The sequence below is a fragment of the Mytilus galloprovincialis genome, chromosome 8, assembly GCF_965363235.1.
Source record: "Mytilus galloprovincialis chromosome 8, xbMytGall1.hap1.1, whole genome shotgun sequence".
NCBI classification, from domain to species: Eukaryota; Metazoa; Mollusca; class Bivalvia; order Mytilida; family Mytilidae; genus Mytilus; species Mytilus galloprovincialis.
The window spans coordinates 42,812,308-42,956,486 of record NC_134845.1 but is presented as its reverse complement, the minus strand read 5'-3'; the positions used below and the strand labels follow the sequence as shown (position 1 = coordinate 42,956,486).

The window sequence follows — 144,179 nt, the reverse complement described above, 5'->3', positions numbered from 1 at the left end:
TGACATGACAAAAAAATATCATTTCATGTTCATTACACACATATATATATATATTCATTATGATATGAACATTTAGAAATATATAATAAATAAAAACTTTGATAGCAATAGTGCCTGGTGTCCTTTTAATAAGCTCCCAGTAGGCTACATTGTATGGGGGCATTAAGTATTAACTTTGTATGTCTCTTTGCCCCTCTGTCAATCCTTATTTGTTTCCACACTATTAACTTGTTTTCCTCATTGAAAGTTTGAATTTAGGCAGAGAGTCATTTACCATTTTAGAGTTATGCACATTTTAGCTTTGGAAATTGCAATCTTTGAGAAGGGAGTATTCATGTCTTCTTTATTTTTATTTTTATATTGTTATTTATTTTCTTTATTATTTGCCATTTACAGAAAGAAACAGATCAGACAAACAGATTCAGTGTCATAATCAATGATTTGAAGACAGCTGAGACAGTGCAGCATAAAACCGCTCTGATGACCCTGATTAACTGTATAATAAACACAACACCAGACACTGTAGAAAGAAATAGAATAAGAAATGAATTCATAGGTACATTTTTATTGCAATGAAAAAATTGAATTACTCACAAGTACACATTACATGAATTTTTCACTAAACTGTAAACAAATAGATTTTGTCAGACCAAGGAAATGTCTAAAAATGCTTCAACTACTGTCTTTTGGGGTATATAGTGCGCACCCTCTTTATGGTCCAAGAAATGTGAGAAAAAAGTTTATTGTTCATATAATGTCAAAAAGGTAACCAAAAAAAAAAACAGATTTGAAAAAAATAAAGAAATATATATTCACATAAAATGATTATCTTTTATATTTTAGCATTGACTTATGAACACCTTCTCTGAAATATCAATTGTTATACTGATTATGCATATGCATTCTTTATATTAATTAGTCGTAGCGAGGAACTTTTTAAGCTCAATTTTTTAATTTTTTTTTTTGTAAGGTTCTGTTGGTCTGTATATATTCTTACAGGCACGAGAGCAATTTACCAGCCTGCTGGGCCTGTGATTCTTTTAATACACCAAAGGTGAAGGAGGCAATTTCAACAAAAATTTTAATGTTCTGTACACATTTTATTTGTTTAGGTTTACATCTATTGGACATTCTGACTTTCCTGAGGAAGGAAGAGGCAGATGATGATCTACATTTACAGCTTGAGGTAAGAGAGCAGTCATGTTGACAGCTCAGTTAACAAAAAAAAACAAACATATTGATTAAATGTTACATCCCAACATTTGTTTCCGTTCTCTTACTAAACCTTTTCACCTATAGTGGCCCTGCACGAAGCTACTCTGAGGCGATGGCTTTCCTGGCTATTGTGGCACAAGTTGGAGATCTTCACATAAGATGTCAATAAAAACTTGTCTGTAGTTATATATATCTTTATTGTATTATTTACACCTTGGACACAGTTTTTGTCGAGCCTGCAACTTTTGTTGCAGAAAGCTCGACATAGGGATAGTGATCCGGCGGCGGCAGCGGCGGTGTTAGCTAACTTCTTAAAAACTTTATATTTTAGAAGGTGGAAGACCTGGATGCTTCAAACTTTGTATATAGATGCCTCATGTTACGAAGTTTCTGTCAGTCACATGTCCAATGTCCTTGACCTCATTTTCATGGTTCAGTGACCACTTGAAAAAAAAGTTCAAATTTTTTGTAATGTTGAAATCTCTCTTATTATAAGTAATAGGATAACTATATTTCATATGTGCGTACCTTGCAAGGTCCTCATGTTTGTCAGACAGTTTTCACTTGACCTCGACCTCATTTCATGGATCAGTGAACAAGGTTAAGTTTTGGTGGTCAAGTCCATATCTCAGATACTATAAGCAATAGGGCTAGTATATTCGGTGTATGGAAGGACTGTAAGGTGTACATGTCCAACTGGCAGGTGTCATCTGACCTTGACCTCATTTTCATGGTTCAGTGGTTATAGTTAAATTTGTGTGTTTTGGTCTGTTTTTCTCATACTATATGCAATAGGTCTACTATATTTGTTGTATGGAATGATTGTAAGGTGTACATGTCTAGCGGGCAGATGTCATGTGACCGTGACCTCATTTTCACGGTTCATTGCCCTGTGTTAAGTTTTTGTGTTTTGGTCTATTTTTCTTAAACTATAATAATAGGTCAACTATATATGTTGTATAGAAGCATTGTTAGCTGTACATGTCTGCCTGGCATGGTTCATCTGACCTTGACCTCATTTTCAAGGTTCATTGGTCTTTGTTTAGTTATCTTGGTTAATGTTAAGTTTATGTGACAGTTGTTATAAAGCTTAACTTTATACTTAGGACTATCAACATAATATCAATGATTAGTATAGAAGGCGAGACATTTCAGCGTGTGCACTCTTGTGTTTATGTTTTGATAATCATGATAATTATTTTGTCAGAAGGTTATTAAACAAAGAAAGATAACTTGTGTTTGCAATGTTTTTTAGTGGGAAATATAAAAGAGGTATTCTGATCCTGGTAAACCGGGACTCATTGTCAGCTGTTTGAAGTGTGAATCCTGGTAAACCCGGATACATTGGCGAAATGGTTAAGAGACTTGATTTCTTAATAATTTTTACTTTTGATTCTTATTACCCATCCATCCATTCGTATACCCAAATTATTATTGGTTCTATAACTTTCGTTTGCTCAACTTAATGTCATGAAACTACACAATCTTAATTACCACCAAAGACAGTTTGAGATTAAATTTAAGTGGAGTCATTTTCACTGGTCTTGAGTTATGTGCCTTTGTTATTAAATTTTTTTTTTTTAATTGCTATATATATTTACAAACGGTAGCTTAAGTGTTCTATTGACACATTCTTCATTTATTTTTTCTGTATAAGCATGATAAGCAATAGTACTAGAATATTTTTCCTTTTGTTTGTACTTTCTGATAAAGGATACATTTGATTGCATGAAACTCGAGTTTAAAACATAATTTATATTTATGATCACCTACACAATATAACAATCATGCTGCGGTCCAAATTTACATTTTACTTATATATAATAAATTTTCTATTAAGGTGGTTCGCGGGTACAAAAATTTCAGCAAAAAATTAAACCTTTATGTTTTCATTACAAATTTTATTTATTACACTATTAGTTATTACTTTATGCAATGGTACAAAAATCAACCAAAAAAATGGATTCGGTTTGACCCCAGATGACTTTTAAAATGTTTATATCATTGAAAAAGCTCCAAATTATCTACCTTTGGTGCAAAAATGCAATTTTTTGGCATTAAATTTTAAATATCTTTTTTAATTCATCGGTGACCTATGTTTTTTTATTATTGTTTTTAAATAAGCTGTACATAAACTAAATATTTGTAAAATTTAAGCGATTTCTGTAATTAGGTTATTTTTTTATTTCAATATTACCTGTATTTCTTCTATTAGTTCAACAGAAAAAAAGGACATTAACAAAAATGTATGCTTCTTCCGGAGGCAGATTGTGAGCTTAAATGAACGTTGACCCATTTTTTTGGAAAGTTTGCTATAGCTTGCTATAGCTTCTTTCCATAGGCATCGGCCTCAACTTTCAGTGAGACAGACTATCGCAATGTTCTGCTCCAAGATAATGCAGTACTAGTGTTCGAATTCTGATTCTTGGATATTTTGAGTTGCTACTCTTTTGAAAAGATAACAGCTTGAATAAAAAAGGAATGAATGTTCACCGACAATTCAGATGAATTTCACTTCATTTGAAAATAAGTATCACAAACACTGCTTTGCAGATCTGCCATTGACAAGTGATAATGGTTTAACAAATTTTTTAACAAAACACAGGTGATAGAATATAAAATACTTGATAATTATATGGCTTATGTCTCGCGCCAAGGACAAGTAAAGGTAAATACTGGCTTTAATAGAAAAGTGCATTTTTTTTGTCAAACTGACATTTTAAATGGGGCATAAAAAGTGATTTTTGGAAATTGCTGGCGAGACATTGGTTTAGTTTGAAAAATCAAAACTGTGGTTTAATACATATTTGAAATAATACACGTGTATAACCTATTTGAAATAATACACATATACAGTTGCAAACTTTCCAGAGGTGGTATCCAGCACTTTGATTTATTCCATTTTTCTATTAAATATAGGATAAAGTTCATTTATAAAAAAATATAGCGAAATCCTATATTAGAAAAAAAAATGATTTATACCCCTTAATTGAATATTTGATAAAAATTTGTATAACAGTTGGTGGAATATTGGAATATTCTCTTGTAATATTTTTGTTGTTCAACCATCTCCCTATTAGCATTTTAATATATATATTGCAGGTATTCCATGATAAGAAACATGAAGATGAAGAAATTCTCAATCAGGAAACTAATATAGACTTCAACAGTCCCGAAGATCTGATTGATGATATACAGAGTAAGGTATGTCTGAAAATGATATAGGCTAAAAGTTATTAATTCATAAAGATCAGCTTGATATTGTCAATGACTGTATAATGAAAATGTAATGACAGGGAAAGAACTTAAATAGACTTTAAAACTTTTGAAGATCTGATCAATGCTGTGAAGTGTACATAAAGTAAAATATTCAGGAAGCTAACATAGATAAAGTCAATGTTGTACACACTAGCTGAGCATGAAATAATAGACAAAGTATTTTAGATTTTAAAAATCCTATTGTCCATTTTAATTAGTTATTGGTTTTAGTTTGTTGTTAGTGATGGATTTTTTTTTCAAGGAAAAAAGCAATACCTGAATCTTTGAAAGTTTTACATGACATGTTCTGCAACAGTTTTTTGTATAATTTTTTATTGTTCAACTGTTACACTAGTAATGGAAGTCCTTTTAATTTTATATATATCATGATATATTGATCATGTTGATATGAGACAACTTTTATTTACAGATATTTGGAACATCTAAAATGGTATCATTTGTGAACATTTTACAAGATCTGTTGTCAATAGAAACAGTTTACAGCAAGAATGCGTACGTATATTTTAGAATATAAAAAAAAATCTGGAAGTCCATATGGTGTTGTTTATGAAGAAGTTTATTAATTCTATAATTTGAACCTCTTTGATCATGTTGATGGGTCCACTCACATGACTCATTATCTTGTTATTGTCTAATCTTTTTATTGATGTTCGTGACCTTCTGCTGTTGTCTGCTCTATGGTCGGGTTGTTGTCTCTTTGGCACATTCCCCATTTCCATTCTCAATTTTATTGTGAGTTAACTCCAGATCAATTAATTTTTGCAATCAATTTAGTAAAATTTATTCGATGAGTTGAAAAATAATGTGAGTATGCCAAACGTATATGAAAACATCAACAAATGGAGAAAGTTGCAAAAAGCAAACCATTGCAAAGTTGGCTACAAAGGTCTTATCACAATTATATAATTTGGCATATATACATTGTAGTTTAGTATCTGTAAATGTTCCACTTCTGAAATGCAGTCAGCTTAATACTTACAGAATTGACTTGACTGATGTTGGGAACATCCCTTATTGGAAACAGAATTTTCTTGTAATTTTTGAAGAAGTAAAAATTAATTTACCTAAGAATAAAAACTTGCTTTTGTTTTGTTACTGAAATGTTTATGATAAGTTGAAAAATAGTGAAATTGTGTTATAAAAAATTGTACTTTTTATGCTGTTCTGTTTTATTTATTCCCATGTGTTTGTCGCCCAAAACATTTGTACTTCTTTATACTATTATTTATTTTAAAGGTCCAAAATATGGAAGACTATTGATAACCTTGTCCATCAGACTGTCCACTCCTGTGATGTCCATGTCAGTACTAATACATGTGATGCACCAGACACTGTTCTAGATACACTGCCTGAATCTCTACACAAAAGTATACAATACATTAAAAACTTCCAAGCTCGGACAGCCTTATCTACACAGAAATCTAAATCTATATGTCTAACAGATAATGATACTGGGGTAGAACTAACACATAACAAGGATACTATCTCTAATGAATTAACAAAAGTAGCAGAAATGATGGAATATATGGACCAATCACAATATGACAATCTGTTTCTTGATGTCAAGGACATCAGTGCAGACACGCCCACAAATAAGTCAGCTCTCCAAAGGAGGTACAGAATACAGAAGAGAAATGTACCAAAACCTAAGAAAAAGATGAAAAGTTGTCAGTGGGTTAAACTTCCTGATGAATCTGTAGGTAGGCACCAAATAAATTTTTATTTTTTTTTTATTTTTTTTTTTTTGCGTACTTGTGAACTGTGAAATTTAAATATTCAATGAATGACAAATTTTCTATAGGCTTGTATGCAGACTTTGGCAAAATTAAATATCCAAACTTTTCATCAAGGACTCATCTGTATAAAAATAAATGTGATAATCATGGTTTATTTCTAGAAGTGGATAAGGTAACAAATAACGGGTGGAAATTCTCCTTAACACTGGCCGTAAGTTTTAACAGTATTTTATTTTTTCAAAAGTGCACAAAATACAATTATACAATAGAAATACTGGGATTTGGAAACCAGAAGAACTTATATAAATCTGTCTCCCTTTGTCCGTTGTTGCTATACATAAGAAAAATGTTGAAATAATAACAATAACAATATTTTTCAGTAATAATTTACTCACACTATATATATATGGAATTACAGAAATGCCAAATCCCCAATTGCCACGAAAAAAGTGTTGTATCTTTTAGTTGCACATAGAGCATATAGATATGTATGTATTTTTAATTTTTTTTTTAGATAGATTTGGAGAGTGTATCTGGTTATCATCAGCTGTTTCTAGAAGAATATTACCAGATTACAGTCAATTAGAGAGATTGTTTCAATCATCAGAGAATATAGTACAGGAACAAAGTGAAGTAAGAAAAATGTTTAAAGCATATGGGTATTGTTATTGTCTGCTCTTATGTTCATTTACCAAAAACTTTATTATTAAATAGTATAAATGGATTTTTAATAAGGCAAGTACATTAAGGTGGTACCCAACACTTTTACTAAAATTAATTTGGCTCGTTTAATTTTTATAAAATTTTGTCAAAGTATTTACTTTGACCCTTTAACAAAAATATTAAAATATTAAATTTTTTGAACCAACCGTTTTATCAGAAAAATTACACTGGTTATATAGCAGTTTGACAAACACTTATTTTGATCATTGAAAAGCTTAATATTCCCTTGTGAACACAACGTCATTAAAATGTTCTGCTGATTTTACAGAGTTATCTCCCTGTAGTGTTAGGTACCACATTAAATAGTATAAATGGATTTTTGATAAGGTAAGTACATTAATTGTCAAGACATGCATAAACTATAGAATACAATAAAATTACGGTTTAAAAAAACACACAAAAAACTGCATTACAATTTCTATTTATAGAAAATTGAGAGCAATAAAATCTAATCAACAATATCAGAATGTGTTTGGCATATTCTTCATTAATATATACATTTCTTGCTTTATTTCACAGCATATAAAAAAAATTCAGGCAATTCTAGAAAGATCAAAGTTTCATTTTAGCAAACAATCTTATGACTAAGATTGATTGTAAGTCATGAACAATTCAGTACAATTATGCTCATATTAGTCATCAGATGTTTATTGAAACCCAGACCTGAGACCAATTTTATGTACATGTTGAGACTTTGAAAGATTGAAGTTGATGAAAATAAATTAATAATGCAATACATAGAGAATAAGACATGGCAAAATCCGTATCATATGTTGTATCATCCCGAGACACTAATATCAGCCCAAGGGCCTTTAGGCCTGAGGGATGATATTGGTCGAATGTGATACGGATTTTGTCATGTTTTATACAGTTTATCATATATTTCAACAGGAGAGTATTATATTATATGAACTGTTTTCTGATCCATAGCACTGGGTTACCTTCAGTTCTACTTTTGTCCTGGTTCAAAGCCTTAAAAGAATTGCTCAATTACTTATCCGAAGCACCTGGGTTACCTTACAATTTGCGTGCTGTTGTTTCAAAAAAAATTTGTTTATTATTGTATTTTTTTGTGTGTTTTGTATTTTTTATAGTTGCATTTAGTGTACCAAAAAATATGAAAACTTGACGATTGTGACGTCACATACCAAACAATGATGTCATTCAAGAAATTGCGTCACGCCCGAATTACCGTTCTATTGGACCAATTTTGAGGAAAATTTTTCTTAAGCTTACATAAATAAAAACTGACTTTAAGTATAAAAAAAAAGTAGGGGTGTGATAAAGGGTGAGCATCAAAGTTGCGCGATATGGATTAAACAGCAGGCTATTTATCAAATATGCAAAACTATTGTATTTACTACTAAACATATGATAAAACTGTATATGAACATTTTTTTCAGATAGTTCTATTGAACTCAAAAAGTAGAAGAAATATTAATTTGTTCCTGAGTCGTATGGAGATAGGACCAGAGGAGCTGATACAAGGGTTAGAACTAGAGAATGAAGATAGCTGTGATATATCATTACCAACACTACAGTACCTGGTTAAAGTATTACCTGAGAGAGAGGAGGTACAACAACTATTTGTTGCTTTAAAGAACATGCATATATGAATAGGGATTTATTGTAAAATTGTGAAAACACAACATTAGGATTTATATCTAAGGCATTAATGCAAACAAGATGATTATAAATTATAAGGATAACAGGAATCATCAAAATGTGAAACTACATCAGACACAACTTAAATACCTAGAATCAAAGGAATATCTTTTTAATTTGAACATGAAAAATTTTTATGGTAGCATTTAGAAACACTTCAGTGTATTGCTGTATTTCATATTCAACTTGTACTCCATAATGTATTATTCGTTATTAAGTTTTTTGCTTGACAAGAAATTGTCAGATGTCTATGTACAAAAAAAAAGTTGAAATTAAATGTACTATGTATGGTTACAACTGTTTACTATTAGGTAATTAAGTATTTATTTAAGAAACATCTTCAAAGCCATAGAAAATAAAATTCAGGGATTTTAATTTATTATTTCGCACTTGGGAAAAACAAATTCGTCCTTTTTCTGTTTTTGCTCCAGAATTTTCTAGATTGATTGATTGATTGTTGGTTGCTTAACGTCCAGAAGCAAATATTTCATGCATATTCAGGACGAGATTTCTCTAGATACCTGTTTATAAACTAGAACTTAAGAAGATTAACAATGATGTAAATACTTGTTTCTCTGTTGATCACACATTTCATTACTTTTTACAGATAGGTATGTTATTGAGTTACGAAGGACGTCGTCTGGAGTTAGGAATGGCTGAACAGTTCATACTCATGTTAGCCGATATCCCTGACTTTGAGATTCTGATTGAAGGTCATTTAATGATGGCAGAATACAACAAAAGTATGAACAGACTGAAGGGATCACTTAATATGATGGTGGATGTCAGTAAACTTCTACTGGAAAATACACATCTCAAGGAATTCTTCCACTTCCTGTTGAATGCTGGGAACTTTCTGAATCATGTAAGATTTTATTGCAATTGTACATGTTGGTTAAATTCTTTAAATTGAAAATTGTAACCCAGACTGCATTTGCTTGAAATAACAAAAGGACTGTAAACCAGATAATTCAGAATAGCTTGTAACTTAAACTGGAATCATCTGCAGTGCTTTGTGCGTCAACCATATAGACTTATTTACACTTGTATGCAAATTTGTCCTACATAACATGCCATCACACAAGCTCCTGTAAACTTTTACATCACAATTTTAATCATTTGTAGTCATAATTAATAAGTGATTGTTGCTTGACGTCAGAAAGTTATTTGGAGCAGATCTAAGATCATTTGGAGACAAATTCATAAAAAGTGTTGTTTAAATTTGATTGTGTGGATCAGTAGTCATATATCCAAGATGAGTATTATGTTTACATTCATAAACTTTACATAGATATAGAACACAACCTGAGGATGTGCATCAAAGAACATTATAAAATCCAGTAGATGAAAGTGGGTCGAAAGATACCAAGGGGACACTCAAACTCATAGATGGAAAATAAACTGACAACGCCATGGAAAAAAAATGGGATAATGGAATTCACATACTTCAATTGACTTATAGTATCTTTTTTGTTAGTTTTTTTACAGTTTTAAACTATATTGTAGGACTATGTACAAGGAGAGGCAGCAGGATTTAAGTTATCTAGCCTTGATAGAATGGTAGAGGTGAAATCATTGACAGCTAATCATTCATTTCTCCACTACATGATCAAGATGGCACAGGATCTTGACAACACATTATTAAAGTTCCTCCAAGACTTCCAGTCGTTGGATAAGGTTGCTAGGTATGATAATATGATATACTGATTTATCGCTAGAAAAATATTCCTTTGATCTTACTGACTAATAATTTCCTTTCTCAGCACAGTAGAGTGATATGCAGGCCTCTACAATAACTTTTTTTTCAACTTGTCCAGTAGGACAAGTACATATCAAAACTTACTTGTCCGAATGAAATGGTTACTTGTCCAAAATTTTTTTAATTATAAATAACCTTTTTACATCTTCAGTTGATTAAAGGAACAAAACGAATTTAAACAATAGAACAGAATTTATTGTATTTCTTTTGAAATACTTTTCAAAAATATGAGTCAAGTACAACTGAATCTAGTCGTGTCACAGGACTAAGGTTCTAGTTCTCATCAATGCTAGTCTCATCAGACTCTGCACATGAGACACCATCTGATACACTGATTGGATTTGTATCCTGTGTTTTTATTTAAAGTTGAAAAAATGTTTATTCAAATGCAATCAATAAAAAGAAGAGGATAAGGTCTGAAAGCCAATGAGACAACTCTCTGCAAGAGACCAAATGACACAAAAATTAACAACTATAGGTCACCATATTGCAAGTATTGTTTTTTTTTTTCTACTTATGATCAAATATGATTTTGTGAATTTTATCATGTTTATGGTAAATAAAAAAAAAATTTTGTGAAAAAAATACCTGTATGGTATTTATTATAAGGAACAGAATAAGGTAGCAAAATTAGGTACTGATTTGTCTGTGTCCCGAAATGTCTCCTGCCTTGCCAAACTGTATATCAATCATGTCTACTAAATATGTGTCATACGGTGCCAAACTGTCTTTTAAACTTGGAGCTAAACCTGTCCTGGTGATGAACTGTCCTGTAAAGTTACCTTATCTACAAAGCACATCATTTATTCGGATCAGAAAGACTGGTTTCCAGAATAGTTTACCTTTTACCTTTTAAAAAGTAGTTGTATAAAAAGGTTTGCATTTGAATAAACAGAATGCAGAAACATGTCAAATTAATATTTGTTTTCTTGTTTTTTTTATAATTACTTTGTTCTTCAAAGTTGGATTAAATTCATTTTCTGCAAAAAAAATTGTACTTGTCCCGACGGGCAAGCTTGATACAGTTTTTACTTGTCCGACCTTTTTTCCCTCTGGTACCAGACAATCGGACAAGCGTTATTGTCGAGGCCTGATATGAAAAATTATCTCTAGAAACTAAGGGCACACATGCTGTTGTCAATGAAATTGACAATTTTGTCATAAGGTAAAATAGCAATAAACAGATTATCTTTGGTCATTTCAACTTTTCCCACTTGAGACATACTCAAGCGAAAAAATCAATCTTGCTGAACTTGAGATAACCAACGATAATCTATAAATATCAAACATAAACAGTGTAGAACAATAGAATGGCAATATACAACTTTTAAAGGTATTACTGCCTGAGACTTAAATTTTAGCAATATAATTTTATAAATCAAAAATGATTTAATTTTCATTTTCATCTGACAGCAAGTGCTTTTGATTAATATTACACCCCTGCTTTTAAAAAAAGGGGGGTATACTGTTTTGCCTCTGTCCGTCCGTCCGTCCATCCCATGAATATTTTTCGTCACATTTTTCTCAGGAACTATACTACCAGGATTTCTGAAATTTGGTTTCAGAGTTTATTTATGTCAGCTATACTGTGTGATGCATTTTCAGATTCATCACTCAACAACTTCCTGTTTACTGAACACTTGTATCATTTTACACATAATAGCCAAGTTGAAAGTTTTCGCAAATATTTCTTAGGAACTATACTAGAATGATTTCTAAAATTTGGTTTCAGACTTGATATAAGTCTTCAATAACCCCCTCTTAAAAAAAGGGGGGTATACTGTTTTACCTCTGTCTGTCGGTCCGTCAGTCTGTCAGTCCATCCCATGAATATTTTTGGTCACATTTTTCTCAGGAACTACACTACCAGGATTTCTGAAATTTGGTTTCAGAGTTTATATATGTCAGCTATACCGTGTGATGCGTTTTCAGATCACTCGACAACTTCCTGTTTACCAAACACTTGTATCATTTCACACTTGATAGCCAAGTTGAAAATTTTCGTCACATTTTTCTCAGGAACTATACCAAAAGCATTTCTAAAATTTGGTTTCAGGCCTGATATAAATCCGCTTTACTGTGTGATGCGTTTTCAGATTCATCACTCGACATCTTCCTGTTTACCAAACACTTGCATATTTTTACACTTAATATTACCACTTGCGGCGGCGGGGGTATCATCAGTGAGCAGTAGCTCGCAGTTTCACATGTTATTATTATAATGTGTTATGCTTTTGAATATATTGAACTAAATAATTAATTTTACGTCTTATAGTTTTTCACTATAAAACATTTTATTTCCTTTTCAGCACATCATTAAATGATCTGAGGAGAGATATAAATAGTTTCAGTAAACAGATGTGTAGATTTATACAACATCTTCAATTAGCTGATCATAAACTGAAGGACAAATTCAACACATTTATAGAGGTAATATTTGAGTGTTCTAAAAAGCTGGGCATTTGGCTATTTAGTTATACTTTTATGTGATTTGTGTCTGAAATTTGCAAGGAAATCAACTTGATTCACAAATTGTTATTTGTAGAGCAAGTCTTATTTAGTTAAAGTTTTCTCGAAATCAACTAGGTATTTCAGAAAGGTATTGGAACTATTGGCTGAATACAGTTCCCAAAACATAGTTTGCATATTGATGTATCTTATTTTTCAGTCTGCTAAAACTATTTTTAAAATATTTTTTTTTTTTTTTTTAAATCATGGATTTTAGAATTTTGGACAGTAGATTGCTTATGACCAAATGCAGTATCCAGGGCAACCCCCCCCCCCCAGTGTTTCACTATTATATATACTTTGGTTTTGTTTTACATTAAACATTCAGATTCAGTCTGAGGTTAAAGTTTTTCAGTCATCAATAACTATTTCAAAAATTCATGGAATATTATAACATTTGAACAGAATATTGAACAGGACCAAAATACAGTATCAAGAGCAAAATTTTTTTTTTATCAATCCATATTTTATTGATAAATGGAATTAGTTTTTAACTGTTATTAAATAGATATAGTCTGGGATTAAAGTTTGTTACACATCAATTACTTTGTCAAATCGCCATAGAATTTTATTAAACTTTTTTGTTTCACCTTGAAGGAGTCAAAAAGCAAGACATAGGTATACTGTTTCCCATGTGGTTGGCGGCAGCGTCGTCAACAATGTATTAGTTTGTGATTAGGCCTAGTTCATGGTGAACCTGGCCAATCATATTTAGTATGTGGTTCTATTAGCTTTGGCACATCTCATTTCCTTTGTGATTATTTAGCCCTGCCCCTTCAGTCATGGTCTATTGACTTTTAAACTTTTGTTTATTTTACATGTATTAGTTTGTGATAAGGTCAGTTCAAGTGAACCATTTAGGGTAGGCAAATGTTAATTGGTATTCAGTTGTATAAGCATTAGCAAATCTCATTACCATGGAGAATAATTGACCCTGCCCCCTCATTCATGGTCTATTGACTTCGAAACTTTGCTTAGTTTACATGTATTAGTTTGTGATAAGATCAGTTTAAGATGAACTGCTAATGTTAAGTTAATGATATTTGATATGCAAATTTATTGACAAGTATCGTTTCCATGGAGATTATATAGCCACCACCCCCTCTTCATGGTTCATTGGCTTTGAAACTTTTACATAGTTTACAAGTTAATGTTTATGTTTAGGGCCATGTAATGAGAACGACTCATATTAAGTCAATGGTATTTGGTATGCAGTTGTATGGAGATTGTTTAACCATGTACCTCAGTCATGGTACATTGACTTTGAATATTTGTATAGCTTTTGAAACATGTTAAAGTATTGCTATTTTAATTTCAACATTTGCATAATCAAAATTACAAAAGGGCGAGACATGTCTCTGTGATAACAGTATATTATGATCAAGAGATGATCTCTGAAGAAAACATTTCAATAGGGTGTTGATATTTAAAAAAAAAAAGGAGATGTGGTATGGTTGCCAATGAGACATCTATCAACTAAAGTTCATATGAAGTAGATGGAAGTTGCTTTCTTTGGATATTAACCCACATCTTTTCCTGGTAATACATTGTATATTTCATGACAACAATCTTTAAGCCAACTACCATTTCATGTTTCATTTCTCCTTCCAGACTGTGAGAGCAGAACTGATCATCATACAAGCCACAACACTGCAGTTAAGGAGCCTATCAGAAAAAGTGGCTGCTTATTTCTGTGAAGATTTCACAAACTTTGACCTTGAAAACACCTTCAAAGTCTTACAGAAATTCTGTAAACAAATCAGAAAATGTCAAATGGTAGGTACTCACTAAGATTATCAAGGACAATGGACTCATTGATATTTATAGAATTATAGAATTATAGAATTATTACTTGCAAAATTTTAATATGGCAAATTATATGGTTAATGATTAAATATAAGTTGATTGAAAAAGATCATAATAGAGTGCAGTTCAAGGAAATTATTATAGTTTCGTTATGTATTGTGTTTTTTGTGCATGCTATGGATGGGTATATAAGATATAGCTTTCTTTTGTCGTTATTGTCATGTCAAACTGATTTAACAAGGTACAGAAAAAGTCATAAATCACAAGTATATAGTCTATAGAAAGTTCCCCTGTACTTGAGGTGGATACAGATGTTTTTATATATAATTATTCATGAGATCATTTCTTTTAAGGTGAGAAGGGATATTTAAACAGATGGAAGGCATACTGTTTTATGTTTTATTTTCTGTCTGTTAAGTCTGTCATTGCTTATAATTATGTCATTGATTAGTACACTTAGTCCCCTTTTTCCATTATAAATCATTCTTGATCCATTTGTTCTTTTAGGACAATGCAAGTTTTCAGAAACAGTCACACTTAGCAAGGAAGAAGAATGAACAACTTAAATGTACCTTCAAAAACAGATTAATGGCATTAGAATTTGGAAAAGATGCAGGTAAGTCAAAAGACCCACAAAGTTAGCTCACTTATTTCTTACCTAGCAAATGAGCCACTGTTATAACATTTAAAGTGTTTTCTAAAAATCTTCAGCATATGGCCATTTAAAAAAAAAGGTCAAACTGCTGGACTGATTTTAGACAGAAGATACCATGATACTAAAGCTCCACTATAATGTAGTACCAAATTCAGTCTTGCCGTTTTTGTATCTGTATGGGTACGTCGTAGTTACCAATTCTGGCTTTTATACAACGGGAGTGAAGGCGCCGTCGATTTACTGACGTTTCGTGAGAGCAGATTTAAAGCTCTCAACACTTGTTGTGCAAACAATAGTGTCTTCTAGGTGGTTCCAATTTACTATTGTGGACACAAAAAATGAATTTGAATCAATGTTGTGGTGTTTTACTTGTAGGAATGTCAAAACACCTGGTATTGTTCCTCACTTGTTTTTCAACTATGTTAGTGGCTTGATAGTTGTCAAACTTTTTAGCTTTGATGGTTTGTCTTAGTCTTGCTGATTTGAGGAAGTCGTCTGGATGAATAGCAGGAACCAGCCCCTCAACCACCTTGTACAAAAATATAAGTTTTTGGCTTGTGGGTCTCAGTAGTAATTCCTGTAGCTCTAATTTTGTAAGCATGTTTGTTATGCAGCCATCTTCTCCAGTTCTGTAATCACCTGTTATAAAGCATGCTGCTTGTCTTTGTATACGTTCTAGCTTGTTTGAGTCTGCTATGCTGTAGGGGTCCCATACATACATGCCGTTTACATATAAACAAAACTAATCTCATTAGTTTGATTTTCCACAAAAACAATAAATGATAGCAGTACAAATGAGGTTACATTAAATGCGTTGAATATCCTTTTTTTTTCAGGAGCAAGTTCATCCATATTAGAAGATAGAAATAAAGTTTTAGAAAAAATATTAGATGATTTACACCGTGGAAACTTCCGACCTGTTATTAAATCAGAAGTCCATACCCCTGATACAATAGAGCTGGACCCCTTTGAGTTTAGTAACATCAGTTTTGTAGAAAGTCCATATGTATTGAGACAGCATGTTGGTACCTACAACTCAGAGGAGGACATCTTATCACCTACAGAGTTAGTAGGCATCAGACCAAGATCCAGTTCAGGTATGCTCGTTCATATTTCATTTTCAAAATAGGTAGAGTATTCATCATGTTATTTTATACAAAACTTTGCAGAAATTTCTTTGTATAGGATTATGCTTCAATGAACAATCTTTAAACTTCAATTCTTAGTGAATTGTGAATTGAAAATGTTGCATTGACTCAAGAATTTACTATTGAACAAAATAAACAGTTCCCTCTAAAACACTACCAAAATGTAACTTAAATGTTTTGTGGAATAAGGTTTGAATAATTTTATTTAATCTTTAGTCCTTCCATGAGGAAATCATTGTTTTTAATTATAGACCTCATTTAGTGCAGCCGCATACAAATGAAATTGAGCGTCTATTTACTGTCAATACAGAGACATTTCAAATAAATTTGCTAACTGACACTGCATAGATCATTCTGTGGTGAAAGGAGTAGGGGCATTAAGGCCTGGTTTTGGCCCAAGAAAATAAAATGTTTGATAACTTTTTCAAATTGGGACATAATCTTTAGAAATGCATAGGGGCAAGAAATATAAATGAAAAACATTAAGATTCTTATGTGATGACGTCACAATTACGTCATAATATATACTGTTTTCACAAAAACAATGAAAATTCAGAATTTATGCAGTTTTCTATCTTTATTTCTGTTGTGGAAACATCGTGCGCAGCCAAGAAACAACAAAATAATTTAACTGAAGCTTTATCATTACTATTGACAAAATCTCACCAAACATAAAGTTGTTTCTTGGGTGCGCACATACTTTTCCAATCGAAAATATACTTAAAAATTTGATGAAAAACAAGGAAAATCACAAAATTTTACAAAATATGCAAATTAAGGCATGATTTGTTGCCATGGTAACTTCTTTAATGTTCAAAATTATTTTGTTTTTCTGAATACCTTCTACTTGAGATACTTTTCAGTAATTTTAAAATATGTATGATAACTTTTAAATTTGCAGTAATTTTTGGGCCAAATAAGGGCCTTATTGCCCCTACTCCTTTATGTAATCTTTTTTAAATTTGTTAAGATTGGATACAGTTTCATTTCAATGACATACATGTATGTAGTTACATTATCCAGACATCAAAATCTCTCCTGAAATCAAAAGAAAGCACTTCCCGTATTATGTTCAATGGCCCTTGAAAGTCATGTAACGAAAAGTAAACATGTGTTCAGGGGCCATGAAGAGGTAAAAATGAAGAGTTGCGTAACTTCCAACATTCTAAAAACATAAAAGTCCTTTAATTATATGAAAATTAGTTCATTAAATATAGAAATGGGCAGCAGATATCAAATGGGTATTCAAACATCATAAATCTAAGAAAACATGGCCAGAAAAAAATAAACAAAAGACAAACAGGAGTCTACAAAGTACCATAAATGCACTCTAATTTATTTGAAGCATAACAAAATATAACTTACTGATTTTTGGAAGAAATATTGAACAATTAGAAATTTTTCATTTACTTCATACAATTAATGCTGTTTTCAAGCACGGAACTCCTTATTTATAGTAAATGCCAATAAAGGCATCTCCTATGCTTTTACTAATCTCAAGTTTGTTTCTTTTTATGCCCCACCTACAATAGTAAGAGGAGCATTATGTTTCTGGTCTGTGTGTCCGTCCGTTTATTTGCTTGTCCATCTGTCTGTCCCACTCCAGGTTCAAGTTTTTGGTTAAGGTAGTTTTTAATGAAGTTGATGTACAATCAACTTGAAAGTTAGTTCACATGTTTCCTAGGATATGATCTTTCTAATTTAATGCCAAATTAGAGTTTTGACCCCATTTGTCCGCTGAACATAGAAAATGATAGTGTTTACTATGTATTCCTTATTATTCATAGGTTCTCATTAGACTTTTATACAACTTTTTCAAAACCAAGAAATCAAATAACTACTAAAATGCCATTTTTCCTCAATCAACATTTTTTTTTATACTAATAGCCATGAATCTTAACTAGTCCACAATTAATACCATCTACAGTGTATCATATTTTTTTCCAGCAGCTGAGATTCTTCTAGATGAACCAAGACTGGAGAAAGAAGAGGCTGTGTTGATAAATGAACCACATACTAAGACAGACAGAGATATGGCAAATAAATTGCAACAGTTAAAGCAAGAAATGGCACATGCCCAACGACCATGCCATCTGGAAGTGGCAAATATATCTGATGGGGCACCACCATTCAAGAGTGCTGCGGTGGCCATGTTGAATGAGAGTAATACATCAAAACTGAACGTGTCCGATAAAGAAATTACTGAAGCTAATGAAGTCATAAGTAAAATTAGACTTGAACAGTTAAAACGTCAGACAAGTAAACATAAACAATCTCATAATCGTAGTCGTAGCGATCTCACAGATTCAATCCTTGTCACAGAGAAATGGATGAAATATGAGGAGATGAAAAACCATGAATACATCATGGAGGAACAGATTGCGCCCCTTGCTGAACCAGAAAGTATGTGTGCTCTGTCTACTCTTAATTTGGAAAATCATGGAAAGTTTGTTGACAGAGATGATGTCAAGCATTATGTAGAAACCCAGAGACAGGATGAGAAACACTTATCCTTACAGGAAGGACCAATCGTTAAACTCCCTTTCACGGAAAATGTACGAGAGACGTGGTCAGATAAACCTAAACGACCAGAGAAGAGATTGTCTGTCACAAATTTTTTCAATAAGATATCCAGAGCTGTCCTGAAACCAAAAAACACTGACCCAGCAAAGGACGAAAAAACAAAATCTCAGATGTTTGGGCGATTTATGCGCAGAAAGAGTCTCACTAAAGAAAACAAAGAAAATATTTTACAGTCTGATCGAATGCAGCTGTATAGGAGTCAGGAACGGAAAAGTAATAGAGAATTCAAGAAGCTGAAAGGGGAGAAAGGAAAATTGGCAAAACAAAGCAAGGAAAATTTACGCATAGAAAAACTTAGTAAGGAAGATCTACGATTGGCTGCCAAACATAGTAGGGAAGACTTACGACTGACAGCTAAACTAAGTAAAGAGGATTTACGCCAGCATCTTAATTCAAGCAGGGAAGAGGTTTGGCAGACAGGAAAGTTGAGCAAAGAAGATTTGAGGATGCTAAGAAAACTAAGCAAAGAGGATGTCAGGCATACTGAAGTGTAAAGAGATGATTTTTCATATTCCAAATTTGAAACAAGTGCTTTATATTACATTTACTCACTAGATATTGCTGTAAATGGTTGTAATAAGTATTGGCTAAATTGGTGCTTTAAATTTGTACATAGTTTATTGTCTGTAATATGTCTAAAGTAATCATCTGTTACAGTTGTTAACATCAATTTTGCTTTGTTTCATAGGGCACATGTTAAAATTACTCATGATTATATGTTACTTAAAGCACACTTGTGATTCATACATGTCATAGATGTAAAACCTCTGTGAATATTTAAATTTATCCAATGAGTTTGCTTGAAATTAATGTTCACTTTTGAAAATTTGTCCAACGAGTCTGCTTTAAATTAATGTTCACTTTTAAATATTTGTCCTTTTGACTAATATTGTGGATTCTATCATTCATGTAAAGATTTTGTTGCTACATTTTACTTTATGACTAATTGTTTTGATTAAACATAAAATTAATAAAGGAAGGGAGTGGGTCATGAAAAAAACCCATTTGAATGGAGTTTGATAGTGTTAGATTTATGCAAATTTGATGCTTATTTCATATATAACAAAGCTTAATTTTCTATGTACATGCACCTGGTGAAGAGCCTTCTGTAATGCCTAGATCTATATATCATGCTATGTTTAAATGAATCTCTGCTGCTGTCATACCTGTAGCCAGAGGGGGTTCGGGGGTAGGATGACCCCCCCCCCCCCCTTTGAAAACAAATAAGCACTGTTAAAGTCAACATTCTGTTCGAATTGTGACTGTTAAATTTGAGTTCGTGAGTCCAAATAACCCCCCTTTGGAAATTCCTGGCTACTGGCCTGGCTGTATATGGCATTTATTTCTGTTTGGGTCTGTGCTTTGCTTTAGGGAAAGAGTAAGGTTATGGTAAGTCCTTGTAAAGGATAGATTAGTCATATAATGTCAAAGACAATTTTATTTAGGTTGTGAAACTTTGCGGTTGTGTTAATAGGCTGTGATTTTCCTGTTTAAACATTTAATTAGTGCAATTAGGTCTATTGAGCAGAATCAAAAGTTGACCTTAGGTAGTATTATTTATAGAATAACTAATCGAAGAATTCAAATAGAGAAAAATATTCAACAAGTGACCGAACAACACATAAATTCACGAATGCAAGTAGCGCATGAGTTAATTATCAGTGTTGTTCGGTGACGAGTTGAATATTTTTCGATATTTGAATTCTTTAATTAGTTATTCTTTTTATTACATTGGCAAATGGCTTTTTTAAAGAAATTAATGTTAAAACATGTAAGGAACTATATCTTTTTTCTACGCATTCACAATTTGTTTTGATCCGCCGTTATCGACGTCTTGACAACGCCTTTTGTTGTATGAAGTCAGAGAGTGAAATAACCACGTTTTTTCAATGTGAAATTATTGGTTGTTTCATTTAACTGGGAAATCAATGTAATTCATTGCAACAAATGTTATAATTGTGTATAATAAATTTTTGTAACAGTTACAACCAAATGTTATACCTGAAACATTGAAGCAAAATTGTACGTACAATCGAGTGAATATTTATTAGATGAAACTGTTGTATTGACATTGCATCTAAAAGAATTGTTATACAAAATTTGATACGTGTAAAACATGTTGTTATTTAGTTATAAAGATAAACATCTTGATTACACAGAATGGGCAAAACACCAAAAAATGTGTTGTTCATATTTAAAATTTTCTTGGTATATTACTTTTTAGTATAACCTTTGTGCCTTTTTTTTTTTTTTTGAGTATATTTAAAAAATTATATAGAGTTTTTTATATTGAATTACATTGAGTTTAATATACTTAACAGTTTATTGTGAGGATTTCATGTTTTGTAAATATAAATGTCTCTATACAATATTTGTAACAGTTTATATTTCAATATACACTTATTTTATATTAATGGATTTTATGATAATATTTTTTGCATAGGGTTGTGATTTCTGTATAATTGTGGACTTATTGATCATAGATTTTGCTTAGGGTTGTGATTTGTGTGCAATAGATTTTTTGTAGGCTGTGATAGAAATTTGGTTATGTTTTTTTAAATGCATATTTAATCTCATCAGGTTAAATAGACTGAGTTATTTCCAATATTTATTACTTTCATTGTCCATTGGATTGTTTAGCAAATATTATACCCTTGGTACAGTTATAATCTACCCTTTCATTGACAATATGAATACCAAAATTAAAGCTAAGCCATACCAAAAAATATGTGTGTGTTTAAACTTGTTGAAGGAAAAAAATACAGTTGGTCAGTCAGCAAAACTGAGCATGCATGTGCCTACAAATCATTTTATAAATATTTATTTTACTCTAATAATTTAGCTTCTAGTGGACCTCTCCCGCCTTGACCCCTGCCATGACTATGACTTCAAGGGCATTAACTTCATTCATTTATTGATAGAAAATGTGTGTATTGCTATCTTTATTGTTATAATTTTCCTCAGTCATTTGTCAGTGAATGTTGCTTTCCATTTGTACTAAAATGCATTTTAAAATTTCAAATTTGGTCTGGTCTTAGTGATATACAAATCTTAATCATTGCTTGAAGTTATTATTAGATTGGCTCAAGGTTTCTACACCAGTTAAAGTGAGGAACAAACCTAATGAAGTTTATTAATAGATTTAAATGGGATTTCTACTACAGAGACAAGACAAGACAAGACAATATTTTATTTAAGTCTCACCTCTTCATTATATAAAACATACAAACAGTTGATAAAACAACATCATAAAACATACAAGAGCCACTCTAAAAAGAGTTACGAGAGACTATCTAAAATGTATATACAATATTTACACTAAAATTAGCTATATAAAATACATTTTCTTTTCAATAAAATGTCATTGCAGATTTTGGCAGTATAAAAGTACATATTTATATGTGAATAAAAATATAAATTTATCGTCATCAGACAATTGCATAAAATTAACATTAAATAGAGATGCTTGATAAAACAAATAATAACGCAAATCTTCATACACAGGACAATTCATTAAAACATGTTTTTCATCTTCAATTAAAAGATTTTCATTACAAATGTAGATCATATTTGTTGGTAGTGTTCCCAGATCAAATTAATTGCCATATATTGTCTATAGTCATTTTTTTAAGTAATATTAAATAAACAGAGCTTTGACATGACAAGACTAATGAAGGTCTTTCAGAAATCTATCATATTATTATCATAAGTTGTTTTGTAAAAATAAAACTTTATAAGATGTAGTAATATTGCAGTTGTATATTGCAAACAAAAATGAATTGTGAATTAATTTGTGAATTCTATAAAGAGTGTGATGTATTATTATTCAGTAATTAGACATAACAATTAAGTGTTATACAGTATTATATAGTTATAGGTTTATTCCTGTTTATCAGATGTTCTAACATGAGGTGATTATTTGTTATCATCAAGAACGTTAAAAAAAAGAGATTTTGAAAATTATAGCCTGTATTTATAAGTAAACTCTAATTAGCATACTGTGGATTCATTTTTGTTTCATTTGTAACCAATTTTAAGTGAAGGTAAAATAAAATTTTAATTATTAGAGAGATGACCAGTTTTTAATAGACCTTTATCCAGTCTAAAAAAAAATGCAAAACCATGAAATAACAAATCACTAAAAAGATATAATTTTTCTTCTATCTTTAAAAAATGGGTATCCATGAAAATAATTGGATCCACATTACTGTACATCCAGAAATTATTGCATGCATTTATTATTGAGATTTTGTCATTTTAGACAAATGCTATTTTAATTTTTGTAATTTTGAGAAAAATCCGGTTTAATTCATATACAAATTTCAAAATATGATTTTAGATGATCGCAAATATAACTGTGTCTAAATTATTTTGCAATAATAAAACACTGCAATAATTTCTGAATTTACAATATTTGAGTTGAGATACTTCCAGCTGTGTTCATGTTTTTACAATGTTTGTTTTGAAATATGCAATAGATGCAAGCTAGACTTGCAAAAATATGTATCTGTTACCTACCTCCCTACTGATCCTATTTTTGACCAAAGACACTAATACTTTTTATTGCATTGCTCCAAATACAATGAAGGAATGGTGTTTTTATGTATTTAAAATAAAATCCTTTTGCCACTGACTGATGAGTCACATTTGTGGTTAATTTGTCTACAATGGTAACAAAAAAAAATCATTTCATTTGAAATTTCAGAGATTCCATTGCACATAATTATCAGATGTGTAAATGTAAACTCTTGTTGAACTCGACGAAAACATGATTTTTGAAAATTTTGTTGAAAAGACATAAATCATTTTTTAATCTCACCTACCCACTTTTCATTGTGACAGAAGGCAGGATAGTTGCATTTATCCTGCTATCAACCATTTTACCATAACATTATAGTTGTAAAGATAAACCAAAACAATGTATGTAAAGTAAATATATGGGATTTCATGGTATCTAGCTTCTGTGACATTCAAAACACTTTGTTACAGCGTTTAATACTTTGGGGTCCTCTTCTCAGTCCGCATTTAAAACAATGTGGATTTCATTACAATACAAATTCAATGGTGTGGGAGGTTAAACAGTTAAAAAAAAAAAATTCTTTTAAGCATAAATTTTAAATTGCAGAATTAAGAAACCTGATACATTGTAGGTATATATAAAATGTTGTTGTACTCTGACAGTGAGCCTTGTTTTTTCCTGCTTTGAAATCCAATAAAAAAGAATGTTATTTTCCTATAATGATATAATAGTGCATGTGTATTTTTTACATTTTATGATAAGACAATCTAGTAGTTGTATTGTAAAAGCAATCCTTTATCTTGTTTAAACATTTTTGAAGTTAATAAATTATGTGTATAACAATATATGTGTTTTATTAAACATATTTCATACTTCATGTACTTGTGATACTATACAATAGATTAAATAAATCGTAAAATTTTGAAAACACAAGCAATGAAATGAGTTACTTATAAGTTTCACAAGTTTTATAATGAACTGCTGAATGTTTTGGTTGTGATCTTTGGATGAATTAAATGCTATTCCTGTCATATCATATTTTTATCCATTAGGCATTACACTCAGAAATCAACACTTTATCAATCTTCATTGACTAAAATGATTCTTTTTGTAAAATCAATTATTGAAAAGCTGTAATTTGTCAAATCCTGTCACATTATTATATTTTTGAAAAGCTTTGAATTGTCAAATCCTGTCACATGTTTATATTATTGAAAAGTTGTGATTTTTCAAATCATGTCACATAGGTTTCTATTATTGAAAAGCTGAGATTTGTCAAATTATGTCACATATGTTTATTATGAATATTACTAAAATTTATACTTAAAGGTCATACTGACCAGATAAATTTTGATTGGGGGTTGATTAGATGTTTCTGCCAATCAAAATAGAGCTTTCATTGACGGGATAAGGAATGGATTTTATCTGCAATTAGCTTTGCCTTTTCTTGCCTTTATGCTTTTAGATATTTTTTTATTTTTTCATATTTGGATTTGGAATGAACTTATTTATTCTTAAGTTATAAGGATCTTTGAAATAATTCATGTGCTTAAATTTTTAAGCTATGTGAAAATGAATAAGATATATACTTCAGTACATACATGTATGTTAAAAAATTAAGGGTTGAAAAATTTCTAGACAAAAAACATTAATTTTAAAAGGCTGATTTAATAATTGTTATTTTAAGTATAAACTGTCAACCGCTCAGTTTGACTTGAAAAAAGAAAACATCTTTAAATTATATGCAAATGTAAAATGTGAAATTGTTTTGAATATAATTTTCCAAAGCTTACTGGTAAAGTAGAGAGAACATGGATCTCTCTGTAATACTAAGTTATTTCTTTATAACTTTTTGTACAAGTTTACTGGCTTAAATATTGATTTGATTATTGTTTCAAATATAATTTAGAAGAAAAAATGTGAAGACTGATTTCAATTTAGTCATGTTTCTAATATTCATATTTTTAATTAAAATTCTACTTTCATCTCATTGCTATAGAATCATGATACATAATAAATAAAGAAATTTGTGTTGCTTAGATGTCTTTATTCTTTTTATGCCCAACCTTTAGTACTTAATCTCTAAGATGGGATCACTCCTTGTTTTTGGTGGGGTTCGTGTTACTTAGTCTTTAGTTTTCCATGTTGTGCCTTGTGTACTATTATTTGTCTGTTTGTCTTTTTTAGCCGTGGCATTGTCAGTTTGTTTTCAATCTATATGAGTTTGAATGTCCCTATGGTATCTTCTGCCCCTCTTTTATATAAAAAAGAGGTCAACCAGCTATGTCAGCATCAAGACAAAAGTTGTTCTGGTTAACCATGGTAAGCTTAATGATTTAAATTTAAGTTATATCCCAGTTAAAAAAGCAATGTGTATCAAAGTAAGAAGTTACAACAGAAGTGAGCTAATGAGGCATAAAGCTAACACCAATTAATCAATCAATCTTAAACTTTCTTATTAAGTTGGTGTAATTAAATATAGTTCATAGGGAAATAGCTTGATCGATGTAAAACAACACAACCTTGTGGAATGCCCATATTACAAAATTTTAATAACGATAATTTGGGATGTTAATTTGATTGAAATTATAAGTAGACATATCAATATAAAATCTCCCTTAAAAAGTTATAGCATCACATCTATAACATAATTTATTAGAAAACCAATTAAGAAAGCATTACATTACCATGATGCTAAAAGGCCATGGGGAGAACACTGTATACAAGTGAAGATTAATAAGAACCTCTATTGGTAGGTGTATATTTGACTAAAAATCCCAATTCAAGAGAAATAACAAAAGTAAAATATTTGTATTAAGATTAATAAATGGTGAATTCTTTGTATCAACAATACTTGGTTTGTTAATGCCCCACAATGTGAGAACAACTGGTAGTGATGTTGTCAAAGGCCAAGATCTCAACAGCTGTTCATAGAACGGAATTTGTACACATTCAGGAGTAAGAGCGAAAACCATGTCTTGGAATCAGAATATTTTGTTTTCAGTTGGATAACATATATTCCCACATACTGTTACCTTGTGAACTATAATGTCAAGTATAAACATGGTTTATTTTCATACTACTGAAGCATATTCTTGTAATGATATGCATGTATTATTTCCAACTGTACATTAAACAAAAATCTACATTCATTATAAAATGTGCAAAAACATTAAAAATGATGTGCTAATATTTGATATTGATCTAAAATATTGTTAAAACATACAAAACGAAACCTAGGGGCAATCATAACCATAGGATGAAGACACCCATAAGTAAAATCAGTTTTTAAAATGCACACAAGCCTATATGCATTTGGTGTTATATGCAATAATTGCATTATGTATTCAACCGACAGACATGGTTTGCATGAATGACTTCATTTTCATGGTTTCTTGGTGGACGTTATGTTTCACAATAAGGTCAGTTGTTTTGATTCCGTAATAAATAGAGAATGCATGTGAGGTAAACATGTTTGTCTAACACTGTAAAAAGACTTCACTAATATCCGTTTTATACTTGTGACAAAACAATGTTATCAAATTTTTAAGTTGATATCAAGTAAACTTCAACTGAGGGTTTCTTGTGTATTATTCGGAGTTTAGTATGACGTCCATTATCAATGAACTAGTATACATATTTGTTTTAGCGGACAGCTGAAGGACGCCTCCGGGTGCGGGAGTTTCTCGCTACATTGGAGACCCATTCGGCTGTAGTTTGCTGTATGGCCGGGTTGTTTTCTCTTTGACACGTTCCCCATTTCCATTATCAATCTTATTCAATAAGACAAGTTAACCATTTCAGTATGTACACTTTTGTTATGTACCTGATTTTTTGGTGTATACATATATCATTTTGAGGCATGTCCAAGACAAAACGTTATTTTTCAGTTTTAAATGTAGGTTTGTTACGCTCTGACCGATTCAAAAAGCGAGACATATGTATGATGTTCCCGTCGGCGGCGGCGTCAACAATGTATTACTTTGTGATAAGGTCAGTTTATGGGGAACCACTAGTGCTAAGTCAATGCATATGATATTTGGTATGCAGTTCACTGACTTTGAATATTTGCATCATAACTATTTTAACTTCAACACTTGCATTATAAAAATCTCAAAATAAGGTTGACTTATCTCTGAAGAGACATGAATTGTCGAAATGCGCATCTGGTGCAAGAAAATTAGTACCGTCAATTTTATTACTACCACTGGGTCGATGCCTCTGCTGGTGGACTATTAGTCCCCGAGGGTATCACCAGCCCAGTAGCCAGTACTTCGGTACTGGCATGAAAATACGGATTTTGTGTGTTATTAAAATTTCCTGTTACAAAATATTAGAAATTATTATAAATTAAGGAATGAACCTCCCTCATGCAAAGCTCTGATTCCTTTCACGGATTTGGCTATACTTTTTGGACCTTTTGGATTATAGCTCTTCATCTTTTATATAAGCTTTGGATTTCAAATATTTTGGACACGGGCATCACTGAAGAGACATCAATTGTCGAAATGCGCATCTTGTGCAAGAAAATTAGTACCGTCAATTTTATTATCTCTTGTTAACAGTTTATTTGTGTACTTTCTTTGGCGCTGAAAAAAAAATTTACCCGCCAGTTTGTTTTTCTGATATAATAGAGACCAGCTCATCGATTACTTCTTAAAGTTTTCCGGTTATGTATACATCTTAGTTTCTGATGTTTCTTTCGGTTTTTTTTACTAGAGTAATTTTAGTTGAACAATTCATTTGTACATTTGATATTTTTAATACAGACAAAAATAGTTCAAACATGTTATTGAAAAAATACACGAATTAAAATGACATTAAATAACCACAAAAAAAATATCAAATTATACCATTTCCTACATTAGGATGCTCAGGAATATGACAGTTTTCCATTCGTTTCTTTTGTGTGAGCTTTTGATTTTGTCTTTTAAGGATCAAGCGAATTACATTTTCATAGAAAACTCTTTGGGTATTTTGGAAGAAATTTTTATATCAATTAAGAAAAAATCAATGAAATTATCAAAAGGCATGTTTTAAAAAAAAAGATTTTTTAACAACGATGACCTGCTCGTGCTAAAGTAAAATGTTCTCTGGATGTTTTTCCTGTTGTTGTGTCAGTAGCTATCGCTTCCAACTCAGTTCCTCCATAGATTAGTTCAAGTCGTATCTGCTTTTCCCCATATTTATTACATGACATTTTACTGACATCAACGGTCAAAGATCCTAGTTGAAAACACCCGTCTTCGTCGGTGAACTTTGGTGTTCTTTTAATGGAAGCATACACAATAAACTCCATATGTGTCTGATCTGGGTCAATGGTTTTATATGCTTTGCTCACTGATTTCCCAAGAGTTACGTGTTCACCATCTTTAACATGGATGCAGAATATCTTATCACAGTGGGATTTCCCATTTATAAATATCTTTTTGTCAACAGGATATTCTTTCCTAAATGGTTCTGTTGTTTCTATACCATAAGTAAAAGTACTTATCCTGGACTGAAACGTTCGCGGCGAATGCCCATATAGAACTGCCCCTTTTAGTACGGATAACACCGAATTTGGTGGTATTAAAACTCTAAGCGAACTAAACTTAAATCGAATTGCTTCCTGCAATAGATAACATTCGGAATATCCCCCAACCATGAACATGGTTGTCAAATCTGTTACTTGACTCTGCCGAAAAAGAATTGATAGATGATTTACAATGTCGTAAATAGCACCAGCAAAGAGTGATTTGAATAATGCAAGATCTATTTCTAGTTTGTCTTTAATTAATCGAATATTATTTTTGAACTTCAAGTTTTCGGATATCAGCTCGTTCACATCTTTTTCTCTAGTTTTCAAGCATAATCGATTAATGATATTCGGAAAAGTAAGCTGAACCTTACCATGACCGACTATAGAAAAGTCTCTCCTCTTAGCTCGTTCGAATGAATGAAATATATCCATATAATCTGACATATACTGTTTTTTAATCTCACTCAAAAGATCTCTGCCGACAATATCCTTTAAAAGTTTATCGAACTCTTGATCGACCTTGATTCCACCCCAGTCTCCGCCGCTCGCCTTGTTCAATTCTTTTATTCTTCCATTTTCCTGGATCTGATGAACTGCAATGTCAACCGTTCCACCTAAAAGCAACAAGAAATGTCATTTATATGTGTTTTTTTCCACATGAGAACAGCTTGCAATTAAAATTCTATATTTGTGTACTCCCATCAGATGCAAAAAGATAAACATGTTTTTTTTTCAATTTTGCCAATCTGAACATATTTTGTGTGCCTATATACAAAGACGGAGGTCTTTGTTATCTGTCGTGTATTTTGTCTCGTTCTTGATTTAGTGTTGTGACATGTTGTCATGACATAATGATAAGTCATATTATTTCCTTTAGTGAATTAAGGTTATAGAATATTTGCTGATTATGAGGTTTCCAGTGGATTTTCTGTAAGTCATTAACATATACCTTTACAATGTAAGGTCTTTTTTTGTTGCTGTTAAATTGAAATTTTGGTTCTAGTCGATTCGGAGCCTCACATTTGGATGTCAATATTTTTCTATTTAGGTTGTATTTTATAATAAAGATGCCAGTGTTTTATTGTGTTATTGAACTGCTGTAGCTTTGGTCATTGTTAAAGACCGTACGGTGACCAACCTTTGTTAATTTTTCGTCTATGGTAGAGAGTTGTTTCATTTGGAATCATACTTCTCAGCGCGTATGTGTATTCGTATAAAATGGTAAGCTACTAAAACAAAACATCTCATAAAATATTGTCTCTTATTTGGACATATACTAGTAGTAAACACATTTACCGCCAGCATCTAGGACGATGAATTTTTCTCCTCGCTCAAGTTCAGTGGCATCACTTCTCTTCATCCATTCTATACAGTATAGTGAGGCAGCTTCCGGTTCCAAAGCCATTACCAGACTGTTGTTTGGTATACCAGCCTTTGAAAACAAACGACTTATAAAACGTTTATTCATTTTTATACTTATTTTTCAATGACTTTTTCGAAATCGTTAGCATTATAATTTTTAATCCGCAATGTGTGGTTCCAGGTTTTGATTGAATCTCTACCTTCTCTTGTTTTGTCATTGTGAACATGCAATCGAATTACAACTTCCTACAGATGGTTGTAAAATTATTTAAGAATTAGCATGCATCTTAAAAATATAATGACAGAACTAATACAAAAACCATTTTCTAGAAAAAAAGAACTTTGCGTTGCTTATCTAGTTCAAATTAATTCATCCTGGATCGGTATGTACTTAAATGTAAAAAAATTAAAAAACAAAGTTGAGACATTTTATCAGGGATGGATGATTTTATAACTTCTTTTTACTTGCGAATATATTTCTAATCATTGAAAAAAAAACAGAATATAATTTAAAATTGCCAATAGACTTCTCCTTTAACTATCCAACGGTTCAGTAAAACAAATCAAAGTATAAATTTAGATAAACAAATGCCAAAAACATACTCTATTAGCAGCTTCTCTCATGAAAGTTTTAGCATTATCATTCCATAGAGCTGGAACGGTGAGTACCCAACGGATTTGTTCCTGGCCAATGGAAGAATCTTTCGCATAACACATTGCAAGTAAATCTGCCTTCATGTAACCAATCGCAGCAGAGAAAACTTTCAATGCTGACATACGTTTCCCTTGATTGTCTTTCAATTTGGTATTGGTATTTATGTTCTGAAAACATACAAGACAATTCATGAACATGTCTAATTGTCATAGTAATAAAAAGAAGGAATAAAAAAAAAACTACATTTATTTCAAAAGCTGATAGGTAGCTGTGGAAAACACATACAACTTTTAGAAAGACGCTTAATTTTCATCTTCACCAATAGAACCTATGCTATATTGGAATGTATCATTTTTATTCAACCGTCAATTGGATGAGACTTTTTAAGTCGAAAGCAACTCGTTCTAAAAGTACCAAACTCTTAACACCGAAATTAAATCTTAAAGAGGTCTTATTATTTATTTTGTTTCATACATTAAATCTCGGGTTTACTGGGTGAAAGTCATTAGAAAAACTTTAATCGAAATCATGCGTCTTATTGCAACCACCTTCCTTCATGAATACAGACAATTTTTAAACCCGTTTTGTGTGCAATATTGTGATATCTTAATTTTTACGTTTTTACAGTGATTTTGAATCTATAAATTAGATATGTATTGTTAAAAAGTTCACCGAGATGTACATGTCTTGAGCAACACGACTGATGCCAAATGTGGAGCAGAATGTGCCGATCCTTCCAGACAGTTGAGATCATCCCCGGTTTGTATTTCGGTCTTTAACATTCTATGCATTATTTTACATACATTTAATAATATTTGTCTTTTTGCCCTCTTGTCTTTATAATACTTGGTTTTCTTTCATTTATCATTTTGTTCCATCGTCCTCTTTAGGATCCTAACTGTGTTAGCATTAAAGGCTGTAGTAACAGTGAAAACTTAACAGCCAATGAATCACGTGACATGTGAACAGATTGTATTTAAAAACTGAGATTATCGATAACTTTTCTTACCATGTTTTGATACAGTATCATCTTAAATCGACTGAAATAAAACCACTCGTCAACATTACTATCTTCATCCTCTAAAAGTCGCAGATATTTTTCTTCAGCTTCAAATCCAAATGAGTGAAATCGTCTCTTTTCATCAAATAGAATCGAAGTGGACGTTTTGACCGCTTTGAACTGAGAACTAGACCATAATTTTGCAGTTATCAACATCGGATTCCTTTTGTGTTCGTTAAATGAAGAAAACGCATAACCCGAGTAAGAAGTACCGAAATCTATAGCAGCAACAATAAGAAAACTATTGGTTTCCGTATTTGTCACGTCCTCTACTATTTTCTCTTCTTTCATTTCCTTTAAAGTTTTTCTTTGGTTATCCGGAAGATTTGTCGGTTTCCGTTGTGCTTCCGGTTTATCCTTTTGTTTAGTGTTTTCAGACATTTTAATTGTACTTTTGTTGCCTTCAGAATCTTGTTTCATACTATTTTTACTAACAGTTAATTCTAATTTATTTGATACAGTAACGTTGTATTTCTTAATTTCTCTCTTGGGAAGGGAAGATCGATGTAATAATTTGGTTGGTAACGTCACTGGGTTTATAGTTTCAGAGTCAGTTTCGGATTTAAGTGGACTTAATTTCTCATCAATGCATCTTACATCTGCTTTTGATGGTATTAACGACCGTTTACTCAATTCAAAATCTTCTTTTTTCTTCATCGCAGACTGAATGTATTCTGCACCAATCTTTTTGAAGTCGACCTTTTCTTTGTTATCTTTATGTTCCACGGGTTTGGACTGCTGTTCGTTGTTTGCTTCTTTCTTTTTTGATTTTAATAAGACATCCTTCCTGTTGTCTGTCCCTATTGTTTCGTTTTTAGTTCTATTTTTAATCTTTTCATCTACGAACGATTTAAAGTCAAGTGATTTACTATTTTTATTATCTACTGTGTTTGGAAGTAAACATTTGTTATTGTTTTGTATTTCGGGCGAATTGAAAAGGTTGCATTCGTGTTTACGTTTTATATACGTTGTTTTTGAACGCAAAAGGGATCTTTGAATAGTTCTGTAATTTAATTTACGAACCGTTGTATCGTCACTTATCCTCACTGATTTCTTCTTTTGATCTGCTAATTGACTGCCATATATCGCTTCAGTCCGTCTTGGTAGCATAGTTTGCATTTTAAGTTAGGGTTTGTATATTTTGTTGTTAAGGATTCTGTCAGTAAGAGTGTTCCAGTTCCACAACACCGAACAAAGAAAGATTTCCCACATTAAACTTTCTTTTCAATCTGATGTAACAAAGGCGTTTCTGCTATCGAAGAAATAGACGCAGGTTAGATTTCTTTGAATTCTGGAATAAAAAGCATTTATATTTTATTTCTTTTATTTGTTTTGAAATACCTGCTTTGATACTATCGAATTTACGTATACCTTCATACGAATTTGTTGCTGTCGGTTGGATTTTAATGTTTATTTCTAAAACGTCTGCATTAGAAGCTGTCTCTATATATCATATTTGAGTGTCAATTTGTAACCTTTCAATTCATCTTGAAACTGCCTGTGCTTTGCCAGTGAATAATTGACACGAACAAATATATTTCGCATAACATAGAAATTCAACTGTACAAATGAATTACAAGAAAGACAATTCCAGTCCAATTTACATTGTATTATTTCAGATTATTTAGAATGTTTTTGTATTTTTATACAAACATAAGGGAGTTCGCCTTCAATGATAATAGCGGCAAATTTCTGGAGTTCAGATTTTCAAACCATTAATTTGTTTAATTTTTCTATTATGTTGTTTTAACGAAATGAACTACACTATTATGTAAACGTTTTCTCTTAATTAGAGCATAGAAAATAAGTGTCAAACAAACGTGTACCACTCGGTATATGATCCTTCTTTACATTAAATACGATTAAAATTTTAATTGATATATCTGAATACTTTTAGAAAAAAAGCGCATCATGTCAAATACATTGGGCAATCTTAACGTCATGACCGAATAAATCGTTTACACTTGATCATTCTGAATACCACACAACACTGCTATGGCTAGAACAATAATATAGCTGCTGTTTCTGTCGCCTCATTTCAAGTTCTATTCCCCTAGTTAGATGGTGATGGTTTATTATTTTATTATAATTATAAATTTTGATGTAGATTAATTATAAATGATCAAATCTATAATGATTGTGTTTATACGTAAATGTAAATACCTCCAATGAACCCGGTCTTCCTATTAATTGTTACGTTTAATTAAAAAATTTAAAAGGAATAGTAGTATTGTCGAATGTGTAAGAATACACTTAAATGTTTTGTCTATATCTGTTAATGTACGTGTTGACTGGTATTAGTTTCAATTTTTATGGTTTGTAATACTTTTAATTCTAAATTCTAAATTGATATACAAAGGTACATGATTTTTTTTTGTAAAAAACTATCATGTCTAATATATATAGGAACAAATGGATGACATGACTGAATAAATCGTTCACACCTCAGGGAACATTGCACCACTCAATACTTATTAGAATATAAACATAATGTGGCTGACCATTCTATCTCCTTATAAGTTTATACCTCCAAATAAATGGTGATGTTTTATAAAAGAACATACACAGTAACGAAAAGAACTAAATTAACACTTATGATTATTCTGATCTCGTATATATTTAATTTATCTTTTAAATTACTAATAACAAATCTGATATGAATTATCATATATTATCAAACCTATTATGGCTTTATTTATCCGTAAATATTAATACCTCTAGAAGATCCGATCTTTCAACTGTTACTCCTAAATTTAAATGATAAATATAATTGTCGATTGTGTTACAATACACTTATATATTTTGATTAAAACTGTTTTGTGTACATGTTGATTGGTATTCGTTTCGACCGGTATTGTTAAATTAGACGTGACTTTTGTGTTTGTTCACTTGTACTTAGTTTATTGTTTTAAAATTATTTATGGTGTTACACTAGACAATAGGGGTATGGTCAAATTTCCCTGTATTCAATTTACTTACAGTAACGAAGCTTGGAAGATATCTAAAAGAATATTGAATGCCAAAAAGTCTTAGTTATATATTTTCTAATTATTTTCAGCAATTTCACATACAAGTATAAACATGAAAAAGCAAATTGTTATTCGCCAATAAACATGAATGTTGAAAGGTATATCTAAACAATGTTGCAAAATAGAAGGTGCAATAAAGGCTTTCATCGGATCCCTGAAAAATCTTAAATCTAAAAATAGTAATGACATGACGTTCTGACGGTTTTTGTAGTTTTGCATTTAATAATTCAATAATTGTAAGACCTATAGGGATGTACTTACCCAGTCAACAGACTAACAGTGGGCGAACGTTGGCAAATTGTCGATCCGTTGGTCGACCGTTGATGTTGGCTGTACAACATTGGCCCAACGTTGGCAAATTGACGGTCCGTTGATCGCACGTTGATATTGGCCCAACGATGGCAAATCGTCGATCCGTTGGTCGACCGTTGATGTTGGCTGTACAACATTGGCCCAACGTTGGCAAATTGACGGTCCGTTGATCGCACGTTGATATTGGCCCAACGATGGCAAATCGTCGATCCGTTGGTCGACCGTTGATGTTGGCTGTACAACATTGGCCCAACGTTGGCAAATTATCGGTCCGTAGGTCGCACGTTGACATTGGCCCAACGTTGGCAAATTGTCGGTCCTTTGGTCGCACGTTGATGTTGACTGCAGAACATTGACCCAACGTTGGCCTGTTGTTGTTAATCCATACTATTATCTTATGTTGGCTATAAATGATTGGGTCAACGTTGGCGTTATATTGGTAGCAACATAGGGCCGATATAAAATTTTGTTATTAAAAATTGTTATGAAATATTTTACGCTTTGTTTTACTTTGGAGGCGGATAATTCTGATTGTTGCATGCTTTATGAAAATTTAATGTTGTACCGAAAGTGTTCATTAACTGAAATTACATTTACAACTCTATGTTGGGCCAATGCTGGGCCAACGTTGATCCAACATTATACTATTAATATAAGCCAAGTAAAATTTATACTAGAATATCATTGCTGTACTAAAATTGTGTATCGTAAACATAGATTGCCTGGTTAAAAGTTTAAATTTATTGCAATCATCATTTTCATTTAACTTTGTGAAATATAATAATTTAGCAATTACATACGGATTGATATTTGATACAGCCAGTATGTTTATCAATCAAGCACATTCTGATCAGATTGACCATATAATAGACAAATTTCAAAGATAGTTGCTATGGTAATAAAGTTTATAGGAAATCTGAATTTAATGGGATGGTCACTTTTGTGGTTTTTTCCTGTTTTGTATATGTAAGAAAGTAGTGGAACGAAGAAAATAGAAAATGAAAAAACATACCATATGTGAGGTTCAAAGAGAAAGAAAGTACCATGTAAGTTGTAACTTTAAAAATTCTGATATATACATATGTATATGCGATTATGAATGACAACTACATTGTTTTTTAAATTGAGGGATGTTGATCAAAATTAAAACATAAAATTTCTATCATTTTATAAGTTTGGTCTTGATGTTTATAATTTCCAGGCAAAATATTTTCTAGATTTTGTTTAAATCATTTCAATCCTATATAGCCATGCATTATTTGTCTCTGAACATTAGTAACACTAAACAAATTGTCTATTGAACATTAGTATCATCAAACGAATTGTAAATTACCAATATTTTAATAATCTATTTATGAAATCTATATCGGTTTCCTTTATTACCATTACTGAAGTTAATGGAAAAGAATCTTAAAATGTACCTTGGTACGTAATGTTTCGGAAATGTTGTATAATGATTACTACTAAAAAGAAAATTAAATGAATTTATACTGCGATATTCCTCATGAATATTTAAATAGTAGTCCGTAACTATATCTAAATATTCATGACGACCGCTCCAACCCGGAACGACTCAAACTTATCTCTTTTACAATTGTTGGTAAAAGAATAAAGAATATTGGCAATACTAAATAAAATTTTATGATTATTATCAAGACTCTTATGATAAAAAGAATCTATCAATACGAAACACATAATCATCGTGCATAATCAACACGAAGAACGTTGGAAATTATTAGCATGATTTAACTTGACGTTATGTAATAAAAATTACGACGTCACGAATTTTGATGGGTTTTTTTGCCAAAATGTGGGGTTTGCGTCGCTTCTACAGGGAAAACGAAGTCGGTGACCATATTTTTTTTTAATATCATCTAATTCGTAAGACAAAGAGGAAAAACATATTAATTTTAAAAAAAATTCTATGGAGCGGTTCTCGTGATTTATACCAGAAACCAAAAATTGTAGAAGAAAAATATAGATTTACCCTATATATTCAATGTAATTTAGTACCCTCTCGGACCATTTTAAAAATGGATTTTTCGTGAAAACGAAGTCGGTGACATATACTTTTTTTTACATTTTCTGATACATATTTTCAATATCTAATTGAGTTCTAAATTTAAAAAAAATCTATGGACTAGTTTATTTACTGATCCTTGACCTTAAAAGAAATCTATGTTTTTGCTTTCAGACCAGAATACTGTCGAAATAAAGCTAAATAATAGGTGTGTTTCAATGTAAGAAAGAGTCCGGGAAACGCTCAGAATGCACGATTTTTCGTTATTTTTATCAAAGCTTCTGGGGCCCCCAGACCCCTTGCCAGAATTTCCTCGCTACGCTCGCCGAATATATTTTGCCTCACTATTAAAAAAGGCTAGTTACGGCCCTGAATTAGCTCGGCAGAGCCTTGCATTTCTCCGTTTCTAAGCCTTATCCTTATATCGTTAATATGTACAGTCAACTCACTACTATTGTCTATGTGTTAGTTTTATTATTTCTAGATCGAATGCAAGCATATACTATATATTTGTGAACGCTGATCATATACACACTTGCACATGTTTAACAGTGTTTAGATATATCAAATAGTGTATTTAATTTTTAATCTTATTAAATGCATTGTAAGAATGTCGCAATTTATAAATAATTATACCGACTCGACTGAATTTAGTTTTTTGTCGACGGCAAAACATTTATCAGTCACAAAAAGCTGAGGTTTGAAATATAAAAAAATAGGAGGGGGAATAAAAAAAAGACTATACCACACATAACGATATTTATAAAAGAAAAAGACTATAAAGTTTATTTTCTAAATTACTTAAAGTAGCTTTTCTTTTTTTAATATACAATTTTACATTTTAATATAAATTTATAGTTCCGATTTTTGAGTACTACAATAGACAAAATAAATCAGAGTGCAAAAGGAATAATACATAGCTAGAAATAATTGGAATTATTGACAACATCCAGGCTAGAAAATGCATGGGAATGGAGATGGGTAAAATGCATTCTACCATTTGATAGCCCAGAGTCAATAACTTTAAGAAATAAAGTTAACATAATAGGCATCCTTCATACTACATCGGATTCGAATTTCACAGATATATATGCATAAAATGTTTAATACTACCGGTAATGCTAGTGTTTTTTTTTATATGACTTTGTATTCTTTTCAACTAATTTTCTTTATTTTTATAAAAACATTATGGTCAAGCATGCAATATGCCTTTTGTCTAACTATTGTAATGTACCAGGACACGGAAACAATGTATGTTTTTGTCTTTTTGTTTATTTTTAGGAGGATTGAATTATTCTAAATACATGTATAAGTACATTGAGTACTCATTGATTCATCACTTTATTACAGAGGCAATGAAATAACTTTAATAAAGATATGCTAAAATGGATAAAGGATTTAACATAAGACGGAGCCAGAAACAAAAGGAACACTCTTTTGAATAAAAACATTGTTGGAATACAGAATAAATAAAAATAGTGATTTTTCAATGCATTTACACATAGCCTGGATATTGCAACTCAAACTGTATATTTTATAATCCTGGTACCTTTTTTCTAACTATTTACAAATGGGATAAATGAATTATTATGAATAGACTTGATAATTTTCATTTTAGATCTGATTTAGCAACGTATAGATACAAAACCGATCTTTTTTTAATTTTGCTGGTTGTTTAGCTACTAATAAATTATATTTAATCATACCTTTATATTTACATATTTTTGGAAAAACAGGTAACATGGATCTGTTGATTGACTTAATTCATTTAAATGTAGGTAAAATTCAGAAGTACAATTTCTGGAGAGAGACTGATTTGTTGTTGGTTACTGAAACCTTCATTGGCAAATATTTTATACATGTTCAGGATGCTGGAGAGAAAGTGGCAAAATACAAAATGTTCGGGTAGCATATAAAACACAACATGATATAGTGGATCTGTAAATCCAAATAATTGCAACATTTGAAAAAAAAGTAATACTTTCGCTATTTTAACTAATGTAAGAACCAGGAATTATTGTAGTTTTTGCCTGAAAACAACACGACGGATGTCACATTTGGAGCGGGATCTGATTACCCTTCCGGAGCACCTGAGATCACCCCCAGTTGTTTGTGGGGTTCGTGTTGCTTAATCTTTGGTTTCCTATGTTGTGTCTTCTGAACTGTTATTTGTCTGTTTGTCTTTTTTTATTTTTAGCCATTGCGTTGTCAGTTTATTTTCTATCTATGAGTTAGACTTTCCCTCTGGTATCTTTCGCCCCTCTTGTATCCAAAAGTTTACATATTGAACCAACAGAGTGCCAACGTTTGTTAACAGTTTGTATTACTACGTTGGCCCAACTTTTGTTCAACATCGGCAAGTAATATTGCATCATTGGGACAACGTTGGGTGATTGTATTGTTTAAAACATTACAACGTTTAGCTTTTACGTTGGGCCAACATAGGGCCACGTTGTACTTATACATTGGGCGAAAGTTTAAAAAGAACGTTGGGCCAATGCATGTAGATTCTTCGGGCCAATGCATGTAGATTCTTCGGGCCAATGCATGTAGATACGTTAGGCCAATGCATGAAGATACGTTGGACCAACGTTGTGCCAACGTACCAATATTTTCTGGGTAGTTGAGGTTTTGGAATTTGTGTAAGAAGTCCCATTATCTTTTTATATAAGACGAAGTAGCTCATAACAATTCATTCCCAAAAATTAAAGCAGATTCTTGATTTCTATTCTTTTTATTTGGAACCAAAATTATATTAATGCAAATAATTTTAAGGTAAAAGTCTTAGTCAGCATTTTCCCGCCATATCTTCAAAATCAAATATATCAAAAATGAGCTCCATGACCTATCAAAAGTTAAAGCGAGATATGAGCGTCACTGATGAGTCTTGTGTAGACGAAACGCGCGTCTGTCGTACTAAATTATAATCCTGGTACCTTTGATAACTATTTACAACAGTGGGTCGATGCCACTGCTGGTAAACGCTTCGGATAGACATAGTGTGTTTTTGTATCGTATGAATCAGCCATTATTGATAAATGATTTTAAATTAACTCATCATAGATACCAGTAGCCCTTTTCACAAAAAATCTTAAGTGTAAAATTAATCTTACGATTAAAAAATATTTAGTTGAATTGTTAAGGGATATTTTAGACTTACGATACACTTTACACTTAAGATTTCTTTTCTGAAAAGGGCGGCAGGACTATAAGTTTACATTTACGCTTGACGCGCGTTTCGTCTACAACAGACTCATCGGTGACGCTCGAATTAAACATAGTTAAGAAAGCAAAATTTAGTACAAAGTTGAAGAGCATTGAGGACCACAAATTCATAAAGGTTTTACAAAATAGCTAAGGTTATCTATTCCTTGGGAAGATAAGCCGTAGTATTTTAAAACTTAAAAGTTTTGCAAACAGTAAATTATAATTATAACCATATCAATGAAATCATGTCACCACAAAAGTACTGACTACTGAACTGGCGATACTATCGGAGAGTAAACACTCCACCAGCTGTGGCATCTCAGTGGATGTATATAAACTCATCATAGATACCAGGATTTTATCATTACCCTTTGAAAAAGATTCCACTGATCGAGGTTATTTGATGATGTCTTTTTCAAAAGAAGAAATAGTTGAAAAACCAGGTATAACACTCAATATGGTATTTGTCTTAGAATATGGCCAATTCAAATAAGAAAACATTACCAAAGAGTGCAAATTGAGATATCAACAAAAAAAATTTTCCTTTCTATACTTGAACATCCGGCATAGACTTTAAGTTTCTACATTTTAATGATCATTTATGCATTTTCGAATTCGTTGGATCATGAATATTTCTTTGATGTAAACAAATGCTTTTCACTTGTTTTAGAAGTAAAGAAATTTTACAGATAAAAATCTTAAATTGCTTCCTATGCATTAACCTTTTTTAAAATGCATACATTTGCAGCCTGTTTTTTATTTTTATTCGTTTGATGTGTGTGAAAAATGAATATGCATGACAATGATTTAGGGTATATAAGCTGGTGTCCCCTTCAACATAAATCCACACCCATTTGATTGGCAAAAAGTTCAATTCAGAGTTTTAGAGCACACAGCGCTTTTCATACATTATTGAGAAAGGTAAGTGTTTGTTTTTGCAAGGTATTTCCTTCATTTAAGTTGAAATTATAAGGATAATATGATAATTCGATTCAAAGCAGTCGACATTTTGTGTCTTGCTGCAAATAGCTATTTTTTTTTTCACTTTTTTGCTCTTTCCTTTTTTAACATTAAAATTGGTTTGGAATGCAAGTATATTAAACCTACTAAACCGTAGAAAACTCTTATGCATTTACGCTGTACATATTTGTATCGAAATAAGACAGCAATATGAATGAACAACATCTTCTTTCAACAGACCGCAATAGTGATCATAGAAGCAGTCATAAGATATGTTAGAATTGGAAATGTGTAATCAAATATTATTAAAAAAAACCTCATGGCCCCAAGTAATGTGAATTGTTTTCTAAATACCGATATTTGTATTTCGTGATAGTGTTCTAAATGATTTTATTGTAACAAAGAAAAACGCCATGCGTCATTAACTGTTCTTGATTTAACTTCATTTGGATCGCCTAAAGTCGAATAGTTGAAATGTCGTTTAGGTTTGTTTCTTTGTTTGATATAATCGGGAGTTTGATTTGGTTAGGTTTTTACGAACTTTTCATTTTTTAAATATATTTTTGAGTTCGATATTTTAATTATATTTTTTTACTGAATAAGATTAATTTTCATGTTAAATAATATGCGTGTACATTGATTTTCCTTATGACATTTATTTATATTAGAGTCATACACATATTATTTGAGTCATTTTCTTTCTGGCAGATACGCTGATCAACTTCCAAAGCAATTATAATGACACCTATTCTAACATGGGTCTTGTTTGTGTGGATGTATCTTGCAAGTACTGGACAATTTTTACAATTTTTACAATTTTAAGTTACCAAAATTTACATAAGACTCATCAGTGACGCTCATATCAAAATAGTTATAAAGCCAAAAAATACAATGTTGAAGACCATAGAGGATCCAAAATTCCAAAAAGTTGTGCCAAATACGGCAAAAATTAATTTTGGCATCACAAAATAGATTGCGGTGTCCGATGAACCTGTGAACAATGGAAAAGTTATAGTTTGTCATATAAATATCTAAAAATCCGATTACAAATACTAAAAATCCAACATTATGACCCATTAGTTATGCATATGGAATACAATATTTGATAAGTTATTATATATCATGTGCATCATTCAAATTTATATTTTATTTATAGTAAAATGAAAATGTGATCAAGTGATATATATAGAAATTCAACTGATTGAGAAACACTATTATATAATCTATGAAGATTTAAAAAGACTTTGAAATAATACTTATTTTTGTTTATTACTAATTATTAAATAAGCCATACTAAATACTGATAGTACTTTTTCTAGGATTGGGAAGTATTCAAGGCCAAGGTCTCTCCTCTTCCGCCGCAGAAGAAGAGAATGAGGAAGTTAATGGTTTGTTTACAACTCGTACATAATTTAATGTGGTACCTAATACTACAGGGAGACAACTCTGTAAAATCAGCTAAACGTTTTAATCACGTTGTATTGTTAAGGAAATATTAAGATTCTCAATTATCAAAACTAGCGTTTGTTATCAGGCTATGTATCCAACCATTTTTTTCTGAGAAAGCGATTGGTTCAATTGTTTTGGTTCTTTTTCAAAGGATCAGTGTTAATATTTTGTCAAAATTTTATGAAAATTAAACGAGCCAAATTTATTTTAGTCAAGGTGTTGGTTACCACCGTAAATGATCCACAAATGCTAGTGCACCTATTTTCTGATTGGCATTTGCTACAGAGAAACATTTACACACAAACTTAGTTATAAATACGTGAAATGTTACAAAACAATTCAGATGTCATTCATTACATCACACAGCAATCACTAGAAGTAAACTATCATGTCACTTCATTGTCAATATCATACTCTTTTTTTGGTTTATTTTCACGATTAGAAAATAATAATGTAAAATATCTAAAAATATAACACACACAAATTTGATTATGTAAGATGTTTAAAATATGTAACACGCTCAAATTCTATATAATGAAAATTGCCTGACGAGAGTTAATTCAATAGTTGTTTTAAATCTATCTCTGGCTATGAGGTTATTCATAGACTGTTTACATAAATAACATACATCTCGTTACTTTTTTTACATTTCTTATTATTGTAACGGATGATATAGCAAATTTTCACCCGTCGAAAACGTTTTCAATCTTGACTCGCCTCGGTTGACAAGCTTATTTCGAAGAAAAATCTGCTCTTCCGCCCTCTCATAGATGTCCTTTTTATACATTATTCAATGTCAAATGATTGTTTTAAAATCTTTTTTTTTTTTAATCTTTATTTCAGCTGGATTGTCGGTGTCTTTACAACCAGGTATCACAACAGTGGGTGTAGGAAATACAGTGAAATACAGCAAGAACATTACCGATCGCACATCTCTTGCATATGAGAAGGAGGCGGGTGTTTTTACTGTTCCAGCTAATGAAGCTGGTACTTACTCAATATCTGTTACCATGATGTCTGGATATGCACCCGCTCATCTTACTCTAATGAAGGGAACAGATATTTTGGTGTGGCTATTCACTGATAAAACTTTTAACATGGCATCGCAAACTATCAACGTTGCTTTGGCAGAGAACGACCAGATTTCTGTACAAATGAAAAGCGGATCGGACCTGTTTGATGTTTACAACACTTTCAGCGCATGTAGGATAGCCTAAATATAAGATGATAATCCATTATATCAGCCTAAAACATACAATGGGCCCATTAAAATTAAGCAGGGAATGCTATTAAATAAAGTTTACAATTTTTATAGTGTTACAGTGTTTTATTGAGTAGTAAGCTAACAAACACATTCATAGTGTAGTTTAGACTATATACCAAAAACAAAAAACTGTATTCCATGAAGGTATTATTAGTTAATTGTTATGTATTATATCATAACTTCAACTTTGCGATAAATACATTTTTCTAATTCTTACACGATTGATCCTTATCCTGGCATGTTGATTATTTTCAATTAATCAACGTGTAGTTCGTTTTCTCTCACTGCTTTCTTGGTCAAAATTTGGTAATGTCAATTTTTCCTACCTTTCTTCTGAATATCCTATTATCATGACAAGTAACTAAAGGCTCTTAAGAGCCTGTGTCGCTCAACTTGGTCTATTTGCATATTAAACAAAGGACACAGACGGATTCATGACAAAATTGTGTTTTGGTGATGGTGATGTGTTTGTAGATCTTACTTTACTGATCATTCTTGCTTCTTAAAATTATCTCAATTTATAATGAACTTGGCCCGTTAGTTACAGAGAAAAATATTTTGTTAAAATTAACAAAAATTTACAAAATTTACAAAAATTTACAAAAATTTACAAAATTTACAAAATTATTAAAAAAAGGGCAATAACTCCTAAAGAGGTCAACTGACCTTTTTGATCTTGTTGACTTATTTGTGGATCTTCCTTTGCTGAAAATTTTTGCTGTTTACAGTTTATCTCTATTTATAATAATATTCAAGATAGTAACCAAAACCTGCAGTTGTTGGATTCATCTGAAAATTTCAGGGCAGATAGATCTTGACTTGCAAAACAATTTAACGCCAGTCTGAATTACTCTTAATGCTTTGGTTTCAGAGTTATAAGCCGAAATCTACATTTCGCCCCTATGTTCTATTTTTAGCCATGGCGGCAATCTTTGTTGGTTGGCAGGGTCACCGCACACATTTTTAAACTAGATACCTTAATGATGATAATGGCCAAGTATGGTTAAATTTGGACCAGTAGTTTTAGAGGAGAAGATATTTGTAAAAGATAAGAAAAAATTACGAAAAATTGGTAAAAAATGACTATGAAGGGTCATTACACCTTAAGGGGTCAACTGACCATTTAAGTCATTTAAACTTATTCGTAGATCTTAATTTGCTGAACATTATTGCCGTTTACAGTTTACCTCTATCTAAAATAATATTGAAGATAATAGCCAAACAAACGGTATAATTTCCTTAAAATTGCCAATTCAGGGACATCAATCCAACAACCTATTGTCCGATTCTTCTGAAAATTTCAAGGCAGATATATCTTTACCTGATAAACAATTCTAACCCATGTCAGATTTGCTCTAATGGCTTTGATTTCAGAGTTATAAGTCAAAATCTACATTTTACCCCTATGTTCTATTTTTAGCCATGGCGGCCATCTTGTTTGGTTGGCCGGGTCACGCCACACATTTTTGAACTTTATACCCAAATGATGATTGTGGCCAAGTTTGGTTTAATTTGGCCCAGTAGTTTCAGAGAAGAAGATTTTTGTAAAAGCTAACGACGGACGACGACGGACGACGGACACCAAGTGACGAGAAAATATCACTTGGCCCTTCGGGTCAGGTGAGCTAAAAAGGCGACCATGTCTGATGATGACATAAAGATCATTCGAATCTAGGGATTGACTTTTCAGATTGCTTAAAAAATATTACTGAAACAGATTATACCACAAAATATTGTGCAATACGATAATTTTAGTAACAAAGCATGATGGAAAAAATGCGGGGTCACCTACTTAGTTTTGTTACTATAGCAAATTCAGTTTTCCCGAATATTTACATGATATTGACTTGTTTTTCCCATTATATTAAACCTACAAGCATACAGAGTAATTATTGTTTCATGTTAAACAGAATTTGTGCCTATTAAATACAGATTCAAGAGTTTATGACTCTTAATATTTTGATCTTAGAACATGATTTAATTTTATTCCCGCCAAAAATAAAATATAAGAATGAAAAATGTTTCCAGTATTTATAAATATCTACTAGTGATTTCTTTATTAAAATTTCAGGAAGAAACGTGACATGTGAAAACAAAAACAGCATATGTCACCGACCTTACAAGAAAAGTTATGAGTAATTTTCTTTTGTTTTTCTCATTCGTTTCTCGAAGAAAAGAGTTGTCGTTCTTCCGAATATCGAATCTGACGTTATAGTAAAAATTGTTTTTATTGAAAACAATATTGCACATTTCCATGTGACAACTCTCCATCAGAGACCAAAAATCAAAGAAACTATATGTCACTATACCGTCTTCAACAATGAGCAAAACCCATACCGCATAGTCATCTATAAAAGGCTCCGAGATGACAAAGTAAAGCAATTTAAACGAGCAAATTAAAGACCTTATTTATGTACAACAAATTACCAAAAAACAAATATGTAAAACATAAACAAACGACAATCACTGAATGACAGGCTCCTGACTTGAGACAGGCACATACATACAGAATATGGCGGGTTATTAAACTTGTGAGCGGGATACTAACCCTCACGAAAGCTGGGATAGGGTTATAACAGTACAACATAAGAAAGTATAATAAAAATCAGTTGAAAAAGGATGAACTCATCAGCTGGACAAAAATACAAGTGGACGTGACCGGTTACTTGTCGACCCAACAACCAAACGACACTGGGTACAGATCTGAGAGTACTTGCAGTTAACTGACAGCTAGTTCAAAGCCACTAACAACTAAAAAAATCATGCATCCAAGACTTCATTATCAATCCGTACACATCCAACATCCAATGGATTTAGTAAAGGCGTAACAAACAGTCGGAGAAAAACATGACCTTGTGCAATGCCTAGATACAGGTATCGACAGATTGTAGATCCATGAATGTGTATATGTATATAACATAATAGTAATATTTAGTTTGCTATTAATTTACTGATAACAAAATTGTTCTTTATACCAATAAAAACAATATTCAATGATCTTATTACAGTGTTGAATGTGTAACCTTTTAGAATAAGTTTATTTAAGGGATCGACAAGTTTACAAGGATGGTTTTAAATTTCCGGGTACTGTTAACATGATTTACGTAAAATGGAAAATGTGCTATCCCGTTTGACATAAGTTTTCTAAGGTACAACCAAACTTTAAAACCAAATCTTTATATCTATGGAAAAATTTAGTAAAGGCTTTACTAACGGGAAGGATTGTGCCTGATATTCATATGATGAAATCATAATCTTTCAATCAGTTTAATTGAAGTCTGGAGCTGGCATGTCAGTTAACTGCTAGTAGTCTGTTGTTATTTATGTATTATTGTCATTTTGTTTATTTTCTTTGGTTACATCTTCTGACATCAGACTCGGACTTCTCTTGAATTGAATTTTAAATGTGCGTTTTGTTATGCATTTACTTTTCTACATTGGCTAGAGGTATAGGGTGAGGGTTGAGATCTCATAAACATGTTTAACCCCGCCACATTTTTGCGCCTGTCCCAAGTCAGGAGCCTCTGGCCTTTGATAGTCTTGTATTTATTTAATTTTAGTTTCTTGTGTACAATTCGGAAATAAGTATGGCGTTCATTATCACTGAACTAGTATATATTTGTTTAGGGGCCAGCTAAAGGACGCCTCCGGGTGCGGGAATGTCTCGCTACATTGAAGACCTGTTAGTGACCTTCTGCTGTTGTTTTTTCTATGGTCGGGTTGTTGTCTCTTTGACACATTCCCCATTTCCATTCTCAATTTTATTTAAGTAATTTCTGGTAACGAAATCCCTGGCGTAATAATTTACAAGTATAACACATAGATTACGTTCGTTAAAATCAAAAAGGTCACAACAGACACGGGCATAGCGAACAATATCTTATTACATTGAGCTTAATACACAATAGTTCATTGAGAGAATTACATATTTTGTAAATATAAAAGCACAATATTATTTAAATTATCTCTATAAATAATATTTGTAACAGTTCAAATTTCAATATACACTAAATTTATAATTATGGACTTTATGAGATATTTTTAGCTTAGGGTTGTGATTTGTGTATAATTATGGTTTGTTAGGATACACTTACATGTTTGTTTTAATAACTGTTTTGTGTACATGTTGAATGGTATAAGTTTCAACCTATATTGTTTAACCTATATAACTTTTGTATTTGTCCACTTGAACTAAGTTTATAGATTTAAAAGTTTTTATGGTATTACACTAGACAAAAAGGTACGGTAAAATTTCCCGGTATTTAATTTACTCACAGTGTCGAAGTTGCAAAGTTGAAGAGATCTAATGGAATATTAAATGTCAAAAAGCCTTTCCGTTTTGAATTTTCATTGGTGCTCAGAATTTTTGTGATTTTAATTTTTATATTTAAAAAAATCTCATGTGTGATATTCTTGATATCTTAAATCATCTAGTACATTTTAAGCTTTTTTTCAATACAATATTATTTGTTGAAAAACAATACCATACATTAATGAAACTATAGGCTCTAAAGAGCCTGTGTAACTCACCTTGGTCTATGTGCATATTAAACAAAAGACACAGATGGATTCATAACAAAATTGTGTTTTGGTGATGGTGATGTGTTTGTAGATATTACTTTACTGAACACTCTTGCTGTTAACAATATATCGATCTATAATGCACTTTGCCCAGTAGTTAGAGAGAAAAACATTTTGTAAAAATTAACCAAAATTTACAAAATTTATGAAAAAATTTGAAATTGACTATAAAGGGCAATAAATCCTTAAATGGTCAATTGACCATTTTGCTCATGTTGACTTGTTTGCTCATTGTTGAAGGCCGTACTGTGACCTATTGTTGTTAATGTCTGTGTCATTTTGGTCTCTTGTGGACAGTTGTCTCATTGGCAATCATACCACATTTTCTTTTTTATATTATTTGTAGATCTTACTTTGCTGAATATTATTGCTGTTTTAAGTTTATCTCTGTCTATAATAATATTCAAGGTAATAACCAAAAACGGCTAAATTTCCTTAAAATCACCAATTCGAGGCGCCAACCCAACAACCAGTCTTCCTATTCATCTGAAAATTTCAGGGCAGATAGATTTTGACATGATAAACAATTTTACCAATGTCAGATTTGTTCTAAATGCTTTGGTTTCGAGTTATAAGCCAAAATCTACATTTTACCCATATGTTCTATGTTCAGCCATGGCGGCTTAAAATCAAATACTTAGTTGTAATTAATTTATCTTGAAAGAAATGGCTTCAAAAATTGTAAGACAATTTTTCATCTCACATCATAGACATGCATTAGCTCATAATAGTTTACATAACGTTTCTGCAATGATGGTCAAATTCTTTTGTGTATTTATTTGTCGATTAAGACAATACAGGAAATTTGAGCACAGTAACTTCTATGTCAGACATTGGGCTGATCAAGATAGTTTTTGATAACGTTTCGTCACCAAGGGCATCACCAATCCAATAGTCATGATGTTGTGTTGACATGTAAAATAATTGATACGTTAGTTGTTTCCTGTAAATTTACTGTTAATAAACATGTTTTTCTACCCCAAGAATGGATTGACTAAGTCCTGTTTTACTGGAGTTTTTTTGGAATTTTCAGGTTTTATTACTCTTTTTCTTTGTATTTTATTTAAACTTTGAACTGTTTTAATTTGAGCGTCACTTTTGGTTCTTATGCAGACAAAACACGCGTCCGTCGTAAACAATCCTTGATGAGATTTGTATACGTGTCAAATAAACAACGTGTTATAGATAACAGTGATGTGGAGAACATACCAATACAGCAAATAAACTGCACAGAGAGAAAAAACAGAAACCCATTAGAAAGAGCAGTAACAAAGGGAACTAAAAAAAAGATAAAGGCCGAATCTAATGATAGTTTTGATATCTGAAAAAAAATGTTTATCAGCGAACTAACTTGGAATGTTAACAGTTATGCCAATAACACAGAAAATTATTATATTATTTAGAAAGTGAAATATAAAGGTGTTGTTTTGTGTTCTACTGCCACTTATATTACTAATGGCTTACTCAGCATGAGTATAAAATGACACAGATGTGAGATATCAAACGCAGTAAGTTTCTGAAACTGAGATATTTGTACTTTGCATTGTTTAAATATTTCAATTCTTGAATTACCAATTACAAACTGATTACAGTTTGCACATTGCGTCTCTGCATTTTACTGCATTAGAGAAAAAGTACTATAAATACCTAAGTTTATTACCAATAGCCAAATATTGTCATTGTATTAAATGGTATTAACTTCTTGATACTAGTATTTGATTTAAATATAAATATAAATGAAGTATGTTGGCAAGATTAAAAGCTTTTTAAGCTATTTGACCGTCAGCTAAATAATGAAATACACCTACAGTTTTTTCATTCCTTTTTATGAGAAACCTTTCGTGTTCTTGATCCAAGAACAAAATGTCCTCTAAATTCCCTCCCAGCTTTTGTGTCTTGCAACTGCGTCTAATTCGGTACCGCCATAAATTAGTTCAACTTCAATCTCTCTTGTTTTATTCTTTCCTGGTGCAATTCCAGAAAGATCTACTTTCAGCTTTCCAACGTAGAAGCATCCAGGCTCATCTGTAAACTTTGGACTTTTTTTCTTCGTGGCATATACTTTAAAATCCATGCCCATTTGATTTGGGTCAATCGTTTTATATGTTTTACGTACAGAGCTTCCTAGAGTGATAGTTTCACCTTCTTTTACATGAATACAAAAGATCTTATCACAATGATATTTTCCGTCGATGGCTTCTGTCATTTTCTTGCTCGCAGGATGTTCTTTTCTGTCAAATGGTTCGGTAGTCTCTATACCGTAGGTGTACACACTTATTCTTGATGAAAATATTTCTGGTTTGTGTCCGTATATAACCGAACCCTTGATTACTGCTATAGCTGGCTCCATTGGAACTTTAACGCGCACAGATGGAAACTCCTTTTGAATACAGTCGTATAACAGATGACAATATGAGAAACCTCCGACCATGAATATTGTTCTGATATCATTGATATCCTTCTTCTGGTATAATTCTTGTAAGTGTCTTTTTATTTCATTTATGGTCTTTTCAAACAGTTTTTTAAATATAGAAATGTCAATTAACAGTTTATCCCGACTAAGTTGTATGTGGTTTATAAATGTATTGTTTGTAGAAACTATTTCATTTATATCTTTCTTATTTATTTGCTTACAAAGCTCATTAACTATACTTGGAAGACGAATTGGAACTTTTCCAGTGGCTGCAACAGAAAAATCCTTGCGTTTAGCTACTTCAAAAACTCTAAACAAATCCATGTAATCATTATGATGTTTTGACTTGAGTTCTTCATAAACTTGATTTCCAACAATATCAATGAGGAGTTGTTTAAATTCTTGGTCTACCTTAGTACCACCCCAGTCACCTCCGTTAGCTCTGTGAAGTTCTTGTATCCGACCATTTTCTTTGATTTGATGAATAGCAATATCAACAGTACCTCCTGAAAAGTGTCAAACTTGGTTGAAATAGATTCTTTGAATTGATACATTTAAAAACAATATTATTAATTGTCTTATGTCTTTTTCACGATTATATTAAAACTCATAGAAGGTAAGATGAAGGTATCCTGTTTTTGTAGACAATGACTTATCATTTAACTTTACCTTGTTTTCAGGCCCGATCCTAACCCTTCAAAAAAATTGTAAGTCAGATTTTCAAAGTAAGAATAACATCAATCAAACGTACTCATCTTATTAAGTCTATCCAAAATATTTTTGCAAAAAATTCCGCTCAAGTCGATGCTAGGTCAGATTTTCTTCTTTTTTTTTTTGATGATTTTTTTTTTTGCACTGTTTTTTGTTTTGATTGGGTTTGTGTTGCTCAGTCTCAAGTGTTCCATAGTGTGTTTTGTATACTGTTGCGTGTCTATTTGTACTTACTTTTGCCATTGCGTTGTCAGTTTGTTTTCAACTTACTAGTCAAAAAACGAGATAAAAGTATTCTGGTCAAAGTACGCCGACTGCGGTGTTTACAATGTATTAATTTGTGATAAGCTTTGGTGTATAAATGAACCACTAGTGGCAGGTCAATGCTATTTTGTATACAGTTGTTTAAGGATTGGCATATCTTATGGTCATATGTTATGACACCAAAAACATTACTTAGTTTTCATGTGATTATGTCATTTTAAGGGGAATCGCTAGTGGTTGGTCAATGATAATTGGTTTGAAGTTGTATAAACATTGGCACATCTCATTTAAACGCAGAATATTTAGCTATTTCCCTTCACTAATGGTCTATTGACACTTTTGCTTTCTTTACATGTATTAGTTTGTGGTTATGTCAGTTGGTAACTATTAATGGTAAGTCAATGATATTTGGTATGCAACGTTTTGGGCATTTGTAAATTTAATTTCCTATGAGATTAAATAACCCCACCCAATCGTTGCTGTTCATTGACTTAGAAACTTTGACATTTTTTACACGTTAACGTTTGTGTTCAGGTTTGTTAAAAGGGAACGATTCATGAAAAGTAAATGGAACTTGGTATGTAGTTGTATTATAATGGCACATCTCATGCCTTTTGAGATTGTTTAGTCCTGTACCTTCAATCATATGGTCATTGCCTTTGAATATTTGCATAACTTACATGTAACAAAAATGCTATTTCAAATTCAACATTTACATTTATAAAAAAAAAAATAGGCGAGACTTTACTTATTCCAGGCATATATTTCCTTAGTCGTATTTGGCACAACTTTTTGGAATTTTGGATCCTCAATGCTCTTCAACTTTGTAATTGTTTGGTTTTATAAATATTTTGATATGAGCGTCACTGATGAGTCTTGTGTAGACGAAACGCGCGTCTGGCGTACTAAATTATAATCCTGTTACCTTTGATAACTATTTACTATGTGTTAACAATTTATTATTTATACAAGTTAACTTACCTCCAGCATCAAGAACAAGTACCTTTTCTCCCTTTTCTAAGTCAAATGAGGTTTCTCTTTTCATCCATTCAATACAGTAAAGAGATGCCGCCTCAGGTTCCAGTGCAACTACTAGTTGACCTTGTGATATTCCTGCCTGTAAAATGTAAATCGATGGCTTTATTTATAAGGTATATACTTCTTTAAAGGTTGACCATAGAGGTTACCCTGTTAAAACCAAACATCTTCACTCAAACTAAGACTAGAGATGACTTCTGATAATTACTTTCAGTCAGTTTACATCTTATGAATCATATGTTTTAAGTAAATTATCATGATCTATTTATGAAAATGACCATGACCTTTCGAAGTCGAAAATAAAATGTTCATGCGTAGTTTATTGTTTGTATAACAATCAGAAGATGTGGGTTAGTAACTTATAATACAACCCTCCACAAGAAACAAAATGACACAGAAACTAACTCTAAAGGCCACAGTAGGCCTTCAATCATAAGCAAAACCCATACCGCATAGGACGAATGTCAAACATTTCTAATGAGAAACTAATGGCCTGATTTATTAACAACATTATGAAAGAAAACAAATGGGGAATATAGCAACTGATAACCACAACTCAATAATAGGCTCATTACTTAAAACAGGCATAGACAGAATGTCGACGGCTTTACTGGTTTGAAGACACACATCCTAATCTGTTTAATTTTATTGTAATATATCGTTTATAAATTTTCGGACCAAATATTTTTAACTATGGAAAAATTCAGCAAAGATTATAAGAATTTTGGGTAACAAAATCCCTGACATGATTATTAGTAATACAAAGACTACAGTAATTGAAATATAAAATTTCTCAACTAACACGAGCATAGAGAAAAAGTTGTGGTACATAAACACCATAAGAAATTCACAAAGGAACATCGCCTTTCAAAAATGTAAAATATACAATAGGGAACAAAAAGTCATCCCTTTAGGCGTAATTTTTATTGTAGAGTTTCTCGTGTAAAACTGAAATATCTTAAGCTAGGAATGGACAGTTTATTTAGTCATTACCGAAATTTTTCGGAAAAACAGAATCTAACCTGGTTAGCTGCCTGTCTCATAAACAGTTTAGCTCGATCATTCCATAATGCAGGAACAGTAAGAATCCATCGTATTTGATCTCCATTGTATAAATAGTGTTGCCTTTTACACATGTCTAACAAATTGGTTTTTAGATAACTAATAGCAGCAGAAAACACGTCTAATGCTAGCATTTCTTTGCCAGTTTCATCTTTTAACATCATATCCATATCTATATTCTATAATAGAGTAACAATTTGCTAGTATTTGTAGAAAATATATCAAAAATGATATAAAGTACGGTGTTGTCCAGTCCAAATACTAGTAACACCTGTCATAATTTTCGAAGTTTTAGATCTGTATATACCAGAATATTTGTATAACCTGCAATTTAACCGATTAGATTTCTGTCGTAATTGAGAATTGTGGATTCCAATGACGATGATGTGTGAACAACAGAAGACGCGTATCGATTCGTTCTCGCTCTTTTGGAGTGTGTGTTTGTAACCTTGATTTATCTTCTTAATCGATTTGTGATATTCAAACATCGGCAAACCACTGTTTTCTTTATTTTATTTTAAATAAGTCAAAAGTTAAAAAAAATAAAAAATTCCGAACTCAAAGGAAAATTCTAAAACTCAGTAAACATTAATGACATGTCATTAAATTTAAAATACAAAGTCATTCTGCAGATAATCGAAATCGTTTGACAAACGCATAGTTTGCAACGATCTTCCATTGAGAGAATATTCAGTCATTTACTTCATTATAGTTCCACTTCATTTCGCAAGTAATAAAATGACTATGCCTCGTGAACTCTAAGTAAAATAAGTTATAAAATAAAATTCAAGAATAGTAAAATCAAACGGAAAATTACTGATGCATCAACTGATACATAGCCACACTTTTGCGTCTATAGGAAAGCGAATCAAACGTCAACGTCTACGTCGCGAATCCCTTTTTGCAGTCCAAACGCAGCTTGTACCGAGTATTATTTAAAACTTCAAGAAGAATAAAGTATACTGTATACTTTAATTATCATAATATCTTATTTAAACTACTCGAAAAAGACTTCCTACCTTTTCGCTTTAAGGATGTCCTTAGGTGGAATTAAAAAACAATCAAGAATTTAAAATTGATATTTTTAATCGGAGGAGCATTAGTTAAGAAACAAAATAAGCTAAAAAATATTGATAGGTCATGGAGCTCCTTTTCGAGATATTTGATTTTTGAAATGTGGCGGGAAAAGGCTGACTCGGACTTTTACCTTATATTTGCATTGATATTATTTGGGTCTTAAATCAAAAGAAAATAAATCAAGAATTTGCTTAAATTTTGGCAAATGACCTTTCATGAGCTATTAAGTCTTATATAAAAAGATAAATGGGTGCTATGAGGCAAAATATTTTATCTTGTATCATATGGTAAAAAAACAAGGATTCCGAACATCTAACACAAATTCCAAAACCTCACCTAAGTACATCCTTAATTTTTTTTATTTTACATAGGAACTTTTAAGAAAGTGTTGTATTCAAAATTTGATTAGGTCGGCTTCACTTTTTTCATTTTTAGAAATATTTATGTAGAAAAGTAAATGCTTAAAACATGATTTATACTTTTTGTAAGTAAAGAACAAATCTGTTGGTTTATTATAATTATACTCTTATTTCAGATTTTTCAACAATAAGGAAAGGTGCAAATTCAATCATGTTCATTCGTTCGATGTATGAAATTGCATAATTTATAGCTAAGTCACTTTCTAAGAGTTTTATTTGTTGTTTTTTTTTAGAAAAAATACATTCATAATCAGATAAAAAGTTATTTCCTAATAAATGTTTTTGGAATAAAGACTCGATTGCTCTTACCAAATTCTCGAAGAGGACCATTTTAAATCTACGAAAGTAATACCAGTCACGGTGTTTGTCATCCTGTGCTAAATTAGCATAATCCGTCTCAGCTTCGAATCCAAAAGAGTGAAACTTTTTGTCTGCATCTAACAAAATAGTGGTCGATGTTTTCGATGACTGGTAAACTTCATTTGGCCACACCATAGCATATACAAGAAGGGGATTGCTCTTGTAGTCATCTTTTGATGAAAAAGCATACCCTGAAAATGTTGTTCCAAAATCGATGGCTGCAACTAACTTAAAATCATTTTTTTCTATAGATTTACTTCCTGGTGCTGTACAATAGAACATTAATTATCCTGATTAGCATATCATCATCGTAGTCAGTCTGTTTATGTTTAAAATTTCTAAATAGCAAAATGATTATGAAAATATACGAGTTAGGTAAAGCTTAGACTGGTTCCCTATCGCAATATTAAGTATGTTACACATATACCAATATATCTCGTGAGAGAGTATGCTAAAAGCTATTACCTGGAACGTAGTACCGGGAAGCAGGATAGGTAAAGCTGTAGACATACACATTAAAAATATGTTATAAAAGGCAACGATTACAGTAGTTTATAAATATTCAATATTCGTAAATCTATCTTTAATGGACCTGTAACGAGATAAAATTCGAGAGAAATATCCTTCTCCAAAGTGTTGCCATTCAGTTGGGGAATTGTTAAATTGAACTTAAACTAAGGGTACAACTGCCTTGAGAAATATTGGACTGAAGGCATTTTACTGTATTGGTGTTATGATTTATGAAGTTGAAACTTTATAAATGTCGGTGCACCCGAAATGTTTTGATGAATTAACTCTCATCCTCAATGCTCAACCCCAAAAACATCTGTGCTCGAGCTTGAATTTACCTACATGCGTGATCTACAAACAAGTCAGCTTAGGTTACATTGTTCTTTTTCTTTCTAGGGTTTAAATACTGCCATTTTAAAATGGATTATAGGATGAGACTTCATGAATATAGGCAACAGTAGTATACCACTGTTCGAAATTCATCAATCGATTTAGAAGAAAACAAATCCGGGTTACAAACTAAAACTGAGGGAAACACATCAAATATAAGAGGAGAACCACGACACAACAGAAATACAGCACTACAATGCAACACACACAGAAACGAACTATAATCTAACAATGGCAACTATCCTGACTAGGTACAAGACATTTTAAGAAAAAAAATGGTGGGTTTAACCTGGTTTTGTGGTTAGCCAAACCTTGCTTTGAAATCTGTTAAGGGTGTTGTTTCCGTTTGGTTTTTTTGTTTTTTTTCCTGAATTGTAGTATTTGACAAACAGCTTTGGATAGCTTCATGTTGGTGCAAGGCCATTTTGACGTTGCTTTCCAAACTAACATGTCGTATTTTATTTACTTATTTAAGTGTAACGGTCACCCTTTTTCGTAGATTAAATGTGCCTGTTTTGTATGTGTGTTTTACATTAATGACATATAGTCTAAATTAACCAAATGAGTGGTCTCGGAGGAGTCGACCATTGTGTCGATTGCTGGTGGTTGTGCTCGATTGTCAAATAGCTTTTTTGATGTAACTTCTTTTATATATTTTGTAAAGTATTAATGAAAATTCCTGTAAACCAACTAACTTCAGGAGCGATTTGTTTTCGCGACTTTCGTGAGTAAAAATATTACGCAAAAATAAATTGTAACGAATGTATAAAACACTGATATCTCTAAAATTTTAAAATCGTGATATCAAATCTCAACGAACAGTGTTACTAGTGTATAGGGCATAATGCGAAAAAAATATCCTTGAAAATAAGTTGGTTTACAGTATTAACACTATAATAAATTGCATGAAAATCATAACTTATCTGTTGAGTGTTTGAACAGTGTGTTTCACATTAAACAGCTTGTTTTGTTTTCACTTTTAACTTAATCATTTAAATGTCATTGTCATTGTAATTACTTTTTAAGGATTTTGACATTTTCCTCTTCTACTCCCTGAAATAGAGAGAGTAAAACGTTCAATTGGAAAAATGTTTTAAGATTACAACAGGCAAAACATACACTAGAGACTTTTTATATTATCAATAATAGTTTAAAAGTTACGCAGATTTGTGAAAAGAGTTGCAGATTCATAAGTAGATAAAGGCAGATGTGGTGTGAGTGCCAATGAGACAACTCTCCATCCAAATAACAATTTAAAAAAGTAAACCATTATAGGTTAAAGTACGGCCTTCAACACGGAGCCTTGGCTCACACCGAACAACAAGCTATAAAGGGCCCCAAAATTACTAGTATAAAACCATTCAAACGGGAAAACCAACGGTCTAATCTATATAAACAAAACGAGAAACACGTATATATTACATAAACAAACGACAACTACTGTACATCAGATTCCTGACTTAGGACAGGTGCAAACATTTGCAGCGGGATTAAACGTTTTAATGGATCCAAACCTTCTCCCTTTTTCCGAAACAATAGCATAACATCACAACATAGAAAAACATACGATAAAATATCAATTGGCAGACTTAACTCAATCAAAAAACGTATGATTACACAATGAACGAATAAATTTGATCTGCGATATCTGAATACAAATGCACACTTAAATAAATATTAGAGACAAACATTCATGACCAAAAAGCTGACAAACAAATTCAAACACACTGAGAAATATTTAACCAATCAATGTTCACTATAGAAAAAAACCGGTTTTTTATAATCTTGAAGTTTATACAAAGGTTGTAAGAATAAGTGAAAAATTGAGGATATTACAAATAATCAAAGCTGGTGTACAGACAAGATCCATATAAATAAAAAATAAGAAAAAAAGCATTATAAACAGTATCAACAGGTCGAATTAACAAGAAAATACGATTTGAGAGTACTCGCAGTTACTGACAGCTAGTTAAAAGCCAAAACCAATTAATAGTAAAAAATCATGCATCAGATACTAAAATCGACTAAAACACATCACAGGGATTTAGTATTTTAACGTCATTAATAGTCAAAGAAGACATGACTTGTGCAATACCAAAAATAAATGTATCGACAGGTAGTAGTATAGTGAAGAGCGACTTCTATAGAAACAAAAGTTAACGTGTCTGTGTCTCTATACATCTCGCCTCAAAAGATAATGAAATTTAGTTATGTTTTAATTTGCTAATGACAAAATCAATATTAGTGCCAATGTGAACTATATTCAGAGATCTAATTACAATATTGGTACGATAACCCTTACTTATAAGTTTGTTTAAAGGTTCGATGAGTTTACAAGGATCACATAGTGATTTCCTAGATCCATATAACAGCTTAACTATATAGAAAAGTGAACTAACATTACTACTCATATGCATCAATCTGTACAATAACTGCAACCATGAAAACAATTGCAAAACAATGAAAACAACACTTCATAATTTTCATGCGTCTATGAACACTCAAAGCCAATTATTAGAAAGCCAAGCATGTATGAGATCAGAAACTTTTGTAGAGCTATATGCCAAATAAAAACATTAATAATAGCCAAATTCATTTAAACTGCCTAACTCACAATAACTCACCACTTTAAATTTCAGTCTTTCTTTTTGAAAGCCTAATTCAATGAAGTATCATCTTGTCACATTCCCTTCAGTTTTCAAAGTTGCTGTCTTTATATCGTGTTTTGTCAATGCCACACCTATAATAATTTATGTTCCTGTGTAATAACAAATCATCAGAATTACATATTCCAATCGATAGACATGTGTTTCTTCCAGAAACCAATATATACTAACATCTTCGTCATTTTGTCTCTGCTGGATAGGTGTCCCATGCTTGCTGTAAATCATTTTATGTAAATAATCATTATATTAATGCCTGGCTGTAAACTTTCCGACAAATCTGCAGAACTAAGTGGCTTAAATCTTGTGAATTTATTTGATGGAGGAACATCCATTCAAAGATTCATATTTTGAAATTGAGGTAAAAATTATTTGATATCGATGATATATATCAGATTTTCGAATAACTTTTAAACTAATTGGCCGTTTTTCTAGGATTTGTACAGACAAAAAGTAAAATATAACATACCTAAAATTAATTACAACTGCTGTTATCTAAATTTGACGATATACAAATAAACAGAACTGGACTAAAAAATATACTTACAATGTAAGAAAAGAGGAAGTAAATAGGTAAGTAGATAGGTATAAACACATCTTTTAAGAGGACACGTCACCAAGCAGTATAAAGTGATCGATAATATACATTTAAACCATTTTATCATAGCACATTGACAAAACCAAAGACGATAAAATTTTGATAGTAATCCATCCGTATATTTAAATAAAATAATCGTATCTAACTTAAATTACAACTTTATAGCCAATATGATTTGGGTATGATAGAATGCTTATATATTGTATTGAATTGGAGTTTGTTTCTTTATTGTGTTTAAAATAGTATTATCTGTATGTAATAAATAAATCCAAAGTCTATCTTAGAACAGAGTTACAGGGTTTTTTTGGAGAAAAAAAGATATTAATGATACTGCCTGGTAATTTGCTATTGTGCATCAAAAGATGAATACTCGGCCGACTATTTTTCTAGTATTAATTTCAAAGACTTATTATGATTGTTTTTTTTTAAGGTACTGATTTTGATATTATACAAATAGCTGCAGCATATGACGACAAAATTATAGTCGCTATATGGTACCGGTTCAACGTATTTTTGCTTCTAAAACAACCGGGTTTTCAAAACGTTGTTTAATTTTATCTGCAAACGGGGAAACAATGCAGACAGATGACGGAAGTGAAATTTGTAAACACTACATTTCTTGGCGTCCAAGTGAAAAACATAACAAAGTAGAGAACAAAGCAATTATTAGAAAACCGGGAAATATATTATGTAAAATGCACTTAATAAAAGATACAATTAATGTATTTTGTCATAGTTTTTTTTTTTAAATAGTTCATTTCTGTATATCTTTTGCTGAAGTAAATGATAAAAATAATATTATATTGGTTACATTTCATTTTTCATTTATGTTTTGGTTGATTTTTTTTATCATGTTTATCATCAAAAATATAAAATAATATTATACTGTTGCTTTTATCCTCTGTTTGGGCCTAAACTAGACATATTTTATATCAGATGTATTACATTTGACGTTCGTAGTCCGTTAAATTTTCACTTTTCACTTTTTGAACTTCTACTTTGGAACCACTTAAAGGACCGATATAATGAATTGTCATTTTTTTCTTGCTTGTTGAATCGTCTGATAAAAAGATCATAACATGTCATTTTTGATATCAGATGTATCATAAGCCCTCTTCAATATCAACCATCGAGCCTATTTGGGATGGTGACCTACATTCAAAGTTCTCATACATCCACTAACAAACACAAAAAAGGGACCCGTGCTTATACTGAAGTTTGTCATCTTAGAGTAACATTGATATCTTTATTGTAGTATACAATTTCACAAGTTACTGCAAATTCAAGACAATATAAATTGGATTTGAACGAAGTTCTAGTCCTTGCGAATAGTCCTATATTGCCAAACTATCTCGTTATCATACACAGAAAATATACAAGCAGGTTAAACTTATATATCAACAACTAAACGTTTTGTACACAATTTTAATCGGTGAATTAATGATTTTTAAACATGGAAATTGTTCTGGCATCATACAGATATTTAACAAAATATTGGACTGATTTAAATAAATCTTTGGAAATCATTTTTTTTTCATGATAGTTTAACAATCGAAAGTGACACGCTCTTTGTAGACGAAACGCGCGTCAGGCGTAAATACTATATTTAATCCAGGTATCTATAATGAGTTTATTTACAATCACTGTGTCGATGCCACCGCTGGTTGAGTTTTAATTCCCCGCGGGAATCACCAGCCCAGTACATTTTTGCACCTGTCCCAAGTCAGGAGCCTCTGGCCTTTATTAGTCTTGTATTATCTTTAATTTTAGTTTCTTGTGTATGATTTGGAGTTTAATATGGGCTTTGGCGTTCATTATCACTGAATTAGTATATATATTTGTTAAGGGGCCAGCTGAAGGACGCCTCCTGGTGCGGGAATTTCTCGTTTCATTGAATACCTATTAGTGACCTTCTGTTGTTGTCTGTTCTATGGTCGGGTTGTTGTCTCTTTGACACATTACCCATTCCCATTCCCATTCCCCATTTCCATTCTCAATTTTATTGTCATTGATATGGTCATATTTATAAATCAACTGTAATTTTGTTTTTTAAATACTTTCATTCTTACCTCAGGAATATATTACCTTAGCTGTATTTGGCAAACCTTTAAGAATTTGTGGTCTTAAATGCTCTACAACTTCGGACTTTATTTGGCTTTTTTTTATTAATTTTTGTGGCTTCAAGCGTCACTGCTGAGGTTTTTTGTAGACGAAACGCGCGTCTGGCGTAAATACAAAATATAATCCTGGTATCTATGATGATATTAAAAAAAAGAAGATGTGGTATGATTGCCAATGAGACAACTGTCCACAAGAGACCAACATGACACAGAAATTAACAACTATAGGTCACCGTACGGTCTTCAACAATGAGCAAAGACCATACCGCATAGTCAGCTATAAAAGGCCCCGATATGACAATGTAAAACAATTCAAACAAAAAATTAACGGCCTTATTTATATAAAAAAAAATGAACGAAAAACAAATATGTAACACATAAACAAACGACAACCACTGAATTACAGGCTCCTGACTTGGGACAGGCAGATAAATAAATAATATGGCGGGGTTAAACATGAGGTTGTTTACTTGAAAAAAATCGCTCCTCTGTTCGTCTTTGTTGTGTGGTGTCATAAACGGAAATGTCAACACATACAATCGGAATCACACGTTCTTTTAATCCTTTGTTATTTGAAATAATCGTTTATCAAAGATTGATATGCGGCATCTTGCTTAAGTTTGTCAAGACATCTGTATAGCAAATAAACTCATCATAGATACCAGGACTAAATTTAGTATATACGCCAGACGCTTTGTATGCAGCTAAAATGAAATTTCATTTATATGTTTTTTCCCAACATAGAAAATTTTCTAAATTTGTACACCTTTATTATTTAGACTGGATCATCTACCTCTCTTTTTTCATCTGTTATGGCTTGACTCATATATAAGATCATATAAGTAAAAAAAGTATAAAAATACCAAACTTCGCGATAAAATCAAAAGGAGGAAGTCCATAATAACTGACAAAATCAAACAGTTCCAACCATCAGTTTATCCAACTATCAGTTTATCCAACTATCAGTTTATCTAACTATCAGTTTATCCAACTATCAGTTTATCCAACTATCAGTTTATCCAACCATCAGTTTATCCACATACTTGATTCGTCTGTGCAACATATCATGAGTTATTTTTAAAAAATGTCGAATTTTAAAAATGTGGGATGGATTTAAATTCACGAATTCAAACAGTACTCGCCTTTGGCAATTCAAAACCAACTGAGCGTACTTAAAACTGAACATATATATGTCATACACGAATACCGGTATATTGAAACATTTGTTAATATTTTGCAATATTTTGACTCTCCTGTTACCATGTTCAAGAGAAATTTCGGGTAATTTAGAAGAGGTTTAGATAAACTAATAGTTTTTTCGTAGTCAATTAGATGATCTCCAAGACTATAAACTTCTATATACATTCATTCTGTGAAATGATAGATTATTTGTTAATTTTCCATATTGTACTGAAAAATGACAACAAAAATTGTTTTCAATGGTTATAGAAATAACAATTAGTAATGCGAGTCTAAGATGGCAATTCATTATGTTCAACACTTGTTGCCTCTTTCTAATAAAACAAACATCACGTAATGCCCTTAATTGCACGTTCCTTCAATTTTGTCTATTATATTATTGGTAACAGGAACGTACGTGAATGATAAATGATGCCAACTCTCCGATTTCCGAATTTGAGTTATATCCTGTAAATAAAGGCAACAGTAGTATACCGCTGTTCAAACTCATAAATCCATGGACAAAAAACAAAATCGGGGTAACAAACTAAAACTGAGGGAAACGCATAAATACCGATAGCAAACTGCATCGGCAAATGTTAAATTGCGAAGATCAAGACGTAAATAGTTATCAAAGGTACCAGGATTATGATTTAATACGCCAGACGCGCGTTTCGTCTACACAAGACTCATCAGTGATGCTCAGATCAAAATAGTTATAAAGCCAAATAAGTACAAAGTTAAAGAGTATTGAGGACCCAAAATCACAAAAAAGTTGTGCCAAATACGTTTAAGGTTATGTATTCCTGGGATAAGAATATACTTAGTTTTCGAAGAATTTAAAGTTTTAGAACAGGAAATTTATAAAAATGACCATTTAACTGATATTCATGTCAACGCTGAAGTGCTGACTACTGGGCTGGTGATACCCTCGGGGACAAAACGTCCACCAGCAGTGGCATCAACCCAATGGTGTAAATAGTTATTAAAGGTAACAGGATTATCATCAAATACGCCAGACGCGCGTTTCGTCTACACAAGACTCATTAGTGACGCTCAGATCAAAATAGTTATAAAGCCAAATAAGTACAAAGTTGAACAGCATTGAGAACCCAAAATTCCAAAATATTGTGCCAAATACGTTTAAGGTAATCTTTTCCTGGGATAAAAAAATCCACATCAACAGGAAATTTATAAAAATGACTATTTAATTGATATTCATGTCAACACCGAAGTGCTGACTACTGAGCTGGTGATACCCTCGGGGACGAAACGTCCAGCAGCAGTGGCATGATGCCATCGACCCAGTGGTGTAAATAGTTATCAAAGGTACCATGATTATAATTTTATACGCCAGATGCGCGTTTCGTCTACACAAGACTCACCAGTGACGCTCAGATCAAGTTATAAAGTAAAACCTTTAAATGAAACGAAACATTTCATTATGTGTTCAACTTTACAACTTTTTTAAGACGTTTCTATCTACTTTTGTCTATCCTGTTATGTTACTGTAACCATAGTAACAGGATAGACGTGACCAGTAGGACAACCGGATGTGGCTTTTTGGCCAAATGTAATTCGGTGGCACTGAGTAGTTCTACACCGAAAATTGGACTAGTTTGCGATGGCCGACGTCAACTGAAAAATCGCGCGCTTTTGCATTTTATTTTTTTATTTGTTTGCGACAAATTACCGACGATAAATACTGTTGATTTTAAGCCTATCTATATGAGAAAAAATATATGAGTTTACATATTATTTTCATGTTCGAACAGGATAGAGACATTTCTTCATTTTTGTGCTGCTGTAAAATAACTACTCTCTTTAATGAAGGGATGATGTTTTTCTGCTGTGATTTTGGTTTATAACACCTTATTGCACTTAACAAGACCTAGTGTAATATAAATGAAATCAAAAACAAGTTGGAAACAGCATAGACATGACAAAATGTTATCCGTTTTTTTTTTCTCCACTAAATGTGTTTTTCTCTACGCTGTAATGCAAGAATCATTCTGTGTTAAATGTTTAGGTTTTAGACTATTCTTCGCCGTAAGAAAAATGAATGATTAAGCAAATACAACGCATTTTCAAATACAATCAATATCTCCAAGGGGATAACTCTTTTATAAAAACGTACAGCACTGATTTTGAAACTTATTAAAGACCTTGCTTAAAAATCTTTGATACAAATTTGACGAAAATCTTCTATAAGAGAGCTTTCAATATTATTTTTCATGTAAATAATATTTCCAACGGGAATACATCTTTTTGAAAATATTTGATCAGCACTGATTTTCGAAAATATCCCAGATGAGACAATATCTGAAAAAGTCTAATTTCCATGTCCCTCACTTCACCAGCAATTATTTTTTTATTCAACTATCTTTTTTGAAAATTTTAAGTTTCAGTATAAACTAAATTGTATAATGCACCAACTCCTGTCAATTAAACACTCATTCTTATATTTCTTCCAATAAAATGTTGTAATTTAAATGTTCAACCCCCCTAAAATCATGTTGTCCCCTGTGTTTTTTTGCAAACTAAATCATTCAAATAACATCCAAATTAATTAAACAGGCGTCCGATTCTCACATATATGATATATTATTTAATAAACTTGCCCCTAATTTGTCTTTTTATATCATAATTATAGCATGTAATAACATTTTGCAAATTTTAAGAGAAAAAAAATTTGTCCTCAGGGGTGATTTCCCTCCTGTTACCACTGTTTTTTTACCTGTGGAAACGTTTACACGACCAAGAGTTATTTTCCCATTATGTATTGTGAAGAGCATCATTCCCTGAATGTATTAGTACAAAGAAGTAGTTGGAAAGGCGGCCAGGTTTGAAAATTCAAGCCCATCCAAGGTAAGAATTTATAGAAAAATACTTATTGGTGTTCTATCCTGTTATAGCCATTTTTTACACTTTCTGAGAATATTTTTAAGTGTGCACCACAACATTAAGTGTGTTTTTATATCATCTTTTTAAAAGTTGTATGTCACAGGAAATACACTTACATTTAATGTGATAAAAAGGACAAAAACTATCGCGTAATTCCTTTCTGTTACGTTCTGCCATGTTACCTGATCAAAAGTAACAGCATAACCATCATCAGTAACAGGAAGGATGTTCAAGACAATTTCACTGAAGAATCGAACAGTTAATCTACTATATGCCAACCATTTCATTTAATATAAGTTATCACCACCATATCAAATAAATTTCAAAATAATATACAGTATATTGAATAAAGAAATAGGTTTTTTGCTTTTGATAACAGCAGAGAACATTGTGCAATTCTAGTATAGTAGATAGTAACAGAAAGGAATTTATTTTAGAATTTTTCATTACCTAGGCAGATTTTTCATCTTGCAAATACAGTTTGAAAAGATAAATGACATTGTTTGCTGTTATCTTCCAATTGTGACCAATCTAAAATGATTTATTTTTCTTAAACTTTAAAATAAAGCAGAAAAATCCTTTCTGTTACCAACTCTGTCCTGTTACCGTTGTCCTGTTACTCAAGATTCTTTCATGTTACCGACATATCTGACTATATTTAAGTATATTTCTAAACCTTTTGTATTGCAAATGCTAAAAATCAATAATTTGCATTTGATAAACTATTGCAGGATATACTAGTAAACCACAAATAGTGTCTTAAACTTATTCCTTATTCCCATTAGAAACTTTTTTAAAATTGATTCACTTCGGTAACAGGAAAGAACTGGATTTTTTTTGTACCATTTTTTAAATTGCCATTGTTTCCTTATTAAAAAATTATTTGAATTACAGACAACAGTTCCTAGATCCCCAATGTGTATTCTTCGAAAATACCGGGTCTAAAGAATTTTTTTTGTTTTTTTCTTATTGCCAAAAACTAGACTTTTTCAGATATTGTCTCTGATATAAACTAAAAGTTTTGGTTTTTTTTAATCTGGCAAGAATTGTACTCGTGAGCGCGTTAATCAGATCAGTCACACGGACGGACGCGCGGTATTTCTACGTGTCCCCCGGAACGCATCCTGCGAGTTTTGAAAATATCGTATCAGTTAAGTCACTGTCAGATTATTGAATTAAAATCATTATGATAATTTTATTTGCAAATAACACACATATTGGTGAAGCAACAAAACAACACACATAATATTAAAACAACAGACAAATGTTAGAATTTGTAACTTTAAATGGACACCGAAATATTGTTTGGTATTTTGATTTTATCGATCTGATGATTTATTTCAAAGATAGGATGTGGTATGATTGCAAATGAGACAATTATCCACAATAGACCAATGGCACAGACATTAACAACTATAGGTCACTGTACGACCTTCAACAATGAACAAAGTTCAAACCGCATAGTAATCTATATATAACAGACCCCGAAATGACAAATGTACACATTTCAAAATTAAAAATATCGGCATAATCTATACAAATAACGAACAAATAAATAAACATGCTACACAGCAACAAAAATAAGATCACTGAATTATAGTCTCCTAACTTGGGACAGTCACATACATAATGTGGAGGGGTTAAATTCGTTTGAAGGCGCCAACACTCCCCTTATCTGGAACAGTAACGTAATAGTACAACATAAGAACAAACTATAAATATCAGTTGAAAAGGGCTCATCAGATAGATACAAATAGAATTGCAACAAACAAAAACACAGAGTGCACTTGAACAGATTACCCTGGGTATCGTTATACATCCAATTACTAAATTACGCTTCGTACAAATTAGTGTCTGACCAATACCAGTAACAACTAATAAAAAAAATCATTCGGATAAATTAAAATATCAATCAGTACACATTCAATATCAAATAGATTTAAAGTAAAAATAATTTACCAGTAGTTCATAAGATCACGTTCATTGAAATCCAAAACATCACAACAGACAGGGGCATAGCGATTAAGTTGTGATACATTAACACCGTAAGATGTTGACCAAGGAACATCACCGTCCAAAAAAGGCAAATTAACCATAGAGAACGAAAAATCGTCACTTTTTGTCCTACATTTAGTGTATAGTTTCACTTTTAAATCTGAAATATCTAATTGTAGGAAATGAAATGGATACCGTATATAGTGTATATTTAATTTATTCAAAGTATTGTCCTTTGGATAAATTTCAGCAGTATCTGTTGGAAATTGCTGATAAGTTAACCAAAACATATCAAGATAAAGGTAAGTGTTGTTGAATTTATCAATTTAACCGGGATCTTTATTTGAATCGATCTTAAAAATATCAGTTCGCGTTTACATTGCACTAGCAAGATCGATATCGATCGATCTTAGTTAATCCAGTGCGTTTACACTACAACAGAAAAAGAACAGGTCTGACCTTTATTTTCATTTAAGAATTGAATGCGTCTTTTTGTAACTTGATTCGGGTGTAAAAGCGTTGACTTAAGTACATTTTGTAAAAGCTAGCTCACAAATAAAATTGCTGAGGTTAGCATTTTCTTCAATGAGACAATACATTATGTATGTTCAGTGTTTTTATTCTAATCTCTTTTTTTAATTTGGAATGTATGTTCTAACATACTGTGAATTTACCAGACTGAAAAAATATATATATACTATAGTAGGCCTAATCACAATGGCTCAAATATCTAAAATAGAATCGTAAATGGTGGATTGATTAGCGCAATTTCTGTGTACTGACAAATTAATTTCTTATTTCTTTTTCCTTTTTCATTAACAACAAAAAGCACAAACCTGGCATTGGCGTCTTAATGATAATGTGTACTCCCTCTGATTCTAATAATTTATTCTCTGAAGTACAACATGAAGTAAACAAATCACACTGATGCGATTCAGTTTTATAATTGGCAGAGCAACAGTGTTCCTCGTTTGCACATACAGTTGCACATGCATACAATGTCTCTTCGGTTCTTGTCTTAAAATGAGTCCCATTTTCAATTAATTGAGTGTTGACATGAATTCCAAACTTTGGCGATTTAACCGTCCTCGTTGCAGCACAGAGTGATGGAAATGCACATGCTGCTATCGGGAAAAGCATCTTACAAATCATTTATGCAGGAACATAAGATGTTTTTCATCAATATATTCTATTCTCTGCTGGATAAATTTGTCACGGTATCATTTATATATTATGATAATTTCTGACGTAATAGTTACGGTTTCAAAAGCCAATATCGAACTTACTCTCTTAAGAGATTAACTAACAGATGTCAAAATTTAATTTTAGTTTATTTCCTTGTAGTGGAATGACATTTACCATAAAATTTAATTTTTAATGCACCCTACTAACACACGGCTAAATTATATATCATGCAAAAGCTAATCATCCGTACTTTTTATTTTGCCGGGTCTTAGAAAAATCGTACGGTGGAATTTCTGTTAAATAATTGAAAGGTCAACGAAATATGCTGATAAAGAAGTTTTTATCATCATGAATTTTTCTTATACTAAACTTTTGTAAAATTACTTGGCATGTCCGAAGTAAGAATCCTTGTAGGAATACGTGTTAAAAAACTTTTTTTTTATAAAAGAAATTTATAGTTGTCATATTAATTGTAGTCATTGAACACTGACTGCCATTCCTAAATTATTTTTTGATATATTGATAAATTATTAAAGACTATGGTCATCATCCTCCCTGAGACAAATTGTCCCAAAAGTAGTACACCACACTGTAAAAATATTATTAAGGAGTCTTAACATGCTTAAGAAAGCGCATGTGGGATTTTGTCTAATTTCCATTTATTGTCTAAAATAAATACATTATGAAATAATTGTGTTCTAGGGACAACTGAATTTTAGAAATCAAATCACATATTTTATCCTCAGACTCTATGACCTCTATCGTCTGAGTATAAAGTGATTCGAGTTCCTTTCCGTAGTGAGTGGGAAATTGGTAATTCCGTAATTCAGTTATCCGCGTCCGACTCAAAATTTCGTGTATAATTTGAGTTATCTCCCCGTAATAGTTGGGGAAACGTAATTTTTTCTTTTTCAGAGAGTAAAAGTGTTTGGGTTACTAAGCCAGATAACAATTTCATACTGCAGTAAAAGAATGACTTCTTTCACGTTTCGACCACCGTCATTCCGTAAAAGGTATGAATTATTTAGTTTAATTATCATAACAAATGGACAAAATCACAGGCACTTGTTTCTCTCAATATGGGGTTTATTAGGTAAAACAGTACTATTTATTCTGCCATGGCATAGGCGACAATATTAACATTTTCTAAATTTACCACTTTTTAAGATAAAAACCTGGACAAAACAGTTATATATTGTGTTAGTACTTTATTATTCTGTTTTAAAAATTAAATCCAAATAGTACATTTTTGTTGTATGTTACATGTTCAACTTCCAACGGAGCTTGTTTATGTTATCCATGCATGCCCACTGTCATTTTGCACCAAATTTATGAAACTTTGGAAGTCTTTTCGAATATTTTTCTAGAAAATATTTCAATAGGTTTCAAAATTTTATATTGTAAATATACACAACACACTGCAGTTATTCATAGATAAATACACTGTAAAAAAATATATTGTACCCTTTCATCCAATCACAGCGCTCCTATTTGACTTCCTTCACCTGCCTTGGGTACACAAAAGGCCAACCTAATACTGGGAAAATGTAATAGTACCGTTTTCCCATACGGGTATGGATTGTAAACCCCGTATTGACAAATACAAGTGGCTGTGATATATGTATGTATGTACTGGTAAATGCCTCCTATATCCGAAGAACCCCTCGAAAGCTGTGAGGGTACAGTGGCATCCATGTACACTCCCTATCAGGATTAATGGAGATGTGTCACTAACGTATATATATTTATATGACAATTATTTTTAAAAGGACAATCAATCTCCACCCAACACAAAGAGAGTGTTATGACACGCGGAAGTCTGTTATTATGGTGGAGGAAGCTGAAGTACTCAGAGAGAACCACCGGGCCACTCGGTGAAAACATACAAACCAGAGAGATATCAGAAGATTGATCTCCAGTAGGTGACAGTTTTGACCAACCGAGGCCCCCAAAGTACCAATTCTAGTTTAAACTCCGGGATGGGTACCAGAGATGTGTGTGAGAGGGTGAAAATTACCCTTCTGATGTACTGATACTTTTAGCACCCTGAGTGAGAATCGAACTTGGGACCTTCAGCACTGTAGCTATCGGTCTTAGCCTCTAGACCACGAACTCTCACATGTATATTGTATATAATTGAATTATTATAAAAAAGTAATATATTTGGAAAATAATTACCATAAAAACAATGTTAAGTACACCAACATTCAATTCTGTGTTTTAGTACGCTGTCAACTTTCATACCAATGTTATCGCCTTTCCCTTGCTGGAATTCTGAAGAGCTGACCTTGCACACATAATCAAGTTATAAATCAGAACTTTAACAATAATAAAAGACAGATATTTGAATATTTAACAGTTGATACATTTTTTCTATCAAAGTTTTAGATAACAAGATAATTTAGAAATAACAAAATATAATCAAAATATAATTTATAATTATTAATGTGTTTAATTTTTTTAATTTATTTTTTGTTATTGTTTTTCAGCGTCTTCCTTTAAACAATTTTAAAGTAAATTTATTTCTTTTTTATACTTTGTTTACATTTACAGCCAACCCAGTGCAGATGAATATAAATGTCAGAAATGTTTAGAGAAGGGTCATTTTACATTTGAATGTACTGGGAAAAGAAAGTATGTACATCGTCCATCCAGAACAAAAGAAATGATTAAAAAAATGAAAAAAGATGAAGAATTGGAAAAAGAGATGAAATTGTAAGTATCAGTATATACATTGTAAAATGTACCTGTAAAATACTGTCAGATACAAATTTTGATATTGCAAATTTGAGCCATACACTAGTTTGAATTTGTTTTTCATTTACAAAAAAAAAAAACAATTGAACTGGTTCTCTGTTTAGGAATAAGTAACAATCAGAATGTATGAAGTAATTGTTATATTGAAAGATTATAAGTATAATTTCATGATATTTATGTAGAATTGTAGAAATACAGATCCATATCAGACATGTCAGACTGGGTGAGAAAAGTAATCATGTATATATTGAAAATTTGCAAATCATTTGAAATCACTTAGAATATTTGAATTGCAAGTACACTTTAATTGTTTTCTTTGGCAATTAATAACCTCATTTGATATCTTGATCTCTTTCAATAATTGTAGGAAAGAATTGATGAAGCAAAATCCAGAAAAGAAACAAAGAAAAAAGAAAAAGAAAAGGTATGTACAAAATTAGACCATTCATCTAATGAAGGAGGAATGTGACAAAATTCATTTCAGAAAGGAATTGAGAAAAAAAATTGTCAGGCATTGCCATCATATGTACAAAAACAGAATTTTTTTAATCATTGTTGAACAAAGTACAAATGTAGTTAAAATATTTAAATGTAAATTTTTATTGAAGTGAGATACCGACTAAATATGTTAAAAGTTGGAGTCTGAGATTCAAATCAAGATAGGAATACTGAAATGAGACCAGTCAAAGAGACAAATGTAAAGATGACATTAAATAACTAGATGTGTCCAAACGACACGAATGGCCCCGTCTCAAAAAATGAAAAATCAGCAATTTCACCAACACATTTGACACAAACATGATGGTAGTCTCTCATATCAAAAATCTGCTCAATATTTAAAGGCTTTTAGAAAAAAGTCTATGACTGTGATTTAAAAAAATTCATAGTCCAAAACCCTTTAATTTCCTCAAAAATCAGCAGAGCAGAACTAAACTTAAACTTGATCTGTAGCTCATCATGGTTCACTGACATACATGTACATGTACCTAAATTCAGCCCAATATCTGAAGGCATTTATATAATTAGAAAAAAAGTCAGTTTTACTGTGATTTTTAAAAATTAGCGGAGCAGTACAAAACATTAACTCTCATCATGGTTTTAACCAAATTCAAAAATCAGCCCAATATATGAAGTCATTTAGAAAAAAAAATGTGTATAACTGTGATTTTCAACAATTTATCAAAGTCGAAAACATGTAATTTCAGCCAAAATTAGCTCAGCGGAATGAAACTTAAACTTGATCTGTATCTCATCATAGGTAACTCACATACCAAAAATCAGGCTAATATCTGAAGGCCTTTAGAAAAAAAGTGTTTAATGATTTGTTACGGAATGTCCGAATGACAGAATGATGGTGTGACAGAATGACAGACAAGGGTAAAACTATATGACCCTTAGAACTTTGTTGCAAGGCCATAAAAACAAATACAAAACATAAAACTTGAACTTTGAGCTCAATACATGTAAACCCCACCAATCAGAATTGATCAAGTTGATCAAATTTAATAGAATATTTTCCATCACACAAAGCAATATTGATATTATATTAAATTTCTTTTCTTGTGTTCATTAGACCTTACAGCAAATTTAAGATTTAAGGAACAACTGGAATATTTTTTCTGTCTATGAAGAAATAACATAAAAAATGAGGTGAACACTGAATAACTCACCTAGCAGGTTATTTAAAAGTGTTCACCACATTTTCGAATAGAAAAAAATATTACAGTCATTCTTATTATTTTATTTTTAATTCCTTTTTTAAGGAGTAAATCATGAAAAAACATTGATGATGTCACAGTCACATGACAAAATTATGTATGAGCTGAAAGACAAAAAACTTTTAGCCAATCAGAAGACCTGTTATGTCCAAAATTAAATTATTACAACATTCATTCTGCACAATTGTTCAAAATGAAGAAAAGACAGACTCTTTTTGGTAAATCTATGACAGTTTGACCAAGGATAAAGGTTAAATAATCTTATAAAAAGAAATTAAAACCAGCAATTCAAATTATATTGATGAGGAAGGGATGCTACTCTAATTAATATAAAAGGTGACCTGGTTTCAGTTGTGGTGCCATTTTTTGGAAGGACGGTTGACAAGTTCTAAAAATCTAAAACAAAAAATATTGGTATTAACTTAATTTTGGGATTGGTAGAAACAGAAAAAAATATTTTCTAATTGTACCCTTTCCAATTTTAGATACCAAACAAATCACTTGTTTTCATGTCTTTATTCATATTTACTTCTTAATTTTAGGTCAAGTAGTACAAGTTCTGAGTCATCTTCATCGTCATCATCATCATCAAGCTCAAGGTAATTTGATTTGTGGATAAAAGACGAAAATTTTGCATTCAATCGATTTAAATTCAGAAAGATTGTACTTTTCTGGGACAGCAGATAAATATTACAAATTCAATTAATATACATTACTTAACTAACGATTATCTTATAAATTGTGGAATTCTTTCAGTTTTAAGCTTCTTTGATATTCTTTAAAACTTTTTTTCAATTTTTTATTTACACTTGGACATTAAATATGTTTTTAAAAAAAAATACATTTGTACATGAAGACAAATTACAAATCAAAAACAATAGATGTCAGAAAAGACAGAAAACTAATAGCAAAAAGTAAAATAACTAAAAATACCGAACTCTGAGGAAAATTCAAATAGGAAAGTCAGTAATCAAATGGCAAAATCAAAAGTTCAAATACATTAAATGAGTGGATAACAACTGTCATATTCCTGACCTGGCACATGCATTTTTTTATGTAAAAAATGGTTAATCAAATCTGGTTTTAGCTAGCTAAACCTCTCACTTGTATGACAGTCACATGAAATTCCATTATATTGACAACAAAGTATGAACAAAACTAACAGACATAAAAGGTAAAAGTTTCAAAAATAGGGATTCAGCAGTCAACATTGTTAAAAATCTTAATCACCATGGTTAATCAAACCTGGTTTTATAGCTAGCTAAACCTCTCACTTGTATGACAGTCACATGAAATTCCAAGTATGAACAAAACTAACAGACATAAAAGGTAAAAGTTTCAAAAATAGGGATACAGCAGTCAACATTGTTAAAAATCTTAATCACCATGAAAACAAACAAATATGTAACAAAATAACACAAAAAGGTATAACAAAAAGTATTCTATCTAAAGATAAAAAAAACTTATAAGGTACATGCATCTTACTAATAGATAAATAATGCAATAACTGACAGTGACATGATGACAGCATCTTTTGCATATTCAGTCAAGATGTGTTTGGCTTAAATTAAAATATTGTTTGTTTGCAGTTTACCAACCGACCCTTGAAAATCCTCCCGACTGTGAAAATTTTATTGCTTTAAATTTGAAGAAATTTTTTTTAATACTTCTATTGACGCGATCCGGAACTTTGGGTCCTTTCCGGAAGTGATTTAAAGTCTGGGTCAATTACGCATTTCAAGTTCGGTTTTTCTTAGCTTCCCGTCAAGCGTTCATGTGACCATTTAATGATAAAGCACATGGAAACTGTTTACAGGTATCCATGAAGTCATGGAGGAGTACTTTAAGCTGTCGTCTCGTGTCAATTTTAAGACAAATAACAAACAAAAAAGTTTATTAGTTAACTGTTTATACAGATTCAGGCACATGTAATGATGTGTGATGATATCATTGACGATGATGCAGCGGATATTCATAACTGACACGATAACCATTCTGTCTCAAACAAATCGAGTACAGAATCTGTGGAGCCTGACTTTATGGAACCAATTTCAGTGGTTAAATAATTCGACAGCAGCTTGAAGTATGGCATATTTTCTACAAATCGTTGTGAAGACAACATAGATGAAACCACTCCTCCGTGACTTAAATCTTCATGGATATCTGTAAACACGCCTGTAAGGAGAAATGGGCTCATTTGAAATGTTAATGGATATAGATCATGCCAAATCAATAAGAAGCAACCCTAACTACACAAAGATGTAGAGAAAATGAATTGTTAGCTTGAAAAATAAATATACTCTCTCTATATTAAATCTATCTTCAATTGCAATGAGTATGCTCCTTTAGGATAAGAGGGGCTGCCCCACTCATTGCAATTATTCTCTTTCTTACAATATTAAATATACCCAAACTGTGTGGCCTGTGTGAATTCATTTAAAACATGTCCTTAGGAGCTATGCTGCCAATTTTTTTTATGCATTAAAAACATTTCAGTACAGACCATTTACTTTTAATGGGGTGCTATGGATTTCACCCCAAACTTTAGATTTCTTTGGTTTTCATTAAAGCCTGGCAAAAACATAACCTTATCACATGTATATAATTAAATATTGTTAAAATATGAAAACAGTCGAACGTCTTAATACTTTTTTTTCAAGTTGCCTTTTTTTCAATTGAGGAAGATTCAATGTTTATTTTTTTTATTAAAAATACACTCTTTAATACATTGTTTTATAAATCTTTAATATCTACATTTTTCTGATGAAAATACTCTACTCATGAAAACATTCTAGTCAAGAAGCATACATGTCTGAATATATTTCTTTAAAACAGTTCTAGTCATAATGACATTTCTTGTTTATAAGTGTTCCAGTATTTAATAATTATACCATATTTTATGTCATAAATTGGATAATGACACTATGTTAAAGTTTCAGTTTTGGTTAAAAAGTTTTTTATCTGAAAATACCTGTTCATTTGATGTTGGTTTTCAGCATGTCCAGTGTTTGTTGTTTTAAAATGGTTTTTTTTCTTCACAAGAAACTTGGTTTAGTGTAACTGCTTGTTTAAACTGTATTTTGGCTGATAAAATAAAATATTTTTCCTACCTACCGACCCTTCAGTCTGAAGGTACAGTCGGAAAACTGCAAACAAACATATTTTTAAGGTTGGCCTTGTATAATGTTTCAATGTGTTCTAAATATATATATTGATAATATAGGGTTATTGCATGAATATTGGGGAATATTGTCCCGAGTAGAATTTTATATTGCAGGAGCTTGCAAGTGCAATATATGTTCTAAGAGGGACAATATTCCCCAAAATTCATGCAATAACCCTCTTATTGTATAGCAATATAATATTTGAAAGTAAGAATTGGTTTAAACTAAGATTTTGTCGTTGATGACGTCATGAATTTTGAAGATTTATTGCACTAGTGCAATATTAGAATTTATTGCACGCTAACTTTTGGTTACTTTCTGTGGGAGATATTATATTGCTATGCAATAATATATGTGTAATTTAATTTCGGTCTATCAGTATCACCATTGATATAATAACCATAAGGACATGATGCTTTTGATTTTCAAGTGTGGAATAGCTTTTCAGTAACAGAAAAAAAAATCATTAAACCCAGACACTTTTATTTGCACAACACAGCTTGACCTCCAAAACTGTGTCTCAGATTTCCAAAAACATCAATAGAACAAATTTTATACCCAATTGAATTTTGTGGTCTCTTATGAATTGATGTTGCAAACTTCATTGAAGATTTATGAGAGAATGACATACAATAGGAAAATTCTGAGACACAGTTTTGGAGGTCAAACTGTGTTGTGCAAGAATCTATAAAATATTTTTAGATGCTATGAATAACAAAGAAGCTAAATTCATTCAAGTATGGACATCACAACATGGCAACTAATTACATAACAATTAATTATGTAATAACTATGTCATAATGAAATTATCACAATTTGAAAGATTAATTCTTCTTCTTTCTTTTGGTACCTTATTTATAAAATTTAAAGAAAGGTGAGTGGAATTACATCAGTTTAAAGATGTCTGATTGTGGATGAAAAATCTTTGTATTGTGCTACCTTAAAACTGTCCAGATGCAACAGTGTATCGAAAAACATTGATAAAATGGTGTTAAAAATTTTTGATAAACCTTAGTTTAAACAATATTTTTATTAATAAACAATTTCAAGACAAATATTACAATGTTACATAAAGTACAAATATGGGATTCGGAAACAAGTTTGGAAAAACTTTTATAAATCCGTCTCCCTAAACCTTAGGTGATAGGTTAATATGTAAAATTATTGCTTTTCACATAAATTAACTCCCCTCTCAACTCCCCTAGCAAAAAAAACAACTAAAATGAAAATAGAAAAAAAACAAAAAACAAAAAGCAACTGCTGTAGAGGAGGAAAAATAAGTGTTACCCTTGTCTGTCTGTAGGTCCTGATCTTCAATTTTATTTTTCCTAAACCAAATATGAAACTAATACCCAATGATTACATGTATTACCACAATTTGTCCACAAAACACTGATCAAGTCTGAGTTTTAGTGACAACACTTTTATCTCTCAAGAGTTATCCCCTTTACAAATGGAAAAAAAGTTGATATTTTAGTGTCCATTCTCTAACTTGAGTTTGCCTGAACCAAATGTTATGGATCTTATACACAATGCTTATTACAACAAAACTCAGATCAAGTACCAATTTGGGTAGCATCACTTTAACTATTTTTAAGTTATGCTTAAGTTATGCCTTGGAAAAATGTAATAGGCAAGCAGGGACATCATCTGACACTTTCCCTATTTATTTATTTCTATTTTTCTTGTATTTTACAGTTCAGACAGTGATACTAGTTCTTCCTCATCCTCAGACAGTGATTCAGACAGTTCATCATCATCATCATCGTCATCTTCATCGTCTTCATCAGATTCTAGTAGTGATGAAAGTGTCAAGAAACACAGCAAAAAGAAGAAGAGGAGAAAATCAAGCTGAATTTATGATAAACAAAAGATAAATAAATAACATTCTAGCTCTTAGTATGCAAATTTGGATGCCTAGAATTGAGACAGCTTTTGTATAAAAATATTCAGGTTTACATACATGTACCTTATGGTTTCTATACAAAATTTTAGAGGATCTTAATTTTTCTACAGAAACTACTGAAAAAAATTCACATTATATGATTTTGGCTATTCATTAATGCACCTTTCTAATGAAAACTTCACATTATATGATTTTGACTATTCATTAATGCACCTTTCTAATGAAAACTTCACATTATATGATTTTGGCTATTCATTAATGCACCTTTCTAATGAAAACTTCACATTATATGATTTTGACTATTCATTAATGCACCTTTCTAATGAAAACTTCACATTATATGATTTTGGCTATTCATTAATGCACCTTTCTAATGAAAACTTCACATTATATGATTTTGACTATTCATTAATGCACCTTTCTAATGAAAACTTCACATTATATGATTTTGGCTATTCATTAATGCACCTTTCTAATGAAAACTTCACATTATATGATTTTGACTATTCATTAATGCACCTTTCTAATGAAAACTTCACATTATATGATTTTGGCTATTCATTAATGCACCTTTCTAATGAAAACTTCACATTATATGATTTTGGCTATTCATTAATGCACCTTTCTAATGAAAACTTCACATTATATGATTTTGGCTATTCATTAATGCACCTTTCTAATGAAAACTTCTTTTTCCTTTCCCTTTTTTTTTTAGCTCTGAAGATTGTTGGTCAATGTTTTATTCTTAACTTTGTTTGAAATACATAGAAAAGATCTGGCAAACCAATTTCCTTTCATCAAGGCAGCTATATATTTTGTTGGATTTTGTCTTCCATCTCATTACAATTTTTTTTCGTAGTCAGTTGAGATTTAAGTTTTAGAAAAAGAAAACAAATTGACAAGAAAACATTTTTTAAAGCAGTTACTGCATTATCTAGTAGATAATTTGGCATTGTTTTAGCATTTAACATAGATTTGTCATAGAATGCCCATGTATTAATTCTGAATAGAAACCAGAATTCTGAAACAATTGATTTCATTTGTGTAACCATTTAAACATGTCAAACTACCAGTAGTTAAATCATGACAATGATTTGTGGGAATTTAATAAATATAAGTGTCCAGAAACAGTCAAATTTTCAAGGTATGACCAAAACTGAAAGCTCTTTAACAAAAACAACAAATTGGGATTAAGGTTCTGTTTTTTACATTCATCTTATTCCTCAGTTTGTTCTGTTTTGATGATCAATTGATCACTAATTAGTTTCTTAGTTTGTTCTTTTCATGGATATATTGAAGCTTTGTTTAAATACAAGGTGAAAAAAAAAAGTTTTTAGTTGGATTATTTCCCTTGAAATTGTTTTAATCATTTTTTCTGTATGATTTTTTTAGTTTTTTAAATTTAGAAATTGTTGTGTATATTTATTATCGCAAATCCTTAACCTTTGGCAAAAATGCTTAAACTTATTCATGTGATTGCAAAAGTTTTATGAATGAAAATCATTACTGAAGTTCTGAATGCAAGATTTGTTGTTGCAGCTGTAAGGCCAATTAAAATTAATTGCTAGATTTTCATCCCCGCCCGCCCCTCTGAAATCGTCCTGCCCCGATCTTTTTTATTTAACAAAAATATGATTTCCGGATTTTATCATGTCCGTTACCGGGAACCATCGATAATTTCGTTTCATTTAACACTTCCTGTTTCAAATTTCGTTTTTGTATTTCTCCGAGTAATCTAATAACGATATGATTGAGTCGACATATTCTGCTGCTCTATGATGACAACATCTACCGAGAATAGAGATTGATAACAAGAAGGGCATGAAATATTCGAGTAATGAGTAAAACGCCTTGTCATTTAACGCAAATTGCGGTAGTCACAAGTGAATCGAAAACTGTGTTTTTTCTTTATTTATATGATGACTTTGTGTCAGGAAATTTTGACTGTGAATGATATCCAAAGCGCAAGAATCGTAGAACAAATTGGTACAAAAAACATGACTGGATTAAAGAAATTGACACAAGCACGAATTTGTTTGATTTATGACCGTATATTGAGAAAAAAAAAGTGGACAAACACGCATTTTAATTCCCTTATATTAACCCATGGCTGTTGTTTTTGTTGACAAACAGCAAACACCCTCTGTAACTGTCCCAATACCCTCAATTTAGTCATTAAACAACAACTACTTTTTGGTTAAGTTCATGTTTTACATCACATAATTACTTTCCACACTGAGTTTACATTTTATTTTGTACTCATAATACTTGTGTTGCATACAATTGTACCAATACATTTTATTGATTTTATGTGGACTACAAACCAATTTGCTTAGAAAGCAAAATAAATTTGGTGTAGGTCTAGTCCAACTGAAGAGAGCATTTCTCTTCCCTTTGATGTATACTATAAATAGGTTTCTAAAGCGCCAATTACATGTATAACAGTGGTTGCCAATCAGGGATTTTTATTTAAGAGTTTAAAAAATAGTGTCAGATTCCTTATACAACATGTATATACATTATACAAGCTTGTTCTCCAATAGCATATACCCCGCGGTATGAAGAACATGTGACAAGGGTTTCATATGAAATAAAATTTAGAAAATAAAATCCTCCCACCCGCCCCATGTTTTTCAAAAATTTGGATGAAAATCTACTAATTAATTTTAGTTGGCCTAACTGTCACATTTAAGGAATTACAATGTAGCAAAAAACATAACAATAATTTCTAAATTTAGAGAATTGATTGGTCTTGAAGATGTACTTTTAACATAATAAACAAAAGATATGAAATGAAAACAGGTTTTTAATACAATTGTTTTATATTTGAGTTAATAATTTCTATGTTTAAGCAACTTCTGTAAAGTTGAAACTTAATAACACGTCAAGATATAACACCATTTTTTTCTTATTCTCTGTGGATAACAACCAAAATCATGTTTACTTAGTGATTTGATTTAATATTTGAATATTTTATTTTATTCCACTACATGTTGATTTTGATAGCGAAATCAACATTTGATTGGTTGAAATATTCACACGTGACGTGAAACAAAACTTCATATTCACCTCTGAGTATCATATTCCCCTCTGAACTGTCATGACTTAATTGTGCGACGTTACGTACAGTTTATTTACATAAAACCTTGAACTTCTTATTTTCTAAGTAGCTTTAGCAAATATCATTATCATGTTCAAATTTATTTCAGACGTTAAAGTAAAAAGACTAATAATTAAATAATTTATATTTATCCATACTTTTTATCAATATGTATGTCGTGTTTAGTAATACAAACAAGCTGATAAGAAAAATGCCAGTATGCAAAATAATATTTGAAGTTCATATATTATACACATCTTGAGCAGTGGAATAAAACATTCATTTTCCTTGGCTTCGGGAGATTAATGTGAAAATTTTACTTTTTATTATACAGAATTTTATATGGTATGATTAGGATAATACATGTCTGATGGAACTTTAATAGACATTAACTGCTCATATAGAAAAGTTTTAATTTGAAAAACATGAGCATTAATAAAATAAGTTTGTTCCTGGTAATCAATTGTAATGAACAGTGTTCATAAATTGTGATAATAGGATATTAAAAGTTTTAATATGTATTTTAGTTAAGAATTTTATTTTATATGATCATATACACAAAAAAATTAAATAACAAAAATACAGAACTCCTAGGAAAAACCAAAACAGAAAAGTAATGGAATGGCTAAATCAAAAACTCAAACACACCTAACAAATGGATAACAACTGTCTATAAAAACCAAAACAGAAAAGTAATGGAATGGCTAAATCAAAAACTCAAACACACCTAACAAATAGATAACAACTGTCTATAAAAACCAAAACAGAAAAGTAATGGAATGGCTAAATCAAAAACTCAAACACACCTAACAAATGGATAACAACTGTCATATTCTTGATTTGATGCAGGTATTTTATTATGTAGAAAATGGTGGATTAAACCCGGTTATATAGCTAGCTCAACCTCTCACTTGTATGACAGTCTCATAAAATTCCATAATATTGACAACGCTGTGTGAACAAAACAAACAGACATAATACGTAAATATGCTAAAAATAGGGGTACAGCAGTCAACATTGTGTCATAATCTTAATTACTTTAATAACATACAAATATGTAATAAAGAAACACAAAAAAGGCAAATAGACGAAGCAAAAATGAAGGACAAGAATATAAAAATTTATCATATCACAATAACACAATGATGGTATAAATAAGTACAGAGTAATGTCAAATGAATATCACCAAAAATCGACTTAACAGTTCGGTGTTGGCATGAATATCAATAATGTGGTCATTTTTATAAATTTCCTGTTTACAAAACTTTGAATTTTTCGAAAAACTAAGGATTTTCTTATCCCAGGCATAGATGACCTTAGATGTATATGGCACAACTTTTTGGAATTTTGGATTCTCAATGCTCTTCAATTTTGTGCTTGTTTGGCTTTATAAATATTTTGATATGAGTGTCATTGATGAGTCTTATGTAGACGAAACGGGCGTCTGGCGTACAAAATTATAATCCTGGTACCTTTGATAACTCTTAAAGTAATATTCTAAAGGACAATTCATGTTCATTGATTTGGCTCTAATTCTTATATTCTACTTATAACATACTAAAACGCATATCAAAATTATAAAAAGTCTATTTAATTGTGTGATGTAGTACATATCAGCATTATATGTTTATTGTCAGTTGTTGTGTTGTATGACTATGATGTATGCCTACACAATTTGGCTGCTAGATCCAAACCATTGTCATGTTAATCTATTATGTCAGTTTAGGTTGCTCGCCTAATTTTGTCAATACAACGAAACAATCAACATACAAGTTGGAGGTTTAGCAAGCTATAAAACCAGGTTTAACACTCTATTTTCTGGACGAGGCAAGTATCATATCAGGTTGTATTCTAATCGTTTCGTTGAGTGACGTTTGATTTTGTCAGTCTTAATTCAGTATTTTTGTCATATTTTTTTTGTCAGATCTTGATCTTTTCCTCGATATTAACTCGTATGAACTACTTCAAAAACTAGAATCTTAGCCTAGGACAAACAGGTTGATTTCAACCGTGCAATCGACAACGTCTATTTCATAGTAGTAACATACCCTCTGCTCCATACATGAAGTTTGCATGTTTCGTGCTCGAGCATGTTCACACTTTAAAGACTTCATTGACAGTAGTGTCATATTCACACCAAAAATATTCCAACAGAGTTCTGAACAGGAACCACTGGACCAAGAATAGATACAACACAGATGTTATTGTCATCATTACGAACTTGTTGTACGATATGTCGGTGTCTAAACTTGCGAGCGACGTTTTTCGCAAACTTACATCTTTTAATACAAGTAAAGTCGGCTGATATGTAATTTTACCCATTGTAGCTTATTCCTAAAATAGAACATTTTTGCTTAGTGTTAATTCGAATTATAAATTTGGATTTGAACATCGATAAACTATTGTTCGTTATTTGCCAATTCAGCCATAACCAGCAGATGCTTATTTTTGGTTGCCTTAAATCAAAGGGGAACTGAAGAAAGATATCGGGCTGATTCGATTTTCCATGGATGTGAATGACCCTCTTATTGATATTCCATGAGAGCAAATAAGAACACATGGTTCTAAATGTTTATCAAGGTCTGATGTAAACCTGTTCAATTGGATATTCAACGCTTTCAAAACACTTCTTAATCACGAATATAAAAGTACAAGTATATTTAAATAGTAATCCCAAATCCCTAATAAACCCGTAGAATATTTTGAAACACCATCACAGGTATTGCTACCATAAAAAAGCACAAATTAGGTCACAAGACTAGCAGGTCATATAATTCTAACAGAATTTGTCTTGTGTTTCTGATAAATACCAACAGGGTCGTGATACGTTGAAAGAAAGACGAATGGAATTTAATAAAGTATAATATTTTTTATCAAAGCATCTTCCCCAGGTTTTGGCCTCCGGTATTACCAGTTTGTTTTTCTCTCTCTCACGTTTTCCCAAAATATAAAAAGAAGCGGTATATTGGCAAATTTGACAATTTTTCATTACAGTTCAAATGACGGAGATAAAAACATGTATAGGTCACTGTGCAACTTTCATAATGAAAAAATCCCATGAAAATTGTTCAGTTTAAAAGGCTCCGACAGCGAAATTTAAATGAAAAACTAACGGCCTTATTCATACAATATTATTTACGAAAAATATATATGACAGACCCGAACCAATGACAACTACTTGATTACAGGCTCCAACACAATAATATAAAGTTCAAGAGGTTGACGTCAGATATATTTATGGTACTTCATAGTTATATTGTATAATATCTTCACTGCATAGATTTGTTTATATGTTTGTATCCTAACGATAATTTAAAGCTATTTCATGTTAAATTATTAGGTTGAGATGAGAGGATCACGAAGACAAGGTTAGTACATATACAATTATTTTTGTTCAGTGGGATTCACCACAAACAATTTGTTTTTATCATAACAAGTTTCTCATATCAGAGACATATTTGTCCTCATGTTGGTGATCAGTACCTAATCTTTTTATCATAAAGCCTAACTTTGAATTGGCCATTATAGTCTAACCCTTTTATTCTTTTTTAAAAACGGATTTTAAATTTTCGAAAGACATCATCAAAAATATAGAAAAATAAATCAGAAATTTTCAATGCCGGAAAACTTTTTACTAATTGTGTTTCATTTATGGCTAATATGTCATTTTTGAATTCTCAATAACTTTTGAAAAAGGGAATCTTTAAATGAAAATATTCCTAACATTTATTGGTCAAAAGAGAAGACGATATAACTTTACTTCGATTTGCGTTGGACATCACCAAAAAGATTTAGTGGATGTCAAAAAGGATCATTTAAAATGGTAGCATACGCTATAAATTTATTACTTTGGGATTTCATAAGGCATATTTCGTAAATAGTGACAAACAAAAAGGTAAAATATGCTACACAGAAGAACAAGTGGTCAGTATGCTGGAGTTTCTTATCGACAACATATTTGTTGAGTTTGGAGGTAGACTTTTCCAACAAATTGTCGGCATTCCTATGGGAACAAACTGTGCGCCTCTTCTTGCCGACCTCTTCTTATTTTCATATGAATCGGAGTTCCTCCAGACACTTGTAAAAAACAAGAGAATCAAAGAAGCCAGATTATTTAATTTCACTTTCAGATATATTGATGATGTTCTTTCCATAAACAATCCGAACTTTTCTGATTGGGTTCCATTAATATATCCCCCAGAACTAGAGATTAAAGAAACAACAGACACGGCTTCCTCCGCCTCATTTTTAGACTTGTATCTCGAATTTGACTTACACAGTCATCTCAGTACCAGAATCTATGACAAACGAGACGATTTTAATTTTGAAATTATAAATTTCCCCCACCTTAGTAGCAATATACCAACTTCACCAGCATATGGGATATATATTTCCCAACTTATTCGATATTCAAGAGCTTGCAGCTCCTACTCAGACTTTGTAAAACGTCATCAGTGTCTGTGTAGAAAGTTGATGAAACAGGGGTATGTCAAAGAACGTCTCGTTCTTTTTCTAAAAAAGTTCATCGGAAGGTACCAAGACCTTGTTGATAAATATTCCGTATCAACTTCTCAAATAATACACGATGGTCTTGATGTATAGATTCTGCGTACTGATGTTGTTTATCATCTTAACAACGTGTTTTATAGTTCTTTCATTTGTCTTTGTTCTATTATTAATATTACTTTTACTGTTGAATGGTTTCATGTGATATCCGTTTCACGTGGCTCGGTACTTATACATCTCGTCAATGTGTTTGTATTGGCTTTCATTTTTTTGTGGTTTGTTTTGTATTTGCGACTTTTTGTATTTCTTTTGTTCTTATAACGTGACTCTGTACTTTAAAAGATCCCGTCAATATGATATTGTTCTATTATATGTCATTATGATATATTTCTATTATGAATTACAATATACGTTGAACCACAAACGTCAAAATCATTCAATCGCGTAGTGGAATTAACTATTTTTGGATTCTTATAAATTCTATATATAACTTTTGGACTAGTTTAAATCTCGGTCTATTTCTTAAATTTATTCTAACATACTTTTGATTTTTTAACCCTGTATGCTAACATTTCCATGAAAATTTTAAAATTGTTTGTACGCACATTGAACGACAAATTTATGTGACGTATAAAATTTTCTGACGTCAGACACTCAAATCAATAAATGTGTTCGTAGATAGTAGATGTTTTTGTGTTCTGTTAAATTGTTCCTTTTAAAATTGTTAAACGATGATGACTGATGTACCCATATTTTGACTATTTTATTTATTGTGTCTGTTTATTTAACGCATCAATGTAAAAATATCGGAAATTGATGAGACTGTCATTAAAGTGAGAGGGTTAGCGCTATAGAACCAGGTTTAATCCACCATTTTCTACATTTGAAAATGCCTGTACCAAGTCAGGAATATGACAGTTCTTGTCCATTCGTTTTTGATGCGTTTTGTTATTTGATTTTGCCATGTGATTATGGACTTTCCGAATTGATCTTCCTCTAAGTTCAGTATTTTTGTGATTTTACTTTTTACCTTTGATAACTATGTACATTTGTACAGATAAAATATCCAAAAATAAAAGATTTGTAAGATCTTAATATATATATTTTTTTAAAGTTCGTTTGTATTCATAATTTGCAATACTAGAATATACATCCTTCGGAAAGGCAACAATAATACCTACCGATACATATGCCAATTATAAAATATGTTGTATAGGTGATATGCTAAACATTTACAACAATATAAAAGTGTTAATTGTAATTATTGCAACATTAACGTGTAAAACAAATCATTACTTTCTATAAAACTAGAAAGTTTTGTGTTGATTTTGTTGGGGTTTTTTCCTGCTCGTTTGAGTTGGTAGTTGAACTGTTTAAATCTATTAAAAAAACGAATAACGTAATGCATCTGTAATTTTAAATTGAAGACATCTAACTTTTTAAGATTAAAATAGCAATATTATCTGCGTATATCACTTGATCATATGTAGTTGATCAACTTTAGGGAATAAGCCACAAATATAGATACGAATATCTTTGATATATACGGTTAATTGCATATTTGTGTGATAAGTTCCAAATATAAACCAAAATAATATTTATGGCATTGGTTTGTATTTGTCGTCAATTATCAAAAGTCTAAATTAGCATTTACAAAAACGTATTTATAAACAGAGTTTGGAATAACACTTCGTATCTATTATAACAGGTGTACAAGTATGATTTAGTTCACTGATAAAACAATGTACATTTGGCTATTGTTAAGATCTTTAAGGAATGTATATTAACTAAATGATAACCACTATAGTAATTGATTTAACAATGATTAAAATCAATATCCAATCTATGCTTGCAGTGTCATAGATACGGTAACTTTTAATGATAGTTCATCTGGTCGGATAGTCTGATTTGTAAGCTCATAAGTTAAAAAATAAACTGCCAACGTCATGGCTAAAAAGAAAAGATCAAACCACAAACAAAAGTACACAAAACAAAACACAAAAAACTAAAGAGTGAGCAATACGATAAGATTAATAAATGGAAATAGTGAGAAATATTTAACAGCAATAAAAGAAGATGTCATTTCAAAATTTTACTGTGGTATTCATTTAGTATTTTCAAGGTCACTACGTTGGACTGAGTCCAAAGGTTAAGAAATAAGAATGTCCTTTACCTTAATTAAGACTTTAAAATGTACAATATAGACCATATATAGTTTTTTGTTTTTTTAAATAGGATCAGCATTCAAATGATCAGTTATAATGTTTTAAAATTCATTGGGGTGTTTGAAAGACATATAGACGATCAGTTACCCGAAAAATACAAGCACAAACCTAGGGAAAAACGTTGAACATAAGAAGACTTTTGCTACTCATTGTAATTACGGTAAAGGTAATCTATGCCTGGGATAAAATAATTCTTAGTATTTCGAATAATTCTTACTTTTTCAATCAATTTATAAAATAATGACCGTATAATTAATATTCATGCGAACACCGACGTGCTGACTACTGGGCTGGTGATACCCTCGGGGTCGAAACGTCCACTAGCAGTGGCATCGACACAGTGGTGTAAATAGTTATTAAAGGTACCAGGCTTATAATTTTGATACGCCAGACGCGCTTTTCGTCTACAAAACGGGAATAATTGTTATTTAGTAACTACTAACCCATTTGAAGTACATACAATTTACTAACAGTTTTGTTATTGGAATTTTCTATTTGTGTGTTTCTTACTTACAAACAAGATGAGGACGATCAACATATTGCTTGAATCGATTGTGTTACTGGCGTACCAATGATTGAGGGGTAATGTTAAATTTCTCCTTTAGCGAATTTTATGTAACTTAATACAAGTATAGTATAGAAAATCAATCGCGTTATAAATATTTTATAATTGATATTTCATTCGTTGTGTATTTTTCATAATTTTTAGTTCTGGCGATGCCTATTTTGAGTTACAATCAGGAATGTTTGATTTAAACCGTAAGTCTAAGTATTCTCTAATTGTATTGTATATGTAATGTTAAAGAATAAAAACATCCATAACGTCAATCAATACACAATTATCATAAATATGGCATCTTTTGTTTCATCATTATTACTACATCTGTGTTAATACAATATAAGTCAATATTTCAGTGTAGACATATTTCGACAAAATATTTACGCTAAAAAGAATGAGTTGTGATGTTTAAGTATAAAGTTTACCTGCTTTAGAACCGTTATATATATGATGGTTTTATTTATGAACATGTTCAGTAATGCGAGTAGTGTAAAACTAACTGCGTATTGATAATGTGTGGTAAACATAACAATTTCTAAACCATAAGGATAAGAACATGCAAACCAGAATTAATACATATTGAAAACATAAAATTAAACAGTTCTTTTTTAAATATTTTTAGCGCAACCGCCCAAATATCCATGTGCTAAATTAATGTGTTCACCCCCGCTTCATAAACTTAATAATATATTTGACAATTTTGTCAATACAACGGACTATAAACAACTGTCTTACAGGTGGGAGGTTAAGCTAGCTTTTAAATCAGGTCTAACCTACCATTATTTCGGGAAATTCAGGTATATGGCAGTTGCTTTTCACTTTTCAGTTGAGTGATAGCGTTAAGTTTTGTCGTCAGTTTTGATGGACTTTTCCTTTTGAATTCGCATTAGATTTCGAATTTTTAGTAATACTTTTTTACATAAACATATCCTCTTTGATACAGTACTTATTAGCCTGAAATTCTGATTTGCTTAAAAACACGATAAGAAGAAACGGTAAACATTTCCAATTGAACATCAATATAGAAATAAGGACATTATTAGAACAATTGAAACCATAGTTTGAACGGTATAAGAGATATTGTATTAAATCATGATTTCAAATCAATTTTATTCATTTGCTTATCTTATTTCAAAAAATTATCAAACATAAATAGGAACGGCAAAATGTTAATTGATCTGCAATACAGATTGAATTGATTTTAATGTCATTTATGACACCATTACCAATTTACTCCAATTATGTGTTATTACCCACAAATGACGATGTTTGATCAATTAAGCATAACAATGTATCATCGTGAAATCTATATTAGACAGGTAGCAACTGAAAATAGCAGATCTCCTTATAATTATACTTTTTGAAATGATTTGAGTTCAAACGTTGATCTGCAGCTGTTTACACCCTTACCATTTGGTCTTGCTATAACGGCAATACAACCGCACCTCTTTATTTTTTTGTATAAATACAATCTTTACATATGAATACGAAAGCGAAACTGTCAATTTACTGTTCATTATAATTGCTATTAATTAAAAATGAACATTCGATATAAACTTATAAAAATAAGCATTTTATTTTCGTACGAAAAGCAAAATATGTGAAAAGGGTTGACATTCCTGGCAGGTGAGCGAATACGACCCTTGATTACCTCTTATCTAAAATACAATACGTTCCTGTAAATCCTTCTTCAATTTGTTATTCACTTTCTTTTTTAATAATTTTCCAGATTATGAGTAATTCAACAGAAGAATTTAGTTTAGAGGAAAGAACGTCCTTACTTGGACTTGTTATTTTTGGTATTCTATCGGTTATCATCATTGTTGTTATAGCAACCTGCATGTTTGGATGTCAAGAACAGCCTTACAAGAGACGTATCTCACCAGTAGCCCAGGCATCTAAGGGGAATCTTTTTCAAGTTAGCATGTATATGTCAAAATTACATTTCAATTTGTTAGACTTTAAAGAGGGAGCTAATAGAAATGTGGTAGAAACAACAGATAACATTGAAAAGGAACACGAAAATCGCAAAAAAGTGAAGTTAAAAAAACATTCAGATAACATGCTGACTGGATGAACTATACATATTCAGCTGTTGTGACAATTTGTTAGTGTTAACTATCTGCCATTACCAAGTGAAACAAGCTGCTCAAGAGTGCAGACTTGACATTGGAAAAAGAACATTGGAAGCCTTTCTAAACTTTGCATGTTGCGTGTTTTTAAACAATGTATATATATAAATTAATTTTATACCAGAAAACCGCATTTACTGAGCGATGTCACACATGCATTATTTTGTCACAAATGATGTAACTGTGTTCAATGAAAATAAATGAATTGAATCCACAAAAACTACATGGACATGGTACTGCTTAGGGACTTTCTGTTTAGAATTTTCCTCGGAGTTTGGTATTTTTGTTCTTTTACTTTTTCTATCTTTGTAGTTTATAGATACATGTATATTTATATTGACCATGATACTAAACTATTGTTTTTTGGTTTAGTTTGCTTATGTTGTACAGTATAATTACATACAAGAAAAAATATGATTACATGTTAGACAAAATCACTTCGTTTGTGTTGTAGTAGTTTTAGAAATTCAACTTACTAGTAGTTTTAATTGTAACAAGAAAGTAAGCTTAAAGCCTTGTCTATTTACGCAACATACTGAATTTGCTGCGCTCATAATATCTTTCTTTTGATGAACCATAAGAGTGCTCAGTATCGTCAGCTTAAGACGCATGAATTGCCAGTAATAGTACATACATACACTACAAAACATAAAATGAATTACAAAAAAAGATAAAACGTCTTCCCAGATAAAATATAAATATTTCGTATTCTATTCACAAATTGCGCCGATCTTTTTAAACTAATTGTCATTTCAAAAAAGTTTCTTTTGTTGTTGTAGTATAGTTGATAGTTGAACTCAATCTTATAATCTAATGCAGTATATTAAGAGAAAAAACAGATTGTGCATTGGGGATACTTTCAGAAATAATACGAATACCGGTTTGGTTGGTACATGTTTATCCTCGTAACACGAGTGCCAAAACTAGTGCATTCAAAATATCAATTTGTTCAAACGTCTTTGATTTACTTAAATGTTTTTGTTTCAATGTCCGTGACAAAGATCTCTCATTTATTAACTGTTCTGAATCGTTTTGCCAAAATATCAAATGATTTAAAAAAAAAAAAAAGGAGTAGCGATATACTAGTATTGAAACAATAAAAAAAACATTATATCATCTAGGACGTATTGATTGTTGTGGTCTATGATTTTGTTGAAATATAAATAAAGTGTCTCACACCAGCCTTATCTAGATTAGATAAAGAGACATACAAATGTTAGTAGGGGCAAACGTGTCATAGACAATCAACATGATGATTCCATATCGAATTTGGGCATTTGTTATTTGTATTCTTAGTGAATCTTATGGACAACAATTTACTCCAGGATGTAGTTTTTATAACGGCAAATGTATCTACAATGTCCAGCTAGGAAATGTAGAAAGTTGCCATGGGGGAAACGCACAACCAGAACCTAATGTTCGAGATCTTAGTGGGGCATGTACATGTAATGACGTAACGAAGGCATCCGTTGACCTAAACAATCTTCAAACTCGTGTTGACAAACTACACAAATCTATGACAGATTTCAAAAACCAGTTGAATAACGTTTCGCCAAAGACAAATTCCTATCAAGGACAGCCAGATGGCGAGAATCAGAAATATCTAGACATCTTAGATAAACTACATACAAAGGAAGACATTTTGAACAGAACTAATGAAGAAGTGACTAGAATATTGCAGACTGCATCAACAGAAATTAAAGGCTTGCGAGAAAAGCTGAAAAATACAACCGGCGAATTGGCAACATGTCAAGTTTCTATGGGTGGGACGCACACTTCTCAAAAAGGTTAGTGAAATGTTTTCGAATCAATTAGTTACCTATTTTCAAGAAAATGTTTTTATTAACGAAGATGTGTCGTTAATGTTCTATAAACAAACAAAAGAGTAAAAACAAAAATTAATTATTCACATTATTAATCACAACTCAAACACCAACCATCATTGCTTTTATACATGCCACCAATATATCGAGATTTGTTTTGTTTCAGCCCCTGTGGCGGATTTCACAACGTTTTACTGCAGTTTCCAGCAGACTGACCTCTGTAGATTTACACAAGACCGTGACGACAACACTGATTGGACTCGACAGTCGTCATCAATTTCGACACAATCAGGACCAAAGACGGATCACTCATATGGGAATGGATACGGTTCGTATCGTTTTATTTATTGATATAATATAAAATTTTCGAACTACTCTGGAAGAAAGCAAGCGTTTAAGCTAAATCAAATATGGTATTATTGAAAAAATAAAAGCGCAAAGATAAAAAAATATATATATACTTGTATTAGTATTTTACAAGGCGTCATGTCAAGTCAATTCCTTTGAGGACTTAGCATTTCTTCGAGACATATATATTTCACTGAGAACTAGCACGTTAACAGTAAATTCGATCTAGCATAAACATGAATGTATGTAATATTTACAACTAGACCTTAAACATTAATCCTACCATCAAGTAAAAAATGCATTCAAAATATTAATGAAGAGTTTATATTGACAGGTTATTATATGGCATTGAAGACCATCAACACTCCTAAGTCCAGTGCTGGTAAAACTATAAGTCGATTAACTTCGCCAACATTCAAACCAGCATCAAACTATTGTCTTCGTTTCTGGTATACTATGTTTGGAAAAGATGTTGATACTCTTAATGTATATGCAAAGGTACATTAATTTGTTAAGCTATCCTGATACCTTTTACGAGCTTATTTGTCATTTTTTAACCAAAGAGTTACTTTAAACATCACCATTTTACTCAGTTGTTACTCAGAAAAATCCTCATACTTAAACAATAAAATGCCAAAATCATTTAAGTTTTAGGTTATAAGATCATACTTTCAAATTCACATATTTAAAATCATTGCTGTTTAATTCAATCTAGTTTGCAGTAATCTTTGTTTCCTGTATTGTGTTCATTGTTTTGGATTGACAGGTTTACCGGAAGTTAATTAGGGCACACTATCTGCATTAAGGGTCAAATGTCGTTATTGTTCCCGCTATCATTGAACATGCAAAATCGGAAATATAAGTACAACAAAAATCTGATGTTAACGTTTAAAAGCCTGACCTGTCATTGTTCATTTTTGTTTTTATGCCCCACCTACGATAGTATAGGGGCATTATGTTTTCTGGTCTGTGCCTCCGTTCGTTCGTTCGTCCGTCTGTCTGTGCGTCCGTCTGTGCGTCCGTTCGCTTCAGGTTAAAGTTTTTGGTCAAGGTAGTTTTTGAAGAAGTTGAAGTCCAATCAACTTGACACTTAGTACACATGTTCCCCATGATATGATCTTTCTAATTTTAATGCCAAATCATAGTTTTGACCCCAATTTTGTGGTCCACTGAACATAGAAATTGATAGTGCGAAGTTCAGGTTAAAGTTTTTGGTCAAGGTAGTTTTTGATGAATTTAAAGTTACATCAACTTGAAACTTAGTACACATGTTCCCTATAATATGATTTTTCTAATTGTAATTCCAAATTAAAGGTTTGACCCCAATTTTCACGGTCCACTGAACATAGAAAATGATTGTGCGAGTGGGGCATCCGTGTACTATGGACACATTCTTGTTGAAGATAAATTCAAATAAGTGCCTTTTGAAATTTTAGGTAAATGGAGGAAGAGGTTATCCAATATACACACGTACTGGAAATGTTGATCCCTATTGGCATTTTGCCCAAATTGATATTGGACCTGAATATACGAAATCTTCTTTTCAGGTAAGCCAATGTCAAATTTTAATAGCTAAATCGTACGTTTTATTATCTTGATAACTTGAATCGTTTTCATTGTTAGTATGTGTTATTCAATTATATGGACTTAATATAGTTCAAAAAGTTTGATATCGATCTTAGGGCATGAAAACGAGATCGACATTCTTTCCCCTATTTTCTCATATAATTCGTTTTGTTCGAACTATGAAAACAAGATGATCATTCGTATATCAAAATATACATAGTTTGTAAAGTATAATATTTATCTTCAGGTTAGAACCCTTTATCACCATATAGTCATAAATATTAGGTTTATGACCTCTTCTGTGGCCTGCCAATTACGAAATGTTCAAACTGTAATAATATCAAAACAGCAAAGATAATGATTAATAGAGAAGGACCATGTTGTACATATACCAAGGGGAAACACGTGGAAAGCATGGTCATTTATAATTGAATTGCATTTAGTAGAAAAAGAGACTTTTGTGAAAATAAAACCAAGATTTTTGTAGAAAATCCACAGACTTTAATACAAAAAGTTATAAACAACCTTCAAATCCCAAAACACATCGTGATGAGTCACTAGAGTCGAGCACACCCTAAAGGTGTACTTGAATTGATCCATATTTATATTTGTTTTAACAAGTATATTAATTAATAAACTTATTTTAAGGAAATCATTGCTATCACTGCATGCAATAACCATCTATCTATCAAGCATCGAATTGACAAATATGAGAGTGCAAGAGGAAAGGCTGTGGATTTTCCTTAAAATTTCCATATGTTTAGCATTGGATCAACTCAAGGGTACATAATCATTTATCTAAATATGAACTTTTTGCCATGAGTAATATAGCATGAGTAGAATATACAACTAATTTCACAGGTGTTTTTATTACTCTTTTGTCGTGCGACTTTTTAGTAAACGTCTTAAAGTTTGCGAATGTATAAATTTAACGAATATCAAGTTTATTATACTAGGTATACTTTGTATATTTTATTATGTTTTTGTCTTTGCTCTACAGATAACATTCGAGGGCTCGTACCATGCATATAAAGTACACCATTATATCAATTCCCATTATACCTATATTTATCATAATGATGATGGTAATATCGCAATAGATGATTTTTACATCTATAATACCACCTGTAACAGTGAGTACTAATTTAACATAGATTTAACATAGATTAATCTGTTCTTATTAATTTGTTGTATAATATATATAGAATAAATAGATACTGTATGATTGCCAATGAGACAACTATCCACTAAAGTTCAGTTCAAATGAACATGTTATCATTAATTTGACATTAAATGAGAATAATTTCTTAAAAAAAAGGCGCTTAACTACATTACTAGTAACTACATTAACACGAAATAGATAAACTACACTAATGGAAATTTATGTCACTTTCTGTTACTTTATTGTTGGTCTTTTTTGTTCTTTGTGCCACTGACGAGTCTTAAGTCTGGTATAATAGAATAAAAGTGTGGTAACGTTGGTGATTTCTTTTTGTTTACTGCATCATTTCAGGTCTTCCAGCTGTTCCTGCAGATTCTTTGTTACGCAGAGTGGGTAATGAAACAACATATTATACCTTCCATAAAACACCTGCTACCTGGTACGATGCACAGGTAACATGTAGGAAGGAAAATCCCCGTTCAAGTCTGGCTGCCATACAAAGTGCTTCAGAACAATTATTCCTCGTAAATTTTATCAACTCTAACTTGGGTACGTACAACGTATGAAAGCTCGAGCAAAAATTTCACGAATTAACTTTTTCGTCTATTTGTTTTTTCCAATTAAGTTAACATTTGCATTTGGAAACTTAAAAGACTATCTGTATCAAAATAAGTGTTTTCGACGGAGTCTTTGAAAGATTCAGCACGGATACAAAAAGTGAATGATGTAGTTTACAAAAAATGCTTGTTATTTCACAATCCTTTTAAGAAAATTATGTAAGAATCGCATTTTGTCCGTACGATATCAGGATGGTGTAAATTAGTAACTTTCATATATGTTATTAAATAGGACACCGTAGCATGTACAGTAAACGAATATTTGCAACTGTCAAATCAAAAGTTAACGATGACAATTTTCTAATGCAATATGACATAAAGCATTTTTTTCATAATATGACGTTTGTCGTTTATTCCATAATCGGAGTCAATGGTGCGCAGTCGACGTTTCTACGATATTTCAAATGTTTCCTATGATAAAGTCGTAGTATACCGCTGTTCAAAATTCATAAATTAATTGTGTGAAAACAAATATGGGGTACAAACTAAAACCGAGGGAAATACATCAACTATAAGAGGAAAACAGCGAAACAACAGAAACACTGAAGTGCAACAAAAAAACAAGGGACAATGCAACATACATAGAAACGAACTATAAGATAACAACTGCCTTTTCTAGATTTGGTGGAGGACACATTAAGAAAAAAATGGTGGGTTGAACCTGGTTTAGATGCTAGCCAAACCTCGCGCTTTATATTATATTCATATTATTGTAATAGGGATAATTGTACCTTAGTTGAAAAGTTGTAATGATCCTAAATTACATAATATCATTGTATTTTTAGGATAATACAATATGCCTAAAAATAACAACACTATGTATATTTATATCAGATGTCATTACAAAGAATTTAACTAACATTGTATTGATTTTCTTCCAAAACAAATGTTAAACATCTATCAAGTATAAAATATTTAGAGATTTGTTTTTAGAATTGACTATTGCTGGCCAGAATGGGTTTTACCTAAATGGAAACGATGTGGATTCTGAAAGTAATTTCAAATGGATAAATACCGGATATCCGGAAATTGTTAATTATACCAACTTCCATCAAGGTCAACCTAACAATGTTGGAAATATCCAAGACTGTCTTCTGATGGAATATCCTGCAGATAATTATAAATGGGGAGACGTGTCCTGTACAGAGAAGCACCCATTTATCTGTGAAACAATGATGCCTTGATATTAAATTATTAATGAAATAAACGCTAGATCATATCAGTTTGATTTCTTCTTTAGTTCTCCATTCTGACAAGATTCAAAAATAACCATGGAAATATGAATAGTAATATCAATGAAATGTCTTTCGGAGACAGCTGATTTCGTAAGGTTTTTTACCCGTTCAAAAATGATGTTAAAACTTCTTTAATCATTACAACTAGTATACTTTCAGAAGAATTTATGAATCAACCTTTGCCAAATATTGATGGCTATTTGTAAATAAGGTGGCATTTATCAAAATAGAATATAAAAATTATTTTATTAAAAATACCTCACTGCAATGAAATTTAAAACGGAAAGTCCCTTTTCAAATGACAAAAGCAAAAGCTCAAACACATCAAACAAATGGAACAACTGTCATATTCCTGACTTGATGCAGGTAACATTTACATTTCCCTCTTCAACAGTTATAACTGATTACAAGATTTCGGAACACACAGACAGACACCATTCTTAAGTATAGGTTTAACTATCAAATGTGGAAAGTCCTTTTGGGGTTTAAATCTACATTCGAAAAAGTAGTCCATATTCCATCAAAATACAAACTTACAAAAAATTATGAGTACGGAAAAATAGACACGAAAACAATAAATAATTTAGTAAAGACAAATCAAAACCAGATGAATGAATTGAATTTGCAATTAAGCTTAAGTTAGCCATGATAAAGAACAAATAAATACATAGCTAAATGCAAGAATTTATATTTAATTTACCGTAGGTCTACAACTGAATTAACTCCTCATAGATACCAGTATTGAAATTTGCATTGGCGCCAGACGCATGTTTTGTCCACAAAAGACTCATCCGTGACGCTCGAATAAAAAAAAATTAAAAGGGCAAAATAAAGAACATTGTGAACCAATCGTTGTTCATGCATGGTAAATTAAAGTCATCTTTAGAAGTTTACAGACACCTTATGTTTACTGAAGTTCTCTCTCAGATATTAATACAGATATCTTTTCATGTGTCGAAATTACAGTGTTATTTTCCCTACTCATGACACGCATGATCAGCGAATTTACGAATATAACGACCAACATGAAATATGCTTCTTGTGTAACCAAGAAGTAAATGAATAAACCCCGTATTGTAGTGTGATTCCGGATTAATTGTTTCGTCTTCTGTATTTGTTTACATGTTATTGTCTGTTTCCTCGGTAATATATTTGTTTTTGCCAAGATTGTGACTGATTAATGCTCAATAATTTTTTATTGTTCCATTAGGTATTCTTTGTTTTCTAAAACATGTAATATCTAAAGTGATAGTCGGACTAAGACTTCTACTCGCAAGAAATGTTTCAGGTATGAAGAGAGTTTTTTTTTGTTATACAACGCTGATTTTTTAGACACTACCGTTCTCATTATTTTTCGACGGCCCGTCCATCCCATGACATTTTCTTTTTAAAAAGTCCCCAGTCTGCCACTGAAAGTAATAAGTTATATGAACTGGAATCATTTTATGTTTAACAACACTTTAATATCTTAGATCAGTTAATTTTTTTATTTTTTTTTTTATTAAAATGGAACAAATACGAAGCCAGGTTGTTTCAAATAAAAAGTAAGATCACAAAAATACTTAACTCCAAGGAAAATTAAAACGAATATCCCTAATCAAATGGCAAAATCGATAGCTCAAAGTCATCAAACGAATGGATAACAACTGTGATAATCCTGACGTTGAACAGACATTTTCTTATGTAGAAAATGGTGGATTGCGCCTGGTTTTATAGCGCTAAACCTCTCACTTGTATGACAGTCGCATCAAATTCCATTATATTGACAAGGATGCATTAACAAAACAAACAGACATAAGAAGGTATAAATGTCGAAAATAAGGACAGCAGTAAACATTGTATTATAACATTAATCTTAATCACAATAAAAACAAACAAATATATAACAAAGAAGCACAAAAAAGCGTATATCAAATTTAACAACCTCATTCATTGCTCACTTATTTTTGCATTTTATTTATGTATGTCAAATCCACCCATAAAGGATTGAAAGATTTTAAGTATTGGGACCGAATGGTTAGATTTAAATTAACTCTGATGTAGAATCGCGCGTTTGAGTATGAAGAAATACTTAGCATGAGTAAAGTTTCATCCTGTCCAGTACTACCGAAAAACATTCACATAACATTTCATTGCATATAAGAAAATAATCATCACTGGAAGTTAATCAATCAAATCTTGACCTCTATTTATTTGTGTACAAGCTTTAGTAACGACGTAACCTTAAGTTTCCAAAATATTATATAGAAACACAACATTAAAAAATAATGGTGCTTTGAAACATCAAAGATAATCTTTATGACCTAGAATGTTTTACTGCAATGAATTGTAGGATTGATTTCTTATAACTGTCAAATTCAAGGGAATATTTTTGGTCAACCTTTTTCCATATGCAACCAGATGTGACGTACCATAATTTGGTGGTATTACAACTAATGTAAAAAAAAAAAGAGAACATCGTCGTATAAATTTTTTTTCGTGTTTACTTATAATAAATTCCAATAAAAGGATATTTATAATTGTGTGCCCATAGCTGTACTTGAAAAAACCTTCAGGAACTTTAGGTCTTCAATGAACTTCAAATTTTATACCTCTTTGCCCCTTTTCACTTTATTTACTCTAGCGTCAATAGTGAGTATTTTAATCCTGTTATCAACAATAAGTTTAAGAACATGGGTGTTTCGATCTTAAAATGAAATCAATTACAATCTGTCCCTGTACATTGATAAATTCGTGACCTAACAATAAGTTTCTTATCGTGTGTCTAAATCAAGTAAGTCCTTAATGTAGTGATATACACTTATATTACTGATAGAACAATAAAGAGAAAATGTTAGGTTGTAAAATTTGGATGTACACTTTTATGGTTTTGCCAATGATTCAAAATGGAAAAACACAGTGTAATTTAAAAAACGGACAGTGCACTTATGATATGAAGATAGGACAACAAGGGCAATGTGATTCTGTAACATCCACCTCCATGCATGGGTCTGGTGGCCACATTACCGGGTCTTGTACTTGCGATGATGTTTCAAGATTATCCACTAAAATGAACACGATGAAAAACACTGATAGTAACCTAAAACAACTAATGATTGAATTGAACCAATATATAAATAATGCTACAGCTGAACTAAGTGCAACCGATTCTAAACTCCAAAATGAAAATCAAAAAGGTAGCAGGCTGAACAATACTTTAAATTCGATGGAGTCTCAACTCAATCAAACAAAAGATCAGCTTAAATCTGTTTTACAAAGTGCGACTGCAGATCTTGCAGGCCTACGACAGAAACTTGCCACTAATACTAGAGATTTAACCTTGTGTCAGACAGCACTTGGAACACCAGTTTCAACAAATGCAGGTAAGTTTTTTGGTTTCAAATTTGATATTTGGTCATTATCACGTTAATTCATATATGTCAAATTAATCATATATAAAAATTCTACATTCAATAAAGCATCCTCATCCTCAACATCATTTACCTTATTCATACTTGCATGCATTCAGCCACAATTCATCATTTAAACATTAAATCAATGAATCATGTAATCAAACCGGTATTTTGTTATTACATTTTACTATCAAAATATGATACACAATTGTAATTCTACTGACATTAGAAAGCAGTAAAAATTCAACTTCAAGCAGCAAATAATTCATCCTAGGTGGTTCCCTTAAGTTGGTTTATTTGAACATTGTTCAATTTGGGAGATAATCGATTGCAGTTGTTAAATTCAATTATCACAATACATATACTAGTATATCTATATATATATTTAATATTCTTGATTCGCCCTTAGTATCTGCTTGAATTTAAGCTTCAATAGAAAACATTCTCAAGTTGTCGAGGTTATGACTTTTTTTATTCTCATGTAGCAAATAAATACTACATGTATTAACATGTTTATATGAATTCATAACTAACCTACTTCTTTCTCCTAAATTGCCTGCTATATTGCAAACTAGAAATTCATCTGATCATGCATGTCATCTTTTTATTGTATTTGAAGCTATACACCAAGATTTTACTACGTTTTATTGTGGATTCCAGTCCACTGATCTATGCCATTTTTCACAAGACCATCACGATGATACGAACTGGGACCGGCGCCACACAGAAGAAAGTCAAACAGGACCTAAGCGGGATCATACATACGGCAATAATTATGGTAGTTATGATTTTATCAAAGATCAAGTGTATTAAAGTTCCCTTCTAAACCTTAGTAACGTAGTCGAATTAGGACCAGTTCTAAATCGTGTTGCGCTTAGTATAATTCACGGTTAATCTAAGTATGATACACGGTTACTCTAAGTACATAAAACTACTTTGACTGTCTAACTTTTCCGAAACATATGAATTCATCTCCGGTTTTTGACAGGCTTTGTATTGCTCATTTTGTCTGTTTTGTTTACTGTTGTTTTTAGTCTTATACCTTTTAACTATTGACAGTTTTTCTTGGTTTTAGATTGTACCAACATATGTTTTATATCTGTGGAACCTAAACTTTATAAAGTATTGTTTCAAAACAAACTTTCGTTAAGTGCTTTTAAGCATTTAATGGGATCTAGTGATCTGTAAATTTGCCAATTAATTATTTATTGTATTACACATAAGTAAAGCATTATTTTTTTCTATTTAAAATAATTTGTCCAATGCTTTATGTGATACTTTGTCAAAATTAAACTTTACGCCAATGTACCAGATTATTGGAGGATTGATCTGTCACTGGCATGTTTTACACTGCCACATTCTTCACATGATTGTTCCAAGCGAAGTGTATGCAAGTCAAAGTATGTCGTTATTCGCTGTCTGCCAAATGATATCAAAGAAAAATCTCTATCGCAAGGGAAGTTCTTGTATTCAGAGAATGTCGTGCAACTCTGCTTGATCTCTTTCTAAAGCAATCCAGTGCATTTTAAGAAAATAACGCATTGGATAAGATGAAACACCTTTTACCAAGAAATATGCTTGGTGCCTATCTTACATAAAAGGGGTTTGGAGATTTTTTATTTATTGACGGTTACGTGTTTTGATTTTGTTTAAGGCTCTCAAGCAACACGTGAAAATCAAATAAAAACTTTGAACTCTTTGAAAACAAATTATTTATAGGTTACTATATGGCTTTGCGGGCTACATCACCAGTAAAATCAAGTACAGGTAGAACAACATCAAGACTAATATCGCCAACCTTTAACCCGGCTACCAACTACTGTGTTCGATTCTGGTACACAATGTATGGAAAAGATGTCAAAACACTCAACGTTTATGCACAGGTATTACTATAAAAGATATGAGGATACAAATTAATATAAGCACTTGTTGCTTGTTTCTGAATCCTATTTGTTAATGTGTATATAAAATGTACTTGTATAATTCATAAATATTATAAAATATTGTTAACACCAAAATATATGCTTTAAACTAATTGATAACATAGTAAATTAGTAGATGCATTTAGCTATTATATATAGGTCCCTTTTGGTATATCAAGTAGCACTTTGCTTGTTTAGAACTTCTGAATCCTTGGCTTTCAAGTTTTACAGAGCCAGCTGGTAATAAACTTCAATGTAAGCACATTAATCTTGATAAAAGATGCGAAATGTTATTTAGCTTTAAAACTATATATATTTGGAAAAAGTAAAATCACAAAATACTGAACTCCGAGGAAAATTCAAAACGGAAAGTCCCTAATCAAATGGCAAACTCAAATGATAAAACACATCAAACGAATGGACAACAACTGTCATATTCCTGACTTGGTACAAGTATTTTCAAATGTAGAAAATGGTGGATTGAACCTGGTTCTATACCACTTAACCTCTTCACGTGTATGACAGTCGCATCAAATTCCATTATATTTACAAAGATGCGTGCACTTACACGAGATGTAAATATTTTCTAGGTACATGGAGGTTTGGGCTATCCTGTATTTACACTTACTGGTAATGTTGACAATCAGTGGCACATGGCAGAGATTTCCCTTAACAAAGAATACACAGCTGACATGTTTCAGGTTTGTTTAGGGATTTTAAGATCTATTTGTAGAAAGTAAATGATACATTAAAACAAGTTATCAATTCTTTTGAACATGATAATATCAATAAAGCATTTAAATAGAGTTCTTATATTTTACTGTTATACCACTGTCCCAGGTTAGGGGAGGGTTGGGATCCCGCTAACATGTTTAACCCCGCCACATTATTTATGTATGTGCCTGTCCCAAGTCAGGAGCCTGTAATTCAGTGGTTGTCGTTTTTTTATGTGTTACATATTTGTTTTTTTATCTTTCATTTTTTTATATAAATAAGGCCGTTAGTTTTCTCGTTTGAATTGTTTTACATTGTCTTATCGGGGCCTTTTATATCTGACTATGCGGTATGGGCTTTGTTCATTGTTGAAGGCCGTACGGTGACCTATAGTTGTTAATGTTTGTGTCATTTTGGTCTCTTGTGGACAGTTGTCTCATTGGCAATCATACCACATCTTCTTTTTTATATATTCAACGAATAAAATATGTAATGGTCAAATTTTGCAAGTTTCTATCATCCTTTGAAAAAATACATGTTAACGAATATAATGTACAGTGAATTGGTTGTACAGGCAATCGAAGAAGTGTCAGTATTTACCGTTATCATTTGATGAGCAGAAGATCTCCCTTTTTTCAGTTACACTTCAAAATATTCCCCATTTTGAGAAATGCTTACTAGTAAATATTCTTACGTGGTGTGATTTGTGATTGTTTTGTATAGTATATGGGGATGTGTTTGCTGAATATAAATGAAGCAGATGTGGTACGAAAGAACTATCCAAAAACTATCTAAAAACACATACAAACAAGAACAAATGAAGGATGTTGTGTTTGTTGTTTAAGAAACAATTCGAAAATATGATGTATGTTCCTTTCAGGTAGTATTTGAGGCAACACATGATGCATACCACATACACAGATACAGCGGTGGACAATATCATTATGAAAACCATAACCAGTATGGAAATATTGCTGTTGATGATGTATATGTTTATAATACATCATGCCAAAGTAAGAGTTGATATCTACAGTAATGCACTAATAATATCTACACTTAAAAGTTAAATCAAACGTTCTGAGCCATAATAATTTCCCAACTTTTTATTCGCCGTTTTAATTAGGTTCTTTTTTTTATTTTTAAATTTCGAAAAGAGATTCAAACTTTATCTTTCACATACTGAGTTCTTCAACTTCAAGTTACAATTGAGTTTTGAATTGGAAAAATGTTCAGATTTTTAATACACTTCTGTTATCATGAAGGGTATTTATTGTTCGTAAACTGACAAATAATTGTATATCCCATAGATGTACCTAAATATCCAGCAGGAGCATTTGTACGTACGATAGGCAGCCAAACATCATACTATACATTCCATGGTACTGCAGCAACTTGGTATGATGCTGTAGAGACATGTAAGAGAGAAAACATCCATTCCAACTTGGCTACTGTAGTAGATCCTGCTGAAAAAAATTATTTGGTTAAACTTATTCAGTCAGATGTCAGTAAGTATTATCTAAAATCTTTTTTTTTTCATACAATTATATATTTTATCGGTGTGAAATATACGCTTTTGATGCCGATTTCAAAACTTTGCATTTTCTTTTGATTGACATGTATTCGGTTCAATCGAACCAACGATTTTTAGAGTAAAGTATATAAATTAAGTCAATAGTAGTTTGATGATGTTCAATCCTCATAAATATGTTAAGAAGACTAATTAAGATAAGAAACAAAATAGACAAAAAGATAAGCATATGAAACGGACCTATTAGTTTCTTAGAATATGTAATTGCTCTTGGATATTTGAAATGCATTCAACGAAACATTGATTATTGGGGTACAGAATATCATCAATATAGCTGAAAGTGAAATCAAAGAAATTTGCAAGATTTTGTGTGATATGTGCTTAAAAATATAAATATGAGTACTAAATAAGTCGACCGGCAGGGGTGCACAATTTGAACTCATTGGAATACGGACTGCTGTAAAAATATCGATCCATGAAACTAATAAAATGCTGCCGATATAATAATCAAGGATTTCAATGAAATCGTTATTGGCGATTTGTATTTAATTAGTACGGTTCTTTACAGAGAAAGATGATTCGTGACATAAATAAAACGTTAGCAGTAACCCTCAACGTTTATCTGTTATAACCTTTACTCCCGATTGTTGCAACCTTTGCAATGATAAAGCTCTTACGAATTGAATTTTTGTAACAGAAGTTTACAGACGTTCTAATCTCACAAATAAACTAATAAAACAAATCGAGGTAACATACAAATCGTAAGGAAATCGCATGAACTCTAAAGAGAGCAAGATATTGTACGCGTCTCCTTATATGCATATATCACCCGTCATGTGAATCCTACCTCAATGTAACAATCGGGTTAAATCCTACCTCAATGTCACAATCGAGTTGAATCCTACCTCAATGTCACAATCGGGTTAAATCCTACCTCAATGTCACAATCGGGTTGAATTCTACCTCAATGTCACAATCGGGTTGAATCCTACCTCAATGTCACAATCGGGAAAGTAATACAAATAATATGCTATTAAAATATGTCTTTTTATGCAGTATAACTTTGTCAAATTCAATGAAAACAAATTATTCGTAACTAGTATTGAAATGATAACTTAAAAGACAAATTCATATCAACAATATATATATATTTGAATAACATATTAACAAAACAAGACTTTTCTGGTAGTATTTTGTTCTTTAACTGTTCTTAAATGAATCCGATTTACAAATGTGTTTTGTCTTTTTAAAGGTTTAACAGCTGCAGGACAACATGGATTTTTCATTAATGGAAACGATTATGATTCTGAAAACAGATACGAATGGACTGCTTCCGGCTACCCTGAATCTTTGAATTACACAAATTGGCACGTGGGACAACCAAACAATGTGGGAGATAACCAGGACTGTTTACTGATGCAGTATCCAGAGAGTAGTTATGAATGGGGTGACGTCTCATGTTCCGAAAAACATTCATTCATTTGCGAGACAATGTTGTAATTCTCAATAAATTTCTATTCTATAAAATGTATTGTTGTCTTGTAATGTAATTGATATAACTTCAAGAATAAGAAAGAAATGTGTCGATGAAAATATATTGTAAATAAAGGCAACAGTAGTATGCCGCTGTTCAAAACTCATAAATCGATAGAATAAAAACAAATCCGGGTTACAAACAAACTAAAACTGAGGCAAACGCATTAAATATGAGAGGAGAACAACGAAACAACATTAAAATGTAACACAAACAGAAACGAACTAAGCTTTTTGGCAAAATCCGATGAGAATAACAAATATAACATCAAAACTAAATACATGAATTTGGGATGAAATTTTAATTCCAAATTTCTAGCGTACAATGTTGTTATGTATTTAATAAGTTGTTAACGATGTCTTTGTTCTTTTTGACAGTTAAATTTGTTTCATAGGCTGATATATTCGGACGTTTAATTTTTTCAGGTTATTAGGCTTCCTCCTTTTTTAATTGGTACAGGACATTTTAAGAATAAATTGTGGGTTAAATCTGGTTTTGTGGCTAGCCAAACCTTGCGTTTTTATGGCAATGTTAAATATGACACTTAAATGACAACATTGCATGACAGGACTACAGTTCAAATAAATGCAAGAACATTCAGGACAGAGAAATACACAAATAAACAATACAAAAATACATTTCGACATGCTGATAGTTAATCCATTTTCATGCTGATAGTTAATCCATTTGTAAAACAGTTTAATCCACCATTTTCTACATTTGAAAATGCCTGTACCAAGACAGGAATATGACAGTTCTTGTTCATTCGTTTTTGATGCGTTTTGTTATTTGATTTTGCCATGTTTATCATGTCCATGATTATGGAATTTCCGCATTGATTTTCCTCTAAGTTCAGTATTTTTGTGATTTTACTTTTTATCAAAGATACCAGGCTTATATTGTAATACTCAGAAGCGCGTTTCGTCTACCTAAGACTCATCCGTGACGCTCAAATCAAAATAGTAAGAAAGCCAAACAAGCACAAAATTGAAGAGCATTGATGATCCAAAATTTCAAAACGTTGTGCCACATACGGTTAAGGCTATCTATGCCTGGTATAAGAAAATCCTTAGTATTTAGAATAATTCATACTATTGCAAACAATAAATTTATAAAAATTACCATAAAATTGATTTTCATGTTAACATCAAAGTGCTGACAATCCACAAAATAAAACTTAACACGTAAAACAACCTAGGACAGCACATAAAAACAGCATAACAGAACCACGCATTGTCCGTCGCACGACTGGATCGACGCAGATACAGACACTTTATAGTCCTAGTTCTGAACGAATGGACTTCAACTTCATCATAAACTACCTCGACCAAAAACTTTAACCTGAAGCGGGACAGACGGACGAACGAACGAACGGACGCACAGACCAGAAAACATAATGCCCCTCTACTATCGTAGGTGGGGCATAAAAACTATATGTCAAAGATAGACCACATATCCTTTAATTAGAAGGTTGGTTTAACATGAGCAACACGACGAGTGCCACATGTGGAGCAGGGTCTACATGCTTACCATTTTGGAGCACCTGGGATCATCCGCAGTTTTTGGTGGCGTTCATGTTGCTTAGTCTTTAGTTTTCTGTGTTATTTCTTGTGTCCTATTATTTGTCTGTATATCTTTTCTTTTGTAGTCATGATATTGTCAGTTTTATTTTCGATCTATGAGTTTGACCGCCCTTCTTTTTAAATGTACCTTGTCTAACCCCTATACATCAGATTATTCATTAGTGATTGATAGGTCCTAAAACTTTACCAAAGAAAATAACACGAAATACAAGATATATCATGACAACAGATGAACAAAACTGTTTATGACATAAAGTATACAATACTGAAAACTAACTCAAACCAACACGGACACCTTTAAAACAAAACTAGGGATGAAGTCTGGTCTTCCGAAAAGGGCAGACTATTTACCAAAAGCTGTTTTACCATCAGCTATACTTATTTCAGCGATTATATTTTGCATGTGCTATAAACAAAAAGAATGGAACTACATGTATATTAATATAAAAAAAAACTCTTAAAAAGTCAATATGCAAAACTAATGCATCATATGCATTACTCTGCAACAGAATAGTACAATTGATAGGTAATAAAGATGAAATAGACTGAAGCATTGAAAACAAAGCACTGCAGTCGAATTTCACGATGCTTTGAAAACAGATTAACCAAAAATATCGATTAAAGTAGATCGTACTTCAACGATGACCTATATTAACAGGTAACGTATAAGTATGTCCTTCGTGGGAACTGATATTGATAAGAATATTAGTGATCCATTGTCAATGATAAGAAAATAGAGTGTAAGTATAAACATACAATGACAATCAGTCAGGGATTTATTATAATTATTCTCTTGCAATTTGGAGGAGAGCCTGTGGCGTCTGCATCATGTGATTTTACTGGACAGTGCATTTATAATTTGAAAGTCCATCATTGTAACCAAACAACAAACACCAAACGGGAAAGCGATCCGAGTGGTAACTGTGGGTGTGGAGATCTTGAAATCGTACAAGGAGAGACCTACAACTTACAAAGTTCCTTGAGTACCCTGGAAATTCAGTTCAGTGCACTTGTACAGAGGTATCAAGCAACTAAAGCAAGTATTTTACAGAAACAACAACTACTTGAGAACGCTATTTCTGAAAATAAAGCATTAGAATCACAAATCCGAAATGTCGATTATCTTCTGAATAAAACGACTGAAAGTGTGACCAGACAAACAAATAACTGGAGCAATGAGAAAATCAGGCTTCAGACACAGACTTCTAAGTCTATCAAAGATTTACAGACATGTAAAGCGGTATTGACTGCAGCCAAAACTGACAATGGCCAAAGTATAACAGGTAAGGAAACGATCGTTAATCTATTTCGAGGCATGCATTTTTCAATAACCTTTAATTGAATTTCAAACTTTCTTGAAAAAATATATTTTCTTTTTGGAGGGAAATGCAAAAATTAGTTTGTTTCCATTAAAACCTAACACAAACAAACAACAATAGATTAAAAGCAATATTTTTCTTGTTTCTTAATTAACAAATATTGTTTTATTTTATTTGTGTAAGTCGAAAAAGGATGTTTTTCCAATAAAAAAAAACATGCTCACATCACCGCTGCATACGCACATCACAGATATTTTTCAGTGCCTAAGGTGGGTTTTGGTTTGTGTTTTGTATTTTTTTTTAAAAACAACACTTCAAATTTTATTCGTTTACCTCAAAATGTGCTTTCCATTTCGTTATTGTTGCCTTAACAACGTACACACGCTTTGGATAATTTATTTTATTAGAAAGTGTTTATGTTATACAGATGAGCAGCCAAGTAGCCAGCATTTCTGTGTTGACATAAATATCAATTATATGGTCATTCATATAAATTTCATGTTACAAATCTTTGAATCTTTTGAAAAACTACGGATTTTCATATCCCAGCAATAGAATACCTTAGACGTATTTGGCACACCTATTTGGAATTTTTGGTCATTAATGCTCTTCAACTTTATACTTGTTTGGCTTTATAACTTTTTTTTATCTGAGCGACCCATTGAGTCTTATGACGTATTGAATTATATTAATATCATTAAATTTGCAGATACGTCAAGCAACAAACCTGTTTCCAAGACATTCTGTGGATTTGAGGACAGTAAAAGGTGTGGATATGTAGCAGAGTCAGGATCACACTGGACATGGCAATCTTCTATGTATTCCTCAACAACAGGACCAAAGCAAGACCACACATATGGCACTCCAAACGGTAAATTTTATAAATATCGGTATTACTGTGCGAAAAAATACATGAAACTTGATTTTCATTCGCACCATAGTACTTTGTTATACTGTTTTGTCTATCTCCGTCTGTATATTTTTTTTCTTTTTTTTTTTTGTCAACCGTCCGTTACTTTATTTTTTTTTTCATAACATTCAACATTAAACGTTTCTTTAATATGTGCATTATCTTGTGCATGATGTCAAGTTTATGATATGTTTGAGCTTTACCGTGTGCTTATCTACTTTCTGTCGCCTTCTTCTACATTGTTTGTTTTATGTATATTCTTTCTTTTAATAGTAAGATCTCGTCTAATGTATGTTGTAACTATCGCGATTTCTACTAAAAGGTTCATGTTATTTAAATTGACATTGTGTATGTGTATACATTGGAATTTTAATAGAAATTATAACCTGGTGCACATGTGCAATAAGATATAAGTCCCATTCATATAAACATTATTCATTGACAAAAAAAATGCCGTCGATCTTAGTTGAATAGTTAAAACAATCAAGAAACAAGGCAATTATTATACATACAAACGAATCGGATAAATGGATTCTTTTTTCATCAAATGACTAATTCTAATTCTTGTTTTCTGTAGGTCATTATATGATGAATTCTCAAGGTTCTGCGACTTCCTCTAAAACAGCACATTCCTCTATTCTTTGTTTTCTGTAGGTCATTACATGATGCTGAATTCCCAAGGTGCTGCATCATCCTCTAAGACAACTCATACCTCTAGAATAGATTCTCCTCAGTTTACAACCTCCTCTGCGGGATACTGTATCAAATTCTGGTACAATCTGCATGGACAAGATATAAAATTTCTCAAAGTATACGCAAAGGTAAATATAGATTAAAATTAAAACAAAAAGGAGAATCTTACTGTACTCTTAATTCCCAATGGTGTTTTGGATATGCCCTACCACATTTTGAGAAGCACTTATAGAAAACATGTTAATTTAAGTTTATGTTTACCTCATCAATATTAAACTGGAAATGTATAGTCGCACCAGTTTTCGATAACTAAAAGATGGATCGAATTTACCGGCGATATTGGACTGAAAATATGTTATCTGTAAAACATAACATATTGACAACGAGACATTTTTGTAAAATTGTAAATGCACTTCATTCGGAAACTGTATACAGTTATAGTAAATTAAATTGTTTTATCCTACATTAGTAATGCTTCAATAACTAACTGAAATATTGCACTTTCTTTTACCAGTTACTAGAATTCTAAAGTTATTATTAAAAAAATAATATGGTTTTGACCATTACAGTGAACTTTATTGTTATATCATGGAAATATTTGTTTGAAAAGCATGACAACATGATGACATATTAACACTTTTCCACGTTCATGTAAGACAAACTGATTACACAAAAATATGCAAATTTTGTATTTGTACCACTACAATGGAAGAAATAAAAAATAGACTAATTGTCGAAAATTTAAAAATTCAATACAAAAAAAAATAACAAAAAGTTGATGGTAATGAGTGATTCAATTGAACGTTAAACGGGAAAAAAGACTATAACAATAATAAAACAATTTAAACAAGTTGCAGTTACACTCACGAAGTGGGTTTTTGCATGACAAAAAAATGTATTAAATAATGAATAAATTTGAGTAAGTTGAACTTGGAGTGTTGAGATACAATAATGTGAAACCTCTGTATTAATTAGGTTAATGGTGGACTAGGATATCCTGTGTTTACCAAGACAGGTAATGTAGATTCGGATTGGCACCAAGCGCAGATATCATTGGATAATGAGTATACGTCACATCCGTTTCAGGTAACTTCAGTTATTCAGTATAACACATCAATATGATTTATTTGAATTCAATTTTATACCATATGCTTAAAAAGTTAAAAAAAAAAATCGCAATGTATGTACTGTTTTAGAGGGAAGTCTTGTTACCTCGGTTTTTTAGAAAACTATTAAACAACTTCCTTTCAAATTTAAAATATATTTAGAACTTAAGGTGGTACCTAACACTACAGGGAGATAACTCTGTAAAATCAGCAGAACGTTTTAATGACATTGTGTTCTTAAGGGAATATTAAGCTTCTCAATGATCAAAATTGTAGTTTGTCAAACTGCTATATAACCAGTGTAATTTTTCTGATTAAACGGTTGGTTCAAAGTTTTTGATTTTTTTATATTTTTGTTAAAGGGTCAAAGTAAATACTTTGACAAAATTTAATGAAAATTAAACGAGCCAAATTAATTTTAGTTAAAGTGTTGGGTACCACCTTAAACTCAAAGTAATGAAATGTGTATTCTAGATAGTTTTTGAGTCAGCAACCAATGCCTATTACACTAACCATTATAGCAGTGGGAGTTATCACCACATCTACTCCTTAGACAAATCTAACACTGCTATAGATGATGTTACAGTGTTTAACACGTCATGTAGTCGTAAGTATTAAAATTATATGTTACACTCCCCCATCACTTCAAAGGTATTCTAACCGTTTGGCATTAACGTGAAAATTTCTGACAAACAAAACAGTGAAACATCAAGCAGAGAGGCCAACAAAATATATTGAATCAAAAGAAAATTTCATAAATCACATTTCAAACAATTTGAGTATATATCTGTCCCTCAATATATAATCATTCACTAAGTATTCTAACAAAGTAATGAAGACTATACCGGTCATCTAGATTTTCCAGCAAATAACAACCCAAAGTTAACACTTTTTGATTGATTGATTGATTGATTGATTGATTGATTGATCTGATTGATTGATTGATTAATTAATTGATCTCTGATTGAATGATAGATTGAATGATTGATTGATCTTTGATTGATAAATATATCATGCATTGCTTATTGTTCAAACTTATGTTTTCAAACTTATTTAAATATCTTTTATAAGTTTATCAGTTAGTGTTGATATAATTGTAGACTTATCTCAGTCATCTCATGGTTCCCATGTACGTCAGAATGGTTCAGATACATCGTATTACTCCTTTCATGCCAAACCATTGAGCTGGAACGAAGCTAAGACGGCATGTCGTCGAGAAGACAGCCAATCTAGTTTGGTGTCTATCAACAGCCAAGGAGAGCAGGACTATCTTGTAAGAACTATAAAAAACGATGAAGGTAAGTGATTTTTAACATATTGAAATTGGTACAATAATGCAGAAGTGTATACTATTCAAATCAACATTATTTATTTTATTCAATCACAGCGAAAATCATTACATTTGAAACAGTATGGTTGTCTCTCAACAGCTTTCTCAATATACATACAGATAGATTTTTGTTCTTTTTTAGACATATTTATATCATTGATTTTATATTTAGATCTAATTGTGTTATATTGAGGACATTCAATCAAGAAATGTATCTCATTTTCATTTATTCCGGTGCAAAATGTACAAAATTTCTCATTAGAGTATTATTGGTCTACCTAGTATTAGTGTTTTTGTAAGAACTTTTTTAAGAACTCGCATCCTAACCTTTATCATGTGTATGTTTTCAGATTTGGCAAATATTGCAAGCTTAGGATTTTACACAGGCGGAAATGATGAAAAAACTGAACATAATTTCGTGTGGACAGACAATGGAGCCCCAGTCACCTTCACCAATTGGCATCCGGGTCAACCAAACAATGTCGGTGGCGATCAGGACTGTTTATTACTACAGTACCCAGACACAAACTTTGAATGGGGAGATGTTGGATGCTCTGAAAAACATCCATATATTTGTGAATACCACAACTAATTAAACAGTTGGAATTCACATTAAACTATTTTCACATCTATGAAGTCTTTTTTTCTTATATGTTATGCCTTTGAAAATATGTGAGAACAATGAGAAATAAAAATAAAATTAAAGAGATCTCACGATATGTCGCTACATAAATGTGAGTAACAGAAGCATAGGTGTAGGCTATATAGAAAACCATGCTGGTTAACACAATTTTACAGATACAACTGGAGCATGTATTCCATAACTTGTTTAAAAAAGTATGTAAAGGACACACAAAAATCAATCTAATTAAAATATTAATCTCTGGTTACGTTATACTACCTATATTTTAATTAGATTGCACAAAATGAAACATCATCAATTATAATAAATAATTGACAAAACTTTCAGATTCCAGTTGTCACCTTGTCGAATGCTGTTTCATAAATTAAACAGCAATGAAAGGTATAACCAAAATATGTACGATCGATAAGAAAGACAATCCCACAGTACATGCAGTATGAGCGATTTTCCTACCTCAAAGAAGGTGTCTAAAGTTGGTTGACCTCTTTCACGAACAGTTTTCTAAATGTCATCGAAGCTCGATAACAAACGACATGGTGTGGTTTTATATATATATAATACAAACAGTCTTAAGATAAGAACAGTACTAGTATATCAAATTATCAATCTGTATTTTTTGCAAGATGTCAATGATTCTTAAAACATGTACGATGCCTAGTCTCTTAAGAGTTGAATTACATATGAAAGAATGAAAAAACATGTTTTGTAAGTAGGATATACCCGTTCAAGGGTTCTTAAAAATGCTTGTGACATATTTTTCTTTAAAGAAATATCCTTTTCCAAAATATTTTTAAAAAAATGGTGAAAAATGTTTGAAACCCAGAGTGCAAGTTTGTGAATTAACTGCTGCTGTTAACAGAACAACGTTTTGAGTGAAACTTGTAGAAAGTATATGCATTTATCATATTTATGAAGCTCCGCCCTCTAAATCCTCCTCGGATCTTTACTAGATTTCGTGTATCGTTTTGGGAGAGATTCTAAGAGGACTAAAGACAGCTGGAAGGTCAAATCAATGACAAAGTTGAAGAGCATTGACAAGAAAATATAAATGGGGGAATTGTTCTTAAATAATACATTTATTATCACCGGTGCTGGTGGACTGTTAATCTTTGGGTGAATCCTTATCGGATCAATTTTCACTTCTCGTTACTAATATGATCAATAACATACATCTGCATCTTTTATTGTTGATAATATTAAAATCTTATTTTTTTAGGAACTAACAACCCAACTTCCACAGGCAAAGTTGACTTAAGGCAGATAATATGGATATTCTTTTTGCGTACTTTTTGTTCGTAAAGTTTCGATATATAGTATTAAGGAATTTATATATCACTAGATTACAAATTTAGAGTTTCAGTGTCCCTAATGAAAGGCAACTTTCCGAAATCGGCTTCAGATGCACCAAATTAATAAGCCGGTACAGCTGTGAATTTTCATTTTCTAACACTGGTTGGGTTGTTAAAACCCAAAATTCTCTTCAAATTTAAAGTTGCCAGGTGTTCGATATTTATGTATAATCTTCAATTATACACGACAGCAAGTGCAATTGATGCCTGAAAAAGTATAACAAACCTACCGAACTCGAAAGCAAATTCAAAATTGGTTAGTCCATAAAAACTGACCAATCAAATACTCTGTCATATTTCTGACTTGGTACAGGATTTTTTTTATTGCGCGAGTGTTTTACTATTTTCTGTCCCGTTAATGTATGCAAATCTAGTCCAAGTAATACTTTGTTCTCCGTGCTTTCCTTGTGGTTACTACTGATTGACTATATATAAGGCAAATATAATTCAATTTAGGCGATTTTCTTGACATGTATCTTCATCGAAGCGACAAAATTCCATATCCCACATGATACCAATCCTAATCCCTGTCTATATATGACATTGGGCACGGTGATTGTGGTTATATATATATCCTCGAGTATCTCTGTATCATGTATATGTTTAAAATGTGTCGGTTTTAGAGTTCCTGGTGAATGTTATTACGAAAGGCGCTCCGATCAGACACACCAAATTGAAATGGTGTTAGTCTTCATTATTGAATCATACCATGATGTTTTCTTGGACTGATGACAAAAGTAAGAAGCTTTTTGAATATATAAGTATTGTTTGTATATATGTAAATATTGTATTCCTTTTGTTACACGTATGTATTGTGTCTGAGTGATCAAATTAAGTTGAAAGTTTACACGCACCACATGTACATTTGTACATTATACATGTTATATGGAGAAATAATTTCTAAATGTTTGCCAATTTGTTTGAAGTACTGCAAGTGCCCTTTTTTGTTTGAAACTATAATAACCACTTTATTCCGCTATTTTCGTGATTATCGCTTACACAATTATCTGACGTATTAGACACTGTTGTATAAGAACAGAATAGTTATGGTTCGAATCAAGGACCCTTGATGGGCGGCATGACTTTTACACATTCGATATCATATATAAATATTGAGACATTTGTGTAACAGTACCATTTCCATATACATGTATAAGAACAAAAAATAATTTGAAAATCAGTTGAAAAAGGCTTTACTCATCTGATGGGTACCAATAGAAATACAAAGTGGACGTGGACGTAATCTTCCAAATTATTATGTAAATCGTTACAGCGGATTCCATTGAGTGTGTAGCCATAGGTAATATCTTTTGGTTAGCTTGTTTGTTAGCTGAACCGTGAAGTCATTATTAAGTCAGGTATACTACCCTCCTTTCGCAGTAGCATTATCCAACAGACAGATAGGTTAGTTTTCTGTCGGACTAGTCTATTTTTAAAGTACGGTAGTTTACCTAACCTAACAATGACTTCACGGTTCAGCTAACAAGCAAGCTAACCAAAGATATTACATTTGGCTACACACTCAATGGAATCCGCTGTAATTCAGTTCTGTAATTAGTATACTGTATCATTTGATTCTTATAATTATTCAGTTCAACATACATTCTTTAAAATTTTTCAAACCCATTCTTCTATATCTTTTATATTTTTTTTCATTTTTCTCTTTTCTTTGTTCGTTTTGGGTCATTATTCTCTATTCTGTAAAACCATTGTGACCCTCAGATAGCCCAGCTATGACTATGTAAAGCAAAATTATATCCGGGTGAAATTTGATCCGGAGGAAAAAATGTCACAGTAGTTGTTGTTATTTTTTTATCCGGAGGAAAATATTTCCCTGGGATATTTTTTCCTTTGCCGTGAAATTCTATCTGGGTAGTTAACTTATTATAGTTATTAGAAAAAAACTTATCCTTTAAAATACTATGAAATAACAATAGTGTATTTGAAATAAAGCGAAATTATTAAAAAAAAATGTATTATAATGGTAAATAATTTCACAAATTATCCTTGAAAAAATTTCCTGAAATATTCAAGTCAATATCATCCTTTTAAAAAGAAAATGATCATGAAACATAGGGAAGAAAAACAGAAGTAATTTCAAAGATCGTAATTGTGAAAATAATATCATGATTAAATAAGGTTAGTGTAATACATGTAAAAGTGAGTTGTTTTCAGATCTCAGTACAAATATAAATTTAAAAGTAAGGTAGAAATATAGTTGCATTACTACTGTTAACAGTAATAAAAGAATTTGATTATGATGATATTTTTAACTATATAAATAGTCTGGGGACAGAGATGTAGCTGTTGATTATATGGAAATCAAATAAATCATAGCATAACAATATATTGGAACAAAAGCATGTTTAACAGCTGGATAGTTTTTACCTGTGAAATGTTATCTCTCTTATTAAATCAAGTTGTAAGTCATCTTTTTATATAAATGAATATATAAAAAATAAGATTCAAGGAAAAATTTCACTATAAAATAGATTCAGAAATATATTATATTAATATCTTTAAAATATAAATTGCTCATAATTACCTCCCTATGATAAATTATGCAAATTTGGTCTACCTTTGTGAAACATTTTATAATTATAGTCGGGTATATATTGATTGTGAGTAACTTACATAGTAGTTAATGGGACTCTATTTCACACGGTTCTGTGAAATATAGTACGGCAAATATATACCGGTACATACTATCCGCATAACACAGATAGATTTTCACTCATCTGGAAAAAATCAACCTGTGAAATACCATGCCTGGAAAAAAATTACCGGGACAGATCATCCTCAGGATAAAATATCACAGAGGAAGAAATAAACCGTTACAACTACACGTGCTATCCGTGACAATCCTCAACTTGCGAAGTTAAAACTACGCATGGAATCCTGAACAAAATAAAGTGTGATCGACTCTGAATCATGTGAATTTAATGGTTGTAGCATAAAAAAAATGTCATTATCGAATGCTTCTTTTATAATGTTACATGTTTGTAATTAAGTTAACCGTTCCGGTTGATTGTGAGCACATTTTCAGTATAATGAGGCCCCTCCGCCTTCGAGAAGAATTCATCATGTTCAAATAAAACGTGAATGATATTGCATTACTATAAATATTTAGCATAACCAATTAATATTATAATAGTGAAAACAAAATAAAATGGGCAAACGGGTTAGGCGAATAGTAAGGTACCTTGGTGAACGTAGCAGGGGCGGATGCAGGAATTTTCGAAAGGGGGGTGCTAACCCAGGGCACCCAGGGCAAAGGGGGGGGGGGGTGCAAAACATATGTCCCGATACAAATGCATTGATCGGCAAAAATAAAGGGGGGGTGCGCACCCCCGGAACCCCCCCCCCCCCCCTGGATCCGCCACTGCCGTAGGCTGTCTCCGGGTTTTTCAGTCAGTTTCCTGACTGTTTGACATGGGAAAAGCGAGGTAACTCGTGTTATACCTTAATCTTAATACTGATATTTACCAATCGGAGCAAATATCACGGAAGATTGAGCGAATAATTATAAGAGGAAAAGACCTAGACTTATTTCCAATCTTTAATATATCAAATTAAGGCAGTTTTTGATCACGTTTAAAAAAGTGTGACAAATTGAACCCGATAACCCCGTAACCTACTTTTCAGGTAAGGCTACATTTTACGCTATTTTTTATTGGATGTTATTTTTAGTAACATGAAAATTTCTTTTTATTTGTAAACCAATTTCAAAATTTCAAAACATTACAAAAATCTAATTAAATTAATCGAACGACTATCTTTTTACACTAATTACAAATGTTGGAGTATTTATTTACCTATCTAACACGCCGTGGGTTTTATGAAAGAAAAAATATTGGCCAATCGAAATCCGTTTAATATTGGGGTTTGGGGAAATCTGGCATTTCCTTTGTGCGCCATATTCCATTTTCGATTAGGAGGTCTGACTGAAAAGAAGTCTGTAGACTTTGTTTTTATTATAAATTACAATGTCAGACGATAAAAAGGTAACCATCAAACCATGTTATAAACCAAACATTCCGTTTGTCCTCTAACTGATTTTCATTAATTTTAATTTCCACGTGAAAGCAAATTTACTTCCCGCGCACATTTTATGTTTAACCGGCATGGGTCTGAAAATGGCCTTTGCAAATATTATTTATTATTATATCTGAACGGTGTATTTATTTATATCTTTATTTTGAACACATTATATTGTGGTAAAAATGAAAAGACGATCACCTAACACATCGATGTGTATCAGACATTCATGTTTTAAAAAAGGGGGAGGTAGTATTTTGAAATATTATGCTATAAGTATGTTTACGTAGTTATAAACTCCTGCTCTGTCAATGTGCAATTCAAACCAGTTCAATTATTTACATGTGCTGTTAGTTATACACAACAGGTACACACATTCCACTGTAGTTTACACATGATCATGTGTTATCGGACTGTATTGCTCCTGAGTCCGGTCCCGAAATTGCTCATTTCCCAAAGTTATGTTAATTTCCAATTACCATTTTCTTTGAATCAATGTTTGTTTTCAAAGAGGTCATTTCTGCTGAATTTGCAAACTGAAATACAATTTCTACTTTCGATTTGTTCCATGATAAAAATAAATGATTTCAATTGGCTATTTCTAAATCATGTATCATGTAGTCATCTCGATAGTAATCGGTTCTCAATAGCAATGCATGTGTTTTAAATAAAAGAGGTTCGTGAAATCACACGTTTTCTCTTTTGTCAGCATTTCAGGGACAGAACAAAAACTCGCTTCAAGCAAGCATTAATTTCAACATTTCAAGTTTTCAGACATTTTACAACAGTAAAAATAATATTTCCGATTTTAACCTACTTTTCTTTATTCCTAAAACAACCCCAACTTCATCCTCTCGGTTCATGAAAAGCACGTTTTTTAATGTAATCAAAACTTATCTCGAAAAGAAGGTGAAGTCCACATACGTAATACACAATTGTAAGATGTTGTGTGACGTCGCTATGGAAAAAAACCTATGTAACACAGTTTGGGCTATATCTTACATGTCTTATAAACTATAAAATTTAATTCAATTCTATTATTGGAAAAGTAATGCCCTTAAATATTGTTACTGTAACAGTAAAAATATTAATAACAGATGTGACAACATCTAAGAATTGGTTCAATAATTAAAAATCATGTAAAATTTATAAAAGATTAATATTCAATGCATATTTTTGACCTTGAGTGATAATTCCTAGAATATTGGTTAAAGATGCCTTTATTGATTGATACGGCTAATATCATAAAACAAATGTTTTCTAGAGACAAAGGATTGATAATTGATACTTTTCTTCAATTTGCGTAATTTTATATCTTATTAATATCAAACAAACTTACCATACTATACTTTTCACAACTATCGAGAACTGATGAGGTATTGCACACAATGTCAAAATTGAACACAACAACAGATGTTTTGATTTTTCTTAATTTACGCAAGAGAAAATCGTGAGGATAATAGGAAATGAATAAAAGTATCTACTTGATTAACACAATCAGCTTTGACCACATTTATTTGAGGAACTGGCCTTACAGAGCCAAAGTTTGTTACACTATCCAGAACCGATAACACTAGGATATTTCACTGGAAAAGACTGGCAATTACACATTGTATTATGAAATCATTTCCAGGTAAATGGCATGTCTGTATCTCTGCACTATTACATTGTAAGTCCAGCATTTTCACGAGGGTAGTTAAATCTAAGTTCTGGAAAGTACATATCTCAATGCCTGTATGACTTACTTATAAAAGGGTGCTCAAATTAGATTTTTTTCTGGAAAATATTGTGCAGTGCAGCATCAAACTTTCCACTTTCGCTCAACATGTACTGGAAATGAAGTTTCCTATATTTTGGTCTCATGTTGATTTAAGTCACATGACAGATTTATACTGTATTTGCGAACTGGCATATTTTTCGGATGAACCAGAAGGGCCATGTTAGCTGTTGATATCCGTCTCCAACTGTCCATCCTAAATCTTTTTCCCAAAATCTTTGAAACTAGATAACCTGTCTCAATCAAATTTGTTGTGATTGATGTTTATGGTGTCCAAAATAAATTTTTATACATGTACATCACAGAAACATGAAGGTTATCCCAACCAGTGTGACATGTGTGCTCAAAACCCTGGTGTCAAAATAAAAAAAATTGAGCATCCACTTTTTTCTGGTACTGAAATATTGGTGGCTCAAATAGAATTTTGATGTCCTCAACTAATCAAAAAACATTGTTCAGTCAGGGGACTTACTTAAACAAGTGATTTTCTAAATCACTGATTCAAGTAACATTATTTCCATAAAGGTTGGAAGTTAGAGTTGTCTTTCTTTAATAATCACCTATTTAAGTAGTACAAATTAATCACTAGAAGAAGTGATTTAATATTAGTGTAGCTTTAAATATAGAATACTTATGATCCAGGGACTAATTATGTTTCTAAACTTATCAGAACCAACATCTGTGTTGTCTAGGATGACCAGGTCATTTCAGGTGATGACCTTGTACTGAATCTAGGATAATGACATAAAAATCACTTGTTTAAGTATCAGACCTCAATTTCCTTCCCAAAAATCACTTCTTTAAGTATCATTCTTTTAATAACCCCCACTAATTTCAACACCCCCGAACAGTGAAATTTTTATCGCGAACAGTAGAATTTTATTACATAATCTGAAAGATGAAACCTTGAACTTCACAGGAAAAATACTCTCACTGCTGTGAAAAATCTTTTAAGAAAGTATCAGTTCATTATGTAAAGCCATTATTATAGCATTTTTTCAACTAAAATAGAATTTTCAGGTAAATGATAGCATCAAAGGCATAAACCTTGCTACTTAAAAGAAGCAAAAAGTTCATATTTTTTTAATTTTACTAATTAAAAGATGTTATTTAAACCTATGTGTTTAAAATTTTGAAAAAATTACAAAAACCTCGAATTTGCTACTCAAATAAGTGATTTAAAAATCACTTATTTCAGTAAGTCCCCTGACTGTTGTTTTATTTCTTTACTTCTTTCGCATTCATGCATCATAAATTAAACCATCCTCCACAAAATCAGTCTCAATTTTATCTTTCACATTTAAAAAAAAAACATTTGTATACACCCATTCTTGCATTTTTGATATGCATACAGTTCAAGAAACCCGACACCAAGACCATTATATTAATAGAAATTTAGAAATCATTGAATTTTGCACTTTTCTCTTTCATTGACAGCTCTAACACTCATACCTTGAATATTTAATGTAATCAATCTACCTTCTCCAAAGCAGAGCAGCAAAATATATCTGCTTAATTTTGGTGAAGTACAATGTATACTGGAAGAAATTTGAAACTGATTTAATACAAAGATTTGAATGAAATAAAACTATTTGCAGGATTGCTAGAAACGGAAATGAACAAAATATTAAAGCCTATACATTTTGTATTTAACAAAAAGGAAAAAATCAGGACTGGAAATTTGTAAATGGGTGTTTACCATTTACAATGTAAACAATAACAGAATTCAAGCTCCTACATGTATAATCCTTCTGTTGCCCTTATATTTTATCATATTTATAACTGTTCTGGTCATTCATTGGTATTTTTTTGTATTTCAGATTGAAGATGTAAAACCAGAAGGTTCTGAACATATAAACTTAAAAGTAACGGGTCAAGATGGCAGTGTGGTACATTTCAAAATTAAACGCAACACACCATTACGGAAACTGATGTCTGCATATTGTGATAGAGCTGTAAGTCTATTATATAGTAGTAGAAATAATTATGACTAACATGTACTGGAACAGCACAATGTAATTTGAAAAGAGATCACGGTTTCCTTGTATATACTGCATCACATATAACACATTCTACATTTGTAATACAAAATATCATCAGATACATTGTAGCACCATGTTAAAAAGTAACAAATTGGTAAGAATCGTAACCCTTGGCTAGCGAAAATGCTAGTAACCATGGTAACTGAAAGATGGTTAAATAAATGTTTATAGAATATAAGTGTCGTTTCAATGCTCAACAAAAATTTATATAATGATAATATATTAGATATATTAATCAGAAAAAAAGTGTGAAAATCTGCCCTACATTCACTAAAATTATAAAGTATAAAATTCAGAATGAAAAATATTTTTCTTTACATATGTATATTATAATCTTAAATTTGTTACTGTACTTAAAATGTATGTCATATAAGTTACATAACATTGAACATGTACTCAATATAGTGTAGATACGTATATAACAATTACTTTGCATCCTATAATTATTAGTAGACATATTTTCTTTTGAGATTGTAGTTAAGTCTACTTGTTGCTTTTCTTTTCACAGGGTTTAAAAATGGGAGCAGTAAGATTCAGATTTGATGGAAATCCAATAAATGAAACAGACACACCCTCACAGGTAATATTTATTATAGAGCCAAAATAAATTTATGTTGCCTGTCTCCATACCTACAAAACTAATTATCTCAAAATTTTAATCAAGTATAAATTTGGGTAGAGTCACTTTTACCATTCTTCAGTTATGTCCCTTTATAACTTTTCACAATTGTTAAAATAAGTCTAAATCACACAAAAAATAAGTTTGAAACTAGTGTTTGTTTAAACTGGAATTTTGAATACTAGTAGCATGTGTTAAAGAAGAAACAAAATAACTCTATAGTCTGCACCCCTGTCTGGCAAGTTCATCTTGGAGAATAAATTGCTGAATTTACAAGCCTTTTAACGGTATTGGAAACATGCTATAGCATATATCTTAATTTTTATACGCCCGTCAAAATTTTGACGGGACGTATTATGGTATACAAATGTCTGTCTGTCCGTTGGTCTGTCCGGCGTAAACATGTCGCACTGTAACTTGAGAATGACTTATCCAAATTTCATGAAACTTAATATACTTGTTTCTTATGATGGTCAAATGATCTGTATACTTTTTGGTGAAAATAAGATTAAAACTTTTTGAGTTACGGCACTTTGTAACTAAAACAGGGGTGTGTTTTTTTTCATATGTCACACCGTATCTCAAAAACGATTCTTGATTATGGCTTAAAACTTTAAATACTTCTTAGTTATATTAATCTTAATATCTGTATACTTTTTGGTGATGATTCAAAATTTCATTTTTAAGTTATTGAGTATTTTGTAAAAAAGGGGGAGGGGGTTTTTACATGTTGCGCCATATCTCAAAAACCATTTATGATTATTGCTTAAAACTTTACACATGTCTTTGTTATATTGATCTAAAGATCTGTATACTTTTTGGTGATGATTCAAAATTTCATTTTTGAGTTATTGAGTATTTTGTAAAAAAAGGTTGAGGGGTTTTTTACATGTTGTGCCGTATCTCAAAAACAATTTATAATTATTGCTTAAAACTTTACACAAGTCTTTGTTATATTAATCTAAAGATCTGTATACTTTTTGGTGATGATTCAAAATTTTATTTTTGAGTTCTTGAGTATTTTGTATAACAGGGGAGGGTTTTTTTTACATGTCACTCCGTATCTCAGGCCAAATAAAAATATATGTGTGGTTCCAGTTACCCTACCGTCCCTACTTTTTCGTCTTAAAAATAGCCTACCCTAAAGATTTTATTGTCATTTTTCATTAAGCACTGTTAAAGTCAGAATGTTGCTCCCATAGACTCAATGTAAAAAAAAAACATAAAATAAAAAAAAATCCCTACCTACCTACCCTAACTTTTTTTCAGATGTAACTGGAACCACACATACTTTTTTATTTGGCCTCAAAAATAATTTATGATTATTGCTTAAAACTTTACACACTTCTTTGTTATATTAATCAAAAGATCTGTATTCTTTTTGGTTTTGATTCAAAATTTTATTTTAATGATATTTAGTTAAAAAAAAAAAAACCAGAGTGGGGGGTTTCACATGTCCCGCCTTGTCTCAAAAACAATATATGGTTATTGCTTTAAACTTTCTCAGAAACTATTTATGATTATTGCATAAAACTTCCACACAAGACGTCGGGCGTATCATGCGCTCATGGCGCAGCTGTTTATTGTGTAATGGATAAAACTATTTGAATGAATGCAAGTAAAAGGAACTTGAAGGAAAATGTCAGTGAGACAGCAACTAGACATCATAACAGCTTATTTTAACAGGGACCATTCAAAACTTGTCATTCACATAGAATTTTCTAAATTGTGGACAACAGATTGACATAAACAGTGTTCTCCGTAGGATTTTTGGATAGTGCTGTGGTAAGCACCTAATTTTTGACAATTCTCAGTTACTTTGTCGAGGCGCACGGTTTGTTTGTAATTGATTTGTTCAGTGATTGGGAAGGACGTGCGCCTATAGCGCAAATCGCCCAGAAATGATGCATAGAGTGACAAATGTAAGCGCCCACGTTCCACACAATATTTTTCACTTCATTTCGAAACGTTTAGATATCGTCAAATGGATTTCCGATCGTGTGCCGCCTTGTGTATGTACACAACTTTGTAATGTTCCTCCAATGCTAGGAGCACCTATATATTTTTGGGACATCTCAGGTGATTTCGTATGGTTATAATAAAACCATGCGGTATATCTGATTACCCTAAAAACATAATTGACCATCATTTATGATATAATTTTTTATAAACAACTTTAAATTTATAAACTTTGGCTAGTACAGACGAGATTTATCTCTATTTATTATCTTTTAAGTTAGTTTAGTCTTCTATTATTTCAATTGAAAAACCCCAAAGCCTTTTTATCAATATAGTTTTTGTCTCCATAAAAGGTGCTTAACTGTCCTTGTCATTTTTTGGTCTTTGGCTCGTTTTGACATTTAGTAAACATGCCTTCAGCGAATTGTTGTTTAGTTCTATCAATTATTGATACTCTCTACTGTTATTCTTGTCATTGTGATGAAGTAATAATAATATAAGAAGTGCAGAGGAAATGCCAGAAACATCCTCTAATAGGGAACGTCTGGAATAAAGTATGGTATCGACAAATTAATACAACTTGCAATTGTTTCCAATCCACTATAAATAAATGTTTAAACTAAACACAAAAACACTGGCATATTTATGTGCTAGGATTTGCTTAGTCTTGTGTTATCTCTTTATGTAATTAATAGTATGTTTCTTTCAATTTCAGTTGGACATGGAAGATGGGGACTCGATAGACGTGTTTCAGCAACAAACAGGAGGACTTTGAATATTATATGTTGTGTTTTCTGGTCATGCTAAAAATATCATTGTCAGTTATACACATCAAAAGTTGTAAAGTGAAATGGACGCTTCAATGAGGAGGCGAGAAGTGTAAATTATGTGGATTTTTGTACAGATTGTTTTAAACTCATCACACTTCATTGTCATATCATATTGAGAAAGAATGATGTTATTTTTATGGCATTTGACCTTATCATAGGTATCTAATTCTTCAAGGAATTGGTTCAGATTCGTGCTATATATATTTCTAAAATAAGAAAAAATTAAGCCAAACTGTTGTTAGTATGGCATTTACAACTTCAATACTGTAAAACAATGTTTCATTTTTAAACAATAATTGCAATGTTTTTAATCAAGACAGGAAATGTATCCTTATCATTGTCTTTGAACCATAGTTCAGTTATTCTGTTTTAATAAAAAAATCTTCTGGAAGTGCTTTCTAAAACTTATCAGTTTTTATACGACCGCAAATATTTTTTAGATTTGTTTAATGATGCATGTCAAAAGTTTAATTAATTGAAGAAGAAACACCAAAGTACAGGTTTTTCAAATAGAAATACAGTTTAAAAAGTTAAACGGTTGTATCAAGACTTTAGGTAAATGAATTTTAATCATTTTAACTACAGTCACCAGTAGAGTGTTGTCGATAGATTCATGAAATTGAAATTTGAAAGTTATCAAAGCTTTACATGTCATAGTCGTACATTAACATTATTTTCATCATAATACAGGTGTATTTTTAACTTTCACTGTCATTGAAACATTGTTATTTACATGTAAAAAAATGTAGGAAAAAATAAAAATTTTGTCAGAATAATTTTCAGTGTGTGTTTGAAATTATGCCAATACTGTAATTTTGCCTGATAGACACTTCAACTCTTCAAAGTAATCCTAGCTTTACTTTAGATTATATTCCATTTATTCAATTTATCAAATGACAACTAGAACTAGAATTGCTATTGCAAGCAATAGCGGATGTCACCCTTTCCCCCATTGCCACTAAGCGGCAGCCATTTCAAAAACTTTTAACAGTGAATGCACATATTTGCATTGCTATACATTTTTCTGTAAATTTTCAGTACATTTAGATCATTTTTAAAAAGATGACATTTCTGCTGTCTCCATGGCAATGGCATCCGTTTTGAAATTTTCAAAGTCAAAAGTCTCATCTATACATGCCAGTTTACAATAATACTAAGTTTCATTAAGTTTGGAGCATTTCTAAAATATTTGACATTTTTCCAGTTTCCATGGCAACGGTAGCCATTTTTGAAATTCCAACTTCAAAAGTCTCATGCAGACTTGACAGTCAACAATCCTATTAAGTTTCATCAATTTTGGAGCATTTTGAAACTTTTGAAATTTTTGACATTTTGATTTGTTCCTATGGCAACAGAGACCACTCCCAAAAGTTCATGGCATATACCACATTGGTACATGGGAGGGACCATGCTATCAAAGTTTCGATCAATTTGACCTACCATTTTAAGAAAGTATATGGCACTTTAAGGTTTTTGAACCATTTTGACCTGTTTTGCATTGTTTCCATGGTAACGGCAGACATTTTTGAAATTCTAACGCCAGATTCCACATCTACCAATGTTGCTCATCGTTACTGTAAAGTTTCGTTAAATTTGGAGCATTCTGATATTTTTGAAATTTTTGGTGTAGTTTCGATGGCAACATAGTAGTTCCAATGATTGCCAAAATCCTCCAAAACCAGTATATAGTGGGCACCTACATTGTATCAAAATATAATGATTCTGAGTTTAGGCATATCCAAATAATTAATTAAAACCAAAAACTGGATTTTTTCACAATTGTTCTGTTTCCATGGTAACGGCAGCCATTTTTTAGTTCCAAAGTTGCACTGCAACTCGAAAGTCAGGGTTCCTTGTTATAGTGAACTATAATTTAGATTGGTTCCTTTGGTTCCGAGAAAGCGGTCGGACAAAATTAGGTGGAAGAAAAATAATAACTAGAATTGCCATTGCAAGCAATAGCGGATGTCACCCTTCCCCCCATTGCCACTAAGCGGCAGCCAAATTTTTAGTTCATTTGGAGCATTATAAAACAAATTTCATTTCTGCCGTTTCCATGGCAACGGCAGCCATTTTGAAATTTTCAAAGTCATAATTCTCATCTATACATGCCAGTTAACATTAATATCAAGTTTCATTAAGTTCAAAGCATTTTGAAAATTTTGACATTTTTGCAGTTTCCATGGTAACAGTGGCCTTTTTGGAAATTTCATAGTCAAAAGTCTCATCCAGACTTGCCAGTCTACAATCAAATAAAGTTTCATAAAATTCTGAGCATTTTGAAATTTTTGACATTTTTGATGGTTCCTATGGCAACAGAGACCATTCCCAAAAGTTAATGGCATATACCACATTGGTATATGGGAGGGACCATACCATCAAAGTTTCGACCTACCATTTTAAGAAAGTAAATGCCGCTTTAAGGTTTTTGAACCATTTTGACCTGTTTTGCATTGTTTCCATGGTAACGGCAGACATTTTTGAAATTCTAACGCCAAATTCCACATCTACCAATGTTGCTCATCGTTACTGTAAAGTTTCGTTAAATTTGGAGCATTTTGATATTTTTGAAATTTTTGGTGTAGTTTCCATGGCAACATAGTAGTTCCAATGATTGCCAAAATCCTCCAAAACCAGTATATAGTGGGCACCTACATTGTATCAAAATATAATGATTCTGAGTTTAAGCATATCCAAATAATTCATTAAAACCAAAAATTGAATTTTATCACATTTGTTCTGTTTCCATGGTAATGAATAGCCATTTTTTAGTTCCAAAGTTGCACTGCAACTCGAAAGTCATTTGGATTGGTTCCTTTGGTTCCGAGAAAGCGGTCGGACAAAATTAGGTGGAAGAAAAATAATAATAATAGGGAAAAAGAAACCGAGGAAAAGCAATATGTCACCCGACATTGTCGATCGGGTGACATAATTATTTCTGTATATTCATCACTTTCTTACTAGATTGCGTTGGAGTACATTGTGTTTTGAAAACTGCTTTTCAATCATTTAAACTACATAAGTTTGGTATACTGAATATTTTAACATGATTTTCCTTTAAGATACATGATATTAATATAGAAAATATGTGATGATTGCAAATGAGATATCTATCTTCCAAAGACAAGATGTTCACTAGATTATAATGAATTTGGCAGTATGTGTTATTCCCACAAACCTAAATCTACAATGGTCAAAATTTTTTTATAAAAAACATATCTAGTTTACATTTTTGTTTAGGGGCCAGCTATAGCACATCATTAGGTGTATTGAAGACACATTGGTGGCATTATGCTGTGATCTGCTCTGTTTGGGTTGTTGTCTCTTTGACACATTCCTCATTTCCATTCTCAATTTGATTATAAAACATGATGGATTACCCGATCAATACAAGTAATTAAAAAACTGACAGGCATAAAATATCTATCTCGGAGTGCCTGTAATCATTAAAATTTCAACAAACATATAGAAAATATCTCACAGCCTGAATTAGAATACATAACACTTCCAATTGCAAAGATGTCATACCATAAATTCAGAAATTATTGCGTGCATTTATTATTGCAATTTTGTTATTTTTTACTTAAATGCAATTTAAATTTTCGCGATATTGAGAAAAATCTTGTTTAAATCATATAAAAAATTTCAAAATGCGAGTTGGAATTTTTGTGATTAAAACCCTGTCACATTTTTTGCAATAATAAAAACCTCACAATAATTTCTGAATTTACAGTACTTGTACATTTACAATGGCAAAATACAAGACAGATTGATAAGACATCTAACTTAAATTGTGTGATTCACTGAAGATGTCATCTATCTTGCTATTGAGAAGAAATGAGTGGCTCACATTAGGATCATATGTCTTGTTAAATAAACCTCTTCAAATTCAGTGGGTCATTGTGGACCAAGACATGAAAATATGCAATGAAAACAGGAAACCAAGGCCATCCAAAAAATGAAATGCCTACCACCTGTTGAGAATAGTTCGAAGTTATAACGTTACGTTTCCCGTATTTACGTTCACATGTTTGTGACGTTTCTTACACCTTGTATGGGCTTCGCCATTGTAAATATTATACGCAAAGTAAACACAACGCAAAGTACATATACGACTTATTTAGTTTATTCCACACATTTATGGTGCCGTGACCATGCTGCAAGAACTATTGACGGGTTACCGCTCACAAACTCAAATTACATGGAAGCTATTAAACTTTTAAAGGAGCGTTTCGGACAATCGCATAAGATTACAAATGCTTATATGCAAGCTATGCTAGAACTTAGAGCACCACAAAACAACCTACTCAGTCTACGTGTTTATTACGACAAGTTAGAGGCATATATAAGAGGTCTTGAATCGTTAGGCCGCTCCGGAGAATCGTATGGTGCATTACTTATTCCGATAATACTGAACAAGCTTCCGTCAGAAATACGACAACACTTAGCTCGTGAAAACGGTTCCGATAATTGGGAATTGATTGATTTGAGACGTGAAATTTTGAAAGAAATCACTATAATTGAAGCTGGACAACGCTCGTCGTCGTTTATGGATTCAATGCAGCCTACTGCAATGACCACATCGTTTTTGACAAGCGCTAATAGAAAAGGTACACCAAGTAAAGAAGTTACATTCGATAACCGTGAGAGACAAACACAAAATATTCGACAAAAACCTTGCATATTCTGCCAGAATTTACATGACCCTGCAAAATGCCCAAATGTTACAGATCACGATACACGCCTATCAATCGTCAAAGAAAAGAAGTTATGTCTTAACTGTTTAGGATCACACCGTTCCGTAGATTGTAAATCGAAATTTCGTTGCCGCCAGTGCCATCAAAAGCACCACACAAGTCTTTGCCATGGAAATACAGGGGCCGCCCCGATATTCCGACACCCCGTTAGTCCGACACCCCATTGGTCCGACACCTCAATAGTCCGACACCCTACTAGTCCGACACTTTTAAAATAGATTATGACATTATAACTATGCAAATGCTTGAAATACTGAAAAACATAATTGCAAACTGCATTCGTACATTAAAAGATATATACAATTTACACTCAAAAACATGCTAACAAATCTGTTCCTAGTGTCAATTTCTTGTTGGGATGTACAAGTACCCGGCCACGTCCACTTGTATTTTTATCCATTTGATGAGTTAAGCCATTTTCAACTGATTTGTATAGTTAGTTCTTATGTTGTACTGTTATACATTTGTACCACTGTCCCAGGTTAGGGGAGGGTTGGGATATCGCTAACATGTTTAATCTCGCCACATTATGGATTGCAGTGGTTGTCGTTTGTTTATGTGTTAACTATTTGTTTTTCATTTTTTTTTTTTTTTTTTTTAAGATAAGGCCGTTAGTTTGCTCGTTTTAATTGTTTTACATTGTCATTTCGGGGCCTTTTAAAACTGACTATGCGGTATGGGCTTTGCTCATTGTTGAAGATCGTACGATGACTTATAGTTGTAAATTTCTGTGTCATGTTGGTCTCTTGTGGGGAGTTGTTTCATTTGCAATCATACCACACTTCTTTATATATATATATATATCGACACGATTAAAACAACGTCATCACACAAACTTAGGGGAAACAAGTTCCATTTCAGGGAATCGACAATCGCAGTTGACTTATATAAATTCCTAAAAGGTGTTTTATATATATCCACTTGTTGAAGCCTACCTGAAAATTAGCAAAATCATAAAAACTTTAATTGAGGAACGTCCATTTTGTTACAGTACTATCTTCTGATTTCTTAACTTTTACTTTCTAAGCATCAGTAAATGCAGGTGAGCGACACATGCTCTTGAGAGCCTCTAGTTGAATTAGGTACAGTCACAAGATGACAGTATATATTGTCTATGTAAATTATAAACTACGAGGTATAAACACAACTGGAAATAGTTTTCAAAAGGAAAATGCCTGTATAAGTACGTCCGTAATATTATGTTAACTAGAACACACCCGCGAGATCGCGGGCATTCAGAGCGTAGTTTAAAGTATGTAAAGTGTTGTTGGAAGAATTTTGTAAAATATTGAATGACTGGAGAATTTCAGCAAAAGTATCATAAGTCATAGGTTATTGGGGTCAGGAAAATGCTTTTTTTTTTATCCCTCCTCCTTTATTTCCAATATTTCCATTTTTTTGTTTTCTATCAATTTCAATATGAACATACATTTAGTATGTTATGAACATTCAAGTAAGGAGCCTGTAATTCAGTGGTTGTTGTTTGTTTATGTGTTACATATTTGTTTTTCGTTCATTTTTTTTGTACATAAATAAGGCCGCTAGTTTTCTGGTTTGAATGTTTTACATTGTCAGTTCGGGGCCTTTTAAAGCTGAGTATGCGGTATGGGTTGTTGAAGGTCGTACGGTAACCTATAATTGTTAATATCTGTGTCATATTGGTCTCTTGTGGAGAGTTGTCTCAACATGGCAATCATACCACATCTTTTTTTGTAATCAATGAATTTTGTAAAAGATTTAATGACTGGAGAATTTCAGAAAAGGTATCAAAAGTTCACATGAATATTTTTTGCGCTTATCTGTATATTATGAACATTCATTACTATATAAATATAGTGTATTTACTTTCAATTCTAAGTTTACTAATCGATCCATAGTGGTCATTGATATAGTATACAGACCCTCTCTATTTAATAAACTCTGTGACTGCCGTGGATAGTAAACTTGAAAATGATAGCAGATAGAATTCTGAAAATACACTTTATTCTTTGTATATGTATGTTCAAAGTATACAGAAAAAAGTATACAGAAAAACGCAAACCGGAAGTCTAATCAGACTTAAAATTTCGTCCAATGACGGGACAATATCCGGATGCCTTTTTTCTCGTTTTTCTCCAAAAATAACTCAATCTGAATAATCATATGAATGGATGACAAATGGCACTATGCACTGTACCTATAGGACACAGAGGCGTGTTGATCAAATAATTGTGGAAAGAAGAGAAGCGACACCCAAAATGAGGTCTTCTCGTTTAATAGTATAGATAAGGAGCTTACATACAATTCTTGTAATGCATTCGCGTGCATTATGGCCAATAAGACGACCCATGTATCTAGGTACCTGCGAACGCTATTATATATGCGTTATATTATCATGACTATGCTATGCATGATTTTTACTGATATATATTTTTAGAAGTATGAAAATTTTGACAAAGAAATGTTGTACACTCTTTGGTTGGGTGGTTGTCTCTTTGACATATTCCCCATTTCCATTCTCTATTTTATTAAAACAAATATGCACTTGAAATTTCATTGGTTGTATTAATATACCGTACAGCTGATTATTTTCGCGTGTGTAACAAATTACGATTTTCATTGAATAAAGTATACATGCGAAATATTTTTTTGTTATTTATAAGTTATTATTTTGGCGGATATATAACTTTAATCATACCTTTGCATGTTCACTTGCGGTATTTAATTCTGAGATTTTATTCTATCCGCGAAAATTTACACCCCGCAAAAACAACCCGGTATCCGGTATATGAAGCGATAAAGAACTCCGTTTTGCATTCGCCATGATGACGTCAGCGTATGTAGATATATGCGCAGCAATACTTGATTAATGAACAGCTGCGCCATGAGCGCATGATATGTCCGTCGTCTTGTGTTTGAATTTTTATGCAATAATCAGTAATTATAGTTTCATACATATGGCGTGACAGGTGCGACCCCCCCCTTTTTTTTTTAAATAAAAAAATCAATAACTCTAAAATAAAATTTTAAATCATCACCAAAAAGTATACAGATCTTTACATTAATATAACTAAGAAGTGTATTAAGTTGTAAGCAATAATTATCCATTTTTAGATGGTGACGTTCCCTTGTCACCATCTTACGGTGTTTATATATCTCAACTTGTACGATTCGCTCGTGTATGTAACAATGTTTTAGATTTTAACGAGAGAAATTTATGTATTACTGAAAAATTATTACACCAGGGTTTTCGATATCACAAACTAGTCAAAACATTTACTAAATTTTATCATCGATATAAGGACATCATTCGTAAATATAGCTCAACATGCAGACTTCTTATACGTTCAGGTATTGCACATCCAATTTTTAATGGAAATATTCTTTATAAAGCACAAAGGTGTCAGTATTCACCTCAAAAACTAACAAAACCTTTGAATAGACTTATTAAGAAGGGATATAGTTACGATACTGTTGTCAGGTCATTAAAGATTGCATATTTTGGCGTTAATATTGATTCACTTATAGGGTCTTTGCATCGGAACTAAACACATTTATTCAAAAACCAGTTGTTGGCATGTACGGGTTATGTTCTCATATATGTTGGTATGATACTAAACCCCTAACGGGAAGGATTGTGCCTGATGTTCATATGATGAAATCATAATCTTTCAGTCAGTTTAATTGAAGTCTGGAGCTGGCATGTCAGTTAACTGCTAGTAGTCTGTTGTTATTTATGTATTATTGTCATTTTTTTCTTTGGTTACATCTTCTGACATCAGACTCTGACTTCTCTTGAACTGAATTTTAATGTGCGTATTGTTATGCGTTTACTTTTCTACATTGGCTAGGTATAGGGGGAGGGTTGAGAACTCACAAACATGTTTAACCCCGCCGCATTTTTGCGCCTGTCCCAAGTCAGGAGCCTATGCCCTTTGTTAGTCTTGTATTATTTTATTTCAGTTTCTTGTGTACAATTTGGAAATTAGTATGGCGTTCATTATCACTGAACTAGTATATATTTGTTTAGGGGCCAGCTGAAGGACGCCTCCGGGTGCGGGAATTTCTCGCTACATTGAAGACCTGTTGGTGACCTTCTGCTGATGTTTTTTCTATGGTCGGGTTGTTGTCTCTTTGGCACATTCCCCATTTCCATTCTCAATTTTAATAATCATAAATTGTTTTTGAGATACGGCGCGACATGTGACCCTCCCCGTCCCCCATTTTTTATATAAAAAAACCTCAATATCTCTAAACAAAATTTTCAATCAACACCAAAAAGTATATAGATCTTGAGATTAATAAAATTAAAAAGTTTATAAGTTTAAGCAATAATCATAAATGGCTTTTAAGATACAGCGCGACATGTGAAAAATTACACCCCTGTTATAGTTATAAAGACCCGTAATTCAAAAAGTTTTAATATTATTGTCATCAAAAAGTATTCAGATCGTTCGACCATCATAAGAAACAACTATGTTAAGTTTCATGAAATTTGGATGAGTCGTTCTCAAGTTATGATGCGACATGTTCATACCTGCCAACTGTCACTATTTGCGGGGGATTTCCCCCATGGAGGCTCCCAAATTGAAATTTTGAATGAGCAATTTTGTTCACTTTTTTAAACAAAACAATTAATATTACAATGATTTAAGTCTTATAAAAGTACGAAGAAGCAAAAAAAACAACATAAAAATGTATTTAAAGGCCCCTTGAAGGTTTTTGTAAGACTATGACAGCCATCTTGCACGCAAAACCCCCATGGGCATTTTGAAAAGTTGGCAGGTTACATGTTTACGCCGGACAGACAGATGGACAAACGAACATTTGTATACCATAATACGTCCAGTCAAAGAAGTTTTGATGGGCGTATAAAAAACAAACACAGAACTCCCATAACATTACTTTCAATATTTGAATTGCATTTATTTTGTTGGTATTTTGATACCTTGCCTAGCTACATGCTTTTTGTAATAATATACATGTACTTGTTGCTATTGCACAATCGAATACTGGTAACAAGTAAGAATATAGCGATCTTCTGATGAGACTTTCTTTGTAGTGTTGTTCATATCCTTCCAGATCACCTAGTTACAATTCAGGTTGTGAGTGCGAGTTTTAGTTTTAAACAACTTTCATTTTTCTTAATAGTCAAATTGAGCATGGAAATGGGGAATGTGTCAAAGAGACAACAATCAGACCAAAGAACAGACAATAGCCGAAGGCCACTTATGGGTCTTCAATGCAGCTAGAAACTCCCGCACCCGGAGGCGTGTTTCAGTTGGCCCCTAAACAAAAATGTATAGGGACTGTTTTACTTGAAAATTTGTAGTGTCCTTTTTTCTTATATACATAATAGGTCGATTATTTTGTTGCCTTTAATATAGATACTCTAGGGGTACCCCTTGATCTAAGTCGTAAAATTCCTGAATTTGTGTTCACTTTTATTTCAAATACAATAGATCTATATAATAGGACAAACAATAAAGAATCAAATAAATACGGAAGAAACTCAGTTTTTGGTTTTGGTCAAACTAAACAATGAATCTATATCTTTAATCAACAATATTGAATCAATTCATTTACCAATAAATGAGTTGAAGTTGAAGATTGTTGTTTGCATCTCCCGCAATGGAGGGGTGAGGGGTAAGCAATTCCGTTCGGATAGCGGGTTAATTTACAAGTTAATTGATGTGGAAAGTGTGTGTTCACAGTTTCGGTATGCAAGTTATCTTATGTTGTTCCTCGTAAAGATAAACATTTACATAATAGTACTATCGATGTGTCCCTGATTGCTCTAAAAAAAAAACTGGTCTAATACTAGGTTCACAAATTAGTAAGTTTCTGTGTATCAGCTTACTACTGAGTAGTCGGGATTAATTGTATTGTCGGACTATTGGTGTGTCGGACCAATGGAACGTCGGACTAATGGGGTGTCGGACCAAGGTGGTGTCGGACTAACGGGGTGTCGGAACATCGGGGCTGCCCCGAAATACATGTACTAATGATCAGCAAATGTCAGTTAATGCCGTAGTTGATGATAGCGAAAATACATTGATCGCCGCAAGTTTTCATTCGTCTGAAGAAAAATCCCGTTCGAACGTGCTTCTAAAAACTGCCGTTGCACCAGTTGGGGGAAATCGATATGTTGATACGCACATTTTGTTTGATGAAGGAGCACAGCGCTCTTTTGTTACCGAGGAGTTAGCGTCGAAAATAGATTTAGAAATACTAGGAACAGAAACCATACATTTATCGGCATTTGAAAGTACCGACAGCAAAGTCCATCATTTGTCAAGAGCACGCGTATACGTAGAGTCGATAAATAGAACGAAAATTCCAGTTGAGGTTCTAGTAGTACCGAACATCGCCAGCCCGTTAAGCAATTACATCGGTAATGGTATACGAGAATTCAAGTACCTGCAAGGATTACGTTTAGCTCATCCGTTTACAGAAGACAACTCTTCTTTTGAAATCTCCTTGCTCATTGGAGCTGATTTCTATTGGGATTTCGTAGAGGATACAATATTAAGAGGAAATGGTCCAACCGCCGTAAAGTCAAAACTTGGTTATTTGTTGTCTGGTCCAATTCCGACGTCTTATCGTCAACAGAGTAATGTAGGTATGTACAACATATTGACATCGCACAAACCAGAGGAGTTGAATTTAGAAAGATTTTGGGAATTAGAGTCGTTAGGAGTAGATAGCAATACGACAGATGTTGAAACGGTAGACTATATGGAAACAAATCAAAAGTCAGCAATTGAATTCCGAGAAAACAAACACACAGCAAAGTTGCCATGGAAACCAGATCACGAACCCTTGTCTACAAACTTCTTCGTTACAAAACGAAGAACTGAAAACGTCATTCGAAAATTAAGTCAAGATCCCGAAATTCTTAAGGTATATGGACAGATAATCAAGGATCAAGAACGCTGAGGATTTATTGAGAAGGTTAAGGATCCCGATATTAGTAAAGGTATTGTACATTATATCCCGCATCACCCCGTCAAGAAGAAATAAACGAAGTAACACCATCTGATGAATATAATGTGGAAGAACCAAACAACGAAGAAATACTGACAAGAACATTGCCCTTGCGGAAGGCATCAGTTCGTGCAAAGGAAAGAATAAAATCATGGACTCGTTAAAGTTTAATTTAGATTCCTATTTTTGTGTTTTGAAGAGACAGTAATTCCTGCAAGTGTAAAATTAAATTTCTTTTCTTTATTGATGAACATTTAAAGTAATATTTCTATTGTTTTGTACATAAATACACTTTGCGGGCCCCAGTATGTTGAGAATAGTTCGAAGTTATAACGTTACGTTTCCCGTATTTACGTTCACATGTTTGTGACGTTTCTTACACCTTGTATGGGCTTCGCCATTGTAAATATTATACGCAAAGTAAACACACCACCATCTGATAACTACTTTTAGGATCCTATGATTTTGTTTAATTGAAATTTCATTGGCTGATGTAATAATAACAGATCAGAAACGAAAGGTGTGTTGTCAAAATCCTTATAAGAATACAATGAACACTGGATCTGTATTTCTATCAGATTTTCCTCAAAAATAGGTCATCTTCTAAATAACTTTATGGTGCCTGACTACAAAGCCATAGTTAATCTCACCATAGATACCAGAATTGGAGTTTTGTATTTGAGCAATGCATGCTTGGTCCACAAATACTCATCAGTGATGCTCGGATCAAAAAAGTTACCGAGGCCAAATAAAGGACGAAGTTGAAGAGCATTGAGGACAAAAAAATCCTTTAAAGTTTTGACAAATACAGCTAAGGTACTTTGTAATCTATTCCTGAGGTAGAAAAGCCATAGAATTCAAATTTCAAAGTTTTGTAAACAATTTATAATTATGACCATATCAATGATAAATCATGTCAACATAGAAGTGCAGACTACTAAGCTGGTGATACCCTGGGCAATTATAAACTCCACCAGCAGTGGCAGCGACCGGGTGGTTGTAAATGAACTCATCATAGATACCATGTATTTGTGCCAGATACACGTTTCACATATTGGAGTCCTGAATCTTTTTTTAGACTATATGTTTTTGCAAGACAGAATTCCTTAGGACTTTGTTGTTGACACCTGCTATTTAAATTCATGATCAGACTTATCCAGTTTCCAACACAAGTTTCAAAATTCCCCAACCCTGCCTTCAAAACTGAAAAATGCTGGATTTTTTATGTCCCATTTATGGGCATTATGTTTTCTGGTCTGTGTGTCGATTAGTTCGTCCGCCTTCAGGTTAAAGTTTTTGTTGAAGTTAAAAGTCAAATCAACTTGAAACTTAATACACATGTTCTCTATGATATGATCTTTCTAATTTATTATGCCAAATTAGAGTCATTACTCCGTTTCACGGCCAACTAAACATAGAAAATGATAGTGCAAGTTGTGCATCTATGTACTGTGGACACATTCTTGTTTTATCCAGTTACTGCATAATGTTCAGCAGACGCCATTTCAAATTCAATCTGAAAAAGTTTTGGAGTTTCACATACAAATCCGGAGTCTAACATCCATGTCCTTTGGTTACTTGCAACTTGATTCTTCCCGATTACCATTTTAACTACATATTCATTTATTGTAAATTGCAAAGATAATTTAGCAACATAAGATAAACACATAAGTAATCAAAAATTGTAAACTAAGAATACCAAAGGGAGAATAAAAACTCAGTAGAACATAGACTGAAAAAAATCATGGCAAATATAAATGAAAGATGAACAAGTCTAAAAACATTGCATAAAAGAATTAAAACTTGAGAAAAAGGAAATCCACCAAAACCAGAATGATTCCAGTTGTTACAGAAGAGTGAACAGATCGCTTTAAATGTGTTGCTCAATGTAAATACATATTACCATCAAGTCTCAATAAATGTATTCACATTCTAGGAAAAGACTATGGGAGAATAGCTAAGACACTTAGAACAAATCCATGAACAACTGATATACAGATATTCAAAACAGTCAACCACCTCCTGATGGCCCTTGTAACACTTCCAAATGGATTACTTCAACTTTAAAACTAGAAATCCTGGGTTCAATAGCTTCCGTGTAAGCTGCAATCCTCTTTCAAGGAAATCATAAGAAACACAAGCTCTGGAAGAACAAGTGGGAGATATATACTCTATATACATGCTGCTGAAATTGTTGTTGTAAAGAAATCAAGAACATTCATATATTTGTACAATTTTATATTTTATGAACATGAAAATATAAATTTATTCTTAACACAATAATAGCACTGCCCATACATAATTGCTTGAAATATACTACAATGCATATACATACATCAGTCTGCATGTAAAATGGAACACATGGAAAAGATCATAGTCTGGTTGGTTTTAAAATTTTAAGTATGTTCATATACACAAAATGATGCATTTGTACTGGCAAACCATTTTCATTACCTATTTATATTCATATTAAAAGATGGGACATGGGATCAGCATGATTTTTTCTGTAGATGACATCTTTTACTCTAAAACTGACATAATAATATTTTCTAACAAAAAAGTTGATGACTTCTGGTTATTCATACAGTGGCAAATATTACATGCGTAACATGGTGAGAACGTGTTAAAGACATAGGAATTGTAGCCAGCTCTGACATACAGAGTGGAATTTTTATACTTATTGACACGGTAACAGTCCAGAGGATAACATGGCACCCTCTCTGGACACTTTATTCTAACTGGTCAACCAATCTATGCTCTTAATCGTAAATGCCACTTGTTAAGGGTAGAAACAGCAAATACCAATATCAAAGACTAAAGTTTAATCAGGTCAGGGATAGACTTAACAACCTCTCTACTAGAGGCAAGAATGTTACCACGGGACCCATAAGGGGGTTACTAAAACTAATGCTTGAGAGGCATTATATGCAAAATTGAAATCATGTTTAAAATAACAGACTTATCTTTGTATGCTTTTGTAATTCAAATGAAGAGCTAATAGTATCTGGAAGTTTCTCAACATGGAGCAATAAATGTCTTACAGCTATTACCAATCATATCATTGTCCTTTTGCAACTTGATTGTCTCCCTTTCATTATAAATGTTACAAACAACCAAAAATCGCTTGCTGCCTAAAATAGGATTTGATTTGGATAATTGCCTTTTTTTCCATAACTCTTTTATTGTACATACATGCATGGTTACATGATTATTAGATCATTTCAATGTAGGACCCAAACTATCAATAACTGTAAATTCAGAAATTATTGCGTGCATTTATTTATGCGATTTTGGACAAATCCTGTTTAATTCATATAAAATTTTTCAAAATGCCAGTTTAAATTATTGCGATTATAACCATGTCGTATTTTTCGCAATAATAAAAAACATCCAATAATTTCTGAATTTACAGTATGCTAACCCTTGCCTTTGAACAAATTTACAAGTCACAACACCAAAATGCCTTCTCGTTACAAGTGTTTATTGGGTCAACATATAATATGATCAGGGACCAGAAGAACATAACAGAATCTTAAAAAGGACATGGACAGAAAACCAATAAACTATTTCCATGTAAATTATACATTCACACAAAATGTGCATATGTCAAATTCAATTACACCAAATAATTTCATTGCTTCAGGTCATTACAAAACCATTATCAATTAACATAATAAAATTAAAACTATATTACACCATATTTAATATCACAGAAACAATAATACCCTTAAACAAAATATATCATACATGTAGTAGAATAAGGTAAAAATGTGAATCTTTTCATGATATCAATGGAAAACTTGTTATGCAAGGGTTTAAATTTTGAGGACTAACATCCTCAGATAAATGAGTTTAATTTGTTCTCATTATTGGAGTGGAATAAGGGCGGTTCCAGAATTAAACTCCAAGGGGGGGGTGCATGAGAAGCACTTTTTAACGACCTTGACCACCCATAATTAATCTGAGAACCTTTCCTTCCCCAACCCAAATTTTTTTTAAATAGCCCTCAGCAAAAAAAACTCTTGCACAAGAATTTCCATGTTTACAGTAAAGCCTAGTCATTTCCAGAAGTTCATGTACCTAATGCTATATTTTTAGTTTCAAATTTCTATTCACTGCAAAAATGTTATTGAAAATATATCAATGTTTATAGGTTAAACAAAATGTCAGTTAACTTTTACATTAAAAAAAACCCATTTCATATAACCTTTCAGTAAAAGTTAAAGTACATATAACCTTCAAGTATTTCCCTTATAACTCTTGGAAATGACAAACATATGTAATTGCAATAATTCAAACCATAAGTATATTTTACATATACATGTATACTAACAAGATAAGCAGCAAAAATATATATAATATACAACCTGACAGCCTAAAGTAATTATAAAAAAAAACAATAATGTAGTAATCTTATATTAAAACATTGCAAAAGATTACACATGT

The 144,179-nt window shown here is 31.7% G+C and overlaps 10 protein-coding genes across 13 annotated transcripts in view; 8 read left to right on the top strand and 2 right to left on the bottom strand.

The window, feature by feature from the left end:
• LOC143041998 (inverted formin-2-like) overlaps positions 1–22,339 on the top strand; it is a 24,225-nt gene extending 1,886 nt beyond the window's left edge. The window contains exons 3-16 of one of the 2 annotated variants that reach the window (XM_076214196.1): positions 397–556; positions 1,113–1,186; positions 4,318–4,419; positions 4,904–4,986; positions 5,731–6,194; positions 6,745–6,863; positions 8,357–8,527; positions 9,226–9,483; positions 10,125–10,303; positions 12,687–12,807; positions 14,497–14,661; positions 15,199–15,307; positions 16,183–16,443; positions 18,445–22,339. In XM_076214196.1, coding sequence (XP_076070311.1) covers positions 397–556; positions 1,113–1,186; positions 4,318–4,419; positions 4,904–4,986; positions 5,731–6,194; positions 6,745–6,863; positions 8,357–8,527; positions 9,226–9,483; positions 10,125–10,303; positions 12,687–12,807; positions 14,497–14,661; positions 15,199–15,307; positions 16,183–16,443; positions 18,445–19,571 — 3,393 coding nt within the window. In that variant the 3' untranslated portion in view covers positions 19,572–22,339. Of the gene's footprint in view, positions 1–396; positions 557–1,112; positions 1,187–4,317; positions 4,420–4,903; positions 4,987–5,730; positions 6,195–6,744; positions 6,864–8,356; positions 8,528–9,225; positions 9,484–10,124; positions 10,304–12,686; positions 12,808–14,496; positions 14,662–15,198; positions 15,308–16,182; positions 16,444–18,441 lie in introns of both variants that reach the window. The other variant, XM_076214195.1, reaches the window with a different exon arrangement.
• A 6,005-nt stretch (positions 22,340–28,344) lies between these two features.
• Positions 28,345–35,020, bottom strand: LOC143041993 (heat shock 70 kDa protein 12A-like). The gene is made up of 5 exons (XM_076214189.1): positions 34,910–35,020; positions 32,144–33,485; positions 31,083–31,301; positions 30,414–30,549; positions 28,345–29,731 (listed from the first exon to the last, which is right to left on the bottom strand). The coding sequence occupies exons 2-5, from the start codon at positions 33,311–33,313 to the stop codon at positions 28,650–28,652; spliced, it is 2,607 nt and encodes an 868-aa protein (XP_076070304.1). The 5' UTR covers positions 33,314–33,485; positions 34,910–35,020; the 3' UTR covers positions 28,345–28,649.
• Positions 35,021–41,607: 6,587 nt separating this feature from the next.
• Positions 41,608–44,488, top strand: LOC143043296 (uncharacterized). Its single transcript, XM_076215677.1, has 4 exons — positions 41,608–41,683; positions 42,431–42,509; positions 43,042–43,110; positions 44,015–44,488. Exons 2-4 carry the CDS (start codon positions 42,461–42,463, stop codon positions 44,386–44,388), a joined length of 492 nt encoding a protein of 163 aa, XP_076071792.1. The 5' UTR covers positions 41,608–41,683; positions 42,431–42,460; the 3' UTR covers positions 44,389–44,488.
• Positions 44,489–50,654: 6,166 nt separating this feature from the next.
• LOC143041992 (heat shock 70 kDa protein 12A-like) lies at positions 50,655–60,592 on the bottom strand. Of its 3 annotated transcripts, none has more exons than XM_076214188.1 (7): positions 60,471–60,592; positions 59,885–60,000; positions 58,279–58,313; positions 56,310–56,626; positions 54,465–54,683; positions 53,386–53,521; positions 50,655–51,935 (listed from the first exon to the last, which is right to left on the bottom strand). In XM_076214188.1, exons 3-7 carry the CDS (start codon positions 58,295–58,297, stop codon positions 50,887–50,889), a joined length of 1,740 nt encoding a protein of 579 aa, XP_076070303.1. In that variant the 5' UTR covers positions 58,298–58,313; positions 59,885–60,000; positions 60,471–60,592; the 3' UTR covers positions 50,655–50,886. The 3 variants fall into 3 exon arrangements, with proteins under 3 accessions (XP_076070303.1, XP_076070302.1, XP_076070301.1); XM_076214187.1 differs by lacking the exon at positions 60,471–60,592 and adding an exon at positions 60,393–60,438 and having other exon boundaries at positions 59,885–60,018; XM_076214186.1 differs by lacking the exon at positions 60,471–60,592 and having other exon boundaries at positions 59,885–60,114.
• Positions 60,593–70,769: 10,177 nt separating this feature from the next.
• Positions 70,770–79,540, top strand: LOC143041991 (uncharacterized). The gene is made up of 5 exons (XM_076214185.1): positions 70,770–70,917; positions 72,458–72,619; positions 73,029–73,085; positions 74,922–74,978; positions 79,242–79,540. Exons 1-5 carry the CDS (start codon positions 70,877–70,879, stop codon positions 79,396–79,398), a joined length of 474 nt encoding a protein of 157 aa, XP_076070300.1. The 5' UTR covers positions 70,770–70,876; the 3' UTR covers positions 79,399–79,540.
• A 13,645-nt stretch (positions 79,541–93,185) lies between these two features.
• On the top strand, positions 93,186–98,709 carry LOC143041990 (uncharacterized). Its single transcript, XM_076214184.1, has 7 exons — positions 93,186–93,758; positions 93,961–94,122; positions 94,477–94,640; positions 95,579–95,689; positions 96,709–96,841; positions 97,222–97,419; positions 98,421–98,709. The coding sequence occupies exons 1-7, from the start codon at positions 93,221–93,223 to the stop codon at positions 98,669–98,671; spliced, it is 1,557 nt and encodes a 518-aa protein (XP_076070299.1). The 5' UTR covers positions 93,186–93,220; the 3' UTR covers positions 98,672–98,709.
• A 2,784-nt stretch (positions 98,710–101,493) lies between these two features.
• On the top strand, positions 101,494–107,805 carry LOC143041989 (uncharacterized). The gene is made up of 7 exons (XM_076214183.1): positions 101,494–102,084; positions 102,734–102,892; positions 103,834–103,997; positions 104,627–104,737; positions 105,631–105,763; positions 106,058–106,255; positions 107,531–107,805. Exons 1-7 carry the CDS (start codon positions 101,553–101,555, stop codon positions 107,776–107,778), a joined length of 1,545 nt encoding a protein of 514 aa, XP_076070298.1. The 5' UTR covers positions 101,494–101,552; the 3' UTR covers positions 107,779–107,805.
• Positions 107,806–110,104: 2,299 nt separating this feature from the next.
• On the top strand, positions 110,105–115,385 carry LOC143041988 (uncharacterized). Its single transcript, XM_076214182.1, has 7 exons — positions 110,105–110,678; positions 111,424–111,585; positions 112,279–112,445; positions 113,293–113,403; positions 113,898–114,030; positions 114,524–114,721; positions 115,104–115,385. Exons 1-7 carry the CDS (start codon positions 110,153–110,155, stop codon positions 115,343–115,345), a joined length of 1,539 nt encoding a protein of 512 aa, XP_076070297.1. The 5' UTR covers positions 110,105–110,152; the 3' UTR covers positions 115,346–115,385.
• A 5,221-nt stretch (positions 115,386–120,606) lies between these two features.
• LOC143041987 (small ubiquitin-related modifier 2-like) lies at positions 120,607–128,786 on the top strand. Its single transcript, XM_076214181.1, has 4 exons — positions 120,607–120,749; positions 124,381–124,515; positions 125,111–125,182; positions 127,896–128,786. The coding sequence occupies exons 1-4, from the start codon at positions 120,732–120,734 to the stop codon at positions 127,953–127,955; spliced, it is 285 nt and encodes a 94-aa protein (XP_076070296.1). The 5' UTR covers positions 120,607–120,731; the 3' UTR covers positions 127,956–128,786.
• Positions 128,787–138,761: 9,975 nt separating this feature from the next.
• On the top strand, positions 138,762–139,685 carry LOC143043033 (uncharacterized). The gene has a single exon (XM_076215531.1). It carries the CDS (start codon positions 138,762–138,764, stop codon positions 139,683–139,685), a length of 924 nt encoding a protein of 307 aa, XP_076071646.1.
• Positions 139,686–144,179: the final 4,494 nt, after the last annotated feature.

Excerpts from the sequence above, each read along its gene's own strand:
- LOC143041993 (XM_076214189.1), bottom strand. The coding sequence starts at position 33,313 with ATGCAAACTATGCTACCAAGACGGACTGAAGCGATATATGGCAGTCAA. Across the intron at positions 31,302-32,143 it reads TGATACTGTATCAAAACATG|AACATAAATACCAATACCAA; the intron begins GTAAGAAAAGTT and ends GTATGTTTTCAG. Across the intron at positions 29,732-30,413 it reads CATCGTCCTAGATGCTGGCG|GTGGAACGGTTGACATTGCA; the intron begins GTAAATGTGTTT and ends TGTTGCTTTTAG.
- LOC143043296 (XM_076215677.1), top strand. The coding sequence starts at position 42,461 with ATGACACCTATTCTAACATGGGTCTTGTTTGTGTGGATGTATCTTGCA. Across the intron at positions 42,510-43,041 it reads TGTGTGGATGTATCTTGCAA|GATTGGGAAGTATTCAAGGC; the intron begins GTACTGGACAAT and ends TACTTTTTCTAG. Across the intron at positions 43,111-44,014 it reads AGAGAATGAGGAAGTTAATG|CTGGATTGTCGGTGTCTTTA; the intron begins GTTTGTTTACAA and ends TCTTTATTTCAG.
- LOC143041992 (XM_076214188.1), bottom strand. Across the intron at positions 53,522-54,464 it reads TGAGACAGGCAGCTAACCAG|GCAGGAATATCACAAGGTCA; the intron begins GTTAGATTCTGT and ends TACATTTTACAG. Across the intron at positions 51,936-53,385 it reads ACTTGTTCTTGATGCTGGAG|GAGGTACTGTTGATATTGCT; the intron begins GTAAGTTAACTT and ends GACACTTTTCAG.
- LOC143041991 (XM_076214185.1), top strand. The coding sequence starts at position 70,877 with ATGACTTCTTTCACGTTTCGACCACCGTCATTCCGTAAAAG. Across the intron at positions 70,918-72,457 it reads CCACCGTCATTCCGTAAAAG|CCAACCCAGTGCAGATGAAT; the intron begins GTATGAATTATT and ends TTACATTTACAG. Across the intron at positions 72,620-73,028 it reads TTGGAAAAAGAGATGAAATT|GAAAGAATTGATGAAGCAAA; the intron begins GTAAGTATCAGT and ends CAATAATTGTAG.
- LOC143041990 (XM_076214184.1), top strand. The coding sequence starts at position 93,221 with ATGATGATTCCATATCGAATTTGGGCATTTGTTATTTGTATTCTTAGT. Across the intron at positions 94,123-94,476 it reads CTCATATGGGAATGGATACG|GTTATTATATGGCATTGAAG; the intron begins GTTCGTATCGTT and ends TTATATTGACAG. Across the intron at positions 97,420-98,420 it reads TTTTATCAACTCTAACTTGG|AATTGACTATTGCTGGCCAG; the intron begins GTACGTACAACG and ends ATTTGTTTTTAG.
- LOC143041989 (XM_076214183.1), top strand. The coding sequence starts at position 101,553 with ATGTTAGGTTGTAAAATTTGGATGTACACTTTTATGGTTTTGCCAATG. Across the intron at positions 105,764-106,057 it reads TTATAATACATCATGCCAAA|ATGTACCTAAATATCCAGCA; the intron begins GTAAGAGTTGAT and ends TATATCCCATAG. Across the intron at positions 106,256-107,530 it reads ACTTATTCAGTCAGATGTCA|GTTTAACAGCTGCAGGACAA; the intron begins GTAAGTATTATC and ends GTCTTTTTAAAG.
- LOC143041988 (XM_076214182.1), top strand. The coding sequence starts at position 110,153 with ATGACAATCAGTCAGGGATTTATTATAATTATTCTCTTGCAATTTGGA. Across the intron at positions 110,679-111,423 it reads CAATGGCCAAAGTATAACAG|ATACGTCAAGCAACAAACCT; the intron begins GTAAGGAAACGA and ends TTAAATTTGCAG. Across the intron at positions 114,722-115,103 it reads AACTATAAAAAACGATGAAG|ATTTGGCAAATATTGCAAGC; the intron begins GTAAGTGATTTT and ends GTATGTTTTCAG.
- LOC143041987 (XM_076214181.1), top strand. Across the intron at positions 124,516-125,110 it reads CTGCATATTGTGATAGAGCT|GGTTTAAAAATGGGAGCAGT; the intron begins GTAAGTCTATTA and ends TTCTTTTCACAG. Across the intron at positions 125,183-127,895 it reads AAACAGACACACCCTCACAG|TTGGACATGGAAGATGGGGA; the intron begins GTAATATTTATT and ends TTTCAATTTCAG.
- LOC143043033 (XM_076215531.1), top strand. The coding sequence starts at position 138,762 with ATGTCAGTTAATGCCGTAGTTGATGATAGCGAAAATACATTGATCGCC.